We start from the raw sequence: 144,179 nt of genomic DNA, 5'->3' as shown, positions 1-144,179 counted from the left end.
CCCGATCTCAGTTAGATTCCCTTGCAAGAACGGCTGCGTTGACTCAACAAAATGTATTGATACGTATTTTAGTGGCAATTACCCCCTGGATTGCTCTGATTTGAAGATTTTGGGCCTGTCTGTGTTTTACTTTATTATTGTTGTTATTATTATTATCTTTTATTTATATAGCGCCAACAATTTACGCAGCGCTTAATACAATACATATATTCAACTTGCAGTCCCACATACGGCCATCAGGGTTAAGATTAAGAAGGACCTTTTTACACTGTAACTCCATCCTTTCTGTGCCCCTTTCTTGACTTTCTATGTAGTCTACTTTTTGTAAATAGGTTTTGGCCAGGACCAGATGGTGCACGTGGAGTATTGCTGCCCAAGCCCATCACTGGCCAAATGTTTAGGACACTATATCATAGGGCTTCTAGTTTGGGCTTGCCCCCAAGGCTGAATGGTGCCTACCCTTCCCTGGCACAGTTATCAGGGGCATCTCCTCCTAGTGTAAATTTCAGGATTAACCCCTGCCGCCACAGCTCAATGCGCTACCAATCCTGCAGAGCGTACATCTCTGAAACAAGCAGGGTGCGGCCATGGGAGACTTAATTTCAATAAGACTTAACCGCTTCAGCATTTACCTTACTGTAGAGTTCACTCAAAGGGAAAATTATCTTTTCCAGAAAGGCAATGAGATATAATGTCAATGTACGGTATGTATCTGATGAGGGAATCTTATCATGTCTATGGCTACCTTTACAATTTACTTCTAAAATACACTTCTTGTATGTCATTATTGACATATGTTTTGCGAATTCCTGAGCAGTGAGACATAATTACTTCCTACATTGCTCCAGGGGGTAAGTGTTTTCACTATTTCTAATGAGATGATGGCAGAAGATCACTGTTACGGGAGGTTCTAAGCAATATATACACACACACATAGATACACACGCACACATAGATACACACACATAGATACACACGCACACATAGATACACACACGCACACATAGATACACACACATAGATACACACACGCACACATAGATACACACACATAGATACACACACGCACACATAGATACACACACATAGATACACACGCACACATAGATACACACACGCACCCATAGATACACACACGCACACATAGATACACACACATAGATACACACGCACGCATAGATACACACATGCACACATAGATACACACGCACACATAGATACACACGCACACATAGATACACACACACGCACACATAGATACACACACACGTATAGATACACACACGCACACATAGATACACACACGCACACATAGATACACACACGCACACATAGATACACACACGCACACATAGATACACACACATAGATACACACGCACACATAGATACACACACATAGATACACACACGCACACATAGATACACACACATAGATACACACGCACACATAGATACACACACATAGATACACACACGCACACATAGATACACACACGTAGATACACACACACGCACACATAGATACACACGCACACATAGATACACACACGCACACATAGATACACACACGCACACATAGATACACACACACATAGATACACACACGCACACATAGATACACACACGCACACATAGATACACACACGCACACATAGATACACGCACACATAGATACACACACGCACACATAGATACACACACATAGATACACACACGCACACATAGATACACACACGCACACATAGATACACACGCACACATAGATACACACACGCACACATAGATACACACACGCACACATAGATACACACACACACATAGATACACACACGCACACATAGATACACACGCACACATAGATACACACACGCACACATAGATACACACACGCACACATAGATACACACACACACATAGATACACACACGCACACATAGATACACACACGCACACATAGATACACGCACACATAGATACACGCACACATAGATACACACACATAGATACACACGCACACATAGATACACACACATAGATACACACACGCACACATAGATACACACACATAGATACACACACGCACACATAGATACACACACATAGATACACACACGCACACATAGATACACACACATAGATACACACGCACACATAGATACACACACGCACCCATAGATACACACACGCACACATAGATACACACACATAGATACACACGCACGCATAGATACACACATGCACACATAGATACACACGCACACATAGATACACACGCACACATAGATACACACACACGCACACATAGATACACACACACGTATAGATACACACACGCACACATAGATACACACACGCACACATAGATACACACACGCACACATAGATACACACACGCACACATAGATACACACACATAGATACACACGCACACATAGATACACACACATAGATACACACACGCACACATAGATACACACACATAGATACACACGCACACATAGATACACACACATAGATACACACACGCACACATAGATACACACACGTAGATACACACACACGCACACATAGATACACACGCACACATAGATACACACACGCACACATAGATACACACACGCACACATAGATACACACACACATAGATACACACACGCACACATAGATACACACACGCACACATAGATACACACACGCACACATAGATACACGCACACATAGATACACACACGCACACATAGATACACACACATAGATACACACACGCACACATAGATACACACACATAGATACACACGCACATAGATACACACACGCACACATAGATACACACACATAGATACACACACGCACACATAGATACACACACGCACACATAGATACACACGCACACATAGATACACACACGCACACATAGATACACACACGCACACATAGATACACACACACACATAGATACACACACGCACACATAGATACACGCACACATAGATACACGCACACATAGATACACGCACACATAGATACACACACATAGATACACACGCACACATAGATACACACACATAGATACACACACGCACACATAGATACACACACATAGATACACACACGCACACATAGATACACACACGCACCCATAGATACACACACGCACACATAGATACACACACATAGATACACACGCACGCATAGATACACACACGCACACATAGATACACACACATAGATACACACACGCACACATAGATACACACACATAGATACACACACGCACACATAGATACACACACATAGATACACACGCACACATAGATACACACACGCACCCATAGATACACACACGCACACATAGATACACACACATAGATACACACGCACGCATAGATACACACACGCACACATAGATACACACACGCACACATAGATACACACGCACACATAGATACACACACACGCACACATAGATACACACACGCATAGATACACACACGCACACATAGATACACACACGCACACATAGATACACACACACATAGATACACACACGCACACATAGATACACACACGCACACATAGATACACACACGCACACATAGATACACACACATAGATACACACGCACACATAGATACACACACATAGATACACACACGCACACATAGATACACACACGTAGATACACACACACGCACACATAGATACACACGCACACATAGATACACACACGCACACATAGATACACACACGCACACATAGATACACACACACATAGATACACACACGCACACATAGATACACACACGCACACATAGATACACACACGCACACATAGATACACGCACACATAGATACACGCACACATAGATACACACACATAGATACACACACGCACACATAGATACACACACATAGATACACACGCACATAGATACACACACGCACACATAGATACACACACATAGATACACACACGCACACATAGATACACACACGCACACATAGATACACACGCACACATAGATACACACACGCACACATAGATACACACACGCACACATAGATACACACACACACATAGATACACACACGCACACATAGATACACACACGCACACATAGATACACGCACACATAGATACACGCACACATAGATACACACACATAGATACACACGCACACATAGATACACACACATAGATACACACACGCACACATAGATACACACATAGATACACACACGCACACATAGATACACACACATAGATACACACACGCACACATAGATACACACACATAGATACACACGCACACATAGATACACACACGCACACATAGATACACACACATAGATACACACACGCACACATAGATACACACACATAGATACACACGCACACATAGATACACACACGCACCCATAGATACACACACGCACACATAGATACACACACATAGATACACACGCACGCATAGATACACACACGCACACATAGATACACACACGCACACATAGATACACACGCACACATAGATACACACACACGCACACATAGATACACACACGCATAGATACACACACGCACACATAGATACACACACGCACACATAGATACACACACGCACACATAGATACACACACACGCACACATAGATACACACACATAGATACACACACGCACACATAGATACACACACATAGATACACACGCACACATAGATACACACACATAGATACACACACACGCACACATAGATACACACGCACACATAGATACACACACGCACACATAGATACACACACGCACACATAGATACACACACACATAGATACACACACGCACACATAGATACACACACGCACACATAGATACACACACGCACACATAGATACACGCACACATAGATACACACACGCACACATAGATACACACACATAGATACACACACGCACACATAGATACACACACATAGATACACACGCACATAGATACACACACGCACACATAGATACACACACGCACACATAGATACACACACGCACACATAGATACACACGCACACATAGATACACACACGCACATAGATACACACACGCACACATAGATACACACACGCACACATAGATACACACACGCACACAGATACACACACATAGATACACACACGCACACATAGATACACACACATAGATACACACACGCACACATAGATACACACACATAGATACACACACGCACACATAGATACACACACATAGATACATACACGCACACATAGATACACACACATAGATACACACACGCACACATAGATACACACACGCACACATAGATACACACACGCACACATAGATACACACACGTAGATACACACGCACACATGCTTGCTCAGTAAGGAGTAGGCTCCTCTCCATATTATCAATCTCCCTCAGTGTTGCCGGTTGCTCTCTTAGATCCAATATCTTGGATTCCAAGTAGACTGCTTGTCGCAAAAATACAATACACTTGCCAACATGATATCCCTGATGTTCCAAAAGAATTTAAAAGTGCAAGTGTATAACATATACTTTCCCCTGTTTTCTGTCTTTTAACTCCTCCACAAGTACCAGTTTTGTATTTGTCAGGTTCACCAAGGCTCATGATTCACCTCGCAGCTCTGTAAAAAATGGTAAAAAATGCAACAAAAAAGCCAAAAGCTGCTTATAAGATGAAGGTCAGCCTCCTGCATACCTTAGAGTCTGATTATCCATTAAAGCATCAGGGTTTCTAGTGTGCCTTGTCGATAAACTGACATTTTTTTAGGATGGGTGCCAATTTTTGGTTTCCGGGGCCCATGCACAGCAATCTACAAATGGGCTCCAGTCCTATATTCAGGCCCGGGCTGGCCATGTGGCAACGTGCATTGCAAGGCGGCTCCTAGGATCCCCTCTCTGGCAAGAGGTGCTAAGATCCAATTTAGGGTTCCATTAGTCGTTTCCAAGCTCACTAATACTGACATCTGAGTTAAAAACTGGGCTAACATTAGACATGAGTTCACAATTAAGAGAAAAAAAGCAAGATTATCGTATATTATATTATTTGTGATTTGAAAATCAGGTGTATTTCCAACTATTTGTGCTAAATTAAACTGTTCTAAATTATAGCCTCTATAGTTTTTATTCTAATTTAAGTGAAGGTAATATTTCCACTGACAAATACAATTTGATCGAGCAGGTAAATTCCACAACTTTGGGGCACAAATAATTTCCTTTGTTTTCCATGAACTCCATTGTTCTGTCTTTAAAAAATAATTTATAATTTTGGTTGACTTCCGTTGTGTTATATGTTGTCAGAGGTGGCATTTAGCACTGATAAATGAGTTTCATTGTATGGAATATTTAGAGGAAGCTCTATAAGTGATTACTTTATATTGCTAACGGTATTATGGCCTGAACATAGATAAGCTGAGATCAACCATTGTTAATTGCAGCCACATAGAAGCGGAAATCTCTAGTTGATTTATGCAATAATTAACACATCATTAAATGTATTAAGGAGTCTAGAATCTAAAGATGAGGCATTCGTAATCTTGCTATATTAATGATCTTCTGAGCTATGGATGCTTGTAGGTCAAGGAGCCACTACATGGAAAATGTTTTCTACCTATATCATTAAATGCAAACGAGTAACGGCATACATACTGAGAATAGCCATTGCTTATGTGGACCGCTTGGAACTACCTCAAGTTTTAGCTAATTTGTTCTGTTACAGATAGAGGATCTCCAACAAAGTTGTATGATTAATACGTCACCCAATGCAGTCACGCTATTCATTCTACAGCCTGATTTACACAATTCTCTGAGGTTTTCTTTCTAAGTCCCCACACCCACTACATGTTTCCACCTCAAATAAGGTCTTTTTCTTAAACTTAACTCTGTTCCTATATACTGTACCTATTCACAAAGCATACACATCTATTGACGGTATGTATTTTAAGCTTACAACTCACTAGGCATCATAAAAGACCAATGTCTATGAGCTTCTCCACCAAGAGTTGGACGCGCAGAATGTTCTACTTCAAGATAACTGAGACGACTACTTGGGTTAGATATCTTCATCTCCATTGCGGTCATGTGTAACGTGGTAACACAAGATTAGAATTGACTGACAAAGACAAACCCATATGTTAGGTGAAGACAGCCCTGCTCACAAGCTTACAATCTTGAGGGACAAACATAAGGAACAGAGAAAGGCAAGAGGTAGTGTGGTGGTTGTATGGGTGACTTTTTGAAAGAAGTGGGTTTTGAGATGTTTCTTGAAATTTGGGAGGGAGGGTGAAAGCTGGAGGTTCGGTGGAAGTAGGATCCAGAGGTATGGGGGCAGCACAAGTGACATCTTGGAGACGGCAAAATATGTCACTGAATTCTGAATCACATAAATGTATTACCAGATCATATTCACAGCCAGCTCCACAATGATGGCTTATCCAAAAATATGCTTTCACTTCCAAAAACCTAAAAAGGGTCAAAAATAACTTAAAAACTGAAAAAACGAAGCCTTAGACACCATCACACATTGGGTTTAACCGGCCAACCATTGCTAATTGCTACTCTGAAATTCTGCAAGTTTGGTTAACTCTTTAGTCAACTTAACACACTGATTCATTATTTTAGTCTCTATACCTTTTTGTTTTTCTACTACAATTACGATTTTTTTTAGTTAAATATATTTAATATTTAGTTTCCTGAGTTTTCTTTTACTTCTGTTTCAATGCAGCGTACCCCATTACATAAATTGGTATCTATACGTCATAAAATGAAAGTCCTGCATTGGGACATATATGCTTCTGAGGATATTGGTTCTCACAATAAAATACGTTCCTGTGCGTCTCTGAAGGCTCTGAAGAGTTCATGTCCCTATAAATTGGGACAGGGCTACCGATCACGGTCCATTCTCCAACAGATGGAAAAAAGATAATTGTTTTAAACAGCACAATAATAAGTCTGTCAGTGGAAAATAACACTGTGGTCAAGGAGCCAGCCTACATACAAGAGCCTTTAAAATCAAGGGTAGTACAAGCACGGTACACAGCACTCCATGACATTGAAGGGAGACTAAAATGCCCCAAGAAGAAGTCATATTATAGTAATTAGCACATATTTTTAGTAAGTATTCTGTAATTATAATAAAGAAAACTAATCACTGACAAAGAAAGACTTCCCATTGATATCAGTGGTTGGCAGTGAGCAGAGCATGCATGCGCACAAGTAATCAAGAAGATGTATTTGGCATCCCCTTCAAGCCAAAGAGCTGGGAACTGAGAAGTGGTACAAAAGCTTTATGATGAATCCTTTAATGCATTTAGAAAGCAAAGAATATGTTAATTTAAAGGAAGCACCGTTATCATATGCATTAAGGTGCATATGATGACCAGAATGTCCTTTAATAATAAGTGTTATAAGTTGAATCATCAAATATGGAACCTGGTGTCCTGAATAGCCAATTTGCAAATATCTATATTATTGCAAATATTCTTCCTGAGGCTTTAAAATATATATGTATATATATATATACAGAAGACATAGTAACTTTTTTGTCATATATGGTTACATTTCACATCATCGCAATAGCCTAGTAAATAGCAACATAGTATTCATGCGTTTGAAGACTTGTTCTGTCTTCTTTAGTTGGCGGCCCCATTAATGAGTTTTACCTGCATAGGAGAGTTGAGAAAATGATCTGTAGCTTGTAATAGACTCTTTATAAGATTATGGTTAAAACTACTTGAAACAACAGCTCGAATGTATCCGGTGAGGGCAGAGCAGCTCCTGGTGGCTGACAAATAGATGACACTGCGCCCAACATTTGACGTTGATGATGAGATAACTTTTAAGTGTAGGCATCCTTGCTATTGATCATAGCAATATGTGCAGGTTGTATGCAAACTAGTCTTTACCTGCTGCCGTAGAAGGTGGCAACTTGTTAATGTTATATATGCCATATATGAGTTGCCGTTGGATGCTGCCCCCTCTGTTGCCTGCCGAGACCCTTCCACCAAATTATTTAATCATGTTTTTAGAAAATGTTTAATTGTCGTGTGGCACAAAAGCGGGCACAGGAACTGAAAAGGCGTCTTAAAAATTTCTGTGTTGCTTTATGTGATTAAATCACCTTAAGACGATACATATTTATGGCATAATTTTTACATTCAACACGTAATAGTGCTATAACTAGGCAGTGAGCTGGGAAGTGTGTTACACCAGCATGTATAGAGATAAACCGTGATACCAGTTTAAGAAATAGTTTTTATTGTCTTTTTGCCTCGGAAAGAGGAGATAATTCCTTGGTGTCCATCCAGTTTCTTACATTTGAGAACTAGTTTGGCACCGGTTTAGCATCTAGTTGGCATGTTGTTGGCAACTTTTCAGCTGGTCGTTTTCCATCTTATTTTGGTGGGTTTTGTCTTTTTGATCAATATATATTTCAAACTATCTTTTCTCTTGGAGGCTTATTGCAGCGTCCGTGCAGCTACCTTTATCAAGGGCGTAGGTAGGAAAGCCCTTAGCAATCAGATCATTTGGTGGCTATTTTTTCCAGCAGCAGGAAAACATAGCTAGTTCGAAATAAATAACCGTGTAGTTTTTCATTTGCAAATGCACACCAAATAAAAAAAAGATGCAGCAATAAGAGCGTTTTTATGTCTCCAGTCCCTTTTACGATAAATATTTACATTATGCTTATATACAGGAGGCATGGTATTCCAGATGGTGTTCTGAAAGCAAGGAGCTTACCTACATTATTATTCCCTGTAGGATATTGAGGTGGAAGTCATAGGGGTTTATTCACTAAATTTTGAGTTTCACAGGGGTCCTAAACATATATATATAAGACATAGTTAAGTCTTCAGCCTGTCACTGGTTATCAGCTTAAAGGCAGGGGCGTAACTAGATGCCTCAGGGCCCGGGTGCGAGAATCTGTTAAGGGCCCCCCCACCCCCTCACCCCCCCAAAAAAAACCATGATTTTTACCCAACAATTTTTTTTCAACTAATTCAACAAATTCAATTTACATATTGAATCATATCTGTAAAAAAATCAAAGAAAAAGGGGCGCATGTACAAAGGGCATAGGCTTATTAAAAAAAAAAAAAAAAACTTAAAAAAGATTTCGGGCGGCCCCTTGGCTTGGGCCCCCCTGCCGCCGGGGCCCGGTCGCAGTCGCGACCCCTGCGACCCCGGTAGATCCGCCACTGCTTAAAGGTATACTGTGCATTTATTGGGACCTAATTTCCTTCTATGATGTAATGTGTTACTATTCAATAAATGGAGCGTTATAGGTACATTTAGACAAAACATTTTGATGACTATGCAAGCAGAATTTAGGGAGTATAGGGCAAGAATATTTGTGGGACCCATGTGCCTGTAAAAAGGGGCAAGCAGGGCTCCTGATCTAACTCATGCTTGTGGTCCCTGCAGCTCTGAGAGACGCGGAGTGCTGGGATATGACATCATATCTCAGTGCTTTGCTTCACTCTGACCTGGTGAGACCACAGGTGTGGTAGCAAAAAAGTGAGGGGCCATGGTTGACATTGAAAATGTGAAATTGGTCTAAGAAAATGCATGCATTGAGTGGAAGACTGGAGACAGAATTTAACAGCAGTCTAATGTAAATTTCATAGCTTGCCCTACAGGGCTTGCAGTCTGTGATACAGAAAATCCCCCAGCAGAGAACCGTCAGGGGTCCAATTATCATTAATGATGGTCCTGGTGATACCAAACCAGTCGTTTGCAAAAAAAACAAAACCACCCCAGCTAAAGCATCAGGCATCTGTGGAAAAAATATATAATCTTGACTTGAAGATTTCGTTTAACGTATAATTCTCTCTAGGTGTAATAGGACTGCAGCTCCCAATATCATCATCCAGCATTTGCCTAGAAAAAAAATGCCTGGAGTGCTAATTTTCCTACAGATCTTAGCTTACACAAGCTAATATATCTATAAGAATTATTCATACGTGTAAATGGCATAAATGTTAATCATTATAACTGTGTGATTTGTTATATTGCTATATTAATATTGAATCAACCTGCTGAAAATCATTAATAATGCATGGCTGCTGTATAAAAATATTAGCTCTCTTGTAAATAGCGAATAGGATGCCTATGCTCTCAAAAATATGATCGCAAACCACAAGCAGTTCCCAGGCAAAAGGAGATCTCATTGAGTTAAAAAATAAGATATAACATTTATATATATATATATATATATATATATATATATATACATGACTCTAACACAGAGCACTTGGCCTTTGACCCCTTCTATAAACACAGAGCGTTCAGTGCCAGATAAAAGCCTATACACAGACACTGCATAGCACTGTATTGTGGGCAGTCCTCCTACTCAGATATTTTGTTTAAGACATTCTGCTCCTTCCAGTAACTTGGTGGTTATTCTTATATACCTTCTGTGTGGATAATTAAGTTATGGTGCATAATTAATGACAAGCATGCTTTTTGGTTTCTGATAAAGGAAGTACAAAGAAAATACACTATATGCCAGTAGGTGATAAGGTAAATGTGGCTGTCCCCAGAGTTGCTAAGGGTTAATTTCCAGCACTCAATAAAAGTTTTCCAGACCTCAAGGGTAATGTGTACAGCGAACTGTAAACCAAACACAGTCTCCTTTTCATGTGTTAGGCAGTCCTGAGCCCCATTGTGTTGCTTAGTGTAGTACTGTATTATGTCATAGCTAGTGTTTGCATTTACCTTTAACAGCATGGCTTAAGGGCCCTTAGAGAACAAATGGTCTGACCCCCCCACCTCCCCAAATGACCCCCTCACCTCCCCAAATGACCCCCTCCACACCACCAGGGTTTTCTCTTCTATTCACTATTTATGGTGACATAGATAGCACAGACAGACTGTTTGGGGGCAAAGATGGCATCGGCAGCTTACACTGAGCTCCGTGAGAAGGAGAGGCTGCTGAACTCTCAACCAATCAATAGAGGCTTCTGAACTCCCAGCCAATCAGGAGAGTTGAGAAGTATTTCCTGATTGCAACCTCTTTCACTCAGAGCTCCTTGTGTGGGCCCCTCAGGACAACCAACTGTAATAGTTGTACCACTCCTGATTGCATCTATAAGTGTATATAAGTCCAAGTTTTTATACAACAACTTTAATGGAGCACGATTAGCAATGTTCTGTATTGGTCTGGTGACTGGTGGGATGTAATTTTGTGGCAGGGAAGTCATGCTTTGCCCATTATAAATGATGTTGACATAATCAATCTCCATAATTAAGAACAATCCCACGCAAGGAATGAGCCCCTGCCTTAAACCTCCTCCTAGGAGTTCCCCGCTAAATATCACGGAACATAACCAAACCCCAACATGGTGGTCTGGCATTACCCGTTAAAAATCCATAACTATAGTGCAGGTTGTAAAATAGAGACCATATTGTTCAGGACCCCAGGAGCAGAGACTGGCACAGCTGGACCCAAGTATAAAAGCTGGCTGAGTGGATCAGCAAAAACCAGGTACGACAGAACAAAATCAGCAGACAGAAATACAAGATCAGGCAAGCGTGACCGCATCCTGGGAGCCGCTCGTTTCGTCTCTCCAGCCGAGATGGAGGCAGCCTGATGAGGTGGGCTGAGGATAGTATGAGGATGGTATGCAGTTGAGAATGATAATTTAATGCCCAATATCTGACAGAATGCTTTCCCAAATGTAGAAATTGGGAGCCCTGATCCAACACTATTTCAATGGGTAGTCCGTGAAGTTGAACAATCTCTTTAATTCTGCCAATTCTTGAGCGGAAGGTAGTTTTTTGAGTGGTACCAAATGAACCATTTTGGAAAAACAGTCCACTGTGGTAAGTATTGTGGTATATAGGTTGGAGGGTGACAGTTCAACAATAAAGATCATATTCCGATGTGTGTAGGGATAAGAAGGAATAGGAAGATGTAGTAAGCCATAAAATGGACCCCTGAGGGTCTTAGAGTGCAAGAACATTTTTCCTTAATGATTCTGGTACATATCGTCTTCCCGGAAGGGGTATTGATAGAAGCTGTATTCTGAACTTCGCAAAGTTGATAAACTAGGGGAGAAGAAATTTTAGTGTTCAGAGCAGCGATAAAATGATGTGCAGGGACAATAGGTTACTCCCTGAGAGGGTTGGAGCCACTGAAGAATAACCTTGAGTTTCTCTGGATCCATCTCAAACCCGGTGTCTGTAATGATATATCCAAGAAAGACAATTCTTGTGTGTTTGATTTTGCATTTCTCCAGTTAGGCATACAGCAGGGGCGGACTGGGCCGGGGGGCAGGGGGGCAATTGCCCCCCAGGCCGCCCTAAATCCGGGCCGGTGGGCCGGACGGACGAGCATTCAATGCGGCTGCGGCCGCAAAGTTAAAAACTAAGCGGCCGCGAGCAGGATTGAATGCGGCCGTCATGCGTACCTGGCGTGGGGGGGAGGGGGGCGGTCCGCCCCGGCTGCCGCTCATCTGAGGGGTGCCACCATGCCGGCACGCCTTCAGAAACGATGCGCGCGGCACAACATTGAAGCCACGCCCACCGTCTTCCGCGCTCAGTGCACCGGAAGGACAGGAAGAAGAAGAAGAGGAGGAGGAGGAAAAGTGAGAGTGAAAGAAGAAAAGGTAGGAAAGAGTGGATTAGTAAGTGTGTGAGAGTGATGGGTGTTATGCTGAATGTAAGTGTGTGAGAGTGATGGGTGTTATGCTGAATGTAAGTGTGTGAGAGTGATGGGTGTTATGCTGAATGTAAGTGTGTGAGAGTGATGGGTGTTATGCTGAATGTAAGTGTGTGAGAGTGATGGGTGTTATGCTGAATGTTTGTGAATGAGGGTTTCAGATAGCATGGATGTGTAAGTGTTGGGGGATAGCTTGGCATAGGGAGTCCGTAATCACATTCCTTTCATGCCCAGATTCCAGCATGTAGTGGCTGCCTAGGCATGATAGGAGTGTGATTGCTGTTATAAATTATTTTTTGGTCCAACTTCGGTGTGTTAACACTTTTATTGGACAGAATAATTCAATGACAGTATTAATATATATATATATAATTGCAAACAGCAATCACACTCCTATCATGCTAAGTCAGCCAGCACATGCTAGAACCTGGGCATGATAGGATTGTGATTGTTGTTATATATATGTGTGTTTGTGTGTATATATATGTTAATATTGTTGTTGATTTTTTTGTCTAATTTTGGTGTTACTTTTAATAAAGTATTTTAAAGTTTTTTTTTGGTTTTTTTTTCAGTTTTGGCCAAGTGAATGCTGAATTTTTAGTTTCAGTCCAGAATTTTCATTTCGGTGCATCCCTACTATATACTATGCCAGTCACTAAAGTGGTAAGCCTACACCACATCAATGTTTGGCTTAGTATATAGTGATAGGGGTTGTCAGTGTCTGGCTCAATGTATAGGCACACATTGACGGTGGTACCGCATAATCCCTAAGCATATAATGATAACAAATATGCTGTACCCCTGTCAATGTTTGCCTAACCATAGAAACTATGCAGTTTTAAAGTGTGTGTGTGGGGGGGGGTGCCACATACAGGGTCTGCCACAGGTGCCAAATACTTTCGGTACCCCCCTGCATCATGCGGCTGTCAGACCCAATGGCCATGCCTCAGCTCCTCTTCCCACGTCTTAAAAGTGGTGTGATGAAGAGCTGAGGCATGCGGTGCGTGCACGCCGGCCACTTTAATTTCATTAGGCGCTGGCGGAGTGACTGCCGCACGACGGCCGCTTTCAATGTCGCTCGCAGCCGCTTTGATGGTGCAACGGGCCAGTTGACTAGACTTGCCCCCCAGGCCTTAGGCTGCCAGCCCTCCCCTGGCATACAGTAAGACCTTCTGGTGGGTAGGCCATTGTGATTGTTGTAAGTAATCACGGAAGCACTCATTGACAAATTCTTGAAAAACTGCGGGAGCGTTGCAAAGACCATTACAAGATATTTACAAGATATTTGTAGTGCCTGCTTCTGGTGTTGATTCTGATCAAATTGTAAGCCCCACAAAGGTCTAGTTTGGTTAATATGCGAGAACCGCAAAGTTTGTCAAACAGTTCTGGAATTAAAGGTAATGGATAAGTGTTTTTTATAGTTATACGGTCAAGTCCGCGATAGCCAATACATGGTCTGAGTGCCCACTTTTTTTGATACAAAGAAGAACCTGGCTACTGCAGGAGAGGTGAAGCAGCAGATAAAGCCTCTCTTCAGGTTTTCACCAATATATAGTTTCATGGCTGCAGTTCTAGGGATTGACAGACAATATACTTTACACCGACGGGGTACAGCTCCTAGCAATAAGTCTATGGGACAGTCGAATGGTCTGTGAGGTGGGAATCGATTGGCCTCTTTTTTTGTCAAAAATGTCGCAAAATTGTTGGTAAGCGTGTGGTAAGTTATTGTAGTTCAAGGAAGTAGAGGCAACAGTGAGTCTAGAAGGAACTGACAGCAAGGGCGTAGTACAGAGGCATTGCCAAGCTGTTATCTGTTTGGTATTCCAATTAATGTCCAGATTGTGACCTTGAAGCCATCTAAAACCCAATACTACTGGAGCCGTGGGTGAGGAAATAACATTAAAAGAAAAGATCTCGGTGTGAAGGATCCCAACGTGAGTTAGCAAAGGACAAGTCTCTTGAGAGATGATTGCAGGTCACAGAGGACATCCATTGATGCCTTTAACATATAGAGGATGATCTTTGGCATGCAGAGGGATACTGTGGGTATAACAAAAGGCGGTGTCAATAAAATCAACTGCTGACCCAAAGTCTATGAAAGCATTAGTATGCATAGTCTTGCCTGAACATGAAAAGGAGATTTGGAACAACCGAATGTCTCTACCAGTGGGGGAAACAGACATTACACTCAGAGTAAGTCCCCCAAACCTACCTAGGTGCTGGCATTTCCCGACTTGAGTGGGCAATTGCGAGTAAAGTGTTCCCTGCTCTCACAGTATGGGCACCGTCCATCACAACACAGAGGAGCCTTTTGCTCTTCACTGAGTAAGGTGTCTGCATCGGTTCTTACAGGGAAAGAGTGGTAGTCCCAGGCAGAACAAATCGAACCAAAGATCTTCTGACGATCCCTTAGAACTTGGCACATAGAATTCAGCCATAGGCGAAGGTCAATGTGTCCGATGATAGAGATTACTGACTCCGAAACAGTAGGTAACTCTCTTGTAGCAATCTCGTCCTTCAATCTTTGGGATATACCATTGGTATAACATATCGTTAACCTCAGAGGCCAACATGCGGAATTCTAAGGCATAGTCCAATAAGGAACATGGTCCCAGACAAAGCGAGAGAAGATGAGCGAATGCAGATCAAATCCTGCCTGGCTGGTCGATGACCTGTCTGAAGGCCGAAACAAAGTCTGAATAATTATGGACCAAAGGCAAATCCCTCTCCCAGATGGGAGAGGCCCAGGCCAGGGCTCAATCCGTAAGTAAATATATTATGCATCCCACTCTGGCCCGGTCTGTTCGGAAGAGGTGAAGAGAAATCTCAAACTGAATGGAGCACTGGTTAAGGAAACCTATGCAAGCACTGGGATCACCTCCATAACGAGGGGGTGGCGGAAGTCACATTGTCTGGGTAAGACCGTGGTCGGCAACAGCAGCTGCTGCTGGTGGTACAAAAGTCTGGGTATGGCCAGGATCTGATATGTTCCGAAGATCTTGAGCGAACTGGTCCATGAGATGATCCAAACTCTGTATATGTGCCTCACAGGCTGAGGTCAAAACCGGCAAGTGTGGGCAGCCTCCTGGCTTCAGTGACATTGATGCGACCGCAAACTCCCGCAATCACATGACTGTGCTTCACGAGCTGCCGTGATCATGTGACTGCCCCCCCGCAAGCCGTTCGTTTTGGCTCTCAAGCCGAGTTGGCGGCAACCTGATGATGTGGGAAGCAGTTGCTGGGCAGGTAAGTCGTTACAGTGAATTAGGGCTAAGTTTAGTGTGAAACACTTTTATCTTTGTGTTCCCCTTTAGTACAATACCCCTGCTGTTGTGTGCTATGTGGTGGTTTATGAATCTGCAATAAACAAATATTTTGCACATTGAGAACCCTCATTTGTTGGCTCCTGTGGAGACCGGCCTTCCTGTTCATTTGTGCTATAAGTCTAGGTTGCCCTCACCCCAGGACAATTGCCCCCCAGGCCGCCCGAAATATAATCTAAACGGCCGCTGGGTGCTGATGCCGCTGGCCGGCGCTACTTTAATACTTTTTTTAAAATTTTATATGGCAAGCCGGATCGGCTATTAAATTAAAAAAAAAAATAGTATTAAAGCAGCGCCGGCCGGCGGCATCAGCACTCAGCGGCCGTATGCGATGTCCGCCAAGTGATGGGAGCAGCGTGAGGGGTGAAAGCTCCGCCCCCTCGCACTCACCTTTCACCCCTCACGCTGCTCCCATCACTGTGCGGCCATCAGATTGTTGGAAATTGAATCTAAACGGCCGCTGGGTGCTGATGCTGCCGGCCGGAGCTACTTTAATACTTTATTTATTTTTAATATGGAAAGCCGATCCGGCATATTAAATAAATAAAAAAAAGGATTAAAGTAGCTCCGGCCGGTGGCATCAGCACCCAGCGGCCGTTTAGATAAGTTTTCCAGCAGTCTGATGGCCGCATACTGATGGGAGCAGCGTGAGGGGTGAAAGGTGAGTGCGAGGGGGCGGAGCCACTTCACTTGACTTGCCCCCCAGGCCTAAGGCTGCCAGCCCTCCCCTGCCCCAGGACTAACCCTAACCTCTCTCAAAGGCAGGTCCACCAATCTAAAGATTTCCAGATAAGGAGGATGGCAGGATACCTTGCTGTATGAGCAAGGAAGGAAGGAAGAAAGTAGCCCCAGCCCTGTAGACCCCTCATAACCCCATCTGTTCCAAATCACATGCCCTTTGTAGAATGAATGAGCCCAGCACAACCTTGCCCCCGTTCTCTATTTTTACCACCCACCGATTTGGTCATACCCCCCCTTCCGCCTAGTCTACTCTAACGAGACTCTTTACGTAGATGCAGCCAAATCTTGCAGTTGGCAAATTATACTGCACCAGGTTGTTCATAATTCTACTGTTCGTAATTCTACCTGTCTCATTGCCCTTTCTTGTGAGAACTGCCCCAAACGAAAGGAACAGAAAATACCAAGTGATGTTACTACAATACTTGATATTCACTATAAAACATAGTATCAGACGAAGAAAAAAAAATTTGAGAATAACTGCTCAGTGAGATCATGGATAACATGCATTGATTTTATTTTTTTAAGTAAAATTGTGCATAATTTACTTTACTATATATATGTTTGATGCACCTGCAATACAAAAGCTAGTGAGCTTGAACTCTACCATGAACTGGAGCAATCCCGTGTTGGAGCTCATTTCTCTTAAGCGAGAAACGAGGAGCATAAGGCAGGTCCCACTTCAAATCCGCTGCTCAATTTTGGGCAATGATTCATATGAAAGACATGATTGAACTGGAAAGAGTACAAACAAGCATTGCAAGCTGAATAGAGGGAATATCAGATTTAAGTTATGGAGAACATTTAGTTAAATTGGAGGAAAAGGGAGCCTAAGGGTAATCCATGACAATGTACAAATACTGCATTTTCAAGGTCCGTATATGGCCATGTAAAGATAAATCTTCAATCCAAGAAAAGTGCAGATGGAGAGGGCACCTATTAAAATGTAAGAAACCACAATGTTCTAAATGGCATTCTTCACAGTGGGGACAATAAAACCGTGGAATGCCCTGCCCATGGGGTTTGGCTCCAATTTAATTTACACTTTAGTTGATCCAAGTATATTTCATCAGAATATTCAGAATATTTTTTTATGTTTTCATTTTTGGTCACTGCAATCAGGCATATCTGAAAAAGGTTGTGTTTAGCTTACTTTTTTTACTTGAATAGGGACAGAGGAACCTGATTTTGTTTAATTGCAAAGTATTATTTATTCATCTAAAAGGCATAATAACCATCAAGCCAAAGGTTACTATAGGAACTAGTCGTGTACTCCTCAACAGATGATTGATCAAGTGGAGACCATGCAAAAATCTGATCATCACTAAACTCTCCCATCTGTGACATATTAAGGTTTGGCATATAAAAATGGGCTGAGGTGGTTACCTTGGAGGAAATTCTTATCCTCTCCGTCCTTCCAGTTCATATTAGGCCCAGCCATACCTGACCTCTCTGACTGGCCTTCCCCTGGTCATTAGGGTCACTAGGGACAAGGCTGTCTCTTTTTTTCTTTTTTCTCCCACTAGGAGAAGAATTGAATACATCGCAAACCCTTTTTTATATTATATTTTATATTATATATTGTAACTATACATATGTATAGGTAAACGACAACCATACACCATCCACCTATCATGTATTATTTTTCTGTTTTTGGTTTTGATTTTACTCTGTTGAATGAGTAATTCTCTGCTGATATATGGTTTTGAAATATTGTATACATTGACAACTTGAGACACAATTTATTAGCATTTCTAAACCATTTTGTTAATTATTTTGTTAACTGGTGCAGATTGAATGTTTTGTGCCTATTGTATATTACTGTTCTATGAGAAAGACCACTGTACCATTGCCATTTCAAACATTATTGCATGTTATGTTATTAGTTTGTACAATAAAAGGAGAATTGATTAAGTGTTTCTGTCAAGATGTGATGTCATATCCTGACGCTCTACTCATGAGCAGCATCTAAAGGGTACAAGTTGTAGTGCAGCGAGCCCCAATTGGCAAAGATTCCCATTCCCCCAACTGCCAACTTCCATAGAGGGGTTGGTAGTGGGCAGTAGGTACATTTTATTTGTTGGCACACTGGCGACACAGTGTTTGGCCTGGCCTAGCATGGCATGTTTACGAAATACTGTATTTTAAAAATGTAGTGGCCAAGCAGGCTGTACGGAGGTAGAAAAGTACCAATAAAATGAAATAGTCATATACATATAACAGATTGTATCCCACTTCTTATGAAAAATCTCTATTATCACAGGGTGTGGGCAGCATCTTTCTCCAGTTGGGGAGTAATAGCTACCACTGTTTGTCTTTGATTTATGTTAGTTCTTGGCTAGATGTGATGATATTATATGTAGTAATATTATATGTAGTAGCTATTTATGGATTAATTAAGGTATTTTAAAGAATAAAAATGCATTTTACATACACAATTTAACAACTTATATAAATTATCGTGACTATTCGAGATATTGAACCCAGTAATACCTTTAACCCCACCAAAAAGTCTATTCTCCAAAAGGAAAAAAATGGAGGAATTCTGGTCCCAAAGAGGAGTTGTTTATCCTATAGAGGACACATGGGAGGTATGCTACCGAGGATGAACCCAGTATGCATTGGGGATGAACATTTTCATGCCTCTATCCGGAATCCTGCCAAGACCCACATGGGCTTCTGATGATGGTAACCCATGCCATGGGAAGGTTAGCTCGGCTTCAGTATTCAGCAGGGTTGAACTTGATGGACATTTTTTTAACCTACATTTTTAGGTTACTGTGTTAGTATCTGCTTACTTGCCTCCAGTTTAATCGCCTGCAATGGGGTGCAACAAGCAGCCAAAATATTTGGGAATCACAGAACGTCGAGGAGCTCTTCCTATGGTCAGCTTTACAAGCAGCTAAGAGCATTATTTCTTTTATAGAGAGTAAAACCTTCATACTTAAAGTACTTTCTAAGTACCTTCAATGCAGTACTACTTGGTGAGGCTGCTTTGGCAGCATGGGTACTTCAAACACAAGTCTTTTATCAGTGTGCTTTATTTATACAGCAACAACAGATTGTGCGGCACCACAAATAAAAATGATTCCACTAATTGACATAATTAAGTAAATACAAAAAGGGAAGACCCTACTCAACACAGATGCCTTTATCACGCGCTTGGATGTCAGCATCAGCAAAGCGAATGAGCTCATAAAACAACACGTTCATTTGGTGGGTGATGGCAAGTGAGTACACTTACCAGTCAATTTTGGCCACCTCGATGTATGTCCTTTAGGGTTCAAATCACCTTCTCATAAGTATACTGAGGGTATCCTCTAATGTCTATCCGATATCTTTTTATATAGGATCAGACAGACATAGATGTACCCAACTTCTATACTTATAGGATAGTTGCTCTCATCAATCCCACCAATTCTTTTCTGAGGTCAGCTGTATACTGCCGGTGCTTCAGCATGATGTCATCACCTGTTAATGTCTGATTGATCCTTCCTAAAGATCTTCAAGTGTTACGGATTGTATTGATTTTAATGATCAATTCGATGTGATCCTTTATTACTTAATTCAAATGTGACATCATATGCTGTGAACCTTCCCTATCCAAGGCTAATAGATAGATTTTTTTCATTATATTCCTCACTTCCCGTTATCTCTCTTTTTTTTCCGCTCTTCTATTATCTGTGTTCCTTTTTTACGCTCGTGGACCTTGCTCAGTGACCATCCCCAACACTATATATCTGAGATCTAATAAATGAAAGAGCCCTGGGTGTTACGGCGATCAGACCTCCTCTTCCCCGGACAGAAATTAAAAAAATGCTAATATTTGAAATCATTCTTTCAGCATTGTACCCAAATCTGGAAAAAAAGAGACAACGTTTTATACTGTAGTCATATTCTATAAAAATGTTTCATGGAAAGAATGAGTGCACTTTTTTGGTAGGTATCCAGCAGTGTAAGGGTTACAGGTCATCGGGCCACTTCGGAATTAAACATTAACCTGGCCTTCAAGGTATCACTAAGCTTCCTCCTGGAAATCAGCTGGTCATAGCTGCATTCATTTTTTTATGTGTATGGACTTTGGAGACGAAGGGTTGCGTACGTATTTACACTGATATGGGGTGTAGGGTGAGTTTTCTTTGCACAATGGTTAGCGCATGGAGTGATACCCCAGCAGAAGGGGTACAATGCTTTGTATGATTAATGGCAAGAATGTTGCCGAAATCTATTAGCTGTACTGGAGGTCCTGAACGTGCATGTTTCTCTGATGTCATACCCCCCCCCCCCCTTTCACCAAGCCTTGAAATTAGATATGTTTACAATCAGAGCTGTCTGTAAAAAAGACACCTCCTTTTTGACGGAGAGCAGTACTTCATACTGATAGAGATTACGGTGCAGGGACTCTCCCCAGTCAGCTGTACCATTCCTAAAACATGGGGGGGGAGGCAGAGCAGAAATATATCTGCAGAGTAAATAAATGTGTTATTACACATAATACGAACATACCCGCAGCCATAACATAACGTGGGCAAGAGAATATATCTATATATCTATCTATATATATATGGGATAGGCGCTATCCTGAATCTAAAATAAGACCAAGTACTGATTATGGGTCTTAACAAACAGCCAGCTTCTATACAAAAGGGAAGTTGATCCATCAACCAGCTTCCCAGAAGAGATGGTAAAAGTAGACAGTGTTCTTGTTGTATAAAACAATGGTACCCACCATTAGCATGGTAGTTCTCATAGTAAATAATGTTTTTTCGTAACACGTGGATACGGATTAAGGGGTTTTTAAAATCCCCGCAACGTCATTTAAAGCATTTCGTAAATATTGGTTTCTGTGAATAAGCAAGCTGTTCTCGTGAAAGGGATTATGGGAAGACAACGTCTGTGCCAAAGAACTTGCAATCTTTGTTAGATGTTTTTTCAGGAAGCACGGTGCAGAATCAAACAATAGACTTACTCCGAGAACAGACTTTTAATTGTTATGGATTTTGCAATCTCTTTTTTTATAGGGGTTTTTGAGTTTAACCCCTGTATTGCCTATTCTTTTGGGCAGGGGTGCCCGCCGTACCCTCTCTCCCACGTCGCATTGGTGCATTCCATAACTGTGCACAAGTTCACGAAAGGTGTGTTCCCGCAGATGGGAGTGTGCTGTGTGTGTCTGTGCGCCTCTTCCTCACCCTCCCATTCTGGATTTTGCCTCCTGGGAGGTCACAAATCCCACAGGGTCTCGGAGAGAGGAGCCGCAACAAACCATGAGGAAGTCATCGTACACAGGTAACCGCGACAGCGCTGCGTGCCGCACAGGTGCTCATGCCTATAGAATGATATATGTGGCTATAGGGGTAGAACATTACAGCATAAGGACTATATAGTTAATCCTGATAAAGACTGCAAGGGTTAGCCAAAACACTTACCCCTATTCTCTGTACATTTTAGATAAAAATCTCTTTATTTGTGCAAAAGGCCAAAAAAGTGCAAGTGCAACTTTTTTGCTGTTTTTTTTATTATATATATTATAAAATTATATTTATATATATATATATAAATAATATTAATCTCTGATATATAGTATATAGATTCTTTCTGCAGGGCGTAAACTCAGAGTTAACTCTCTCCGACCTTCGCTTCCCCCTAGCAGTGGAAGGGTTAAAGGTTGCCCTTTTCAATCCCATTTCCGTGGCGTAGTTCATCTTTCGTTAAAAGCTTTATGCTGCGTGACCTTACAGTTATTTGTGTTGTAAGGACTAAGCGTAATTACAGATCACCGTGCAGAATGCTCCGAGCTTGAAGGAAAGTGCTGAGGGCTGAATCGGGTTAGAAACTTTCACCTACATTAAAGGGATTCCACAGAGAAGGGAAGTATATTACAGACAGAAAGTGTCAGAAGAAAAGGGTTTGGAACCTGGGAAGTGTCAGGCTCTCTACTAACATGAGGAAGGTCTGATTTACAACGAAGGGGTGCGCATGAATAAGGATAGGGGTGAAGGAGAAAGAATAATCAAGTGCCGTTAAACAGTGTATCATTCATTCACAAAAAGAAAGAAAAGTGTCATATATGATGTCACATAATATAATATTATGTAACAGTATATCGTAAGAATCATAATATGATCTATTTGGGAAATAGGCAGGATGAGATAATGGGGTCTAGTCTAAGCGGTAGAGGTGGTGCAATCACCATAGCAACCTGTGGAATGTTGCACGGATTTCTGCAATTCTTTTTACCCTGTACCAGAATTTATCTCATAAGTTCCAAACTTCTCACCGGCCTTTATATTATATAGAGATTATACACTAAATGTAGATGAAATTAATTATATTAATACATGAATTATCTGTTATCTGATGAATTTGCGAACCTCTATATAGTTTGTAAATACTGTTATAGGTGTAAATATTTACCATTTTAAATGTTTTCAGTGGAATATACTCATGTGTGCATTAATAAACTCTGAATGTTCCAAAGGGACTTAACTAGTGTTATTGTCTGCATTATTTATTCATGAAGGGATGCCATAATCCTTTTAAGTGATTAAGGAAGATGAAAACTGAACGGCGATATAAGTATATGAACTTCACACATAGCTTGGAAGGGCATAGTATAAATAAATATATTATTATTTATTGTTATATATAGTGCCATCATATTCTGTAGCACTGTACAATGTCTAGAGATAGGTTGTTTACATGTAAACTTATGTTAGTGTTTTTTACATTTAACCAATATTACTCATGTATTTTCTTAGAAGGGATAAAATAATTATACAATGTTATTGTCTGGACTGGAGGCAAATAAGTAAACTAATTCACCCAAGGTCAAAGAAGACATCACAAGGTCACCTGGGTAGCTGGATTAGGCATTGTATGCAGCGTGTGTGTCAACGTTTGTGCTAAGCATGTTATACGGTGTTTACAAGTGTGTTTCTTGCCGGGAGTCGGAGCACAAAGGCAGGGAGGAAATCTAGACTTACAGGACTGGGCTCTGGGGATGGGCACTAAAACATTAGGATTTCATAAGGAGCTTTATACAAATTACCTTGTGTCATCTTTGCACAAGAATCCCGACTTATTGCAGGTATTTCAGACGCATTGGTTTTTGAGGCTAAGCTTCCCTGGCTGAATTACCTAAATTCTTTAAGCCTACGTAAATGTGACACATTCATACTTGCTTCACGATAACTATTCAAAGCTGACATTGACTGCATTTATACATTATTATTATTATCATTATTTATTGTTTTTTTTTATAGCGCTATCAAATTCCGTATACATTCTTCACCTTTCATATCATTCCCTGTATGGCGTAAGCTAACAACAAGGTAACGTTCTTCATAGAATATAGCAGATTCTTCCAGTCTGAAAATTGCAAATGTGTCAAAACATACTTAAAATTAGCGCCCCAAGAATATCTAATGTTGTGCTTTCTTGGAAATCCATACTTAAGTACGTCGTACTTCTCGGGTGTTTCTCTTTAAAGGGACATTCTGGTCATCAGATGGATATCATATCATATGGCTGGGCGTCACATTTAAATGATCATTATTTTCCGGTACAAATGCATGGAGATTCATCCTTATGGCCATTTTTCCTCCCTTAATGTTTTCTTAGAAAGTATTTTTAGGTATGCGTGTATCACGTGATTCTGCAGCGCTGAAAGTTGTAGTATGCGTTCATTAATAGTGGGTTAGTTACAAAGAATAGTTAAGATGCTAAATTATAAAACCGGTCTTAATCTTACATTTTTACCACTTTCAGTTAGGAAAAGGTTTAGAAACACTAGGGTGGAAGATACAATTACAGATTGTAAGCAGGGTTCTCTCCACCTAATGTATCGGTTTGTCTTAGTCTCTCAATTCTCGTCTTGTCATAGCCCTTGAATATATGTATTGTATGAAGCGCTGCGTAAATTGTTGGCGCTATATAAATAAAAAATAATGATAATAGTAATAATGCTTAATTCTGCAGTCGTCAAGTGGTTGAGGACATGAAATTAGGCGTTGGGCCTACGGCAAAAAGAAATATCTTTGACATAAGTGGGTCAAAACAGAGTGAACCTTCATTGATACGAGATTTACTCGATGGGTACTTTAATATGCATTCATTAAAATTGGGAAAAACCACTATCCTAAGATAGAAGCTGCATCTCTGCCGCTTAACTAACCAACCAAAACTGATTGGCTGCTTGAAAGTGTTCCTGAAATTGTTTACATCAAAATAAAATTGTTTTCAAACAAAACCACCCCACTGCAAATACTTTCTACCAGGTGCTTTTACATAAAGTTCTCCATCTCCTGTATATTTTTTTCTTGAGTTTGGAGCACCGGTACCCGTTTTACCTTCACGCTCTTCTTTAGTGCCATCCCCCACCCTCTGCAATTGTTGCCGTTATCCCGCGCGGATATGTCATACAAGAACCAGCATGTTAGGATGACACAATGCAGGGAAATAAAGATTTTGCTAGCAGACCCTGAGGGAATACCGCCTCTGTTCTAGAGATCTGCCAGAAGTGACTGAGCTCATTGACCTTGTGTTCCATGGAGGACACTTAACCCAACAACCACCTAACATGAGATATAAGGGACTGCCAGAAAAATAGTCATAGTCTGTGAGGATACAAACTGGTACATATGTAGAGTGTCTCACTCATCAATTAACTGCCTTCCATAGTCTGTCTTTTGCTGTCAAATCCTGATTTTTCCAAATGCTGTGGGTGTCACAGAATATACCCTAGTATCTCTTGAAGATCAGGGACAAATAAACGTGATGACAGATATATCGTTACAACCTTTTTTAATTTTTTTTTCCTTGTAATAATTAAGCAATGTATTTTTCATGTTTGTTTTTCATGCATAATGTAGAATGACGGGCCTTGGCATCTTGTTGCCCCACACAGTGGGCACAAGTGATGCCCTTTTAACCTCACTAGGGCCAGTAGCATACCCCGGCTCCTTTCCCTTCCCACCCGGTGAACTAATCTTAATTGCACCGGAGGGGGTAGAGACCGGTCTGTGAGCTGTTGGTCATCATAGCTCAGAGGTCCTCCTGGCCCCGGACCGGAACCGGGGAAAGCACAATCTATCCTCATCAAGCTTTATTTTATATAATAGTTACACCAACATAGAATTCCAATTTTAAAGCAAAATATATGGTATATTTTTATTAAAATATTATTATCTTAAAAGAATCAAATTCACTTGTAGGTTTTGGTTAAATGGCAGGTCTTGTTCAGCGCGAGACATTCGTTTTTGATAATACATTCTGTGAATCACTTTACTTTGTGACTTTGTAAGTATTTGGTACTTTCCCCAAGCCTCATACCTTTCTCCTCAAATTTTCAAAAGGTACAGCATTGGATAATCCTGCCACTATTGAGTTGATGAGTGACGAACGAGGGGGTGACACATGGGTCACATACCAAAGTTATCTACACACAAAGATGCCAATACTCTCAGACACTGGCCCCTTGTCACCTCTGTGTGACCCTGTTCCACCTCTTTCAGCTGCCCCTCTGGTATCATTTTAGATTTGGCTTGAAAACATACTGAAAGGTGAAATTTTTTTCTTTTCTGTAGAGATTACTCAAGAATGCTCCTCACCCTTTAATAGGAAGTAGTGTTAACACGCCATGCAGACAATACAATGTCTCAGCGTGCATTCATGATACCATTTCTAAGAGGTTATATTCACTAACAGGTAATCTGAAGTACCTGGGAGCTTCTCCTGCGAGAAACATTGAGTTAGTCCTCCATAATGCAGAGTTAAAGGGACATCTTACGCACATCTCAGCTGAGCGTCTCTTCTCTACCTTACAACGGCATAGAGGGATTCAGCAGAATCCTCTCCTACTCATGCATTTGCCTGCCCTCCAGCTGCTTGGCTTGCAGGAACACATGATGACCTTCAAGAAAAGGGAAGCAGAGAATAAAATCTTCTGCAAACCTTCAGGCTTTCTGTTTGTGAAAGAGTTCTTTCAAGAATATTTTACATACAGCAAAACACTCACATACATTTAAAGTAAGACTTGCCCTCACGATAGCTATCTTGGCATCAAACTGCAATCTTCTTGGCAATCGGTCAGTGTGAATGAAGAAGGACCTCTCAACACATCCGGTGAATGAAGTACCTCTCAACACATCTGGTGAATGAAGAAGTACCTCCTTCCTTTATGAATAAAGAAGCATGACAAACTATCTATTGAGCCCGTTACTGCCACGAGTAATAATTCTAATCTATGGACTACTGTTAGGCAGGTTTGAGCCTAGGGTTAGTGGCGGCTGGGTGCCTTATTTCTAAGGCATTTCGTTATCGTCCAGCGTTTCATAAATGAGTGTATACCTCTCTGAGATGCCACTGTGGGATTTTACCTATAAAAGGGTTAGAAGGCCAGTGTATATGCAGAATTCCCCTGGAGTGTAGCACAGGACCCTTACCGCTTATGTATACTGTAAATGTAAGATTTAATGCCTTGTTGCCCGTGGCTGTGTACGCTCTCCATATTTGGTTTCTAGTTTGGATAACGTTTTCCTAAGAAGCACATGATCTATTTTAAACGACCCCCTTTCCTTTTGTCTTTGTTTAACTGAGTGGTTGTGTTTACTTACTGATCAAGTCCTCTGACTCACTTGTAGTCCTGTGCATAAGTTGCATACCAATGAAAAGATGAGTGGCTTGTTTACGTGATTGTGCATATATACCCACTTCCATAATGCTGCTGGCCAGATAATTATAATTCTACTAATCAAGCCATACAGCATTAGACCGTCTTTGAGACCCACATTTCTCTGTACCTCTTTCCTTTCCTTATGCCCATGTTTTCTAGTTGGTGAGGATGTTTGCTGGGTATCAATGTTTTACAGTGTTACATAGCACTAAAAGTCAGAATGTTCACTCTATATATAAATGAGATGTATAACATACATATTTATAGCCATGAATCCCTCTGTGTTTGGTTGCAGAGGTGGCTCTTCTGTGGTGGTCTCCACAGTCTCTTCTAGCACAGATAGGGAGATATGACATAATATCATATTTTGGTGCATGTTTCTTCTCCATCATGGGCAGCACTGTCTCGGCTTCCTACTGCTCCTCTGATGGTGTAACCCTATGCTTAAATACACTACAATGTTTTTACACCTACATTTTCTATAGTTCCATGGTTTTATACATTCTGTCCTTGGTGCCCAGCACATGTACATTAAGAATACATGTAATATTTTCCAGAAAAGCAATGTACAGTCAACGAATAAGCAGCCTAATTGCTGTTTCACAAAACATTAATTACACTCTTTAGTCTGTTACGCAAATACAGCTTTGCAGATCTATAATTTTATTCTTTTCTCTGAAGGTTTCATCACCTAAAACTAACACAAAACCTTTAAGAAGCTTCTTGAGTTTGTATAACAACCTTTGCAAGAACTTGGCTCCATAGAATCTCCTGGTGCTCTAGAAGTAAAATGTAATAATGGAATGTTAACCTATCATTGCCTTCTTTTCTGTCATATGAGAATTAAGTGTTCCCAAAGAAAAAAAATACACAATTAAAGACTTTTCCTTCCTGGAGTAGGTTTGTGCCCCGAATGGTGTTAGAATTTTTTTTTTTAGTAAGATTCTCAGTATCAGTTTGAGATGAAACGACGTCCTACTGCAGGAGCAGTGAGCGTATTGAATGTAGGGTGAATGACTATGGCATAGTTTGTAGATGAGAGGAATGAGTTTTCTGTAAACCCTTACTGTATATTAAAATTAAGCCTTCAATCCCACATTTAAAAGCATCGAGTTCATGATTACATCATAGTCAGGAGTCAATGGGGGTAGCGAAAATACCGTATTTGCTCGATTATAAGACGACCCTGATTATAAGACGACCCCCCAAAATCTGAATATTAACTTAGGAAAAAAAGAAAAAGCCTGAATATAAGACGACCCTAAAGGAAAAAAGTTTTACCAGTAAATGTTAATTCATGTAAACTATTTTTTTTAATAAAAGCTATGATTGAGAAAAATATTTTTTTTGTTTTTATTTCTTGTATTTTCCAACCTGTCCCCCAGTTACGCACATCTGCCCCCAGGCTTGCCACTCCAATATGGCACTGTGGCCCATGATATGCCTTTTAACCCTCTATATGCCACTGTGCCCCATGGTATGCCTTTTGACCCCCTATGTGCCACTCTGCCTCCAGAAATGCCTTATACCCCTATATGCCACTCTGCCTCCAGAAATGCCTTATACCCCTATATCCCATTCTGGCATTTAGGGGGTTAAAATGCATATTATGGGGCAGAGTGGCATATAGGGAGGTATAAGGCATTTCAGGAGGCAGAGTGGCATTAAGGGAGTTAAAAGGCATTGTATAGAGCACTCTGCCTCCAGAAATGCCTTATACCCCTATATGCCACTCTGGCATTTAGGGGGTTAAAATGCATATTATGGGGCAGAGTGGCATATAGGTGTATAAGGCATTTCAGGAGGCAGAGTGCTCTATTAAATGCCCCCTTAACGCCACTCCAGAAATGCCCTATGCCCCCATTTAACACACACACACACACACACACACACACACACACACACCCTATACCCCCATTTAACTAACACACACACACACACACACTCTCCCCTCCCCTCCCCTCTCAGCCCTCTCTTACCGGTGCTTCCAGCCGGGGCAGCGGGTTGACGTCGCCTTCTGCTGCAGCCGGAAGGAGGTGGAGTTGGCAGCGGGGGTTTGTATGCGTCCGTCGCGTATACTTTCCCCGGCTGTCAGAGATCAGAGTTCCCCGCACCGGTGCGGGGAACTCTGATCTCTGACATTCGGGGAAGGTTTGCGCGACGGACGCAGACAACCCCCGCTGCTAGCCACACCTCCTTCCGGCTGCAGCGGACGTTGTCTACGCGGATCGCGTAGACGTCAACCCGCTGCCCCGGCAATACAGCAGGAAGTACCGGTAAGTGTGTGTATGATGGGGGGGGGGGGGTGTGAGACAGGAGGATCCAGGTCCCCTGCAGCGGTGCGGGGGATCTGGATCTTAGTCTCCTAATCAGACTCTATTTGAGGTCTGATTAGAAGACGACCCCAATTAGAAGACGAGGGGTATTTTTCAGAGCATTTGCTCTGAAAAAAACCTCGTCTTATAATCGAGCAAATACGGTATTTTCTGCGATTGGGATAATTATGCTATTAGTATTGTACTAAGCCTAAATTGGTAAAGAACAAGATAAGTCTAGCACAGGTTAAATAAGAGGTTGGGTTGATGTCAGGGGCGGACTGGGCCGGGGGGCAATTCCCCCCAGGCCGCCCTAAATCCGGGCCGGTGGGCCGGACTGACGAGCATTCAATGCGGCTGCGGCCGCAAAGTTAAAAACTAAGCGGCCGCGAGCAGGATTGAATGCGGCCGTCATGCGTACCTGGCGTGGGGGGGAGGGGGGCGGTCCGCCCCGGCTGCCGCTCATCTGAGGGGTGCCACCATGCCGGCACGCCTTCAGAAACGATGCGCGCGGCACAACATTGAAGCCACGCCCACCGTTTTCCGCGCTCAGTGCACCGGAAGGACAGGAAGAAGAAGAAGAGGAGGAGGAGGAAAAGTGAGAGTGAACGAAGAAAAGGTAGGAAAGAGTGGATTAGTAAGTGTGTGAGAGTGATGGGTGTTATGCTGAATGTAAGTGTGTGAGAGTGATGGGTGTTATGCTGAATGTAAGTGTGTGAGAGTGATGGGTGTTATGCTGAATGTAAGTGTGTGAGAGTTATGGGTGTTATGCTGAATGTAAGTGTGTGAGAGTGATGGGTGTTATGCTGAATGTAAGTGTGTGAGAGTGATGGGTGTTATGCTGAATGTAAGTGTGTGAGAGTTATGGGTGTTATGCTGAATGTAAGTGTGTGAGAGTGATGGGTGTTATGCTGAATGTAAGTGTGTGAGAGTGATGGGTGTTATGCTGAATGTTTGTGAATGAGGGTTTCAGATAGCATGGATGTGTAAGTGTTGGGGGATAGCTTGGCATAGGGAGTCCGTAATCACATTCCTTTCATGCCCAGATTCCAGCATGTAGTGGCTGCCTAGGCATGATAGGAGTGTGATTGCTGTTATAAATTATTTTTTGGTCCAACTTCGGTGTGTTAACACTTTTATTGGACAGAATAATTCAATGACAGTATTAATATATATATATATATATATAATTGCAAACAGCAATCACACTCCTATCATGCTAAGTCAGCCAGCACATGCTAGAACCTGGGCATGATAGGATTGTGATTGTTGTTATATATGTGTGTATATATATATATATGTTAATATTGTTGTTGATATTTTTGTCTAATTTTGGTGTTACTTTTTATAAAGTATTTTAAAGGTTTTTTTTGTTGTTTTTTTTCAGTTTTGGCCAAGTGAATGCTGAATTTTTAGTTTCAGTCCAGAATTTTCATTTCGTTGCATCCCTACTATATACTATGCCAGTCACTAAAGTGGTAAGCCTACACCACATCAATGTTTGGCTTAGTATATAGTGATAGGGGTTGTCAGTGTCTGGCTCAATGTATAGGCACACATTGACGGTGGTACCGCATAATCCCTAAGCATATAATGATAACAAATATGCTGTACCCCTGTCAATGTTTGCCTAACCATAGAAACTATGCAGTTTTAAAGTGTGTGTGTGTGGGGGGGGTGCCACATACAGGGTCTGCCACAGGTGCCAAATACTCTAGGTACCCCCCTGCATCATGCGGCTGTCAGACCCAATGGCCATGCCTCAGCTCCTCTTCCCACGTCTTAAAAGTGGTGGGATGAAGAGCTGAGGCATGCGGTGCGTGCACGCCGGCCACTTTAATTTCATTAGGCGCTGGTGGAGTGACTGCCGCACGACGGCCGCTTTCAATGTCGCTCGCAGCCGCTTTGATGGTGCAACGGGCCAGTTGACTAGACTTGCCCCCCAGGCCTTAGGCTGCCAGCCCTCCCCTGGTTGATGTGGTGTCTCAGGTTCCTCCTCGTAGCTCTTCTTTTGCTTTTGGCCATCTATAATATTAATAATCACATATGATCCATGATAGGCTTCCTCCTCTAAGCTTAGTATTTAAAAAAAATTGTTATATGTGTACTAGATCTGTTTTTATATTGGCAACTAAACCTTTTAGATCTCTGTCAGCCCCAGATTTTGATGTAATAGTACCTACTATAAATCAAATAGTGGGGACTCATACTATGCTTTCAGCACCTTGTGATTCATGATCCCAAAGGCGTGGTCCTTCTACACACCACCCATTATAGTTTGTAATCTCTTAATGCAAAAAATATATATGATGGGGATATATTAAATATAAAAGAGCGTTGTATATAAAATATGCTATATGAAAGCTAGATCACAGGATTCAGTAAGATATGGAAGCAGCTAAGGCCTCCGTATTATGGTTTTACGTCTTTTCCTGGGATTTGTCTGCCTTGTGTACTGTACTAATACAAAATTGTTTTAATGAACCAGACTCTTGCTGTGTCATCATATCTTGTGCCTTCATCTATTTTAATTTAATTGCATATGAAATAGAAAAAAAGTTCAGTAACATAAAAAGCAAGCTGTCTTGAGTTTTTTAGATTCTTTTTTTTTTTTTGTGTAATAGTGTCCATATCGACCATTGTGGCTATGGACAGTGACTGCTTCCCTGTAGGAGAAAGCACTTTATAACGATGCTGGTGGAGATGAAAAGCAGTGATAGCTCCACCCACTTGTGTCTATGCTCCACCCACTTTAGGTCATGTTTTGGTCATTTTGCAGCATGTTTCAACCATGTATGTTGGGGGTACCTGCAGTCTTTGTGTGAAGTGTAATTTTAGTGTAAATATATACTGAAAGTTATTGTTAGATTCAGGTTGACTTATTGCATCATTATTTGTATTAATTAAATATTTACACCAGGGACGGATTATCACATGGAGCAATTGTTGTGCTCTGGCATTCTGACTAATCCATACTTCTCACCTGTCCCATCAAGCGGCGTTCTTTTAGGACGGCAATTGGACTGCATTTTCATACAACCATACCCAGAGCTACCCAGAGTCCTCCCTCTTCAGGTTGCGGCTAGTCCCAGAAATCTTTAGAGGGGGGCAGAATGTGCTGAGGAGCGGACATGGCCACATGTCGCTTTGTTGCCCAGAAAAAAGAAGAAACTCCCCGGGGACCCTGGGAAGTTGGGCTTCATCTGGAGACTCCGGGTCAAACCCAGAGAGAGTTTGCTGGTATACACCCAACCATGCTGACTCTGCCCGCCTCTGTATATCCTGCTTTGTTATATTCTATGCTGTTTTCCAAGTATCTCAGTTTGTAGTGGTTAGTGCAGTTCAGGTGAGTGCAGATAGTTTTGTAGAGGGACCTATAGCACTCAGCCACCCCGTGATCTACCTAGATGCAGGCTGATGTCTGGTGGTACAGCAGGTTGGTCTTGGAGATAATTTAAAATAATCTCATTTTTTATTATTGTTTAGCATTTTTTATCAAGTTCAAAACAGATTTAACAAACTATTTTGTAGTTATTCTGCATTCTTCCAAATACACATTGCTATTCCCAGCAAACATTCTCTTCTCTCTAGCAGTAGCTAATTACATCATGACACAGTGACATCATGCTGTGTGAACCTGGCACTGATGAGCTCATTTTTCTGGACTCACTCGTGCTGACTGGATTCACATGAGAGCTGCTGGTTCGACAAGCCAGGTAGGCCTGGGGATTTAAAACCTACCAGTCCACAAGTGATTACGTGTCTTCAACGGATAACTAGGGCCAGCAGCCCATCAAGCACTTGAACTGTGTGCTCTATGGCCAGCCCAGGCCTGTTCCAGGAATAGTTCGTATATGTAAAATCACTTTGACACTTTACAGCAACTTTCAAGTCCAAATACAATTTTAAATCTTTGCAAACAGAGGAATTTGCCTCCTTTGTAGACAGTTCAGTACAGATCTAGGAATGGAAATGTCAGAGGGTAGCGTGGCAGCCCTCCCGTAGCGGGTTACAAAGCACGTTTCTACCTGTAATGGAGTAAAAATCAATATTTGCGGTATATACCTCATCCACATTCCAAAGTAGGTCATTGCTCATTAAATCAGTGTGAAGTTTAGTGAATATGTTGTATCCCAAACAACTGATAACATGCGGTACCAGGAACAGAGACATGCTGACCTGTGTTTCAGGGCCAAAGTGATAAATGGGGTGCCGTACCCAGACACCCCCACCGCATAACCCCTGAGCCCCTCTCCTCTTTGCAGAGTGCCAGGATATGACTTCATACGCCAACTCACTGCATCAGACTAAGAAATTTAACAGATACGTTTTAAAAGTGAAACGGAAACCATCTGAAATTTTACTGCATGCGGATTAGTGCAGATATTCATTAGTAGAACGCTCAGTAGAACAACCATTCTAGTCAAGGGGACTGTCAGACGCTCATCACTTGTATGCTAGCTAAACACTTGCTAGTATTCATACAGGTGGGAAAGTCTTAGCAGCTGCTAGGGGTGCCAGAATCGGGGGGCTAGTGGTGGTGTATTCTTCCTAGGGAGACAGGCCCACCTTACTAGGGCGGAAGGAAATCTATATGCCACTCTTTCCATGATGTGACATCATATGCCAGCTTGTTAAATTTTAAGGACTCCATTGATTGTTTATGAGATTTGCTTTAAGTGGCGTTTAGGAGTGTCCCGTTAAGTGATGTGCAGTAGTTCTAATCTTTTAAAGGCACACTGCATATCTTACCTCCATAGCCTCTAAAGGGCCGGGTACTTGGGGTTACGCATCTAAAATGGTAGGTATTATTGCGCAAGAAGTGGGAGTGTAGCTATTGAGTGTGATTGAAATAGATTACAACATTGTAAAGTGATTTAGATTGAATAAATACATGATATTAGTTATATTAATTTGCTCCTGACCCCACATACATTGGAACCACCCCTGATTGTAAGTCATTGTCACTCAGCTAGCAGATCATCACTGATTTTTGTGCAGCCTCTTAAAACCCATGGAATATATTACATCATGTAATTTAAAAAAAACTGCCCTGCAAGTCACACGTGTAAATGTAACCAAGCATGCCAAAATCATAGATAACATTCCTTTTAATAACAGGACTAGATGTCACACTTCAACTGTTGTTACATAGAAAAACTCATTGACCTCTATATAAAACCTCTTCAGCGGCAAATATCTGAATTATAGAGACATTTGGTTAAATAGCACATGTCACTGTGCAATGTTCCAGCACTGAGTTGAGTTAACTAGTCCCTTTTGGAGAGGCCCAAATGGCATTTAACTGCAGTTTACAAAGATGCCTGTAGGTGTCCTCAGAACACCACGTGAGACATGAATCTTGGTTAAAACATTCCTGTAGCCTCTTCCTCTTGCCTTGTGTATTTCCTAAATGTGCAATAATGTTACAAATTAGGTGTGTCATTAAATACATAATCAGAGAGAGATTTTTTTTTTTTAAAAAACAAACAGTTCATGTAACACATAGGAGCTCTGACTCTAAAAGCTCTGGCTTTTAAGTATACTAATTGTACGTTTTGAAATTTTGCTGTACATTACACTTGAAAAAGTTTGGCTTTCAGGAAAACAAGTTTTAAATACGTACAAATTACTATTATATGATTAGCTTGGGATAATTTCTTGAAAGAAACAAACTGGACAATGCACTATGCAGGGACAGTTAAGTTACCAGACTGTCCTGGTCATAATCCATAATGAATTCTGATCTGAAACAGCAACGTTTCTACAAGCTCATCTTCAAACAGATATAACCTAAACCCATTATCTCTCCACATTTATATGCAAGCTACTAGGCTTATTTAGGCTAAAAATATTTGCCTGGCTCCTTTCCCATGATATCATTGACTCTTCAAGCCATAGTCTTTACTGAATAAGCTCACAAATATCTGCTTCCTGTCTACCATAGACTCTCTTCTCTACCAGATGAGTTTAATGCTGTGATCACCTCCATCTTCTTAACTTACTTTGACAAGCATACAGTGCCCTCCACTAATATTGACATGCTTTGAAAATATGAGCAAAGAATGCCGTAAAAAAAATATTTTTTGTTGGATAGCAAACAACTGCAAACACATCATGGGTTTATCCAAAAAAAAAAAAAAAAAGTGAAATACATGTATGGCACAATTATTGTCACCTGCTCCAAGAAAAATATATTTGAATTATATTCCCATTTCACATTTTTAGTAAACCTGGGTGACTAGGAACAGGAAATTGTTCAGCCATTACTTCCTGTTTCACAGGGGTATAATTTTTAGGGAAACACATAGGCCTAATTCCCTTAGTCATTCATCACAATGGAATATAGCTTTTATGAGCGGTAAGAAGGTTGCTAAACTTCACAAAATGGGTATAAGAGAACAGCAAAAGCATTGAAAATGCCCATTTTCACCATCAGGGTAATAATTAATAAGGTTCTTTCAACCTGAAAGAAAACATGTGTCTATATTGTCTCAACATACTGTTAAGAGGATGGTTCGAGTGGCCAAAAACGGGGATGGAGAATTGCAGAAGTTTGAAATGCGTCTTGGGGTCAGAAAGTCTCTAAAACTACAATCTGACGTCACCTACATCACCTCAAGTTGTTTGGAAGGGGTTTTGAGGAAAAAAACTTCTACTCTAATGCAAAAACAAACTCAACCATCCTCAGTTTGACAGATACTAGTGTAGCTTCAAATGGGATCGGGTTCTATGGTCAGATAAAACCAAAATAAACCTTTTGGCAATAAACACCAGAGATGGGTTTAGCGCACACAGAGAGGCAGCCATATGGAAAAGTACCTCATGCACACGGTTAAATATGGTGGTAATGCTTTAATGTTTTGGGATTGTTTTTCTATCAGAGGACCTAGACATTTTGTTAGGATACAGGGCATCACCTGACTGGCTCTGCCAGATAGCTTGAAATGGGCCGTGGTTGCATCCAGCATTGTCCTGTCCAGCAGAACAATGATTCAAAACATCCATCAAAGTCAACACATAAATGGTTTACTGACCACAAAATCAAGGTCCTACCATGGCCATCCCAGTCCCCTGACATGAACCCCATAGAAAACCTGCGGGCGAACTAAAAAAGAGAGTCCACCTGCATCAACCTCAAAATTTGAAGGGTTTGGAGAAATTCTGTATGGAGGAATGGCCTCAGATCCCTTGCCATGTATTCTCCAACCTCATCAGGCATTATAGGAGAAGACTCAGAGCTGCTATCCTTGCAAACGAAGGTAGCACAAAGTATTGACTAAAAGGGAGCCAATAATTGTGTCACACATATATATTTCACAATTTATGTATTTATTTTTTGATAAACCTTTGCTGTGTTCGCAATTGTTTAATATTCATGAGAGCAGGGTATTTTTGTGTATTTTTTAAGAAAAGATCAAAAGGTTAAACAATAGACATTTTTTTCACAGCATTCTTTGCTCATATTTACCAAGGGTGCCAATATTACTGGATGGCACTGAATGTGACATGGCTCCATCTCAGTTGAATTCACACCTGTCCAAATGCACATTTTCTATTGCCTTTCTGGTATGACGTTAGTACCTATTTCACTTGTTGGGATTTATCCATTAACGTGAGAGTGTGCAGGGAAGTTTCAGTTTCAACCCGAAGGTTGTATGTCTAATGCTGACCAATTTCTCCTCCAATAGAGCTGGGCTGATCCTGCATAGTTAGATTATGCTTTACTGATCTCTAAAAAAGATAGGCATGGCTGCCCCTTTAAAGGTAATATAATCTGTCAACAGACCAGTTAGTAAAAACAGACGGGTGCTTAGGGATTGCTTTATAGATGATCAATATGGCTGGTGTCTTCAGGTTTTAAATTGCAAGGGTTATTGATGAATAGGTGAGTCAAGGATAAGTGATAAAAGCTGGACATGTAAAGAAACATATGTTATAAGCCTTTAACAGCTGTAAGTTGAATGGCCAAACCCTATCAAAATATGTAATTAATAAAGTTTTCAGGAACAAAGAACAATAGAACAATCCTGGTAGACCACATCTGGACCAAATTTCTCCAGTAGGACAGATCTGTTAAAACCATGTTGAGATATTTTAATGAAAAGCTTCCTTTAAATCTTGACCTATTGGGAGATCATCTAATCACCAGCTGTTCACATTATATGATCAATTGCTGTCTTCCATTCTCATTACCTCACTTACTACTGGAACACTTTAAGGGAGCTACACCTATCTTTGAAACAGGCAGCCAAGTTCCATCTGACCTTCCCTTATCAGTCTGACTTTCACATACTCCTGTGGCCATCTGAGTCAGCTTTAAATACGGCTTGCATTGGCTGTTTTAGAGAATATTATCAAACTCTCCCTTGGTTTCAGTTCCTTCATAAAATCTGTTCTACTTCTTCAGGGAAGTCTACCATCTAACCCATTAAGCCCTTTCCTCCCATTTACCATTGTCTTACCTTTCCTAGTTTTACTCCCATTGTGAAGTGTCTCTCACCATATAGGGTGACCGCATAGGCCATGTTTATCAGGACATATGTAATTTACACATATTTCTGACCTCCAAATGTAAAGTGCTGTCGTTCATTGCGTGTTAGTAGTAATTGGTTCCCTTCAATGAAGCGTTTACATCCCACATACTTCAGAAGGCAGCATTTTACCTGTGCGGGTGTTAAATACCTTGCACCTCTAGAGTGTAAGCTTCTTTGTACAGGGGCCTCCTCAACTTTTGTTTCTTTGAGCCTAATCTTGATGCACTACTTGATGGCATAATATAAATAATAATAAGTGTGGTTCTGCACTTTACTTGTGTTACATGACTGTTTTCTTTATTGATGATTATATCCATACCCTTTTTTACCTAGCTCTTTGAGAAAAGCAGGTATTCTCCCAAATATACTTTAATGGCTACTTAGTTCTGGATACGTCTTTTGATCTCTGCAAGACCAGTCTTCTACCGGCAAGACTTGGGGTCTTTCTAGTCTTGAGTACCAAAAACTTCCTAGAAAGCAGCTAGTAATTTAAAAGTTACAGGCTGCTTTCTCAGGGTGACCACCATGGTGCACTTGCAGTGACATGGCACCTCACATGAATGATTTTTATCAAGATTAGTAGAGGGTGATTCATGAATCATCTCAGACATTTGGAATCCAAAAGGAACATTCATCACTGCAGAGACGGAGAGAGAACTTTGTTCAACTTCTTGGCTGATGTGCACTGACACCATTAGTAGGTATCTGTAACCCATCATCTGTCAGTTTCACAGCTAGAAGTAAAGGTCTATCTCAGTAGAGTTCAGCGAAGCCAAAGTTGGTTTCAAAGTTTAATGGCGCATTAATGGTAACTTTGTAACTCAAACATGACACAATGCAACCCTGTTAATTGCCTCCAAAATGTAAAGGATGTTGGACTTCACACATAGACACTGATAACGTATTATTTATCCTTACCTTTGCGATCTCTGTTTTTCTAGGTGTGACTAGGACAACAAGTGGGAGACTACGGAAACTGAGCACTGATGTAACCAGTCCAAGTAAGTGAGACTATCTGAATAAATGCTAAATGATAGATGCTAAATCAAATGAGTCAACTTCTCAGAAAATATGGGGAATTTCTCAGCCTCAGCACTTCAACATTTGTAAAATTTGCATTGTGTTGAACATTTATGGTGAGTAAAAGATTCAGTCCAACTGTGGAATAATTAAAACTCTTCACTCTTCCTGTTTGGTAAACCATAGTGATTGCGTTTCCAGTCCCTGGGAGGAAATACTACCAGAACCTAAAAAGCAAAAGAAAACTACAATGAATAGGTTTTATGAATCGCACACTTGGTAAAGGCCTTTTCTGCGTTATGGACACTATGTATAAAATTCAACTAATATAAAATATGGCGGCAGATAAGGATTGATTGTAAAACATCGAAATCTTAAGATGTTGAGGATGTTTTACTTTACTGGGCAGATGGTAGATAAGTGGAACAGCCAATGTGCCATAAAGCTAGCCTGAATCTATGACGGACCAATTACTGATTATGGTCTAAGCCTTTAAATCAGGAGAAATGGGCAAACTAGATGGGCCGATGGGTTCTTATCTGCCGTCAAATTCTATGTTTCTATATATCATGATCAGGAGACACATCTTGATCAGTAATCATTGCAGAAGAGGCTTCTACCAAGAGCTGATGCAGCTAAAGTTCATCCAGTTTTACTGCAGTGTTGCTGACATTTAACCTCCTCCTCATAGAACAATGTTTAGCCACCACAGCTTTGAATACAAAACAAAGTTTGTTTGGAAAATTCCTGGTACATATTTTTACAATAGAATGTAACTTTTTTTTTTTTTTTAAACGGATGCAAATATGTAATGTATACAATACGGGCAGTGGCAGGACAAAAATGTATTGAAATAGCATCGTTGCTTAACTTTTTGGTTTAGAGATCAGTGAAATAAACTCTTGAAGTCTGAAGGTTCCACAAAGGATCCCTTTACAGAATGGGTAGTAGATGGTCTTTTGGTGTAAGTGGTTGGGGTTTACACTTAAAGGTATAAAGTGATTGTGATATCTTTTTAAAATGAAATGGCAATGGTCAGACTGATCGATAGATTCGGAAGTGTTGTCTTATATACTTGGTAAAGGTATGCAGTGTCGTAAAAGTACACCCGTGGTCTTCAGGGTGTTTTGCACCTAAGTTGAGGAGAAGAAAGGAGCATGACTGCCCTATTAAAGTTATCAAAGTGTTAAATTTAGATGAGCAAGTGGAGCAGCACCTTTACTATATAACACATGGTTTCCACTGAGTGCTCTCAATATATACAATTTCATCATTCGTATAATAACTTAGGTATTTCAGTTAGATTATTTCCAATTAAAGTCCATGTACTTTCATGCCTCTGCAGGATAAAAGCTTAGATAATTGTATATATTATAAGGGGATCTAATAAGGAGATGATGCAGTAGAGAATTAAGAAATATCTAACTTGGCAGGATTCCCAGACCGTTTCCATAGTAACCATAATCAGGATTTGGCCAAGTAATGTTTGCCATCAAATTCTAGAGTCAAGGATGGGCAGATGTGAGCACAGAAAGTACTACTTCCATATCCTGCAGAGGTAGGAGCTCGGTTCATTTATAGAAACTAAGGTACGCACTCCACGGTTCAAGTCTGAGTATTTCCGCAGTAAAAAAGGGGGGAGGGTAGATAATTGGCGTCGGCGAAGTTTAAAATGCCCCCCCGGCATTTTTTCCATAAACTTTCAATTTCTTAAAATATTAAACAGTTCATACATTACAGAAAAACATCACAAAAGGTCTGCAGCGAGTGATGTATTTCCCAGGAGCGAGTCTCCCCGTGGCATGTTTTGAAACTCACAAATCTCCCGCCGGAACAAAATAGGCTAAATTAGCTTTGCAGTGTTTCTCAAAATAAACATAAAACCATCTGGTATCTCGAATTTTCTGACCAGAACAAATAAACTGATAGCTGGCACCTGCTTCACATCTCAAGAATAAGAGAGTAGATTACTTTTCTACCAAATTTTTTTGCATTTTGAGTTATTTCTCATCATTTACAGCCATGTGTGTCAGAAGCTCCTGATGGAAGTAATCTACAGAGCCGACCAGCCTCTGTATGGAGGAAAAGCACACACGGAAACATCATGGCTCCAGCAATCGGTAGCCCCCTTTGTTGGATGTGGGCAAGAAGTCCCACTGAAGTCAGTGGGTGATCTCGTTGACATCAGCGGGCCGTCCCACTCATACCACAGAACATGCCGAAATGGGGGGGAGTGGGGCATGTCAGAATGCCTCTCTCACGTACTAGAGTCTTCCGGTGTTGACTCAGGAGACAAGGAGAAGCAACAATTCTCCTGGAGTGTCTTGGGGAAATCTGGAGAGTTTCCCAGCATGAGGAAAAGGGAAGCATGATGGGGTGCACCTGACGTTCCCCTCCTTTGAGGCAGGGGTTATTTTTTGTGGCTGCTTGAAGAGGTGCCTTAGGCAGGCAGGGGATTGTGGGAGGGCCAGGCCCCCAGGGATAAAAGGGGGCTTCTGCCTGGCGCTCTTCCTCCTTCTCATCTGGAGCTGGTTTCCCCTCCCTTCCTTATTATTACAATGGTCTATAGTGGGCATGGTCTATTTCTTGTGTGGGAGCTGGTTGTGGGGTTTGGTGATGTGCTTGCCCCATGGGTTGGTGCCCCCGAGTCACCTGGTGGAATGCTACTGTGATTGATGGAACGCCAGTATGCAATAATCAACAGCAGAGAAGAAATGTGTGCCCTGAACAGACCTCCCCGTTTGTTTATATATCAGTGGCTGATTTATATAATTTTATATTTTGGTAGTAAAAACATTTGGTTCATCATTGTGTTGAATAAGCACTTTGGCCTATTAACTCCAAATATGTCTCCAGTGTGTTTTCTGCTTCCAGGAGTGGGAAGATGAGGTTGGGTGCTACACCAGTCTAATCAGATAGTGGTGCTGAGCTGCATGGGTGTATTTATCGGGTCACTGTCTTAGGCCCTGGCCTCTGTCCTGAGCTTTGTCTCTGAATAATGTGCCGCACTGGGTAAGGTTGCTATGAAAATGGTGGCAGAGTATATGGGCGGATTACAAGATCCCAGATCATTACAGCTGGCCTGACCACCTATTAGGAAATTTCCCTAGTAAATCAGCCCTGTGCGAGACTTGTTACTCTGGGCCTAGTTGGTCTAGGCTAGAATATGCTGCCACTTTTCTGTTTGGAATAGGCATTACCTTTTGTTCTTAACACGCCTGCTTTACCAATAAAGGTTGGAAAGTTGGTATGTTTTGGGGCTTGAAGTGGCTTGTTCAAGGGCAGATTCTCCCACAACAACAGCAAGGAAGCAACATTCTGATTTGAGAGGATCAGCTCGAATGGGGTTTTCCTAATACATCCAATCAACATAGCTTAGCCCATGCTGTGTGTACAACCCTACGGATTTCACATTTCAGACAAAATGAAACCTGAATCAGCAAATGATCCACAAAAGGAACAGAAGCAGAAAGAATGACAGATTACAAGAAAATACACAATAAATATTTTATATAAATCGGAGAAAAACTAAAACAAGATACCCCGTTACAGTATGATTGCTTGTGTTAAATGTTGCAGAGGTGATGACGCGGTATGACTTTGTATAATCTGGGCTGGTGGTAGCTGCGGTCCTCTGCAGCAATTTGATCTGCCAGAACAGATACCATTAAAATGATTATTGACGATCCGAGTTTGGTTGAAGTTTCTAACCATCTCTCAGAGCCATAATCCTACCTGTTGTGAAATATTACGGTTTCGACATTTTTGGATATTTATCTAAACCTCCTATTTCCTTATTTTTCTACTCTGCCTAATATAACTAGGTTTTTTTTCTTTGTACGAATATAAAAACGACCCCTGTTATTTATGATTGTGTCTTTGTGGCATTATAGAGGAAGTACGCATTTGTAAGCAAAGTTTGGTGCTTGAGACTTGTGTGTCGTCATCTACAACAATGCAAACAAAATACAGCGTATACCAACATATCCTTCTTGTTTTAAAAGTGAGATTCCAGGGCAGTCCTCAATGAGATATCATAACTTTGTATGTAGTTCCCTGAATATGTCTTTGGTGGAGGCCGATATGATATCACAGCTGGAGAACCAAGGGAACATTATTATAAAATAATAATGTAGGGTTTTTAGTGCCGGATTGCATGATGGTTTATATCATATGGAACAGTTCTATTTTAAGGTTCCTAAGGAATGCTTCAATTTTAATCTTTTGTACAATTCCTTCATAAATACAACCAAAGTGGTACTGTAGCCATTTCTTGTTCTGTTGCAATCTAGAACCATACCGGTGACCTCAGTTACACGGCTCACGCCTAACAAACAACTTCACAAGCCTCCTCTCCCTACGTTCTCTTCTAATGAGTGCTGAGGCAGGTCTAACCTGGCGTTTGGCTAGCAGTCAGTGTGACCTGCCAGCTTCAGGGAGCACTTGGAAAAAGTTGATCCAGTGATTTATTGTACTCAGCAGGAAAGCAGGAGTCATATGAATATGGTAGACATTCTTCACCCAAAGAAAAAAGTATAAGCACATAAAAAAGGTAGTTCTAAGTGTCCAGGTGTAATATTTAAAATGCAGATTTGATCGCCTATGTGTACTTTTCTCCCATAGAAGGATAAGGACAAGAGCCAGATAATCCTACAAAAATAATCAATTTGTTGCCAGATGGTGGCAAAAAGTTTCCTACCAATGAAGGGTTAAATAGCAAGAACCCGATGTAATCCCTTCACTCTGGCCAAGGATTTAGCAATGGAACAGTATAATTGCTAACAGGTACGGCAGGATCCCTTACTGTAACAATGTATTATATATTGGCAGGCTGTGTAGTGATTTGGGCCGCAGAACCATATTTCTGAGGTGGGAGTGCAGCCCTCAGTAACGTTCCAGACGAGAGCGGGCTGGGGGCGGCATTAATGAGCCTAGAGCGTTAGAAGGAGCCGTGCTTCTAGTCTTTGAGTTGGCATGCTTTGGATTTTAAAGTCATTTGTGGATGTTAAATCAACCATTGCTGAAACAGTAACAAGAATAAGACGAAGGCCAGTAAAAAGAGGGGAGAGGAGTGCATAGATTTGGGTAAAAAAAAAATCAGGTATAGTGAAGAATGAGGGGGCAAACAAATATATAGAACTAATATAGAAAGGTGTAAAGAACAAGGGAACGGTAAGAGTGAAAGAAGGTAGAGAAGGACAAACAAGAAGGGGAAAGTGTGCAAGTATAAGCCAGATGGGAGAGGAAGACACCTGCGTTTAAAAGAAAAAAAAGCATAGAGGATCAATAATACAATATTTAAAGTCGAGGGAGAGCTGTCTTTGGCTGGATAACAAGGAATTCCAGAGATTTTTGAGGGGTAACAGCTGTTAGCTGGAGTCCATCCAGTGACAGGTAGACGGTTAGCTGTTGAGTGAAGGATGCAGGGCAAAGAGTGGGGAGTGTATAATCTCCAAGGGAATGTTGAAAAGGTGATACATCCTGTACCATGAATATTAAATTGGGAGAAAGCAACGGGGGGAGAGGTGATGAAAGAGTGAAATTCCGAGAATGCTCAGGGGTTACTTGAGGTGTGTCAGGCAGAGAGATGGCCTCCTGAGAAGGCATAAGCATGACATAAAACCATTCTCAAACCAAAACGTCAACAGCAGGATTCTATCGTTGTGATCTTGGCTCTTACGCTGCCGATCATGCTAATTGCTGGTATCCAAAAAGTACAGCTAATCGCAAAGTGTGCAGGGATTTTTGTCTCCAAAACCATATGTTAACTCATACTCACTTTAATAGAGCCCTATGTCAGACAGGACAGTATAATAAAAGCATATAGAAGAAATGCAACACAGCGAAACCCATTCAGGGAACCATAACATATTTTTTATATGTTCCATTTTTGGGAATGTTGGAGTCCCCTACACCCTCAAAACTCTGCAGAGTGTTCATCTATGGTAAGAGCTGCTTGTTCTCACCTTCTTCCATGTCCTGGCACGCTACACTTGTTTTAGAAACATTTGGTGGCAGATAAGAATGATCCAACCTATCTACTCTGCTCGCTTTCCTGATGTAAGTCTCAGATCTTAATCAGTCCTTGATCTGGTCTTGGCTCTCTCCCATAGCAGTTTCTCTTATCAGCGGCTTGAATTGTTCAATGCAGGGTTCAACCCTCGAACCTTATCTTTAACAAAAAAAAAATGCATCGGAAATACAAGTTTTAAATAATAGGCATGACTGATCTTCTAACACAGTGGTGACAGTACGTATGCCTCAGGCACATTGTAATGACATGTTTGCTGCATTCTGCAACACTGGTTTATTCACTAAATTACGTTGGTATGGCATTAATTTTCTACTAAGAAGGGCAAACTCACAGTAGCGTAGATAAAGCCTTGTACAACACAGAGTTAACGCTGTGAAATGTATATCTCACCCACAACTGAATAAACCCCATTGAAATTTTGACAGACGTTATTGGGAGGCCAACATAAACCCACATATTTATTTAGAACCCTGTCCTTTAGGAATGAAAAACGTTTGCATACTTTCTTATTGTATTTTATTTTACATTTGTTTTTAATGGCACCTAAGCATGGGTTTTAACAATTATATTAAGATGGAGAAACAGAGCATTTTACAAGGACACGGCCTGAGCTTTAAGTAATAATGAGTAAGATATGCAGGCATTAAGACCACAAACAATTTTAGAAAACTAGTGTTTTTGGTCTACAATTTTTCCAAAGTAATTGGTTTTTACAGATTTTGATACTTATCGGGCATGGGAGAAAAAAAATTGGACTTTGTAAGGCAGAGATTTAAAGCTGCAACAATTATTCCAATAGTTTGAAAAGAAGTATTACGGTATTTATTGATGTAAATAGCACCATCATCTTCAGCAGTGTAATATGCATACATATTTAAGTATCCCACAAAGATCTAGAAAAGTAGAAAAACATCAAAGCAATTCACACAGAAAATGAACGTTCAAAACATTGAAAACCCTTTCCTGAAAGGGATTCTATGAGGTGGGCAGTTTGCAGGACGACTAAAATGGATACATTTTTGCCTGTACATTTCAGAACATCAAAACTTTCATCTAACATCCGCTAGACCTGTCTAAAAACTGTAGAGATCATACATGAAATGATAAAACACACTGCACATGCTCAGTCAAGCAAAAATAAACAGACACAAGGATATTTAACCCTGACACTCAATTTCAAATTCTAGTTATAGTAGACTTTAATAAATGTTGAGACACATGTTTCTAATCTGAGTTGGCTCTATTCCTAGACTTATTTTGGGAAAGCTGCCAGCTCATTAATTGGCCTCTTATAAGTTATTATTGAGGAGGCAGATTTCTGGGAACTTAGTCAACTACTGTAATCAATGCTGTTTTGTATTTTTGTTTTGGCAAGAATGCTTGTTGTGCATGTGGCGAGGAGAAGTGAATTGCTCATCAAATTTGTATACAGAACAAATGTTATTTCCCAAACACGGCTAAATTTCATCTGGAGACCCAATGTGTCTATTTTGTTCATTGATCGACGACTTGTGCATTCTAAGACATCATAATATGATTTAGCCTATATTAATATGATGAACTATTCTGCATTAACATGGTTAGTGAACAAAATACTGCTAAATCACTCTATATTTCTTCTACTGAATGAGTTGTGATATTTACCCCAGTATTGTCTGGCCCTTCCACAGAGATCTACTTCATTTGCTTCCTTTTCAATGTTATACCTATCCTGAGCCTCAGTAACTAGTTGCCAAGATACTTAATTATCCCGAAAGCTTCCATATAGTTTTTTCCCCCAATATCTTGCTAAGTATTCAAGCTGCCATTAGTAACCCGTGTACAGTAAGGTGAGGGTTGAAGCAGGTGTATCTCCAACTCAGGTGAGCGTGTACTACATTCATTACCTATTGACTCTGCTCAGAAGGTCATTATGCATTGATTTTGGCATTATTCCAACTTCCGTCCTAATATGGGCTCAAGGATTTTAGTAAAGAAACTGCAGTAATAAATTCTCGTGCTAGATCTTTTAATTTATTACATCTTGGGTTAGGTCTTGGAGTACCTCAACACATAAACACCCTTCTCGTATAAATATATTGTTTCTGATTCTTCCTCTGCTGTATCTTCCAACGATTAAGAGGTTAACTTAATTCGATTTATGTTAGATACTTTGGAGATGGGATACTCAGCCTCTCTACTCGCCCCCTCTCTTTCCACCAAGTCTCTGGGGCTGTAGTCTGCACAATGAGTAGTATTTATAACATTACTGCTGGAGAAAATCTGTCAGCATAAAAACAAGGCACGGAAAACAGCTGGAGTTTAATCAAATAATCTGGAGCTACTTTATTGCCTTTGTACCAGGGGATGCCACAACATCATGGCAGACCTCTGATGGCACATAGGGCAAAGTTCATATGACCTGAGTTTAGTGAATGTGAGCATAAGAAGAAAGCGAGGCAGAGATAAACTGCCTTGCAGGACAGAGAAAGAGAGGGAAGCAGGTATACAGAAGCGAGAGATAGAGAAGAAACGAAAAAGGAGAAGATCCTGTGCTGGAGTGAAATTTTAAATAGGTAATACTAAAAAGTAGTAAATGCAAGATTTGGGAGTGTTCAAATAAATAAATGTAATGGCATCTAAAAGCGGGAAGGGGAAAGGCACAGAGAAGTACAAAAATAATGAGATTAGGGAGCTGGCACAAAATAGTGTGAAGAAAGAGCAAGAAACAACAAAAAAATGATTACAATAATGTACATGGAAGAAGAAGAAAGGCCGGAGGAAATAAGAAACTAGAAGGAAGGAGGAGGGGAGAAGGAAATAGAGAAGTAGCTGTAGAAGCGAAAGAAACCGTGAGACGGAGCTGGACAGAGGATATCAGAGGGAGAATTGGGGAGTCTCAGACAAAGGAAGGCAGGAGAAGCGGAGATGACAGACTGGACGGGAGGAGTTATTGGAGAGTTACAGAGTGAAAGAGAGAAATAGAGGGAGGGAGGGAGTTAAACAGGGAAAAGTGAGAGCTACAGAGGGAAAAAAAGGTAGAGAGAGAAAGGAGGCACTGGAAAGAGGAGGACTGAGAAGTTACCGCCTCCCAAACAGGGGCAGAGAGGCCGGGCTGCAGATAAACTGATGCTGGGGGAGTGATGGACAAGGAGCGCATTTCAGGTAGGGGATTTCACTTCAAAGATCCTCTTGTACAATAGCTTTTTGTCACTCTACGTTCCCATTTATCTTGCTAAGACAGGAGTGAGTAAGAGGGGGATCAGGTCACTGTGCACACTGTGTAATGGAATCACTCCAGTATATCCCTTAACCCGGTTAAGAGAGTTAATCTGGTATCTATCTATCTATCTATCTATCTGTCTGTCTATCTATCTATCTATCTATCTATCTATCTATCTATCTACTAGATGTATATTTATGTATTTAGGCATATAGACAGTATATGTTTGTATGCAGTATAGTACATGTATATAATATGTTTATCCAACAGTTAAAACAAAAATAATTTCACGTTTCCCTTCAGTGTTTTAACTGGGACAGCTGATTTCTCAACTTTACATCTTCCCACTCTCTACCTGTCCTGCTCTCCTCTACTTGTTGAGTATTTTATTGTCCAGTTAAGGCTTATGGGCACCTGGTAACCTCCACATTTGTCTGGGTAATTGGGGTTAAATGGAGAATTATAATACCCAAAGAGAACACGCTAGGTGTCTGGTACCCCTTTAATACTCTTTTTATGAAATCACCATCCTTTCAAAGTATTTTGCATTCTGTATGATAATTTACTGTTCAGGAGCATACTGGTATCACAGGAGTATAGAGACGCGCACTTGTAGTGCTATGGAGTTCTCCTTCGTTCTAAACCCTGTTGCCAGTACCAATTTGCTCCCTAGGATAGGCCTTTGTCTCTGTATTCAGAGCTGGCATGGGTTAATCCTGTTCAGACGATCACTGAGCACAGTCACAAGTTGCTGTCCAACAGTTAAGGTTTTTAGGAAGGGGAGGTCCAGATTTGGGCTGCCACGTGAGCAGATAGCACTACAGACCTGAGTGGTTCAGAAGAACAGACCATGTCATCCTCTACGTCATCCTCTACGTCATCCCACCTAGTCTGTGGCCATCACTTTTCTTTTTTTAATTTGGACGATGATATTAAACGTACTGAAAGGAGGAGGAAAAGTAATACAATTTGCAATGCGTTTAATATACAATTTGAAACATAAAACAGGGTGGAGCTCTGGAAAGTACAGGAACAAGTAAGAAAGTGTCACATGGGCAGCTGTAAAGGACCATAAGACAGTATTGTAATTTGTGTAAAGTCTTTTACCGTAGAGTAGCCTTAATCCCATTTAGAGTGCTGTGTTATTGAATGGGTTAATTGTGTCCTGCTGATTCCATGTGAGCTTATTAAAACTCCTCGTGACAACCATAAAGAACAGACCATGGCAATCATGAATCAGTCTGTGCAAACTGAACCATCACTGAGAGGATGTGGTCACTAAGAAAGTGTTGTCAGCACATTACTGAGCGAGGCGGTGGGGGAATCGGCTCTCCGAGATTCAGCAGTGTGACACATGGGAGAAAGGCTCCCTCAATATGTCAGATCCTAAAAGAAGGAGCCTCTGTGTTTCAGTATCACGCACACAGGAAAAAGGATTTCCACTGTGTGCAAGCGCGACATACTGATGACAAAGGCTTATTAGGCCAAAATACATAAAACGAAGAGAGTGAGCATAGGCTGGCAACGCTCGGCCTCCTGGGGCAAGCACATTCAAATGTCCCAGTAACCAAGCAGGAGATCACGCACTAAAACATAGAGAACATACAAAAGAGACAATCAAGGTTGGTAGCCCAGAGACAATTTTTAACCTTTAGGAGAGGTGTTCCTACAACCACGCAGTGATAGATACAGGTATGATACGCTCCTTCAGCGTATCCAAAGAAGACACTTGAGGAAGCCATGTGTGCAGGAGTTGCTCAACACTTACATGCCGCTCTATGGTTCAACTGCTTTATGTCAATAAATAAGCTAAAAAGCAGGGGAAAGACGAAAGGTTGTCTCAGGATAAATGTGTGATGCACATAGTATACCCCCTCGAGCCTTCTCTGTAGCAAAAACAAACAGGGCAACATAGGAGTGACCCAGATTGATGGCGTATAGATCGCATTCCGGAACTGTACAGTCCAACTAAAACTGGATCAATTTAGAGGTATGCAAATAGGAAAGTCATTATTGTACAAAGTAGGAAACGTACATAAAGTTTCACTACAGATAAATGTGGCCTTTCCAAGCCACTAAGGCGCAATGCTAGCCTTAGCTGACTCTAGTGTTGTCGAACATAAAGACACATTTCACTATTTTTGCAGTACATATTTATCAAATTACGTTGCATGTTGAGCCACATGTGGTGCAATCGCTTCTGTGTTCTAAAGCTTCCAAAGTGCCAAGAACTAGTTTCAAAAAAGCAGAGGATCATGGGTAGATGGCTACTGGAAAACATAAGAACAAATGATACGTTTACTAACTATGAGATTTTTTTTCATAGGAAAATAAGTCGAGGATATAAAAGTAGGCGGGGATTCGCATTGTTAGAGCACAAGAGGGCCCCGCAAATGTCCCTAAAATGAGTCCCTATTAAAATCCGTGGCAAATGATCTAGTCTGCCCAACCTCTGAATGCATATCACGATATGGCTCAAGCATGTTGCCATAAGTATAACTTGTCACCCTCTTGTTAATGGTGTGCTGTGGGGTGTAGTTAAACCCCTAGTGTATAAAAACTCATTGGAAAGAAGCCAAACCTTTCCTCTTTCATATACACAGACGTGACATGGGTATATTTAATGTGTGTTGCACGTAGGTAGTGACACATACAGGAAAGACTATTTTAGTGACCCATGAAATGGGAAATAAGCTGGATCTCTGTGCCTTATAATTGTCATACACAGGGCATATTGTCCACAGGGTGAGGACACTCGTTCCTCGGTGGTCATACAGCGGCACATGAATTAGCAAATCACTCTGTTTAATACACCTAACAATAAGGCTATTTGTGTCTCGTGTCAATGAACCGGGCGTCATACAGTCCTTTTAATAATTTCTATTTTTTCCAGTAGATGCGTACGTAAGAGAGAGTTCCGTTAGGTTGGCAGTGTTACCTACAGTTAATATCCAATCGTTTTTTTTTGCCTCTCTGGACTTTGTCTTGTACAGAGTGACTTAACAGTTTAGGTTTGTTTTTCTCCTCTCTCTTCGTGAATGGGCCTTTGTCATAACAGAAATGATGAAAGGAGCAGTGTTTCTGTAACGTTAAGTTATTAACTTGTTTACTGTAAGAAACGGCTAGCGCAGCCTTAAGTTACTCCTCTCCGAAATCTGTAGCTCCTTCTCAAACTGCTGCTACATTTTCTTGTTTATTACCCCAACAATGTTTCCTTAAAGAGGAATCACCAAATTTCAAGGTATTTCCAGTGTGTATAATGTTCATCATAAAGGCTACCTCTGTTATTTTTCTATTGTGTTGTGTGTGAGAGCTGCCATCTTGCTGCCCTGCCTGTTGATAGCAGTGGAGGCTCGCAATAATGTAAGAAATCTCTTATTTTAAAGAATACCTCTTACTTAACAATCACAGTTTTTAAAGGCAATTAGGCAGTTAAGGAGATCCCTTGATCTCCCCTGACCAGCTCAGGGAGCTGTAAAATGAATGGGGATCTGGGCTTCCAGGACCGGACCCTCTCCGTCTCTTGTCACACCACTGACACAGGTATCTCATGTCGGACACCTGAGATGTTGGGGTTTGCTAAATGTATAAATGCAGTGTATAAAAACAACATAGCTATACTCTTTCTTCAGCTGGCAGTAGGATTTTGATGCAATCTTTATTATGGAAAATTAGGTAATTTGTTCATTTAAAAAAATGCCATGGTTAGGGTTTTTGTGTTGAGTTGGACAACTGGGGCTTACCATAGCTACTGTGTCAATAATGGACTGTTCTCCAACAGCTATACATATTCTCTTTGTTCTCGACAGCCTTACATATTTATCTGCGTAGAGAGATGTATACATACAGGGATGATGCCGCGTCCTTTTAAGGACAGTCCTGTTTTCTAAGGGGTGATTTGGCAAGATCTGCATCTGAAGTCCATCAATGTCTTTCCCAGCAGCCCATCTTGAGATTTATCTGTGCTCCACAGCATTTAGCAGATCTCAGTTTGCATGGGCTATCTGTGAACAAATAGAGGAAGGCTTTCCACAAGATTTTGGGGTGCGCCAATTCAGCCATTTCAGCATTTGTGAGGTTTATAATACCTTATAATACTTAGATAATATATAGGTATAATATACAGATTGTATCCATTTTGTGATCTATAGAAGCTGGGCTCTAGTCAGTATCCCAAAATACATACTTGTTAAAAAATGGATCATATCTCCCCAGTGTCCTTATCTAGGTGGCCCAGTATTTTGTTGGGACTCAATTCCATCTGTCACACTTTCCTTCCCTGGGGTCCCTCATGTCTCCTCAACTTTTCTAGGAAGGTTACATGGATGATGTTACATGGTTACAGAAGGTTACATGGATGAAAAAAAGACTCACTAACTACACCCCCAGAGCAAAAGAAGGTTTGATGGAGAACTGGCTTTACTTACTAAGACTTTAAAGAAACAGAGATTACCGTATTTGCTCGATTATAAGACGACCCTGATTATAAGACGACCCCCCAAATCTTAATATTAATTTAGGAAAAAAAGAAAAAGCCTGAATATAAGACGACCCTATAGGAAAAAAGTTTTACCAGTAAATGTTAATTCATTTAAACACTTTTTTTAATAAAAGCTATGCTTGAGAAAAATATTTTGGTTTTATTTCCTTCTATTTTCCAACCTGTCCCCCAGTTATGCACATCTGCTCCAGAAGTGCCTTATACCCCCTATATGCCACTGTGCCCCATGATATGCCTTTTAACCCTCTAAATGCCACAGTGCCCCATAATATGCCTTTTAACCCTATATGCCACTGTGCCCCATGATATGCCTTTTAACCCTATATGCCACTCTGGCACTTAGAGGGTTAAAAGGCATATTATGGGGAAGAGTGGCATATAGGGAGGTTTAAGGCATTTCAGGAGGCAGAGTGGCATTAAAGGGGTTAAAAGGCATTTCACAGAGCACTCTGCCTCCAGAAATGCCTCAAACCCACATTTAACACTCCCCCTCCCTCCTCCAAACTTACCGGTGCTTCTGAGTTGGGGGGGCGCATAACACAGGAGGGTCCAGGTCCCCTGCATCTGAGCCCCAGGTGCTTAGTCCGGGCAGCATGTAGAGCTCCACGCGAATCGCGTAGAGCTCTAAGCACCGGGGACTCAGAAGCACCGGTACGTTGGAGGGGGCATAACACAGGAGGATGCAGGTCCCCTGCATCCTCCTGTGTTATGCCCTCCCCCCTCCAACGTACCGGTGCTTCTGAGTCCCCGGTGCTTAGTCCGGGCAGCGTTTAGAGCTCTACGCGATTGTATCGTGTAGAGCGTAGAGCTCTACACGATACAATCGCGTAGAGCTCTACACGCAGCCCGGACTAAGCACCGGGGACTCAGATGCACCGGTAAGTTGGGTCGGGGGTTAACACAGGAGGATCCAGGTCCCCTGCATCTGGGTCCCCAGTGCTTAGTCCGGGAAGCGTGTAGAGCTCTACGCGATTGTATCGCGTAGAGCTCTACACGCAGCCCGGACTAAGCACCGGGGACTCAGAAGCACCGGTAAATTGGGGGGGGGGGGATTAACACAGGAGGATCCAGGTCCTCTGCATCGCTGCGGGGGATCTGGATCTTAGTCTCATAATCAGACCTATTTGAGGTCTGATTATAAGACGACCCTGATTATAAGACGAGGGGTATTTTTCAGAGCATTTGCTCTGGAAAAAACCTCGTCTTATAATCGAGCAAATACGGTACATTTGTTTTACTCCTGCTGAACACTAAATCCCGTCCAGCTCAGCAGAGTGCCTCTGTGCTACCATTAGAGCCACAAGGCCCCAGCCTTTTTGGCTATGAACCTGGGTAGTAGGGCAAGATACATTGACATTACTGCCGAAAGTCTCTAAATTGCTAAAAACCAGACTTATATCCCCTCTGTTGGCATTGGCACTGCTGGTAGCTTGTCAGACTGCCACTATACAGAAATGCAGGCAGTGGAGACCCATCTTTATCCATAAAGATAATGGGAGGCTGAGCTCTGTTCTGTCTGCAAATTGCAGGAAAATATCTGGTATTTTTAAATTACGAATAATTGCTGAGTTTATAATTAGTACAATTACATTTACCTTATATTTAATGCTCTAATGAACAACAAAGCATCTCCCTGTGCCCTCCAGTACAGCAGAAGTCATTAATGTTGCAACTGGGACTAATTGTCCCTGGAAATGTGGATCAGAGGAGTAATTCTTCATATCTCATCTCGTCCAGGGCACCTATGTCATAGATATCCAATGTTGTGGCATAATCTACTGTTTAATATAGGGAATTCTGAGGCTTTACTGTTTTTAAAGTTCTTTTTGTGACATTAACCAATATAATAATCCCTTAGAAGGAGTTTTCAGGTTAGTGGAACATTTCAATTCACAGACTTCATTGTACAATGTCAACCACAATTGTCTTCTCTGCAAAAGGGCGAGTTGGATCTGTTTACCAAGGGTTAACTCGGCTGACCAGGTTCAACTTTAGTCGCAATTTTAAAACTAACTTGTATCCCACAAGAATCTCAGCTGAATTTTTGCCATTGCAGATGTAGGTAAAACTAAAGTCCAGCTGGAGCATTTTGCTCACATATTTTGCCAATTTGCATGCACCCGTATATTAGCGAAGTAACCTCAATGTATAGGTAACCTGGAGATATCTCTTGAACGTCAGCTTACCAATTTAACAATACATTATGCAGGGCCATCTCAGCATTTTTCACAAAAGTTCTAAGAGTTATATTTTGATCAGTCAGTCTGAAAGCAGTTTTTGTTTATTCTAACTTTTACTAACCTATTGTAGAAGAACACAACATAAAACAAACAATCTTTGTCATAACCTTCCTGTATTATAAGGCACACATAGAGAAAATATAAAGTAATCCCACGAGAATAAGGGAAGATGGATATAATACAAGATGGAGCCTTCTGTTGGGAGTTGATACCAGTGTAGAAAAAGATGTAAAGTAGATAAGATGTTGGGACTTCAGAGATCTGTTCTTCAGATCTCATCTGAGGGACAGTAGCAACAAAGACTGGTTCTATCAAAGAAGGCCACCTGCTCTGGTGTAGGACCATACATTGATAGGTCACTAAAGACAGATTGCTGTACGCAATTTATACATTAAATTATTTATAAACCCACCTGTGGGTAGTCTAGTCCTAATTTACTCTCTTTATTCATTCTAAATTGGTTTGATAATAACTAGACAGGTTTATGATAAAACTTGATGGTGTATTGATCTCCGTACAGTTCTGTATTGATCTATTGTCCCATGGTACAGATCAGCAGAATATGATGATGCGATAAAAATCATAATCGCAAATCTAATGCAAACAAAGCAGATGACTGAACTTCCAATTCTTCCTAGAGTCTTGTTATTTATAATATAGTCTTATATTTATGGAGATCACCATAAAAATTAACTTTTTTCTCGAATTTCTGAACCATAACTATGCAACACTGTAAAATGATTGATGATGTTTAGTGCTAACATGGAGTGGTAGCTTTTAATGTTAGAAAACTTGTATTAGTGTTGAATGGTGTACTTTGCATATACATGGTGTTAATTTCAGTGTTCTATTGAGCATTACATTATTTTAGAGCTGTCTAAACATTTCTAGGCAAAGTTTTCATAATCTGGAATGTACTTGTTAAAGTGTATCTGTTGTAGACATGCTTATAATTTGCAATTGAGCTCCTTGTTTATTTTCTGGATGTTGAAAAAGCCTTTGGCCTCCTTTTCCAGACCCTACACTACTTCTAATTTCTAGATTCAGGGGCATGTGGGATGATTCATTCATCATCATCACTGAATTTGCTGATCCTGAGGTCCTACTCCCCAAGTTTACTATCCATTTACGTATCAATCATCCTAATTAAAATATATTAATAAAATCAATGATATCAGGCAAAATGTAAAAATATAATAGATTATGGTAATGCTCCAGCTACTGCAATTTAGCTGGTATTACTCAAACTTTTTCTACAGCTTCTCTGCTTCTTCCATTATTGCTGCCATTTGATCTTGGAGTGAAAGCGTCCTGCAGTTTGCATTTTATCCAGCAGGGGGTAGTGTTGCATTCACCAATATAGTTCAGAATCATATAGTTCAGAAGCCAGCATTTTCCCTAGTGTTTTAATGTCCACCCATGAATAATCAGTGACCCTGCTTGAGAACATTTAAATGTGGGAAGGTTCTGGATATTCTTAGTGCTTTGTCCTGGAACTTTATGTGACTGTCAGACAGCTCACCAATTCCCCAGTCCATTACTTTCCCATGTACTGCTTTCCTTACCTGCTTCCGAATCCACTCATTCTCTCTCCATCCTCTATAAAAGCTGACAAGGATATGTTTAAAGGGACAGTATAATGTCCCAGACATCCTTACCAATGCCTGCTAAAGTTACGTTTTACATGGCGAACATAGAAAAAGGTGGAACATTACATACGCTTTTGGGACCTCAGTAGTCTGTAGTAGATATATTACACTTAATATAATCATTATTATTTTGTTTCTGAGTCCTGAAGGGATAGAGCACAAGAGATACTCATTTTTTATTCATACATGTTACCACTCATAATGCCTGTTCTGGATTTAACTCACAACTGGATTTTACATACATATGTAGTGATATACTGTAGAACCTAATTTACTCTACTGTGATCTCTGCACATTTTGACATTTCAGGGCAATTTAAGCCAAAAGTTGACAAATCTACTTGCCATAAATAAGGGATTCCATTAGCCTTTTCCTGGATACTGGACTAAGTGTGTACTCTTAAAGGGAAGAGTGTACACTAGGCTTAGCCAGATCATTAATTGTAGGAGTTTGTAGGTCAGTTGAATCACCAGGTTCAGGCTAGGTTTCCACTTGGGTTTTTGTCCTGCGTTTTTTTTCTTGATGAAAAACGCCAAGAAAACTGCCACTGCATTTTTCTGCGTTTTGGCGTTTTTTTCTGGAGTTTTTTCTGGCGTTTTAGCCTTTCTGTGGAAATTGCTTTTTTTGACCTTAGGCAGTTTTTCCAGCCTTTACAAGTTAGAAGTTTCACCCAGCTAAAAGGGATTAGGATAAATGGCAAGTATCTGCCCCCTGATGTCATTTACTTGGTAGAGTTCTACTTAAACGCCCCGGCGGACCCTTTTGTCACTTTTCTGTGGTTTGTAAGGCATGCTTTATTCCGAATGTCTGCTCCTCTAGGAAGATTGGCCCCAAATGATGGTGCAAATTGTTTGCTGTTGCTTTTGGCACGCAGGATCCAGTTGATGCGTCGCGTATGTTTGTTTGTAATGGGATGTTTGTTCCAAATGGTGTAGAATTCAATATAAACTTTGTTTTGTGTGAAACTGTTTGTTTCCAGCCTATTTCTCGTAGGACACACAGATACTGGGTCCATCCTCTGCATTGTAACTGTGGAAAAAACGCCATAAAAAACGCCAAGGCAATAAACCCACATGGCTTTTTCATGGCGTTTTTTCTCTCCCATAGACTTCTATTGGAGAAAAACGCCAAGATTTCCTTGCAAAAAACGCCAGAGTGTCAACATGCTGCGAATTTGAAAAACTGCCACAGAGCCCAAAAAAGCAGAAAAACGCCAAAAAGGACTGAAAAAACACTGAACAGAAAAACGCCAAGTGGATGTGGCATCGTGCGATTTCCTATTGAAGAACAGCTAACATCTGGCTGCAGCGTTTTTTCACTAAAAAAACGCCAGGTGGCGCTATTGGCGTTTTTATGGGCGTTTTTAGCTAAAAAAAACCAAGTGGAAACCTAGCCTCAAAGTAGTTTTTCAAATGACCCATTATGGCATAAATAAAATAAACACGTTAGGTATTGGACATGGGTCTCATTCTATTCTTCTTCTACTAATCTTCCCACTACTATTTCTGCATTCTCGCTATATATTATCTAATGGTAACATATTCCTGCCTGTTTGTTATGATGGACATCCCTGCCTACTGGCTGCCCTCTGTTACAACCATTGAATGGCTGAGATTTCCTTGCTCATGATATAATATATATATATATATATTTATATTTATATTTATATATATATATATATATATATATATATATATATATATATATATATATATATATATATATATATATATATTGTGAGCTGGGATCATGTAACCACACAGTCTTAAGGTTTGAAATACCACATAAGGCTGAATTATTTTTAGAATTGTAGTCCTTTTTATTAAAAGGTCTGTAAACAAACATAAATAAAACAAACAAAAAGAAAAGCCTTGCTCTCTGAGCACTTACTGACAAACAAAAACTAACTATTGTTGGACGGCTTACCCGCTACCAACAAAAACATATAGCACAGACCTTTTTCGTTTAGGAACCGTTCAGCAGATTTGTTTAGGAGAAAATGCAGTCTCACTCACTGCTTGTATGTTTCACACCTGACTAACTTACAGGGCTCCTTTTTGTAGCAGCCCCCTGCTGCTCATTGGTAACAGGTGAGTAAATCTCTGAACCAGAACTCCTGGACTGGCTGCATCCTGGCCCTCCCTTCTCTCCAAATGCTCCACCCCAGGGACCCAAACATAACTACAACATTACCATTACTTTGCTGGTAACAAAACATTCTCCCTGGGGTTATCGAATACATTGCACTGCAGTATTTTGTGGGAAATGTACATGTTATCCACCACAATGCCCTGTTCCCTGTCACAATATATATATATATATAGTACATCCTGGGAGGTTTGAAAATTGTCCTGCATTACAGCATGTACTATTTGAGCAGTATCCAATTTGTATCCCCATTTTTTGGGATCTACAAAGATCCTTTCGAAGTCTTTATGGAGAAATTATGTAACTTTGTGGCTCTAAAGCTGAAGAGTGATGTGTGCCATGGGGTACTTTCTTCAGTGTTCATCATCCCTTCAATTTCCCTTACTGGTGCTGTCATATGTTAATCCTTATCCAGAGTTCTACTTGGTGCTTTGGTTGGTTCCATAAATGGTACCACCAGACTCTCTAAATCTGTCTGTTGTGCATATAGCACACTAAAGCTTTCAAAATGTATGTATAATACAGAAATACAGCATTTGACGGCAGATAAGAACCTTTCGGCAAATCTAGTCTGCCCGTTTTTTTTGATGTAAAGGCTCAGACCTTAATCAGTCCTTGGTCTTGTCATAGATTGATGGTATGCATAGTTTTTCCATTACCCCGCTGTGTTACTATCTACCACTTCTGCTGGGAGGGTGTGTGGCTTTTCTGCCACCTTCACAGTAATATAAAACTTAATTACATTATATCTAAACTACTAGTTTTAGATTTTGACCTCTTGCTTTAACATTTCTCCACATTTAAGGTTTAGACTAAGCATATACACATATATTGCCACATATGTGTTGGTAAGAATGTTTCTTTGTTTCCAAAGCTGAAAGCTCATGCTGCGAATCTTCCACATAGTTTGAATTGTATCTACTGTGGTCTCCCAAGCTCATGACTGACTTGTAACTTTAAACATTTTGATACACATTTGCTGTTTGACATTTATCTTCTCCAGTTCTTTTCTACACTTTGTAGAGTTTTCTCTTATGCTTGAGAATTTTAAGGTCCACAAGAAGCCACAAGTAGTGTCTACCAAGCGATTTCTCAATGACATAGACCCTAAAACATCATGATTACTAATCCTGGTCAAAGATCATCTTCACTAATGAATTCTTAATATTACATGGAGAATTATCTGCTTCTCAACTACACAGTATCTGCTGCTAAATAGCTTCATTGACTACATTCTCTGATTTGTCCTAAATTGTAATAAAAAGGAACCTCTGAGGTGTAGACGTCAGAGCTCCTTATTATTCAGCTGTTATGGTGGCCCCTGCTTAAAGACCTTCTTTCATTCGCTAACCTCCATTATTTGCTTGATGTCTTTAGTTTTGTTCTAAGGTCTTTGCAAAGCGTACTCCAGACATAGAAGTTAAATTCTGTTCTACAGGTCAGAAGACAGACCAGTTCAAATACATTTTAGCTGAATACTGTGAATGGAAGGCTAGTATGTTTGCTCAATGATTGAATATTATTATTATTATTATACTTTATTTATAAAGTGCCGACAGATTCCGCAGCGCTGTACAAGATGAAAATGTTACAGATAACGACAAGTACAATACAGCAATCGACATACAGATACAAGAGGAATGAAGGGCCCTGTTCCCGCAGGAACTTACAATCTAGGTGGATAAGGGTGAGAAACAGGAGGTGAGGACTGTGTGGTAGTGAATGATGTTAATGTAGGGTGAGATAAGGGTTGTAAGTGGGTGAGAGAAGTTTTGATGTTTGTGTCAGTCGTAGGCTTGAAGGAGGGTAGAGTTGGTGAGTCGGACAGCACGGGGAAAGAGAGTTCCAGAGGGTTGGTGCTGCGTGAGAGAAGTCATGTGGGAGGAGGTGATGAGTGGAGATGCAAGGAGCAGGTTATTGTTGGATCTTAGAGGGCGGGCTGGAGTATATTTGCTGATGATGGAGGATAGGTAGAGGGGAGTGACGTTAGTGAGAGCTTTGTAGGATAGAGTTAGTATTTTGAATTTAATTCTGCTATGGATTGGGAGCCAGTGGGGGGACTCGCAGAGAGGTGCGGCAGATGCAGAGCGTCGGGTTAGATAGATGAGTCTGACAGAGGCATTGAGGAAAGACTGGAGGGGGGATAGTCGGGAGAGGGGGGCGGGTAAGTAGGTTGTTGCAGTAGTCTAGACGAGAAATTACAAGGGAGTGGATTAGTTGTTTTGCGGTGCTGGCAGTCAGGAATGGACGAATTTTGGAAATGTTGCGTTGTTGGTTGTGGCAGGATTTAGAGAGTGATTTGATATGTGAGATAAAAGATAGGTTTGAGTCTAGGGTCACTCCGAGGCAGCGGACTTGTGGTGATGGAAAGATAATGGTACCGTCGGCAGTGATGGACAGGTCAGAAAGGGGAATAGGGTTAGAGGAATATTCAAGTTCTCTGCCTTGGCTAGAATTGCTTGAATTATAGATACAGCAGAATAACCATTTTTAAATATCTCCCACAAGCTGTAATTTCCAGCTGGTCCGACTGAGACATAAAGACAGACAGAAATACATCAGCCAACAGCTGGTAAAGTCTTCAGTATCTTATAGACTCCTCATAGGTATGATAAATTACATTAACCCCTTCAGTAGCATTGTTGAGAATAGCTATTTGATATTAAAGGGATAATAATGCCTCAATAGCCTTTGTAATGCATCGGAGACCCTGCCAGTAATGTATCTCAGTTAACAGCATTTAGGTGGTCTGTCCCATAGCACAGAGTTTAGCTTCTATATTGTGTGTACCCTTTACTAAAGCCTTTAGGGCAAAACAAAGGACAGCATGCAGGCTCGCAAATTAAATATCATGCGCATTTAAACATTGTGCCCTCTCAGTCCCCTTGTTTTGACATCACAGTGCCTGTCTGGCAGTGAAAAGGTTAAATTGCACAGAACAGGTAAGAGAGACAAAGTGTGCCAGAATAGTTATAGTTTAATATGCCGAAACATCCTGCTTCCTGGATGACTGTACGTTGTAAACTGATGAGACACAATGACACGCGCTTCCTTAGTCTGTCAGTGTCACACACGTAATCCCGGTGTCAGCGTTTCATGGCACACGCAGGGGAATGTTCTCTGTCAGTGACCCAGCCGCACACACGGCGGGTGTGAGCTGTCATTGTCCACAAAATCTGTGTATTCTGTCTGTCAGTATCACACAAGCAGCGGGTGTAGGGTTTGCCGTGTCAGACATTTTTTTTTTCAGGGACATGTATGTGTATTTCACATATAAAGCACAGGCAGTATCTGCCAGTGTTACGTCCACACACGTGTCACTGTCGTGCATGCGTACAATGTGCATATGTCATGCAGGTTCTGAGACTTTTTGCCACATATGTCAGCTTCCATGAGGTAAAACAGTCCGTTATTTTTTGTCAGTGTCTCTGATATAAGTCGTGTCCCTTCACTCATGTGAGTCGGATGCCGTTTCTCAATGTGTGAGGACACCAGAGTCACTGAGATACTGTGCATATTAGACAAGGGCCTTCAGTCTGTCACACGTGAAAACTCATCTTACTCTCCGTGTGTCATACGAGCTGTATCAATCTGTCAACGTCACACGCTGCCTTTGTAGTGGTTTTGTGTCTCACACACTGACAGTCTCACTGGGTTGATTAACGACTGACAAAAACTGTCTGCCTCAGTCAGGCAAGCTTAGATTGTCTCTTTTTTTCTGGAAGGAACATAGACTACCATGAATTGACTGTATTTTTTTTTGTGTCACATTTATGTGACTCACAAATCAGTCACTCCTCGCTCACTTGTAATAGTCAAAGGACCTGGGAGCTGAGCCAGTTTTAGCGCTAGGCATCGTAGTCAGCTTTCTGGGTCAAGAGGTGACGGGCAGTGTCATACTTTTTAGGGAAGCAGTCCCGAAATGGTTGTAGCTCCTGGGCCTCTTTACTGGGGCAGATCACCCTATTGGGATCCTAATTCCTGTTTCCTTCTTTCCTTCCATGACATAGCACCCTTGTAAGAACAACAGCTGTTGCGAGTCTTCCAATATTTTGTTATATAAAACATGTGGAAAAAAAAAAAAAAATCCAATCTTAAATTGGAAGAAAATTGGGAGGGGGCACCACAGAGTATTCTCGCCCGGCTGCTATTCAGCCTCAGCCTATCTTTCCTCTTGAGTACAATAGAAGATAACTAGTTCTCCTTTATCTGGATGGCTTCGAAATATATGTTTATTTTCAATTTGTTTCAAATAATCTGCAGTTATTTGATGGAACTGTTTACTGTTGTTCAGATCTCACATCCCAAAAACCTTTCCAGCCCTTTTCTGCCTTAAGAAAAAGTATTTTGATATTTTTCCTATATATTCATGAGGATATTATTATTATTAATAATAATATTATTATTTCAATAGGTAATTAAGTAACTAATAACTGCCAATGCACACCTTCTAATATTTCAAAAGATGCTTTTGTTTTAGGGGTTGGTGTAGAGGTTTGGCCGTGGGGCTAGGCTTTATCAGACTTTTTAGATGCCATTGTGACATATTGGTGGCTGTTTATGATTGGTTTCCAAAGAGGATAATGCATTTTTTACTTACACAACATTAATTTGTGTAAGTAAACAAATTTACATTTTCTGATGTTTATCTAAGCATTATATGACTCATAGGGCTGTAGAACTCATACCAACCAAACACTCGGACCTCGGACATCAGGGGAAGAAAGAGGGACAGAGAGATTCTGGTCCAAAAGAGGCATTGTCCCTCCTAAAGAGGGACACTTGGGTTACAAAAATGGACAATGTCAGTGTCTGTTCGTCATATCCGACCAGGCTTAAATGTAGTTATTCAGTAATATAGTGTACCGATGCTTTACTTGAGCGATTACATGCCTTTAAAATGTAGCATTGTTACAATGTTAGTTGAATGAGCATGCTGGAATGGTAACCAATGAATGCATGCTGGTTTGGATTGTCCATGCAAACAGTTTATTTCCATTTAGGCTTGGCCCAAAAACTATGTTTTAAAAAAAAAAAACATTTGTCAATGCTGGTACCCGCTGTGTGTGGTTGGCTTCCTGTTGACAGCTGGTCCTTCCTTTCTCTCGATATTTCGGGAGTTCCTGCTGCCTATCACTCCAGCTTCAGGATACAGTGACGCCATCACTTTAACCCTTCTGATGCTGCTGCCTTGCTGGCTTTCCACATCCAAGAGGTTATACAATATTTCTGACATGGTAGCACAATATCAATGCTTAATGCAAGGTAGACACTGATACAAATGTGATTTGAGCACATATATCAGGAGGCAGAAATAAAAGGAAAAATTGAGAAATCAGATGAAAAATTATCTACAAATTCTGCCAGTTGTTATCATCCTGTTAGAATATTCATCAGATATCTTACTTAATCAAAATCCTTACGGGGCTCTGCATTCTTGCTCTGATAGGTTTTCCTAGAGATCGTTTCACTTTTACGTATATGGACGTCCGATACATAAACATACTAAAGTCACCGATCAGTTATAATATAGGCTGGCGGCATCTGGCAGAGTAAGTTAGGTGCCTGCTTCACCACTTCTTTAATTTGTACTAAACGTCTTGGCACACACCTGTTGGTTTAAGATCGGTGAAAACTGTTGAGGAACAAGGGGGTCTTGTTGTATGATGCATTTCAAGGGGTTAATCATGACTTCCATAGGCAGGCAACTTATATGCAGCCGGGCAGCTTGGGGAATGTGTGTGTATGACATGGGTGGAGTTAGTAGGCTGCCTCTGCACCATTGATTCAGATCAGCCTTTAGGGGCTGTATCTCTATCCTCTGCTCAACTTAGGGAGTGCGAGAGACAAAACCCCACACACAATAAAGTCAAAAAGTTTAGTACTACGTTCACAACAGGAGAATCCCCCCCCCCCTTCTCTCCTTCCCTCTTCTTGGCGGCGGCTTCTGATGTGAGCCCGTTTTTCCAAATTTGGGATTTGTTGTTTAGAGGGGGAAAAAAATCAGTGTCGTGATCCGAGCACACTCCGGAATTGTGGAAGGTCTCAAAAATGTCTGATCCTTCAGTGAATGCCCACCTGGAGGGTATTATATCCGATTTTGAAGGTTCGTATGTATGCCGTTTTGTCTTGTTCCTATGCTGTATACACAGTATTGTTGTATTTGGTTAAAGATTGTTGATGGGGGTGTACACAGTGATCTGTTCGGTGCGTGTGTGTGTGTGTGTTGGAGCTGTGGAAGAGGGGGAGAGAGGAAATTCAGATTGGAGGTTAAAAAAGAAGTCATGGTTTTGCAGACTTGGACTGCTTCAGATAAAGGAGTTATAAATGTATATATTACACATATAGGTAAATTAAAGAATGACGGCTGGATTGCGAATATAGATAGGACGCTGGTGGTATTAAACTAGAAAGAGATCTATCAGAGAAAATGTGACGTTATAGCAGGCTGAAGAATTAGTCAGAAAGCAGAGAAAATAAAGCGGTGAGTCACAAAGAGGGGGAGGAAGTAAGAAAGAAAGGTTTTTATTTTCCATCACATATTCAGTGTTCTTTAGATCAATATAGGTATCCTTCTAAAGAATGCTAACAGAAGACAGTTAACCCATTCAGGGATACAAAAAATATAATAATGCTTAGATAAAACTGTGAACATTATCGGTTTAAAATGATGCCATGTATGTACATTTACGGTATATTTTATTTTTGAATGCTTCATGTTTGAACCAAGTTGCCTTAGCTCAGCCTATTGCTAAACTCTGGCTTTGAATGAAATTAAATTACATCTGTAAACAAGAGCAGGTCCACGGATGCCTCTAATGAACATGACAGTTGACAAGTAGGATGTATCACTTACTTAAGGCAAACCGAATAGCATCAATGTAACGATACGATGTATTAAAGAGATGTATGACATGCTTCCTCAAAATATATATCTACTATCTGATATTCTGTAGAAAATCTAAATAGAAAACTTTTATAAGCTCTGGAATACCTTGATATTTCTAGATATTTGATTGTAAACAGCAATTATATTCTTGGTTGGTAACAAGACTAAGAGACCAATCTAATGCCGTTCATTAACCTTATGCAGTTCAGGGCCAAAATAAAATTTCAAGAAGCCAAGAAGTCTTTGCAATGTGTTCTAAAAAAGATAGTCTGAGATCTCCGAGATGTCAGACTTGGTCTGATGACTCTCTCGAGAAGCACTAATTATATTTACACACAGACAAGTATAGTTTATGTTCAAATCCTACAGAGCAGACCCAACACCATGCTGAAAATCACTTCTTCCACCTCCTCTCTTCCCATATTCCTCTAAACCGATTTGAAACCTTATCGCTTCCTTTTATACGTTCCCATCAGCATCTAGTAAAATACTATACAATCCCTCTGTACTACCAAATTAAAAATGTTCCTGTCCTCAAATCTCAGTGGATGGCCTGAAGTCATTTGTTGTGTCCACCAGATGCTAGTACGCACCCCAGTCCCTCATGCTGAAAATTGAGAGGCTTTTTAAGCATCCACGAGGTCTTTCTTTTTCCCTGAGGGGTTTTCCTTAGCTGGATATTTTGGCTGGTCCTTTGTAGTAGTCAAGTGGTTTTTGTCACATCTCCTCCCAGCTGAGTGCCAGTCTAAGCCTCTCATATTTCTGTGTCTGTAGAATGGGGTCAGCAGCTGAGCATGTGGGTTTCAGAATAGGAGGCAACATGGGGTTGGTGCGGGTGAGTGTAATTTGCACCCCCTTCCCCTCCTACTAGGAACAATTAGTGAAGTTTAATTAAGTGCATTAGGTGTTTGGGGACTTTGCTGCGTAAGGAAACATTCAGTAAACTTACAGACCTCTCTTTGTATTATGAAGGGTCAACCCTGGAGAGCATCTTCTGTAACTATAGCTAAGTTGTCCCTGCTTAGGTATAGTTAATTTGAGATTTCTTGAAAGTCATCTTACCATTTTAAATATACTCTATGCAGGGCCTGCTCAGCCCTTGTTACTGACCAGGGTCACGTGGACTGGTCTTTAATAATGCAGAGATGTTGTTGAGTTACAGTATTTAGGTCACATTTGTAATGACAGTACTGGGTGCTGTATAGCTGTCTTCTACCACCCATAGAATGTAGCCTCCATTTGTGACTATTTGTAACAGGAATACCTGTATGTAGTACGTGGAATTCAGCTAATTGATGCAGGAGTGTTTAGCATGTGTTATATTGCCCCAGATGTCCAAGACATCTTGCGTAGCAGTACAGTGTATCCATGTGGAATGTGACCTAGAGAGTACGGGGGAAGTTTTGCCCAGGTGTTCAGAACACATAGCCCGAGGTATTGCTTTTGTTGCACCTGGTACATGTTCCAGGCAGGGTGAAAGACCCTTCTCCTAGAATGGCTTTTTCTTTCAGGCCTCAGCATATTATTTCCATCTAATACCTTTATCTGGGATGTGCATTCCCACGCCAGCCATTATATGATAGCTCATTGGTCCTTTACGTTTTCGTAGTGCCCCCCCCCCCCCCGCAAATGCATGGAGGATACTCCATGATCCCCGCATATGCATTAGTCCGTCCGCTCCACCCCCCCCACCATTTGCCGTACAGGAGACTTATTTGACTTTCTGTGAATAATTAAAGTATTGTGATATATCAATTAAACTATGTATCCCGGATTTATTAGTTTATTCATGAGCTGATGAACACTCTGTATAGTTCCTTTTGATACAAATGTAATAAATCTCTCTTGTAGTTCAGAGGAACCCAACAGAATGCATTCTGCCAGCTCTTTGACTCTACATGCCCTACTCCTCCCTGTTCTTTCTCCTTCTGAACTCCTCTGTTTCCCTCATCATCCTGACCTAATCTCCCTTCCAACTAAACTGGGATTTCCACCAGCGGTGCAGGATATGGCAGTCAGTCAGAAGCTTTCCCTCATTTTTTCCACCCCATTTTGTTTGTCTGATAAACTGCAGCTATGGCAGCAATAATTAAAGGTGGCATAAATGTCCAAAAGATCTCAAGATATATAGCTTAGGGGAAAGGAGAGAGAGTAGATGTGATAGAAATGGATCTTTTAAGTATGGGGGAGGGGGTATTTCAAGTGTTAGAACAAAAACTAGAAGGTCAGAGGCTTAGATGTAGGGAAGTTTTACTTTACTGAGAGAGTGGTAGTTAAGTGGCACAGCTCCTCAGCAGAGGTGTTGGAGACCAATACAGTTCAGGAATTTAACCATGCGTTGGATAGGGGTAAAGCTAGCCTGAACGCTACAAAGGACTGATAGGGGTTTGAATCTCTTACATCAGGGAAAATGGGCAGACTAGGTGGGCCAAATGGTTCCTATCTGCTGTCAGATTCTATGTTTCTATGTAATAATTGTTCTTATTGTACAAAAGAACCTCTTAAGCACAGCATGGGGAGTAGTTATATGAAAGAGTTAAACATATGAAACAATTAGAGTAGTGAATCATAGTGAATCTAGTACAGTAAGGGCAGTTCTGAAATACAATATAAAATGCTTTAGGCAGCAATTACCTCCTGATATAACGTATAGGCAGCAATTATATGGTACCGTAGGAGAAGTTCTGTGTAACCGTTACCTGGTACATTTTATCCCAATCTTCAGAAGCACTGATTTATTTTGTTTTCATGGTACTTTTAAAGCCGCTGTCCCACTTAGACAAATGAACCTTAGAAGGTCTGCATTGAAAGGTTCGATCGCATAAAAACAATACATAAACTTTTAATGTTTCCCCCCAGTTTCTATGGCAACTACCTATCAATTCCTGGTTTTGTGCCACATGACAAATGTTATCGGCAAAAATTATGAATGAGATAACATTTTACCTGAATTATGGTTGGGAAGGTGATTTTAATGTTATGTTTAATGATAAATGTGTTCCATTCAACAGGATTTACTCTACTTCTGAAGCTAGACTGAGAGAAGTGATCTACTATAGGATGCGTTGTTTAGGAAGGTGCATAGGATATTGTAATACATGTACCTGCAGTATATTACGTTCTGATTTCAAACTACAAATGAAAACAAATGATGTCCCTGACATCCTCACTGTAGAAGAATACATATTAAAGGACTCTGTGAGTAACGCTCTGTGGGTACGTTAATATGCAATCCAAAATGAGAAGAAAAAAAATGTTGACACTTTTTGGAGTGTCCCTATAAGCGGTACGGATTTTAAACGGCTCATCTTTCATACACCCAAGCTATGTGTGACCACAACACAGCACGCTTTCCCAGTCCCAACCCCTATTGTACAGTTATCATAGGAAAACGAGCACATCTGGCCACTGATAAAGGATTTTATTACTGGGGAATTGACATACGTGCTTAAATATTTTATCCCTGCATCTCATATGGTTTGGTTAAAGGTCAGAATACAAGGTCCCAAACAAACATCTCTTTATTGCTTTTTTCCATGCAGTCATTTTTACCCATTTCCTGGATATATATATATAGTCGACGTGTGCCAGGGAAATTTGAAATATAAACTAAATAGAACATATAATCATGTAAAAAAGGAGTAACAAAAGGTCGGTGGTCTGAAGAATGTAATATGTAAGCTTATTTGAGCAGGGCCGTCCTTACTTTTCCCTTTAATAGAGGTTATGTATAAATAGTGCCTTTGATGCACTTTAATAGTGGTCTTATGACCATAGTAACCAATAGAATATTCCTGCTAAGAAGTCCACTCCTTTGGTTGCTTTAGTGATAAGAACACATTTCATGTGGCACCAGTAATCCTTTTATACAGCCATCATGTGCACTTTAACACATATGATAACTGGGAGTCTCCTGTAAATTTTCATGCGGCTACCCTTGGATGTTTTCTACAGAATCCCCATTTGCCCCCTTTTAGCGCGCCTAGGTTTGCTGGAGGTGTGCTCAGTTGAACATATCTACTGCTGCCTGCGCCCACGTGGTATACTCACCAGCACTGGCTCAGAGAGGGTTCCAAAATGGGTTTAACAAGACCCCCATGTGCATGTGAAGAAGCCACTTTTATTGATTTAAAGCAGCCAATGTTTTTTTAACATTAAAGTACTTTAATGTGCATTATTTGTTGCTGAGGCTGATTGGGGCACATCTGTGTTCTTTTAAAATAGGACTATGAGTGTTAGAAAAAAAACTACATAGAGATAGATAGATAGAAACAGGTAGGGAGACAGTTAGAGAGAGAGAGAGAGAGAAAGCATTAGTAAGTGTGTGAGAGTGATGGGAGTTATGCTGTACCACAATCAGTGCCTGGCTCAGTATGTAGTGATAGGAGTTATGCTTAGGTCATAACTTCCATCACTATATACTGAGCCAGACATTACATTATATGAATGTATATAGTGCCAGCAGATTCTGTAGTGCTGTTACAGTCAGTCAGTAAAATTCAAAATCACATAACAAACCAACACAAAAGGAGAAGAGAGCCATGCTCTTGTGAGCTTACAATCACTATATACCACTGCCAATGTCTCAGTATATAATGATAGCAGTTATGCTGTACCACCGTCAATGTGTGGCTCAGTGTATGCTGATAGTAGTTATGCTGTTCCACTGTAATGTCTGGCTCAGTGTGTAGTTATGGCGTTATGTTGTACCACTGTATACCACAGTATACAGTGATAGCAGTCATGCTGCACCACCGTCAATGTCTGCCTCAGTATAAAATTATAGCAGTCATGCAGTTTTAAAGCGTGGGGGGTGCCACATACAGGATCCGCCCCAGGTGCCAAATACTCTAGGTACGCCAGGTCCAGGGTCATTTTTTACTATGAGGCAAAAGGGCATCTACCCAGGGCCTTGGCTTAATTTATGGGACCAATACACCTTTACCCTGTTTATACTTGCCAACTTTTGCTCTAGGTGTCCCAGGACACTATGCAACATTATACAGTGCTGCGTGACCAGGCAGCATTGAGCTTCAGGCTACCCAGTATGGATACCGGATGTCTGGAGCTCATTTGACAGCGCTGTTTCTCAAACATACACAGTTTAAACACAATGCTGCCTGTTGTACAGCAGCATTTTTATACGAGGACAGACCTGAATTTGATGGGACAAAAGATGAAACTGTCCTGAAAAATCCAAAATGTTGGCAACTATGCTTGTTGTGGTCATCCTGGTTGTGGTAGGTACAACTGAGCTGGAGGCCTACTAGTGGCGACTTGCTAAAATGGCCCTGGTCTGGCCAGGTTAGAGCTGTAGAGTAGTTTGAGTCCTGTAAACATTGAAACCCTCCTAAAAAAGTTAACAATTGTTAACATCAACAGTAATGTGCCCATATTTCCCATATATACGGTAATCTTCAAATCAAATCTTCAAATCCTCCACGGTTACAAGGGTTCTTTATGATGTGTGCCTTATCAATCTTGCCTCTCTCTCTTTCTTTAGCATCATTAACCAAGTCTAGTGCATGGCATTGACATGTGCAGGGTTGGTATGTCCCAGATGGCATGCGTTTGTGCGCCCAACTTTCAAGTAATTTCAAGTAAACCCAAGATTTCAAGTAATCTTGAAATGAACAATCTTATTGCCTATTATTCATTATTGTTTATTGTTCCACATAGAGTTTCATCTTGTAAACATTCTTTGTGTACCCTTCTGCCTTTGGCTTGTTCTCTGTCACCGTATTACTGCTCCTCCAACCGAACCCTCCTAAAATGAATCAAATCATTTGTCCGTTCTCAAAATGGGCGGATTCTCTCTGAATATTTTCATTAACTCTTTTCATGCTGCTTTCGTGGCAGTCTGTGAATACAAAATCGCTTGCCGCAACTGCAAAGAAGCCAGCAGAGGAAGTGGTTATTCTGTGTCAGCAGAATTTAAGCACCGAAAAAGCTAGTCCTTTAACCCATTTGTACCAAGTGACTAATTATTATAAAGAGTACTAGCAGTCCCTTTGAATAAAATAGCATAGCAGTTTTTGCAGTTTGTTGCAGTTCATCACTATAAATAAAATATGTTCATTTATAATATCTCCTTATAATGAATACAATTCAGATGTTTCCTTTTAGTTACAGTAGGATAGAATATAACTGTTTTCGTGGAGTATCATGTAGATTTACAGCTAGTTATAAAAACGAACCTTTACTTTTTTTAGTTTGGAGATGCCTGGTTTGAATTAGCGATGTTATTTCAGAAGGACGGGGTTCATTGCTATGTGGGCCAAGACCTGCAAAACAAACTGCTTCCCTGTTCTACTTTCTTCGACCATACATGATTCGGCCCAAGCCAGTGCCGCCTAGGGCCCCTGCCATGGGCCTACACATAAGATTTTACCTAAAGAATTTCTATGTGCGTGACAAATGTCAGGAAGTATTCGTAGGTCAACACAAGGAAGGAGATATAGGAAATTCGATGTTCTTTAAAAAAGGAAGTAATAAATGAGTGTAATGTGAAATAAGGGTAACAACTAATTGACATTACAGAAGGTAAAAGTGGGAGACTTTGATTGACATTATATCTTGGCTAAAAATGAAAAAATATGTGGATGGCCCTGGCCCCTTGGAAAGTCTAGACCCTAACGTTGGCCATAACCAGAACTTGTATGGTTGAGTGGATGGTAGGTAAGTCTTGTAAAGGTCAAACTGTACACAGCGCACCACGTGATCCTTCCTAAGCACACCACGGCTGAAATGTTTTTGGTATCTTATTTCTTATGAGAGTGGAGTGGCACTCCAGGCACATAACCTGTAGAACTCTGACCTCTGGGAAGATTACATTATATGACATTATAAATATGATTTCACAGTGAAAAAGGTTAAGGACCACTGCTATCGACTGTAAACTTTAACAGACCTTATGCTGTGATGTGTTTCAAAGATTTACTTTTGTGTTGACACTTTATAATATGTTTGTAGTTTCAAAGTGTGTTGCCATTGCCAATTATTCTGTGAGGAGAACATCAATTTCTGGTGGTCCCCAAAATTATATGTCAGCTTCTTTGCCTTCGATCAGTATTAAAGTGTGGCACAAACTGCAAAAGGCCTTCCCAAGCTTTGGTATATGGATTTTTTTCTGCAGAATGCTAGATATATATATTTAATGTGTATAAAATAACATGTTTTATATTATGTTACTTCAGTACAGCACTTGGCACTAATAGTATTCTGTATCCATGGGATAAATGTGTAAATATATCCACACTCCTTCAGGCTTGAGAAATCAAAATTTTGCCCGCTGCAGTGATATAATAGAAAATTACTTGGAGACACTTGTCTATGGTTGGGGGGATTTGGCAGAGCCCAAATACAGCATTAGTAAATAAGTGAATGGTGCCATCAGGTTGGGCTGATGGCCAGTCCATGGTGGACATTGGTCTAAATTGCAGCGTGCTGTTCATCCTTTTACATAGAAACATAGAATATGGCAGCAGATAAGAACCATTTGGTGCATCTAGGCTGGCATTGCTTGTCTGCTATAAAAACCGTACATCTTATTTGGGTCCTTGGTTCTATATTTATGCCATAGTTTAGGTCTATCCCATGCATGTTTAAATCCCACTGTCCCAGTGTCTACCACTCTCTCATTGAAAAAAATATTCATTACATTAAATCTAAACCTTTGACCTTCTAGTTTTAGACTGTGACCTCTTGTCCTAACATTTCTCCTCCTTTGAAATATAATTCCCTCTTGCATGTTGTTGAATTCCTTTATGTATTTAAATTTCCCTATTGTATACCCTCTCTCTTGTCTCCTCAGTGCAATATGAGATCCTTTAGTCTTTCATGATAACAATATCAAGAACGATTAGAAGCTCACAACAATATGTTTACTTCAGAAATTTCCAGTAATCAAAAAGTTCTGAATGTACTCTGTCTATCTTCTCCTTTTTAGCGTTGAAACGGTCCTTTGAAGTTGAGGAGGTTGACCAGTCTCCGAACCCCTCTGTTCCTCGTAGAACCCCAAACCCACTCCTTAGAGGTTCAACATCCACTGCACAGAAATTTCAGGATCCAGTCACAAGAAACACTGAAGGTCTCCTGAGACATGCTGACGCTGGAAATCAGCGTTCCCCTAAATCCTCATTAAGACGGATTGAACTAGCTGGAGTCCGACACCCTGAAACCATGTCAAGAAGGACAGAAATCTCAATAGACATATCATCAAAACAGGTGGAAAATTCTGCTCCTGGATTGTCCAGGTTTGGTTTGAAGAGAGCTGAACTTCCTGGACACAAACCTCCCGAACCAAGAAGGGCAGAGATCTCCCTGGGAAAATCCCACGAAGTAAGAGGAGAGACACCAAACTCCAAAATCCCAGAGCTGTCACCAAGGAGAGTAGAAGATTCCAATCCAAAGCGAGTAGATATCCAGGTGCCCAAATCCCCTGAGGTTCCTCCAGTGAAACAGGTGGAAAACTCCACCCCACCACCCACCATGCTTCATCATCAACAAGAGCCTAAAGCACAACCCATCCAGTTGGAGATTCAGCAGAGAACTCCAGAGGGTGAGTAAATATGATACTCTGGCCTTTTCTCTCAGTTCCTATTACTCTCAGTAGTAGGTCACTAGGGTCACTAAATCATGACAGTAGAAATGATGGTTAAACATGTATGTAAAATACTGATCTAAACTACATTCCTGTGATTTCTTAGTTCATTTTTAGTGAATTATTTTTGAAACTGCCTTTTTCTAGATCTATACATATAATCATTTTATTAACAATGTACATAGCATGGTGTTGTAAAAGCTCTACTAAATTATGTACATTGGGCAAACAGTGCGTTTGGAATTATGCAGTGTATGATAAATGTATCATAGACATGACCCCCTCCAGGCTGGGTCTAACCCCATGTAGAGGCCTATATTCTATCATATGACTTCACAAAAGAAGCCTTCTGAATATTCTTTACAGTCGGCAGCTCCAAATAGAGTCTTTGTTACATTCACATGATTCTTACTTGTTTTACTGATAAGAAACCTAGAATAGAAAAGGGAGGTTATAGTGGTTCATCGCAAGCATCCCTGTGTATGAGGGACAGCCCCTCTTTGGGAAACATACCGGTATTATTGTGTCCCTCTTGGGTGTGAATTTACAATAATCAGTCTATAAATAGCAGAAGCTGGTTTTGAAAGTTAAATTCTATAAATACAATGAGTTATTCTTTTTAAAACATTGTTCAAGTACATAAATAGCTATCAAAGTCACATTAAAATAATCTAAGTAAAGCCCTGTCCAAGCCATGCCACACAACAAAAGAGGTCTTTTTAAATGTAGGGGTGAGGCGTGTTTCCAGCAACCATGAATAAATAAAACTTGTGCTGTATTTAGGGGGTACCATATAGGCAAGAAACCAGCTGCCTGGGGCAAAGAGCTGCTGCCATGAGGTTCTTTCATATGCTAGCATGCAGGTTCCAGAAACATAGCTTTCCTAGGATGCTGAAACCCTAGGGCCAGCACTGGCTAGGACCCAACCTGTCTCTAGTGAAAGGCTGTGTCAACGTGAATCAAAAGAAAATAGCCACAAAAACTGAAATATTAGAATTAACTCCTTTTATTGTTTAACTACAAGACCAAATGATGGTGCAACGTTTAACCGAGTCATACATAAATATGTATAGGTTCATTCAGTGTTAACGGATGTACTTAATACAGTGTAATAAAAGGAGAAGTACAATAAGACATGCCTAGAAAGTGACTATTGTGGGAACAGTATGGGTCACTTTTACTTTGGCTCCTTATCCAACTTTTTGGCACTGGGTGAGTTTGACATTGTCTGGAAACTGAAAGGTTAATTCTTACCCATCACTGATCCACATCCTGATACCAACGGCAGCTCTCAGTTTCGGCTTCTTAAAAACGTTACCTTTTGTACCTGCATGCAATCTAGAGAAGGTCTGTAATGTAAGATGATGTCAAGGTTTTATTTGCATTACTCCCTACCTATTCTGCTTGCTAACAATCCACGTGACCTGTGTCTGCGATCTCTCTGCAGAAAATTCCAAACATATATCATTCTATGGGTGAACTTAGAATGTTCTATACATTGGCCAATGATAACATTGTAATCATATTCTACAGCCTATCACTTTATGGATTCTTTCTATTTCGTTATACAGTGTTAGATATCAATACTTATCATGAAATATTTATTCAAACTATTAACTATGAGCTCTGGGTAAAGGTAAAAATGATATTGGGGTATGTGGTAATGTGGGGGAATGTGGGGTATGGTCAATTTATATCTTTTCCCTGTTCTACTTCTTTTAACGTTGGCACTGCTGGCCTTTAACACTAAAATTCACGAGGTAGATGACGAAATAAGAGATTAACATGTGTTGTGTTTCCTATTAAGAGAGTTGCGTTCAGTAGATTGTGCAGGGGTTGTCCATTTGACCTAGTGAGTCACGTTAAGTAATTCAGAGATCTGGCAATTGAGCTACCCATGGGACAATGACATTTCTTTTTAGTGGACTCTTAACACTCCTCCTGCCAGTTCGCAGAAGATAGTTATTTTCTCAAACCCCCTTACCAACCAAGATTGACTTTGTGTCTTAGTTCTATTTATGATTTGTAAATTGGCTGTTTTTCTTCCACTACGACGCCTGCCCCTTACAAGTTCTTGCCATGCACCAAACCTAAGGGAGCTGGGTTAACGGTACACCATTTCAAACTGCTTGCAAATTTCTGTTCTGAATATGAAACACAAAGAATCGAAAGACTTTTTATTGCTTGGATGCAAACTGTGTGACAGGTGGTTATTGTATAACTTCTATATCCTTGTACCATCTTCCCATATGCACTTTTCGACCATTCCCGGAAATTTCCATGGTCTTAAAAATGTAAAAGGTGTTTCTTCCACGCAATTTAATAATATGAATTCTAAAAAATATAATTTTGGTCGATTCATTAAAAAAAGTACTGAAGCTTCTCTTCCCCTTCCCAATACCGATTCACGCTGTTTCTATGAGGAACATGGCTCATAGAAACACCATGATGCTGGTTTCCTAAACTGTTTAGGAAGTCTGCACGTTGTGGGCATAGATGGAGCACATTTGTGAATGCCATAGTGTGTGCATGTTCAGAAAGTAACCTTCACTCTTATCTGACTTTTGCCAAGAGCTACATGGCTGAGCAACATTTCTCTGAAGCTACCCCTTTAAGACCTTATACTTATATTTTTTCTCCAGTCTGTATGTGTCAACCCATCTGGCTTATATCATTGTGTCCAGATGTAGTCTCCTTGCAGATAATTGCCAGCTGAGGTCTTCTTCACATCTGCCCCAATAGCCTTATATGGCAGTGCATTGCCCTTGGCTCATCTTTGACTCCATACATAGAGGTGGTGGTAAAATAATGGATGCCAGCACTATAGCCAGATCAAAGAGTCTACACATGTTTCCAACTTGGCAGACAACATTATTGTGGCATAAATAACACCACATAAACAATTTATAATTGCTGGACAGCATACCTCCCAAGTGTTTCTCCTAAGTATGGGAAGTCCCCTTTTTGGGACCAGATCCCCTGCCCTCCCCTTATGTCCCTCTTCTAGAGCTTAAAATGCTTGCTGGGTGTCAGTGTAAGACACAACAATGTACAAAACAGCAGATAGGTGTTACAAATTAAATTATATAAAGTACTACATTTGTCTGTCCTAATGTACATAAATAGCTATTAACAAAGTCACATGAAGAGTCCTGCCTCCTAGCCACATCTTTTGAAACGGACGTCGATCAGTTTTGAAATGTTGGGAGGGACGGAACAATGCTGGCTCTACAGAAACCAGGAAGTGCAAGCAGGAAATATACTTGAGTACACCTCATGCTCTGTACCACTTCAGTTGAAGTTAATGTGAGCTCTGACCCAATTGTGATCAAAAGAGGAGCAGCCAATTCCATTTATCTTTACAAATACTTTCAGAGCAAATCATCTGCCACCAACGAGGGGCATTAACTTAACATGCTCATTGAAGCTTTCATTTTATTTAATGTTTTCACAATATTTGTGCCTAGGGTTGTTTAAGTATCCATAATGAGATACAGTTTCTCTTGTCTATCTTTCTAGGAGCTCCAAATGTTTGCTGGGTATGAGTGTATCACAGTGCCCTAAAAGTCACAATAATGTGAATAAAAAAAGGGGAAAATGGGTTTGGAAATAATATTGTGTAAGGAAAATACTGAATTTGATCTGTGCCATCAGGTTGTGGTGAAAAACCCTTTGTCCTGATAGCTCTTGAGGTAGCATTAAGTATAATGTAAGTTTGCAAGCAGGGCTCTCTCCACCTAATGTTTTGGTTTGCCTTAGTTTGTCAGTTCTAGTCTCTTCATACCCCTTGAATATATGTATAGTGTAAGACGTATGTGTAAATTGTTGGTCCTATATAAATAAAAGATAATAATAATCATAATTAATAATAATAATAATAATGAAATGGAGACTGGATTGAGCAGCATGTTTGCATCAAGCACGTATGTAATTATTCTGTTTCAGGGGTTAAATTGTTCTCACTGCTGCTTGGGCAGCTGTTTCATTCCATGGTGTCCAATGTGGAGCAGAAGAAACATGCCCAGTCAACCAGCAAGTAGGAGCCAGAATGGCATAGGAAGGCTCTAATCTCTGGCGTCTTGCAGGGGCCAGCAGATCCCACAGACGTTTGTTTAGGATTTGGGGGATGAACCTTAAGCTCAGGATGCAGCTCGGCAGCTGTTAAGAGGCTAATAGGGGTGAATTGCAGCCACTATTTCAGCAGGAGGCAGAAGGACAGCTGCTGTGGACAAGGCTAATTAAATACCAACAGCTGCCTGTACAGAACTAAACAGGACAATAACAGTGGAATATCAGCAATGCAGTTCATATTTTTGTTCCTGGGTAATAAATGGGCCCTCATATGTCTTTTCTTTGAAAAAGGTGCATTCTCTCTGTCTTTTGATTCCCTCCCCCACACAAAAAGTGGCAGCCCCCAACCCTCCCCCACAGCACTATCCAGTAGGAACCCTTCCTTCCATATACAACACTATCCAACAGCCCCTTGCCCCCAGACAACCCATACAACACTATTCTGTTGACCCTCCCTTCCAATGCTCCTTCAACACAACACTACCCAGCAGCCCTGCACTGCGCAGAACACTAGGAAACCGCTCACTTATCTGCAGAAAACACTATTCAGCAACCCTCACCTCTAAATGCCTCATCCCCACAACACTGTATGGCAGCCCCTTACTTCCAGCAGCCCCTCACGCCCCCTCCCCACACACCCTGCAGTAGTCCATTCCCTCTAAAACCCCAGCTCTACAACACATCCTTTCCCTGGATATTTGTGGCCCTTTCTAAGAGTTCAGAACGTTTGGCGGGTATGATTGTATCACAGCGTTCTACAGGCCTAAAAGTCGATGAAACAGCTGGACAAATCAGTGGACCCTAACACTTGTCCGTTTTTTTTTTTAATGTCTTGTGTGTTTATTATAACTGTCCTCCTTTATTTACAGGTGTGATGGTGATTTTGTGGTTTTCCTTCAGATCTTTGTACATTTTTCTAGGCGATAAATTGTACGTGATGTGGCTCGTAGCTGGAAGCTTTCAATGTGACTGCTTGGAGTTGGGCCCTGATTTCGGAATGAGACGTGTGTTCTTTTTTCTTAGTTGTACAGTCTGGGGCTTTGGTGGAATAAGGGGTTGTTTCATAGGCAAAAACCACGCAGGAACCCAACCTAAGAATAAACACATTCTTATTTACCAGACAACAAAAAACTGCATCTTTCGGTCATCCCTTCATAAAGACGAACTACTGTTACCAGAACACTCAAAGGGAACTTGAAACATACCAAAGACGATTAACCATTTCAGTACCAATGGTATTATACTAAATTAGGTCATATGATTCCTGCCCCATTACCAGAACTTGAAATTACATTTAATCAATTTAAGTTCCGTTCACAGTTTTACAAAAATATTTTTGGTTTGTGTGGTCACTTCCTTCTTGCACTGGCCTAATTCATTATGAAGGCAATATTTTGCTGCAATACCTATTTTTCTTCTCCTGTATACATTCTTTTGGACTTGCTGAGGAGAGGCTGACACTCTGTAAGATGTCCTAAAAACTGAATGTTAAATGGGTGGTTTAGTCTTCATTTTCATTCTGTGTTATGAAGAACTAACTTTGACAAGGTTTGTTTCAAACTAACTGCCAGTACTTACTAAGTTCTTTAATTATTATCATTATTATTACCATTTATTGTTTTAGATAGCGCCATCAGATTCCACAGCGCTGTACAAAGGGTATATAGGACATAACAATAGCATATAACATAACAAGAAGACATACAGAAACAACATGTGAGGAGGGCCCTGCTAAAATGATCTAATACACATTATTTCAATGATCCAGGCGGTCGGCACTAGGGATTATCCGCGGATCCGAAGCTTTAGTTCCTCATGCAGGTTACCTCTTATTCTATCTATACATGTTACAGTGCGAGCTTCATGAAAACACATGCTGTATGAAGGATGTGGGTGTCCAATTAAAGGAAAATGAGTCTGTTAATGGGAATATATCATGCTGTGTAATGACATTGACGTTCGAGCGCAGCAGGAAAAAAGCAACATCTGATTTATTCATATGTTTATTAAGATGTTCTTTCTTAACTGAATGCGGGAGAAAGCTTGGTGTGCTTTACATCTATTTTTTTTATTTTTTTTTTCTAAATCTAAATTTTATTGTTTTTTTAAACGTTTTATAACACAAAGTGAAAAGGAGAAACAGAAACATAATGGGGAAGGGGAGGAAGACAAAAAGACAAAAAATGGACAGCGCATGGCAGCAGAAATACATCACGAGACCCTGACGCAGCAGGGCTAAGTACATTGACACATCCACAAACAGTAGAATCATAACAGGAAAACGAGGAATCCCAGGTACCCAGCTCAATTATGACAACATTAGTTGGGTGGAGGGGTCCAGAAAGTACTGGGACCAGTAGAACCAGGTCCGCCTATGTCGCTCACCCTGTCTATCAGAGCGGGCCACCAACTCCTCCAGAGCACACACTCTCTCCACCCTTAGTATCCATTCCCTAAACGAGGGTGGGGTGACAGAAGCCCAATGCAAGGGAATCAAGGCTTTAGCCTCGTCTAGCAAGTGTCGGAGCACAGACCTCTTATGCACTGTTACAGGCGTGGTGGTATGATGGAGCAGGTAACTGGCAGGGTCAAAAGGAGGCGGAGAGTCAGTGAAATGCGGGAGGACGGCTTGGATAGCTTTCCAAAAAGGAACAATAAGGGGGCATTCCCACCATATATGAAGAATCGACCCCACCGACAATCCAATCCACAACTCAGAATGGTCAGGGAACATGCAATGCAGGCGAGAGGGCGTGCGGTACCAGCATGTGAGCAGCTTATAAGAGAGCTCCTGGGACCTGGTACTAAGGGAGCCACCATGCGTTAAAGAGAAGATTTTCCCCCATTGCGCCGCAGTGAATGACACCTCGAGATCCGATTCCCACTTCCCCACATAGGCCGGCAAACCACCATCCCCCACACTCAAGAGCAGCTGATACAGCAGGGAAATCCCATGAGGGGGAAGAGCATCCTTTAAATGTAACGATTCAAAAGGCGTGGGGTCCCTGATAAGGTTGGGTTTCTGAGGAATAGACGCAACGTAAGCTCTAAGTTGCAAATACTGAAGAGTCTGCAGCGCAGTCGGGGTAACGCCCCCAACAAGGGTCGACAGGGAACGGAGCCGAGCACCCTGCATATAGGATCTCAACGCCGGCGTATCTCCCGGGCTTTACATCTATTTCAATTCATTCCATACCATATTTACTAAACCCTATATGGATCCTGTTTTAAATGCTTTAGGAGATAGATTCTTCAAATGTGTCAGTTTTAATTAAACATTTTTAGTGGCAATTGATGAAATTGGACTGAAATTACCTTTCTATAGCAATGTAAAGCAATACTTTTAATAGAAGCAAAAAAAACCACTTTCATCTGTTACCAGAAGAGGGTTTACTATCAGGAGGCAATGAGTTTGCTTTTAGACATCCTTTGCGTGTCTCGTTGTCAGCAGCATTGGGATTCTCCAGCTCTACTAGCGATGCTTCTTCTTGTGCACACACCACGCCGGCTCCATGCGGTTATATTAATGTGGAGCTTCCCAAAGCCAAAGGTTCCCATCGCCCCATTGCGGTCAATGTCTAACGCCAAGCAACTTTCTGTTCCTTACTCGGCCAGTAATGTCTCACACACAGCACCGCCTGGTATATGGACGTAGATGAAACTCTAAACGTTTTGCGAAGAAACGGTGATGCCCTTGCACCCCGCTTAACATCTCCTGGATTGTTAACCCTGTGGGATCGTGTAGTAGAATGTTGTTGGTAAAGGGAAAGATCAGCTATGTAAAAAGGCTTAAACAGGAGTAGGAATTATATAGGGTCTCGGTAAGTAGGTTTTTTTTATCATGCCACTACACTTCTTGGATATGCTACTGATTTTCATTTGAGTGTCTAAACTGTACACTTATCCAGAGACATGCCTTACTGGATAAAGGAATTGGTGGTATTAGCGTGTGCAGTTATTCCACCATTAATGTGTTAGAGCATCAGTGGTGTCACTGACGTGTTAAGCCACCTAATTGGAGTGCTTTCATCTCTCTGGGCTTCAGATTGGAGCTTAAGTGCCATCTACTTGACCAGTTCTTCACTGCAACGTGAGGACGTGCTGATGACAGGTCTATTGAATCTGAGACCAGCCTTATATCTATTGGCTATTTATGTAACTCACTGAGACCTTTAGAAGGAGAAGAATACATTGTATTTACACAATTCAATTCATATGCTGTACATAGAGTTATTAGAATGACTTTTAACCGCTTAAGGACAATGGGCGGTCCCTAAACCCATTGAAAACAATGCATTTTGAGCCTGTACATGTATGGGCTTTGTCATTAAGAGGTTAAGCCCATAGAGTACTGTGCTACGCTCATACCCACCAAAGTTTCTGAGCTTCTAGAAAAGAGGGAGAACAAGGAAGGAAAGAGGGACAGAAGGATGTAGGTCTCAGCGATGGGACTGTCCATCCTAAACAGACACTTGGCACATATGCCATTGCAGTTTTTTAGAACAAGAGCAAACCTAGCAATCTGCCATTTTTCTGCATCTGTTCTAATATTGACCTTATCCTGGTGATACGCACCCATGAGTGTAATGCTAAAAGATGCACACGATGGAAGCCATTGTCAGTGTGAGTTTCTGAGGATTGTTTTAAGTGGTGGTGTACAATAAGCGTGCATATTGGGTGGTATGTGTATCTGATGGGGTGGTGGTATGTCTGCGCAGAGCTAGATCTGGTAATTTCAGATTCCAGGTCCCTATGATGAGGACCAGACTGTATACAAAGTTTCCGGCAGTGTTTATATTCCATCTATAGGCCCTGGGTAATGAGGGAGCAAAGACGGTGAACAGGGTCGTAGTTTCCTTAATATCAACAGAATTTTACAAACCCCTAAAACCCTGTTTCAGCTATTATCCTCTCTTTTTCCTCCATGTATTTCTTTTCTCTTATCCCCAGCTCTTTCTACTGCTCTTTTTATCCTTTCCTCTCACTTTTCTCCCCCCCCCCCTCTCTCTCTCTCTCTTTCTCCTGGCTCTCTCTCTCTCTTTCTCCTGGCTCTCTCTCTCTCTTTCTCCTGGCTCTCTCTCTCTCTTCCTCCTGGCTCTCTCTCTTCCTCCTGGCTCGCTCTCTCCTGGCTCTCTCTCTTTCTCCGGGCTCTCTCTCTCTCTCCTGGCTCTCTCTCTTTCTCCGGGCTCTCTCTTTCTCTCTCTCCTGGCTCTCCTCTTTTTTCTCCTGATCACATCTGTTCCAAGTGTGTGTGAGGGTTGCACAGAGCAGCGTTACCCTGGGGAGTTCTGGAACCATTTCTGCAGTTTGAAGCACAGAGCCGCGCTTGTGGGGGGAAGAGGGGGTGCGGTGGAAAACATTGCTCACTGAATATCTAAAAAAACATGCCGTTTATGTCACTCCTTTAAAAAGTCTGCTGCCAGAGACGGATAATGTAATACGTGTATAGCTGCAGCGCTTCCTACTTTTTATGCGTGTGCCATATAACCAATTGTAACAAATTCTCGTTGGATAAACAACGTTCCTTGGATAAAGTATTCTTCAGGTGGGAGTTCTGGGGAAAATTGGGGGGTGGTATAAGGTCTTCTGCTTCCTATACCCATGATCCCTGCGATGCATTGTTGATATTTGGTGTCCAACAATAGTTGGCTTCTCTGCTTTGACCCCCTTTAGCTGAAAAAAAGCATTCCTTATCGCATAGTGATATACTTCACAGCATAATTTTGCATTGCCGTCATACCAAATCACCATTTTGATTCCTTTCTTCACTTTTTCTACCGTGTAGATATAGATGTTTTCCATCCCAGCTATTAAATATAAGACATAAATGTTTTTAGTTTTTGGTTTTTTTAAAAAAAGCTTCTCTTTTGGAAAATATATATATATCAGATCTATGTGAAATTCTAACCTTGCAAGTTTGAACTACTACCCAAAACTATTATATGGGTGTGAGTTTGGCTGATTCTGCCCTGTTGAAGCTTTTTGTACAGTATAGCAACTCTTTGGGGATTTCGTTGTTTTGATCAGCACAAGGTTCAAGTAACGTAGAAACATAAAATTTGACAGCAGGTAAGAACCATTCGGGCCGTCTAGTCTGCCCATTTTTCCTGATGTAAAGACTCAGACTTTAATTGGTCATTGGTTCAGGATAGCTTTATGTATGTTTAACCCCTTAAAGACAATGGGTTGTCCTTAAACCCATTAAGGACAATGCATTGTGAGCCGTACATGTATGGGCTTTGTTGTGAAGGGGTTACGTTCCCTCACTATATTAGCCTCTATTATTTCTGCTGGGAGGCTGTTCCATGTATCTACTATCCTCTCAGTAAAGTAAAACTTCTGTGCATTACACCTAAACCTCTAGTTTTAGATTAAAACGTCTTGTTCTAACTTTTCTCCTCCTTTGAAACAAGCTTTCCTCCTGTACTCTGTTAATAAGGTTATTGTGCAGCTCCGTCGTTCATTGTTTCATCTTGAATCTGACTTCTACACCTCTACCAACCCTTTAAAGAAGAATACACAAAATAAGAATCATTACCTTCCAGGCTGATTCACATCTGACCTATTGCCCTAACACACTGCCAGGTGTCTGGAATATGATGATGATCAGGCTTGGACTGGCCATAGGGCATATCGGGCAAATACCTGGTGGGCCACTGGATCTGGGTGTATTTTTGACTTGTGGAAGCACGTATTCATTAAATCTGTAGGCTGCTGATTTCAATGCCAAGGCCTGTTTTCTTCTTAGTCCGACCCTGCTGCCGATGGTGTCCGCTTTTACTAACATTACTTTGTTTGCTGTGGAAATCCAGTAGGATACAGCCTAATTATTAAAGCATATTATTAATTATGTATCTTCATTAAATGTAAGGTATTTTCCTAACTATTTTAGCCATCTAGGAAAACCTGCACCTGGTTTTGCTTGTTACCCCACTCCTTAATTCACGCTATACATCCTATACCCTCTATACACACTCTATACCCCCTATACACACTACAAACTATACAAACTTTACACTATACATACTATACCCTCTATACACACTACACAATATATCCCTTATACACACTACACACTATACCCCTATACACACTATACATACGGTATGCCCTATACACACTACACACTATACCCCTACCCCCAAATGTCTTATTATTCTTCAATGTACCGGTGCCAGTTCCATTGTCAAATCCTTCTACTCACTTGAGGTTGAATTGTGGCTTTTTTGTTGAATGCCTGGATATATCTAATATATAATATTTGTGGTATTTTGTAACACGCCTGTAATTTCACCTGACTTTTAAGGCGCAATAGCAATCACCTCTGGTTTCCAACCACAGAAAGGAAGACCTGATAAATATAGTTTCCACATCCTGAACTACAGCCCTGCTAAGTGGCCAATGAACAGGTTAAATATATAATCCCTCTAAAATGGTAAGTAGATACATAACAAGTGCAGGAGGGATTAAAGCAGTAAAGTGACTGTGCCCCCCCAACATTCCAGGTGTCCAAATCGGGAGACTGTTCCACTTATCTACTACTCTCTCACTAAGGAACTTTATGTTACATCTAGTTTTATAACATGCCCTCTTGTTCTTACATTGATCCTTTTTCAAGTAAACTTTCCTCCTGTACTTTGTTAAAAGTATTTAAATGCTTCTATTCCATGCCCCCCCCTCTTCTTTTCTCCAAGCCATACATATTAAGATCCTTTGAACTTTCCTGATAATTTCTGTCCTTCAAAATACTTGCCATTTTTGTAGCTCTCTTCTGAACTCTCTCCAATGTGTCAATATCCTTCTGGAGATGGGGTCTCCAGAACTGTACGCAATATTCTAGGTGGGGCCGGACCAGAGATCTGTAAAGTGGCAGAACCTCCGTCTTTCTGATACTAATTCCTTTCCCTATGAAACCCAAAATCCTGATTGCTCTTTGAGATGCTTTATTGCATTGTTTGCTTACAGTAAATCATTTGCCATTTGAGTTGTTCCACCAGAAGGTCTACCCTGTTGCAGATCTTTGCATCATCTGTACAATTACATACCTTACCATTAGGACTGTCTGTAATATCACTAATACAAATATCAAAAAGTTCAGGTCCCAATACTTCCTCTGAATATACCCCCATTACTTACAACCTTCTGCCTCCTATCACCAAACCACTGCTTCATTTAGCAGAGTAAGTGGAACCGCACTTTTACCACCAGATGACTATGGTTTCCTGTAGTTCTGGGCCTGCTTTGAAATCCCTATGGGCTTGAATCTGACCCACCAGCGTACTGGGAGTTCTGCAGCCCCCCCGAAGAAAAGACTCCAGCTACATCGTGTTAACACGCGGACAGGATCAGTGCAAGCAGCCCTGTTAACTCCGTGTCCCAGTGTATGAGTGACACTCTGGCTTCTCCAGCCTTCATTGTTGGCTCCTTGCTTTTGGCGATTTTTCCTGCAGCAATATATAAGGATTCAGTCACGTTCTGAGCCATGTACTAATCTTTTAGTGTCCAGATGTTCCCCAAACCGCTTGTGATGTTTGTAGAGAGCCAGCTGTGGAGATTAGGAACATGCCTTCTCTGCTGTACCCCACACAGAATGGCTTTTGAAGCTGCAGCCCTCCCTTCCCTTACACAAAAACACCACCTTCCTTCCTTCCCTTCGTGAAAGCCAAACAGGCAAAATGAGCACAGATTCTCATCCAAACAGCGTAGGGCCTGGATTGTCTTCTGGTTAAAAGTGGTGAATAATAAAACAGAATCACCATTCCTTAACGTGGATAAATACTAATGCCTTCCGATAACACAATGCTCAGTAGAGTGAGAGAGGCTATATGTATTTTGTACACAGTGTTTGGCATCTGTATGGTGGAACGATAGACATTTTAAAGGGACACTCCAGCCATCATGCACACTTTAACAAAAGCTGAGTGGTCCCATTGAAAATGGATGAGGGGGTTTTGCATCATTCACCCATATGCATTTGCCCCTTTACCCACCTTCTGCTCAGGGGTGTAACTAGAAACCACAGGGCACTGGTACGAAAATTGCCCAGGGGGACCCCCAACGTTAACAGCTAGTCTGTGCCTTCTTTGCCCCTTCCCCCCTTCCAACATACAACATATATAAACACACTTACACACACTTACTCACTAACACACACGTACACATGCATTCTAACACACACTCCATCTCACCCCACTTACACATACATGTTCACAAACACCTAAACATAAAAGCTCACACACACAATCATACACCCATGCTCACACACACACAATACACACACAAGTACATTTCCATCGAATTGGTGCAGTCCAGGTCAGAACGGACCTTTCTAAACAATTTTGAACCGGTAGGAGGAGACACAAACAAGGGGTGGCAGGGGTCGCACTTGGCCCCCTAGAGGCACGACACGACCCCTGTAGTTACACAAGTGCCTCTGCTGACTGCTGTGTTTGGCCAGGCACATTTCCTGACACTTTGTATACTCAGAACTAGTTATCTTCAGCACGGAAATGGCTATCAATGATCTGAATTAAAAAGTGATTTTCTGTCAACAATTTGCTGCAAATTTTATTTAATTACACTTTAAAGAATGCATAGTAAAATGCTCACAAAGTCCTTCATAGTTACTCCACTTGGGGAGCCCTTGAGTTTCTTCTACTCACATTTAAACTGATCCAGACTCTTGAAATGCTCCAGGCTAGGCTGTAATCCTATTGGCTGTCCAAACGTATGCTTTGGCTTAAAGGTCCAGTTCCACTTGCTTCATTGAATGTAACATATTTGTAGGGCTGCAACTAACGATTATTTTAATAATCGATTAGTTAGCCGATTATTTTTTCGATTAATCGATTAATCGGATAAAAAAAACAATATGCAAATTTTTTGTTTATTTAAAATAATTTAATGAACTGGATGTTAAAAAACAACTTAAAATTTACATTAACATTCTTATTTTGTTATGATGTAATAAAAAACAATATTTTCAAAGTACAAAAACCCAAACACAATATTTATGAAACAAAATAACCCCAAACATTCTGAAAAGAGGTGGACTATTACTGTTCAAGAAACTTTGCACCCAGCACTTTGCACCCGGCACTTTGCACCCAGCCCTGGCACTTTGCACCCAGCACTTTGCCCCACCCCTGGCACTTTGCACCCGGCACTTTGCCCCAGCCCTGGCACTTTGCACCCAGAACTTTGCACCCAGCCCTGGCACTTTGCACCCAGCCCTGGCACTTTGCACCCAGCACTTTGCACCCGGCACTTTGCACCCAGCCCTGGCACTTTGCACCCAGCACTTTGCACCCAGCCCTGGCACTTTGCACCCAGAACTTTGCACCCAGCCCTGGCACTTTGCACCCAGCCCTGGCACTTTGCACCCAGCCCTGGCACTTTGCACCCAGTACTTTGCACCCGGCACTTTGCACCCAGCCCTGGCACTTTGCACCCAGCACTTTGCACCCAGCCCTGGCACTTTGCACCCAGAACTTTGCACCCAGCCCTGGCACTTTGCACCCAGCCCTGGCACTTTGCACTGTGCCCCTGCACCCAGTCTCCAACTCTGCCCTGCACCCAGCCCTGCCCCCACATTCTGCCCTGCCCCCACACTCACACCCTGCACCCACTCTGCTCTGCACCCACACTCACACTCTGCCCTGCACCCAGTCTCCAACTCTGCCCTGCACCCCCACTCTGCCCTGCACCCAGTCTCCTGCCCTGCCCCCACACTCACACCCTGCCCTGCATCCCCACCCCCACCCTGCCCTGCACTCAGTCTCCTACCCTGGCCTGCCCCCCCCCACCCCCACTCTGCCCTGCATCCCCTGAAACCCCACCCCCACCCCCGCGAATCGCTCTGTGCGAATGGAGCCACTCGCACAGAGCAAACCGCAACTAAAAGAAGGCGCGTGTAGCGGAAGCGGGGAACGCTCGCGGAGGTAAGTAAAAGGAGCCGAGTGCTCCAACAACGAATCGATCACTCGATTAATCGATAACGGAAATCGTCGACAACGATTTCCGTTATCGATTATTATCGATTTTATCGATTCGTTGTTTCAGCCCTACATATTTGTTACAAAAGTTAGCATTAGAAAAAAGAAATATCCATTTAATCATGAAAAATGTTGCATTATTCATAATTTTTGTTGGAAACACTCCACTGTCACACCAATTAACGGTTGTTGCCAATAACATGACAGATATGCGAAGGTTTATGTGGTTGACACGCTAAAGAGCACACTTTTAGCCACTGGTACAATTTCATAAATCATGCACTTTTTCACACTAGCTTTGGGCAACATATACGTTTTCTTGGGCTGTATCTGCCCTGTGCCTCATCCCCCTGAAGAACATCTATTTCTAATCTGAGCATTTCTCATTGGATTATCAGCGATCACATCCTCCCTACTAGGATCATTAACGATTTGCAGCATATAAACCGGGAAGTGTAGTTTAGGTACTCGTACAGATATATCACAGCTTAGCAAACCTAGCCCACTTTCCCAGTCCATTCTGCAGCCCCCCTTCCTTACCAGTCCAAGAAAGGACCAAGGGAGACCTCCATGCGGCCCCCACCTCTTTCCAGCTTGTTAACCGAAGAGCGTGGTCGCAGGGGGTGGGGGGGGTGGTAGCCTCAAACACTCCTCTTCCAGACAAAAGGACTCTTCAGATCTTTCAGCCCCACCCCAGTCATTTTCCCCACTAAAAAAGTATTAATGTCTTAACTTGTTCTCTGCCACAAAAATGAAAGCATATAAAAATGTTTTAATACCCCACTTCTTGTTGGTTACTACTTCATTGTTCCTTATTTGTGTCTGCCTCAAGGATAACAGCAGATAACGTGAAGAGTCCTTATAGATTTCCTTAGAATATTTTTTATTTTTAACCCCTCTCAACTCGGTTTTGTTTCTCCATCCATTTCTCTTTACATAGAATCGAGGACGGGACAGTACGTTGTTTACTTTGAATTCTCGTTTGGCTGCATCCCTATGTATCCATTGACTCCAGAGGCGCCAAATGTTTTTCTATATCACACTAGTCCAACAACTTACTTAATCATGAGGCAAAAATGCAATACCGTGGTCTCTTTCAATGTCCTCTCATAATGATCTTGGTAGCGTCACTATATCACCCTACGCTGCAGTAACCGGTTGCTGTGCGACAGGATGTGCAGGATTTACATGTAATATTGTTGAGGTAGAGGATAATATAACAAAATGCCTGACCTGTCTATGAAATCCCTGTGGTTTGTTGTAACCCGGCTCGTCATACCACTGTGGCCTTCGTTGGTCCAGATGATGAGAGGAAAAGGGGACGCAAAGGAAGGCATACTGGGTGGTATTGCAGGTCATCTTAATGCTTTCATATTAAGACCCTCATGTGAAGGCAACTCTAATGGCAAAGTCATAAAACCCTCAAGCCTTCCACCGCCATCTTTCTTATTTCATATTATGTCTACGTTCTGCTCAAAAATGTGTTCACCACAACGTGGAGTATTACTGCCACGTTTATCAGAAAAGGTGCATCAGTCGTTTATTGGACTGTGGGCCTTATAAATAAAATTATACGGACATTTCTTATACATCAGGAACAATAGCCATAATGGCTGACCTGCTGCATTATAATACCAATGAAAACCTCAACAACACATTCTTAACCAACAACAACATCACCGTATTAACGGGCATAGACAGCAGGGCCGGCCCAAGGCAAAATGTCGCCTGGGGCGAATTTTAAAATGGCGCCCCCCCCTTATCTACCCTTCCTCTCCCTCCGCCGCCCCCCCCTCCCCCCATTATCTACCCTTCCTCTACCTTTCAGCAGTCCTGCGGCGAGTCTCCCTGTTCGGTCTCGGTGCCGGCTTGTAATGCTGAGCGCCGGAAATGAAGTAATCTGCCGGCACCAAGACCGAACAGGGAGACTCGCCGCAGAGGAGAGAGAGAGAGAGGGGCGCTGAGCGGGTACTGACAGCTTGGTAAGCGAAAACCACTCGGCGCCCCTTTCTCTCTCTTTCGCTTTAAAAAAAAAAAAAGGGCTTGGGGCGGCCCTTTCAAAAGTGCAACCTGGAGCGGTTGCCCCACTCGGCTCCATTGTCGGGCCGGCCTTGATAGACAGACACCCCTAGGATTTAATGCCTTACAGTGCCAGGTCTGCATCTCCCACCTTAGTATTCCTTCTTCTGCAGGCTTTGGTAATTCTGTGACATTGCATCAAACTGGTAACCTAAAGAAATTGCAGGGGGAAGGGAAACCAATTTTAGATCTTCTTCCATGAAAAATACCTTCCAGGTCCCAAACTTTAACCCTGTCTCAAAAATAAAGCCCTAATCAGCAAACTCAGCCTAGCCCTAATCTTTGCCCTATTCTGAGCCCCCTCTTCCTACCCTCATTGATCATGAGATTCCCGAATCTCCTACTTTGTCTGTCTTTGACATAAACTTCTTTCAATTTTATTCCTAAAACACCGAGGACAGAGATACCCATTAAACGTGTCTCAAAGGGTTTTCTCCTTTTCTAAGCTCATCTCTGTTTTTCCGTCTCCCTTTTTACTCTCGCTCCCCACCCCCGTCCATTATTCTCTCTCTTCTACATGGTTTCTGATCCCAGTCCAGCAAAGTCCTTGTTTCTATGGAGACAGCATGGAGGTGTATTTGGGAGGTTTGCAGGGAGATGGAGAGAAAGGAGTGTTTGCACAAACTCTGGCTGAACTCGCTTCCTGTACAGGGAGAATGCTCCGTACAGTGACTGGGGAAATGACTTCACGCGTGTCAGAGGTCTATCCTGAGAATCGTCACCGAGGCTTCACATTCACCATGCCCCCGCCAGCCCAACGCACCCTTGTCCTACATCTGACAGCCCGCTGATCTCACATTGTCAGCACTTTTTTTCTCCAATGCCTCCCACTACTTCCCACAGCCTCCTCCTATATTCCACAATGTCCCCGCTCCCTCTCTGGCACTCAAAAAAAGAGGAAATCTCATGAAAAATGACCTTTTATAGTAAAATACTCCTTTGCAGTATCAATGACTTAGCTGTTATTTTGATTGTTAGATTTTAAAGGCTGCTAAGAAGCCCCCCTCATTTGCCAAAATCCGTTGACCTGTCTACCTTAATATCTTTAATATTCATCAAAATTTTCGGGAGCCGTGAACAGGGCGAGCGGGTCAGCAAGGCTCAGCTTGTTACTAAAAATGCATTAGCTCCCGTAAACAGGGCTTTTTTTTCTCTTTTCCAAGTTTTTAAATGTTTTATTGTGCTGGAAAATGTGTCCGTCTTTTAGAAGATACTGATATTAATTTGTTAATGATATCTCATCCACAAAGACACACCGTGGTAGAGAATGCAGTTTTATTTCTCTAGCATTATAAACAGCTACACTTATAGCGCAATAACTAAATAGAAATAGATACCAACTTACCCCAACTGGGCAAATAGCAGCGCCTGTCCTACCTTGCCAAGGGTGGCACTTGCTCCCTAGAAAAAAAGCCCATGGGCTATTGGCCCAACCCAAACCCCCTATCCTAAGCCTAGCCAATTCTTCAATACACCACTACTTTATAGAGTAAGTACTGTATATCTACTCTGTTCCCATCTAGTTGTGGCATATGAATGGGGAGTTTTATAAATGTTTTACCTCTTGATATATGCACTGATTCACCCTTATTGTCATATTTTATGCTACACAACACATTTTCATCTTTATTATATAAATGTATACCTTCCCACAATTCAACTGGCAAAAGAATGACTTGGTTGTTGTTAGAGGTGTAGCTAGGAGTCAGATCTTGATGTGAAATTACATGTGACTAAATTCTCCCTTCAGCCCTCGTCCCTCACGAAGCAGCGAGGAAGATGCTTTGTGTTTTCGTGTTGTGCAGCTCTAGCACATATGGCATTAATTGAGATATCCCAATAAACCAGCAGGAGCCAGGCAAAAAAACAAACAAAAATGCATATACAACAGGAAAAAAATATTCTTGTTTATCCGAAAACGATAGCTTTCAGTAAGAGAGAAGTTGGCCTATCCAAGGATATGAACAGGCAGAAATGTTGCATGGGTCCAGTAGAAGGGTACATTTAAATCCAGATCCTCTGTCCAGGCCTTGAAGAGGTTAAAAAAAATGCTGATCACTCTGTCCTCCGCAGGTTTAAAGATGGCAACTACCCCATCATCTGACCTACATTACTCTTTGAGGTCCTTATTCTACGAATGATCTAGGGCTCTCTGAAGTTGCGTTTGATCTGTTTTCTTCTTACAAGCAGCCCTCTGTTTCAGCGGGGATGCCCTTGTTATGTGGGAAATGGTTTGGTGGCCATCAGGTGACATTATCTGTGTTTTAGTATGAGAGTGTGTACTTTTTTTCTATAGGTTTATTAGTATTTCATCCTTTTATAGTAGATATCAGAGAAGACATAAAGACACATGGATGCGCATTGTATGTTTCAAATACAGCTTCTTCAGCACTGCCGTAGCCATCATTTAATGTTACATTTTCAACACTTTAAACTACACAGCCCTTTAGTTGTGTATGGGAACACACTTTCTATAATATCTATATGGCATATTTGGACAATCCTTGCACAATCCTTCTTGTGTACGATTTAACCCTTTCTTGAGTTCAAATTATAATCTGTGTTCCATTGGTGTGAAATCTAGAGTTTTGATGGCAATTTAAAAATTATTTCACCAGTAAATAGTACATATTAAAGTACTCACCCTTAAAGGTAGGTGAATTTTCCCCACTCCCTCTGTACTTCACTTTTCATGCCAAGAAAGCATTCCCAATGAACTTAATAAGAATGATTTCTGCACTTGTGAGCAAGAAGTCTTGTTAGCCAAGCCTAGAAGCCAAGAAGTTGGGGAGCAAGGACACGGTGCAAGTAAATAGAGGGTACTCTGATGAGGATGGGACATGCTAATAATTAAAAATACATTAAAGTACACATGATGGCTGGTGAGTCCCTTTAACTATTGTGCTATAGTTTTGCATGAGGATGGGTCTCAGCGCTTCAAGAGGCTGCATGTTTAATGATTTAGACTAAACTAGATTGCGAGGCTACTTAAACCACAAGCAAGTAGTCAAATGCTCATCAGGAGAGCTTACTTAACGATAGCAATCATTAGCAGAATGATGTCAATACTAATTCATCAACGTGTTTTTTTTGTACGTCGCTTCAGAACATTTTGTACGATAAACGATACATATATGACCTCATCTGACCATTTTTGGCAGATTGCTGAGCCTTCATCTAGCTGTTTCAAGTTAGTCCATTTGGCTATCATTGGATGCAGTTCTATTCAATAGATACACCTAATCTAACACACTGGCAACAATTATAAATAGTCACAAGGCAGTTTTGTGCTTCATTCTAGAGAAATCAAATACAAAAAGGAATTGATGTCTGATGCCTTTGATGATTGATGTGTTGTTCTATAATACTCATTATAACAAGGCCATATGTATTAGTTCTTTTATACATCATAGTTATTTCAACTCGTTTTTGGACAGAATTCAATTCTGGGTGCATGAAGTAGGAGAGTTATACCCTCGATTCTGCTAAACCTAACCCATGGCAACTGTAGAACAGACTGAAAGACTACAAGTTTCCCATCAGAAGAGAGAGGAGATGTAATGGATACAGGAGGCAAGCTTATGGGAAAGAAGGACCAATTTTAGAACAAGAGGCCTCTAAAACTATAGGGTCTGAGGCTTAGATGTAATGTAAAGAAGTTCTACTCTACTGGGAGGGTAGTAGATAAATGGAACAGTCTCCCAGCAGAAGTTGTGGAAGCTAATACAGTGAGGGATTTAAACAGGCATGAGATAGACATAAAGTGATCCTCACTCTGGGGCAAGACCAGGTGAGGATTGGATCCCTTACATCAGGAAAAATGGGCAGACTAGATGGGCTGGGTTCTTCTATGCTGTCAAAGTCTATGTAATGTACAAAGTTTGCTCACTCTAAAACATGGTCCAAAACCTAATATCAAGCATGGAAAAAATCAAACTACCCCCTTTTGTGATCTGTGGGAGGATAACTTGCAGTATCATGTTGTCAATGCAGAATAGATGGTGGAACCCCTGGGACCTCATAATGCCGGGCACGGTGCTTCTATAGACAACCTTCAGCTTTTGCTGCGTTTCTTCTTCGACATTTTATTCCTGCGTTTCCTTGGGCTCTTTTTGTCAACTAATAGGAAACAACCGGTTCAGCTACATTTAGTTCCTTAATTATATAAACTAGGAAGGAACCTTGTAAATTGCTGGATATTTGAAAATATTTTCTAGATTTTTTGATGATCTCTTTGCAACAAAATTGCTGTTAATATTTTTTTTTTTTTTTTTTTTACCAAAGATTGACAAGAAACAATGTTAAATGATTGACCTACCATAGAAATTCAATAGTTTATTCTTGGATAATCAGTAGAACATAACAGCAGTGTATATACTACACAAGGGATCAACAAACCAAGAGTAATTAACAATATTCATTTTAAATGTATTACTATTCATGTGATTGTAAGCATTTACTGTTTTATCAAAAAATGGAAAAGTAAAGCGCAGAAAATAATAAGTGTAACCATATTCCAAAGATACCTGTGTAATACATCTGGGATATATGCCAGGCAGTTTAATATGTTTTTGTGTAAATACTCTGCATTTGCGTTTTTACAAGTTACTGACTTTTAAGTTGAATTATATCTTCTACTTACTACTGTGTTGCCTGTGTTGACACGTCATTGAAAGTTTAGAGAATTTAACCATTTGGCAGCACCATTAAACATTTCCGCATGTTTCTCCTGGAAGAGTCGGGTAAACCCTGCATAATACATACTTAAGAAATCGCACTGATTTTAATATATACGTTATATTGGGCCAACTCAGGGTTTGAGCCTCCATAATCAGTTCTTGGCTTCTTCTTAATTAAGTTACTTTGAATCACAACTGTGCCTCATATTCACAATTTCATGAACAAACCTCAGTTTCCTTGATGCTTGAAGGCCAAATCCTTATGGTTTATTTTTTGGGGTACGGTACCCTATGTTAAGCAGCCAGCTCACGGTTTTGAGAGATTAGGATAATGGACAAACCTGGGAACTTTCAGGGTTTTGCCCTTCTTAGGGTGAAGGGGCAGATTCTCGGGTTCACACAACCTGGGACTGATCTCCTTCCTATTCTTCACTGCTGTGATCATATCTAAGACCCCCAATTGTTGCTTTTTTGTGTTTATGGTTGAGATCCCTCCCTAAATGCAGGTGACTTAATTAAGTGCATGTCTAAATAAGGACAAGTCAACATTTACTTGAGGACCACTATGAGCCATTTGGTGAACACATTTGGCAAGTTACTACATAGATTCTTCATTATGGGCTATTGAACAGTTAATATTTCCAGAGTCTCAGTTCATTTAGAAGGTTCCCAGGTATGATCATAGAACAGAGGTGAATAAATGAGGAGAAAGGAAACCGTGAATTAGAAAGTTGAAGGTGTGTATGAATACTTGAGGTCGGAGAAGTTGTAACAAATAGTCTAAATTCTTAAAATAGAATTAATATTTTTCTTCCGGCTTCTCCGTGTGAGCTGTGTAGCCATTCTGCTGAACCTCCGCGCGGAACAGCACATCCCATCATGTTCGCCTTTCCTGGTCATGTTGGCATCAAATACCCAGGGCAAAGAATTCACCAGGATTCTGAGGAATGCATTGATATCTCCGGCCCGCGGCCCGCTCCCACCTCCAACTACTCACCCGAGAACATTACTGTCATTCCTTCGCTGCCCCATACACAGCTGGGCATATGCGTGGAGACTTCATTCTGCATCCTCTAGTGGGGGCTTTTATTTAAGTTCTGCTGGCAGAGAAGTACCAGCCGCTGAGATACAAAAGACAGCCTGTTCTGACCCTGTCCATCCGGCAACGTCTCAGCCTTTGATCTGAGTATCAAATACAAACTAATATTTGTCTCTCTGAATATTTTCTCATACTCTCCGTAAATCCAGAGCAGCGATAGCATCATTCAACACGCCCAATGGGGTCCTGCTCACGAGCTTACGATTTGTAGATGTTTTATTAATTTTTTCCTGCGGTTAAAGGTGCTGTTCCACTTAAACATTCATTTCACAAACATGGTACGCAATGAAACCTTCCTAGATCTGTCATTTCATTCATTCCTCTAAATGTTTAATTACATTAACATTTTTTCTGTTGTTTTGGTGACAACCTATCACTGCCCTTCTTTTGTGTCACATGACAATTAAGCGTTCCCATCATAAAATAACAAATCAGGCAAATGTTTGCTTGATTAAGTACGATTTTTGAGAAGGTTTTGGGGGATTCAACAATATTAGAAGTTATGTTTTTAATGCTCCATTTAGTTACAATCCTCTAATGTTTACTGCAAGATATTCGTATCCCAGCCACCCAGAAGAGTAAGAATAAATGAAAGGGTTAAAAGTATTCTGATCGGGAATACTGCTACTGGTTTTATTTGTGGTGGAATCTGGAGGGGGGGGGGATTGGTCTAGTTTGTAATCCACGGTTTTAATAATCTCAAATATAATTTTATTAAAAACTCTTTGAAATACATGTGACGTCATGACACGTGCCTTATTTATTGGATTTCTAAAGAAAATATTTGGCAATGTTTTCCTGTTGAACAAAGCAAACAAACGCCCATCGCTTGGAAATAATTCATAAAAAAAAGTTTTGACGTTGAACCATATTCTGGGAGATAATCCCCATAATTCAATATCATATTAACCCCTTCTGTGCTTGGGGTGTGTCCACTACATTGACTAACCCTCTGATGCTCCAATGGGGGGGGTGCATATAACAGGCCAGATTAGGAAAGCTACGCCGCCTTTATTTATTTATTTATTTTGTCTCAATTGCAATAGCGCCGGCTTTCGCAGGTTGGCGCATGTGCCGCTCTCCTGCTAATTCATTCGGATTTTTTCATTTTGTCATTTTCGTCACTTGGACAGAAATTTGGGTTTGTCACCCTGAAAAGCGTCAAACTGAGCCCTACAGTTTGTCAGGGAAAAGGTTAAAATGTTTAAGAACGTTTTGTGCCTCCAACCGCACTCTGCTCCTCCTTCTTCCTGCCTGATAGACATTTATGAACCAATATAGGTTACTTCTTCAAAGGCCAGATTACTCCAGAAAGCTTTAACTTCATAAAAGAACATCTTAGTTACGTGACCCGGGAATACAAATAAAAAGCCCTCCGCAGGGTAGCAAATGTTAGTAATTAAGCCACGGAGCATGTATTATATATCTACAAACACGCCCAGAGGCCCTGTCTATACATTATATCTATACATTAGCATGTGTTATATATATCTACAAACACGCTCAGAGGCCCTGTCTATACATTATATCTATACATTATATCTATACATTAGCATGTGTTATATATATCTACAAACACGCTCAGAGGCCCTGTCTATACATTATATCTATACATTATATCTATACATTAGCATGTGTTATATATCTACAAACACGCCCAGAGGTCCTGTCTATACATTATATCTATACATTATATCTATACATTAGCATGTGTTATATATCTACAAACACGCCCAGAGGTCCTGTCTATACATTATATCTATACATTATATCTATACATTATATCAATGCATTTTATCTATACATTATACCTATGCATTATATCTATACACTATATCTATACATTATATCTATGCATTATATCTATACATTATATCAATGCATTATATTGTGGACATGTACATTGAAATTACCGGTATATTGAAACAATTTATTACAGTCCCTGACCTAAAGAGCAAGTCAGCAGCTTAAATATATATATACTTGTCAACAGTCCCAATTTGGGTGAGACAGTCCCAAGGGGAGGAATTGCCAATGTATGCGCACGAGACATCCGGGACGCAGGAAGGGGCAGTGATCCGGGGATAAGAGAGCAGCGCACAGTATGGTTTGTTTTTCGGGTGAGCGTCGGGGACCTCGGTGCAGAACATCCCCGGGGGGCAGGATGTCCTGGGAACTTGGTGGATGGAGTCAGATGATGCTAGAGGGGCAGAAGTGGTGTGAACTGGTGCGGCACAGAAAGCAAAACAGAAGAGGCTGCGCAGCTCAACATCTGGTCCGCATCTGTGTGGATTAACTACCTAGCTTTCTGTGCCAAAGAGCGGCGACCGGCTTCAGATAACACTCACCAGTGGCCGTGTCAGAATCCCTCTGAACATGTATAACGGTACCGGAAACTACACACAGGAAAGAACAGCCATGTGCAGCGATACATTATTGTGATCAACTGCTCAGCTTCAACACAGATATAAGTCTGAGGACATTGCTGTGTAATAGATCTTAAAGATGTACGTCGTTGGGGTCCGTCTGTAAGCCGGATGTCACCTCCTGACAGCTGTATGGCCCCTAGCCTGCTTGAAAACCTCATGGGTTCTAATGCATCACATATTAGCCGTGCCCCAGGGGCCACAACCTTATTCTTTCACTATGCAGACCCCTCTATGGGAAAAGCCAGCAATGCGGTTGATGCAGATGAGGATATTGTGAATAATCCAGATAAACTTCGTATTACATTTAATATATAGATCACCAGCCTATAGAACCGTCTGGCCCATCTAGTCTTTAGCAATGTCCTAGAGAGCGACCAGACGCGGCTACTCGTTCAATGGTCAGACATAGAGTATTGCGTACAGTTCTGGAGAACTCCAGAAGGATATATATATATATATATATATATATATATAAATATATGTTGGAGAGTCCAGAGGAGGGCTATTAAGATGTAGAATTATTAGGAAAGGGATGTCGGTTTCATGGCAGTTATACGTATGGCTTGTAATAGAAACAGGTATATACAGAAATAATACAAATTTATTGACGTTCAACAGTTTATTTCAAACACGTTAAAACAAGAGGCCATAATCTAAGACTAGAGGGTCAGAGGTTTAGATGTAATGTAAGAACGTTTCACATTACAGAGAGGGTGGTGGATACATGGAACAGCCTCCCAAGTGGTAGAGGGAATTTAAACATGTATGGGATCGGCTTATGGCTCTGGAAAAAAGCAACGACTGATTAAAGTCCGAGTCTCTATGACAGACTAGACGGGCCGAACGCTGCTTATCTGCCGTCACATTCTATGTATCTGTGTACATTTAAAGGGACACTCCAACCATGGTATGCACTTTATTATATATGATAGCTGGGAGGGTCGCTTTACATTTTCATGTGCTTCGTTTAGCAAATGCCGAATCCCCCCCAATTGCATGAGCCCCTTTCCCACCCCCGGCTAACCCCTATATGCCATGACGCTTTTTTATATGTTTATATGCTACAAGGTGAAAGGCTGTGGAATAAAATATAATAAAGAGCAGTGCAGGCGTGCTCCCCTACCCAGCAACCTTTCCTATATGAATAAAAGATAATAATAATAACGATATATATTATAGTGCCATTATATCATGCAGCGGCTGTTACTATTGCTATTACATCACAATTTGGTAAAAACAAAAGGTAAAGTGTGTCAGTGTATATATAAATGTGTGTAGGTATATGTGTGTATATATGTATGTGTGTATATATGTATGTGTGTGTATCTATGTATGTTTGTATGTATGTGTAAAACCTCCTTTGGTGGCAGGTGAAGGGTTAAGTATTCCCGTTGCACACATTGTATTCATCATATTGCAGGCTTTTCATTGTTAAAGATGTAGGGGACGAGTTGCAGTGCACATCGCTGAAGGGGTTAAGCATGTCACATGTCACATGTGTCATGTGTATGATGTTTGTATGTTGCATGTTCTCCCTTGTGCTTTGAGACTCTGGCTGGGATCTGTCTAGAGGCCCATAGAGAACGTTAACCCTTCGCCCGCAGAGACCCCACCTCTTTGTACCATGTGACCGGGGGCGGGGCCGCGTGTCTCTCACAGGCGCTCAGCTTCAGATAGTGGTCAGTGCGCGCTGCCTGTATTGGGGTGAGTGTGGGTTCCTTGCGGGGTGCTGTTTATAAGGCTGGGTGGGGATACGGAGGGACGCGGCCGGACCCGCCCGGTGTGTCATGGAAGGTATGATAGCGATGCTTGTGGGTGAGACTGCAGCGTGTGTCGGGTAATGGGCTTTGTTATGACGATACATAGAGTGAAACCGGCATGTAGAGGGTTACTGGGCCTTTATGTCACGAGATGATTGGTTTGATTAAAGAAGTGATAGGTGTGATGGGAGGGGGCAGGGGTAACGTTCATACTGTGCATCCTGTTATATGTACATGTAGATACATGTATGTGATCTGTGTGCATGTAATGCTGCATCTGCATGGCATATAAAGTGAATTCACAGATTGGGGCTGCACAGCTGACAGATGGTGGCTGTTTGGGGCCTTTTGAGGTAGTGGGTGACCAGCCCATGAAGAGTAATACTAAATGAATGAAAAGGGTTAAATGCTATAATATTTCCATGTAAACAGCCCCAAAAGGCCGGTAACTGGCTGCACAATGCATGTATAGGCCCCAGGGGCAGGGATTTTACTAATGAAATGATGCTATGCACACGGTTACATGTTCTGCAACATACACGGTTACATGTTCTGCAACATACAAGCAGGACACAGCATGTGTGAAAGAGCAGTATGTAAAGCGCCTGCAGCGTTGTATGTGATTCAGGCCCCCCCTAGCATGATGCGAGGCCCTAACATTGTAAAGATGGTTTAATTCCGTGTTTGTGTCTTTAAATGTTTTAAGCTGCATGGCCGTGCATTTAATGCGTTGATTGCATTCGCCTCCTGTCTGCTTGGCTTGTATTTATATCTTATTTATTTTTCTCGGGGGGAAATAAATATTCCCTTATGTCCGCCTTTGATTTAGAAACCCTATCCGTGTGGCCCCTACGCCGGGGGTAGGTGGGCTGCTGCCGGGGGCCGTCGGATGCTGCAGTCACCTTGTTGTCGGTACACGTGACGCCGCTGTAACCAGGGGACGCAGCACTTAAAATTCTGCCGGAGTTCCATCCCGTTGTCTGTCGTTGATATAGACGGATCGTTCCGATGAGGTTCTGACGCTCTCGCCCACCGTGTTTGATGTTTTCAGGGAACGCTCCGCAGAGAACGCCATAACACGCTAATTACATGCAGTGTGCCCGGCAGAGTACACTCCGTGTTGTCACATGTAGGGTATTGGAACAGAAAGCTGTGTTACGGACGCCGAGCCCCACGGCGTAACGTGTCAGCCGCTACTCACTGCGGAATAACTGGTGACCGCTTAACCCGTTCAGTCCCGATGGGTTGAGTAAGAGGTTGTGTAGTAGTTCACATAGACTGCGGTCCGTTTGTGTTCCTTGTACTAATAGGGTTAACCCCTTTGTTGCTGCTCATGAAATGTAGACTATGATGCTCGCCTCCTCCTAGCTGCAGGATCTGGGTATAAAGTCTCTGTTTCCGCCGCGCTGAACACATAAGATCAATTTTGGTTTCCTGTCCTCTGAGAGAAGAAACAGCAGCAATCCCCCCCCCCATCCATTCTCAGTTACCCTCCCGTGTAATCTCTCTAATCTGCCAAAGACAGGCGCATCCTCTGGGTGCCAGCTGACCTTTCCTGTAACCTCTTTCAGGTCAAAGTGTCCTGTGGATTGACTGGGAAGGGGTTAAATGCTTCGTTATTACGTGCACATTATTACACGCGCATTATTACGCTGCCCGAGTGAGGCTTGCTCAGTTTCTTAAATCTTGTCAATTATTTCAAGATGTCCATAAAACGAGGGCTATTAATGTAGACCTTTTATTAACAGGGATTGTCTCGTGTGGCATTATTCCTTCAGCACAATTAGGATAGCATGGATTGCGGGAGCAGCTTGTGTCTGACCGCCGGAAATCTGCTACCTTCCGGCTGCTGTGTCCGTGTGGTTGGTACCTTCGTTGGGATTCTTCTGGTTTGATCCAGTTGCCGTTGGACTGGTTTCTATACAATGTATCTATACTATGTATATTCTAAAGCCATTGGGTATAATGATGATCCCGGACTGCTGGGGGTATTCATTAACCCCTTATATTCCGTGCCACTACATCCCAGGTTTACAGCTTTGTGGTTGACTGTACCATTCAGTGACTCTGTACCATTCATGGCATAAAACAAACAAAGGAGAGCAAGCTCAGAGGGGGGAATCGTACCATAAATTACCGGGGAAGGCCCAGGCATCTGAATATGTATATCTGGGAGGAAAGGAGAGAGAAGGGATGTGATAGAAAGATTTAAATAATTAAAAGGGATTTGACATGTTACAGGAGGGAGGCTTATTTCAGAGAAGAAACGTTAGAACCAGAAGTCATAGTCTTAATCCAGACGGTCAGAGGCGTATGTGTAATGTAAGGAAGTTGTACTTTTACTGGGTAGTAGAGAAGTGGAACAGTCTCCCAGCAGAAGTGGAAGAGGCTAATGCAGTGATGGAATATAACATGCATATCACAGGCATATGGTTGTCCTGACTCTAAGAGGAGACCAAGGTCTGAGTGTTAATATCAGGCCAGATGGGCTGAAAGCCTCCTATCTGCCATCGATTTCTGTGTTTCTCTGCCATAGTAGGGAAAAAAGAACCATTTATCAACAAAACGGGGAAAAATCCAATTGCATGTCACGGTTAATATCTGACTGTACTCTGTAGCAATATTTAATGTTTATATATGTGTGTGTGTGTGTGTGTATGTATATATATATATATATATATATATATAAATATATAACACTTTCAAAAAGATGGTCAGCACTCCAGGTCTAGACAATTTCATTTTATTCAAAGTCAACGTTTCAGTCATTACTGACTTTCATCAGGACCATGTCCTGATGAAAGTCAGTAATGACTGAAACGTTGACTTTGAATAAAATGAAATTGTCTATTTAAAGACCTGGAGTGCTGACCATCTTTTTGAAAGTGTTTTACATGGAAACTGCTGGTTACTAGCACCGGGCTTGGAATATTTGGAATGGTGTGCAATGGACTCTGTGAGTAAATATATATATATATACATGTGTGTGTTTCTCTAGAGCAGGGGTGGGCAATTAATTTTCCCATGGGGCCACATGAGAAATTGGAATGGTTTTAGAGGGCCAGACCTCTACAAACTACAAACTCCGAAGCCTTGTCCATTTTGTTAACTTATGTGCTGTTTAATAAAGTTATTCAAGCCTACGTCATTGGTAGAGGTGCTTGAATAAGTAAGGCCTGAATAACTATTAGCACAGCACAGAAGTGAACAAAATGAACAAGGCTTCGGAGTGCATACCGTATTTTTCGCTCTATAAGACGCACCTGCTGATAAGACGCACCTAGATTTTAGAGGAGAAAAAAAAGGAAAAAATATTTTGAGCTAAAAAATGGGCTAAAATATTTATTACAATAACTGAATAAGCTATGAACACAGTAAGACACACGCAGTAAGACACACACAGACACAGTGAGACACACACAGACACAGTAAGACACACACAGACACAGTGAGACACACACAGACACAGTAAGACACACACAGACACAGTAAGACACACACAGACACAGTGAGACACACACAGACACAGTAAGACACACACAGACACAGTGAGACACACACAGACACAGTGAGACACACACAGACACAGTAAGATACACACACAAACACAGTAAGACACACACACACACAGTAAGACCTCCCTCCCTAACCCCCCTTCTCAGTATCTCCCCTCTAACTCCCTAACCCCCCCTTCTCAGGATCTCCCCCCCCGCCCCGGTCACTTACCTTAAACTCCTGTGTTGGAAGCGTGAGGCGTTTGTCTCGGGTGCCGGCGCTTCACTGCTGATCGCCGGCGTCTGACGTCATATGCCGGCGCCCAGCGTAAAGCGCCGGCACCCGAGACAAACGCTTCCAACACAGGAGTTTAAGGTAAGTGACCGGGGCGGGGGGGGACACCGGACTCATTGGTGAGTCACCAGGACACTCTTTGCGGGCCGGTCCGAGCTATTCAGCGGGCCGGATGTGGCCCGCGGGCCGTGCTTTGCCCAGGTCTGCTCTAGAGGATATGCATTGTTACAATTGTTACATATTATTCTTCAATGTATCTTCTCTTTTTTTAGACTGGGGGTAGTTCGGGCTCCTATAATCTTACCCCTGGTGCCTTTATTCTACCTCCCATAATATTCTGTACCCTTGAAATAGGTCCTAGTACAATGTGGCACCTAAACAGCATATGCTGGGGGGTCCGCAGTGCCTGTGTTCATCGATCTTTACTAAATATAAAAAGGTTGGCACCAGACAGAACATTTTAGAAGCCCATGTATTTTCTTTGGTATCAGCTTTGCTTTTTGCGACTGCTTTTTGACCAAAGAGCTGACAGTCAAAGATAATGAGTGCCGCTGCGTTATTATGTATAGCCTGGCTGGCTCGCCGCGGCCAGGAAGGTAGCCCTATTTATATTATGAGACTGTCCTTTAAATCCAGAGAAAGGAACGCGTGGTTTGGGCTGGGACCTGGGCGGCTGCCTACCTTCTCTCTGTGAGAGCGGCATCGGGGATCCTGGAACAGTAATAGGGAGATGGAAGTCCATTGTCTCTGACAAACACTCCAATTTACAGCAAACTATAAATTGCAATAAAATCCATGTATTCGGGGCTGGTCTTGAATGTCTGCAGAATTGCTCTGTATTTGGTATTCATCTGAATTAATTTCTGTGGCATTTTTTTTAAATGTATAGAACACTTTGCTTTTTCTTTTTAATCAGTGTAAGTGTTATAGTGGTACCTCATGTGCACCATATTGGCTAATAACTTCCCCATTTTGACTTTATTTTTTTTCTTTGTATTTTTTTCTGAATATAGAATGGTTTTTGGGTTCTTCCTTTCGGTTTTGTATATAGCCTCTACAAGCATATATAATATACACAGATTGTAAATTTTTGGTACCTCTGGACATATGTTTGCACTTAAATCTATAAAGTTTCACAGGGCTTCATAAGGAAGTGATAAAACGTCCCTGGTGTTTCTCAGCTGCGCCAAACCGCCCCCCACCCCAAGACCTTTTTCTTTATTCTCCCTTCCTCCCCTTACACAGCTTCCCATCCTTTCCTGGTCCTGTTGGTGTGGAATAGGAAAGGTCACCATTGTTGGCCTTCAAAGGGTTCTGTGCCGAGCCAGGCTGTGGGGTCACTGCGATGAAACACTTATGTCCATCCCCCCAAACATATTTACTTAAGCTCTTGGTCTACAAATAATATTATTATTAATATAATGAAATATGCACAGAAACCGAGCTTGGTCAGGGCAGCTTTATCCGGACCTTAGACCTCATTGTTGGAAATGAGAAGATGCTGATCGGCTGGGACCTGATGAGAGGTTGGGTTCTTCTGCACTGGAGGGTCGCTAATTCATGGTTTTTAGTTCTAGGTCTCGGATTGAGCAGGATCTTTGAGAAGTCAATGAGAAGGTCCTAGAAATGCGGAGGTTGTGTGGTGGGATGAGAGTTTAATAGGCGCAGGAGTCGCTGCAGCATCTGTTATCATGATTTGCGATAGACGGGAATGATGTCACTGCAGAAAATGGATGAATATAAAATGATTTGGAGAATACTGTAATGAAATACAGTATTCTCCAGGGTTAAAGGTCAGCTTTCAGAGCACTACAATATACTATATAAAAGGGAGGAGTATTCTTCAGATCTAGATATATATAGATATATATGTAAATGGGTTTAGCCGTATTAGTCCAGTAAACACGAGTATTGCAGAGTATGCGGGGATACCTTTTTTTTTTTTTTTTTTCTCTCCATCAGTTCTGAACCAATACTCGGATATATATGTATATAGATATATATGTATATATAGCCGCTAATAGGCAATAACTATTACTGTGCGGCTTGAAGTGTAAAGTAACTCGCTTCTTACCCACGGCAGATCCCACAGAAGCCATTGATTCCCAAGAATAAATGTTGTTTTGGAGCCATCTGCTATCTTTCTTTCCGAGTCACTTTAGTATTGGCTGTAGGGTTGGGTGACCGGGTGCCACCGATGTGGACTCATCGAAAAGCCGTTGTTGGTCTCTATTCAGTAAAGATCTGGCAGGCGACACTTACTTATAAATGTCATTATCTCTGTGCTTATCGTATCTCTTTAGCCTCGCACTCGCACTACTCATCTGGAACCTGAACTTATATCTTAACCTTCTTGGATTCAGTAGGATGTCATCTTCCCCAAAATCTAAATACGTAGACGTTTCACAGATGTTTGAACCGAAGCACTCAGAAGCTGGAGTCTTCGCAGCGTTATTAGCCGTTTCTAGCCAAAATAAGCCAACAAAATCCACGCCATCAAGCACTTCACATACCTGCACGTTATTGTAAAGTATGCGGGCTTTTGCATATATGAGGGCGCCAGTCCTGTTCCTATGGCGAGTAGAAAATAAGTCTCAATACAGAACAGTCAAAAATGTAATTTAATTCCATTAATGTTGATTTATAGAGCATCGTCTTTTTCCGCAGTGGGTAAATAAGACCTAACAAGCAGCGCGTCAAAATTTGGGCTTGTTTTCAGTCATTTCTGGTCTTTCTGGAGTAAGATAAGTGATCTCTTCCAACGGACAATGATCTTGGAAATGAATATAGCGACACGTAATGAAAGATAAGCTCGTCCTGTTCTCTATAGATGATTTAGACTTTTCTAGTGATTTCTGTGTAGGAAATATTTGGATATGTGCAACGTGCAACTTTTCTTTATGGCTGATGTGTAATAACACAATTTATGGAATGTGTTCTGTTCCAAAGGTCCGACATCCTAAGGTTTTGTTTGCCTTCACTTTGGTGTTTAGTGCAGAAGAGCTGGACTCGTTTCCTCCAGCAAAAGTGTTTTCTTTCTTCTATCTGACTTGTAGGCACAACAATTTTAATAACAAACCTCCAAATTGTCTTCAGTGGGTATTTTTTTTTCTTGGCCTGTACAATGGATGTAATGTCATCCTGGTTATAGGGGCAGCTCCCCCTTTGTAAACCGGGAGATAATATGCGCCGGCTCCTCCGAGTCTCAACATAAACAGGAAGCTTTTAACATTTCGTCTGTCTGTCGCCGTGACAAGCACAGCAAAGAGAGCTAGAAAATAAATACATAACCATCTGATTATGTGCTCAGGAGATGCGCATAGGTTTTTAAGAAAAACAAATATATATATATATATATATATATATATATATATATATATAATTAGGGCTGAAACAACTAATCGATAAAATCGATAATAATTGATAACGAAAATCGTCAACGATTTTCATTATCGATTAGTCAAATTGATTTTTATCGATTTTATCCCTATATAATCCGACCTCAAACAGAGATCGGATTCTAACACTAGAATCCAGATCCCCCGCAACGCTTCAGGGGACCTGGATTCCCCTCACTGTCGGCCGGTCTCTCACTTCCGTCTCTCTCCCCCCTCCCATCTGCCTCCTCCCCCCTCCCATACACTGCTCTGCCTCTCTCCCGACTCCCTGGTATTTTGTGAGCCTCCGTTGCTGACAGGCATTTTCACTGCAGCTTCATAGAAGCCTCAGCGTAAGTGAAGGTGAGTAACGGAGGCTGTCTGTGCGGATCGTGCAGACCCCCACCGGCTGACAGAGAATCGAGGTCTCCTGCAGAGGATCATCCTCTCTGTCAGCTGGTGGGGGTCTGCATCGCACAGACAGCCTCCGTTACTGCCCTTCACTTACGCTGAGGCTTCTATGAAGCTGCAGTGAAAGTGCCTGTCGGCAACGGAGGTTCACAAAACACCAGGGAGTCGGGAGAGAGGCAGAGCGGTGTATGGGAGGGGGGAGGAGTCAGAGGGGTGTATGGGAGCCACCCTCCCCATACACCACTCTGGCTCCTCCCCCTCCCATACGCCACTCTGCCTCTCTACCCGGCTCCCTGGTGTCTTGTGAACCTCCGTTGCTGACAGGAAGCAGAGTGGAGTATGGGAGGGGGGAGGAGGCAGAGTGGTGTATGGGAGGCAGAGTGGCGTATGGGAGGGGGAGGAGGCAGAGTGGCGTATGGGAGGGGGGAGGAGGCAGAGTGGTGTATGGGAGGGGGGAGGAGGCAGAGTGGCGTATGGGAGGGGGAGGAGGCAGAGTGGCGTATGGGAGGAGGCAGAGTGGTGTATGGGAGGAGGCAGAGTGGTGTATGGGAGGGGGGAGGAGGCAGAGTGGTGTATGGGGGGTATAATGAATTTCAGGGAGGCAGAATGGCATATCTGGGGGAGTTAGAGTGGTGTATAGGGGAGGTAGAGTGGTGTATGGGGGCTATAATGAATTTCAGAGTGGCATATCTGGGGGAGGCAGAGTGGTGAATCAGGGAGAATTTCAGGGTGGTGCAGGGCGTTTATGGGGAGCGGAGTGGCATATCAGGGTGCACAGTGGTATATAGAGAGGTATAAGGCATAAATGGGGGCGAGTGGCATATTGGAAGTTATAAGGCATATCAGGGGGGCATAAGAAATATCTGGGGGTAAAAGGTATATCAGGGGGCTCAGTTGGATATCACTGGCATATAAGGAGTATAAGGCATATATGGGGCAGAGTGGCAAGCTGGGGGTCAGATGTGCATAACTGGGGGCAGTTTGGTAAATAAAAGAAAATATAAACGGCTTTTTTCTCAGTTTTTTATTAAATATTTAAAAAAGTTAACATGAATTAATATTTACTAATAACTTTGTATTAAAACCTAGTTTGAGAAACACCGTGTTTGGGTTCTTGTAGCTCTTATTATGTCAGTAAAATAAGAAGGTGAATAGAGAGAGGCCATTGCAATAAAGAGATGAAAGTGTAAATTGTACGTTTTTTATTACATTATTTTAAATAAAAAAAAATTGCATTTTTTTTATCCGATTAATCGAAAAAATAATCGGCCAACTAATCGATTATTAAAATAATCGTTGGTTGCAGCCCTATATATAATATATAATACCGTATTGGCTCAGATATAGGCCGCACCCTAAAAGTTTGGTGCTTTTTTAAAGAAAAAGTTTTTCATAGACATGCTGCCTCTCTGTCCCCCCCCCCCCCCCCGGGATATGCTGCCACTGTCCCCCCCCCCCCCCCCCGAGATATGCTGCCACTCTGCCCCCTGACTTACAAGGGCAGACTCCCGGGTGTCTTGCAGTGCGGATGTGCCGGCACCGGAAGTTGTATACGTGTATTGCGTAGATGTTCCCCGCCGGCCCCGCAAGACAGTCGGGAGTCTGCTCTGGTAAGTTTTGGGGGAGGGGTAAAACGCATCTGCGGACGTTCCCTGGCTGCGGCACCCCCCCAGCCCCCCCCCCCCCGTGGAAAGTGCTGGCAGGGGAGGCTGTCTGAGCGTATCAGAGAGTAGGATACGGGTCCCCTGCACCGCTGCGGGGGATTTGTATCCTAACCCCGAATATAGGCCGCACCCCCACTTTATAGACTTAAAGTGCGGCCTATATTCGAGCCAATACGGTATTTTAATTTTTTTATTGAGGTCTGTTTTAATGCTGGTATTTAACCAACAGATTACGCTTTGATTTTGTAAGCTCACCAGCAGAGCCTTCGAATCTATGTATTGTAAGAAGCGCTGTGTACATTATTGGCGCTATATCAATAAGATACTGATAAATACGTGCAAATTGTTGCATGTTAAAATAAGTCTCTACCTTCTACTTGGATGTCTGGGTTTTGACACAAGAGGAACACTAAAAAGTATCCAAACGCTTCTATCTAAAACACAGAGAGCGTCCGGCCGAAATGTAAATGCTAACCAAGCTTGTTGACACCGAGTGGCTGTTCAGGCAGTAATGCAAAGTCTTTACATCGGGGCATTTTAGGGGCAGCTCTCCCAAGGAGGTTGGTATAAAACTGTGACCGCGGTAAAAGATTTAGATAGTATGTCTATTGCCTGAATAGTCGACGGAATGGCCCCCATTAGCACAGATACTCGGTTGGTTACTATGATAGTATGCTTTGCGCTGGTAAGCGCTGTGTATGTATTTGTATGAAACGAGGAATCTGTGCTTTGAGGAAATCCAGCGTAATTAAGATAATTGTCAAATAATTAGGATATTAAGTCTTTGCAGGCTTAGTTTGTTAAAGCTGTCGCCTCTGTGTTCTCAGAATAGCAGCGGATGCTGGGGAGATACTATTTAGTGGTTTATAAGAGCAGGCAGTGGCCACAGAGCAAAAGAGTTTCAAGCCCTTCTCATACTTAATGAAACGTCGGTGATCTTCTCCGCTGTGTGTTTCCGACAGCCGATTATCCGGACGGTACCGGATCTGTATGTAACGCAGTGGCACCTCTGGACAGGCTCGGGGCTCTGGTCATTGTATTAAATATGAGTATTCGTGTAAAGCGACATAGATGTTTTGAGAATAACCCGCAGTTCCTTTTTTTTTTTTTTTTTCCTTCTATCTTCCGCTTTCTTCTGTCTCGCATATTTAACACTTCGTTTTTGCTGTCTGTGCTCACGAGCAATACACGGTTTACATCCTTTTGACTTGGTGTGAGAAGGCGATAGATCTCGGTTGTCCCTCTGTAACGTTCTGGCCCTAGATGGCTTCTCACAGATATTATTCTTATGGACATGGCGAGATGGGTAGATGTCACGGAGCTTCTAACCCACCATAATCTAGTGGATACCCATTGGGCTATCAAAGCGGTGAATAACTGGTCCAGTGATACCAGTGTGACCAGCTTCTTGATAGCACATCTCTTGGCTTCCTAGTGGTTTTAAAGGATTCCTGCTAGTGCTCAGGCGGTAAATTTTTTTTTTTTTTTTTTTTTTTTTTTTTTAAAGACAGCTAATAGATAATTTGGTTCCCAGGCAGTAAATAGCAAATAAAGAATGTATCCTGGAGATTCCGATTTGTCAACATTGAGATCAAAAGAAAGTGCTTGTGAGCCGTGCCATCTTAACATGTCCTATGTTTTTAAACACTGTGTAGCGCTAAGTAAACATGGGCCAGATCTAGAGCTACGCTTGAGTGCAGTGCCAGATGTTATCAGAGATGTCAAGTCCTGTAGCAGAAAACACACCTATGTTTGGTAGCAACTTCATCATGTTGACGGCCGCTTGAATCTGACGAGAATTGCGTAATCTGAACTACTATATGTTCTCTATCTATAGTGTTTAAGGATCATTAGATCAGAGGAGTTCTATAGACCTGATTGAGCAGAAGATGTGGACTTCTTACACTCATCACTTGATATTGTTCACGTCACATGTTCCTTTGTGTAAGAGCTTTATGTTCATGGGAAGGCTTATTCTCCCCCACACATACCCTATGAAGTTCCCGTTCCTCCCTCTCTGAATTGGGTAGCATATGGAGATGTGAAATTGAGAGGGCACCGTCTGCCGGGGTATAACAATCCCTCACCTTTAAACCAAATCTCTCCAGGCCGTTCAACTGTTTATGGCAGTTTTATTAATGCTAAAAAATGTTGATGACAATTACCCTTTAACTACAGAATCGGCACTATAAATAGAATAAATGCATTGACATAATATGGACTTTAATAACTCCGGAGACTCCTTGGCAGCTCTCCTTAATGCGGTGTGATATCTCCTGAGATCCGGTTTTTCTTCATTCTTTTCACCAGAATGGCCTTCAGTTCACATCGCATTCGTCGTTCCTTCGCCGTTCCAACTGGCTATGCTTTTAATGTCAAGGGATTATATCCTTGTGGATTATTACATATTTTAAACAAAGTCTTAGGTCACACAGCATAGTATTTGTTTTGGATGTTTATCATTTCAACGGAAGGTCTATCGTTTGTGCGACGAGCGTTACTGGGTTTAGAGCCGATCTGTCCCTGTTACCGTATTGGATTGCTATACATTAGATAACCATGACCCTGCTTGCGAAATAAGAAGTTATATGTATTCATACTTCTGCAGGACATCTTTTCTGTAAACCATGGAGACAGTTGTCTTAACTCTTTAGAGGATTGCTCCCTTTTTCTTAAGCAGCTGGTTGTTGTACCTCCAAATGAAATGCCGTCAATCACTCTTATGCTAGTAAAGTAATCCATGTAAGGCATGGATTGCGAGGCACCCTACTGATTCCTGAAATATGCCACATTCAGGAAACAATGGCGGGAGTCCCCCTTTAAAATGTCTGTGTGCCTAATGCGTTGGAGACATAGCTGTCAGGATTCATCTTTCTTATCTTCTGTCTGCAGTTAGTGAGGACCCTCACAAATACGGAGTCGCCATGACAGACGCCATCAGGGACGCAGGGATGAAGCAAGCTCTCCCTACTCGAGGTGTGGGAGAGAAACCCCCGACAGATTTTGGATATGTCGGGATAGATGCCATCTTGGAGCAGATGAGGAAGAAGGCCATGAAGCAGGGGTTTGAGCTAAACATCATGGTGGTAGGTGAGTATGTGAGTCTCGTGCCTCTTTCTTTCTGTAACATTGCAACGAGCCTAATGCAGGTATTTCAATGCAGATAGAAATGCTAGAAAACTGTTACAATTCAGAAAACACAATATATGGACATTTACCCTAAATAGACATGTGTAATGAGGACTCATTACATGAGACAGAAGTGAACTGTCATATGATGTGACGTCTGCTTTGTCCCCCATGATCCGAACTCGTGCAGCGAGTGTGCTTCATCTATATAGTGATAAATGGCCGGCCGGCTTCCACGCTCCGTAAAGTTTGTTTAGAGCCATCTTCACTCAGAATGCGTCTCGTTATTTGTTGATTTGATCTCTCTAATAATTGTCATCTAGAGCCCCTTCCTCTCTTTATTTAACTTCATTTGTCTGCCCCATCTCTGCTCTCAGGTCAAAGTGGGCTTGGAAAATCCACATTGATAAACACGCTCTTCAAATCCAAAGTGAGCAGGAAATCTGTGCAGCCTACGGGCGAGGAACGTATCCCTAAAACCATAGAGATCAAAAGCATCGCTCACGGTGAGTATATTAAAGTATTTGAGAGTGTGCCTGTCTAAAGTGCCCTGCTCGCTGAAAACCGTTCACCTACACGTTGGGGATATACGTCAGTTGGTTGACTGGTTAATGGTGTCTACTTAACAGCACATGTAGCCGCTACTCAAACCTTCTTCCTTAACAAGTCTTGCTCTCTTTTTTCCCCTTCAATCCAAATACCATATTTTGTGTTGTTTTCCAGAAATTGAGGAGAAAGGAGTGCGTATGAAGCTGACGGTCATCGACACGCCTGGCTTTGGAGATCACATAAACAATGAGAACTGGTGAGGCTTTACGAAAGATAGGCATTATCTGTCACGGTCATGGCTCTTCTCTTCTGTTCATCATTAGTCTCCTGTGGTTAACTCACGTTTATGACACCATAATTTTAGTATCTTCGTATGCCTTCCTTCTATTTTTACTAATGTAGTTACAAGTAATGCAGAGTAAGGTTCTCTTAGGAGTTTAAATGTCTCTGTAGGAGCCAACTTTGTCTCTAATGTGTACGTTGTTCTGCCTTTCACTTTTTAGCTGGGTGCCCATCATGAAATTTATCAATGACCAGTATGAAAAGTACCTTCAAGAGGAGGTGAATATCAACCGCAAGAAGCGAATTCCCGACACCAGAGTTCACTGTTGTATATACTTTATCCCAGCCACAGGACACTCGTGAGTACAAATGTTTGACGTTAGTTTTTAAATATATCTTCGTAATCCTCTTACATATTAACATCAGGGCTACATTTCTGAGAACCGCTTTATTTGGGATAACTAGACCCCTCGCATTTTCCGGTAGTCTTCCCAAGAATCAAGTAAGTTATTTGGCTGTGTGATCATTTTATCATATTTTAAATATTAGTGAAAACCAGTGCCTGTGTTACGGTGAAAATAAGGAATGGAATACTTCCCTTTCTACTCGGGAATACAGCTGCAACCCAAATGTTGAAGACAGATTCCACCTAGGGGCGCTCGTACAGACCGATCATGAAAATATTAAATAGATACAAAACGGCGATGGTGTAGAAAGAACAAAAACGCCTATTTAAATTCCAATTATTGCACTCACAATATATGTGTGGCCTTCGAAAGTCTCTTTGGGGTCTACGTGCGAATCAACATAAGGAGAAACCACAAAAACAAGACCAAAAAACACATGGGATGGTATACTCTCTGGACAAAAATAATTCTTTTATTTACTCTTAAATGCCAATGGAAGTTCCCCTGGAGGTAATGATATTTTAGCATAATCATTTCTGTAGTGGTTTTGTAGCGTCACTCGGAGGAGCATGCCGTCTTCTCACGCATGCTTGCTTGCCAGGACTCGCCACTGTCCACAGCAATATTATGGAAGCAGTCGTCATGGAAACTAAAAACTGCTCCACACTAAACACCAGATTTGCTCTTTATAACTATGGCTGTATGTGAGTAATGTATATAAGTGATCTTATCGCCAACATGTAGGATGTCCCTGCTGTTTGGGCCGTTCCATTGTCATAAGATCCCTTGCACCAGAGTCGTGTATGTCAGGGAGTTGGACCAAAGCATGTGCTTGCCGCTCAAATAAACTTTCTCCTCTGCCTCTCGGAAATCCCATTGGTTAAAAATCTCACTTCCAGGCATCCCCTTAAATACAGGTTACGTGCTTGAATAAAGTTGTAGTGATGCCATCGTTTTTTGCCAGTACACGCTAACAGCCAGGTCACGTGTGATGCTTTCCAATAGTAACCCAGCTGCCCGTTCGCCTGGTGTTTTGATCTGTGTTGTTCGTGATCGTAGAACAACCCTTGATAGTATGAGTACCAGGTCTTTCTGGACTGCTGTATTTTGTGTAAAATTTTTCAGTTGTGAACCGGAGTCTTTAGTTGAATTTTATACTTTTTAGTTGAGCGTAGATAAGGAGGTGTAACGTTACATAAGCTTCGGGGTATTCAGTGGTCTCTTTATTCTAATATCCAGAAAGCCTGAGTAACGTAACATATGTTTTTGGGCTGCAAGTATTTACAGAGTTGACCCTTAAATTGCATATTTTATGCAGTGAATGCATTGTTGCAAATTTCCATTGGCCAGACTGCTGCAACGTAAGGTCTTCTCTGGCCACCATTAATGTGGCAGGAGGGGGCTGCTCAACCCTAACGTTTGGTCAGATTTATTATAACCTTTTGAACTATAAGAGGACAAAACACAAAACCATAATTTTCAGTTTCCTTAATAAAGCTCATTTACATCGATCTGCATTGTACACATAATATATTGATATATTGTAGGGGTGTCTACAAATGTACTATGCCTCTCCTGTCCTGCTGTAGTAATGTATGAGGAGGCTGTGATAGAAGATCTGCTTCATATTTATTAGCACTGATACAGTACAATCACCCCTTTAAGTCTCTATATTATGTTTAGAATATAGCACTGTTTATATAAAAAAGTAACATATATTTTGTAAACACTGTAAAGTTCAGAAGGTGTCGGGAACAATGTTCGAGAGTTTTGTACACGTCTCTTGTTCTTAATCGTAAAATCCTAGGACAAGGAAGAATTATCTGACTGAGGAACAGTTTTGCATGAATTTATACCCTCACAAATGTGTGAGTGGGGAGAGGGGGTAGAATACAGACTCTGAAATCATCATCATTTATTGCCCCATTGCTTTGTGTAGAGCAAGTTCTTCCACACCAAACTCATCCAACCGTGTCTCTGTGGATGTTGCTTTGTGCCCTGGAGCACAGTCATGCTGGAATAGAAGAGGGTCATCCTTGGCTTTCTCCAAAGTAACACCCTGCTTCACGTTTGTTGCACCGGATCATATACACAATATAAGCAGATGTACATGTGTATGATCTCTTGAGGATGTGATGGGCAGTGTTGTCATTACAGATGTGCTGACCTATTTTACAGCGAGATATATTGCATTCTGCAATATTTTATCGACCACTTTCTGTTTCAGGTTAGGTGGTTGTCTGAAAGCCATGATAGGTGGTTCAGGGAATAATTATATTTTCTGGTATCTTCCGGTAAAAAAAAAAACCTCCCTCCTTTGTTTTCAGACTCCGGCCTTTGGATATTGAATTCATGAGACGTTTGAGCAAAGTAGTAAACATTGTACCGGTAATCGCCAAGGCGGACACTTTAACCTTAGAGGAGAGAGATTACTTCAAGCAGAGGGTAAGTAGTAGTAGATGTTCGTCTAAAGATCTCATGATTACAAAATTGTGTATTTCTCTAGCAACGAAACCTAGTTTCATTAGTTGGGGAAAAAGATGCTAAGAAAACATTCACTGTTAAGCAAGGTCAATGTTTTTTCCGAATAACTAAATGCTTTTAAGAGTACGATTGGATTCCAGTGTTTGTTTACTAGCTGTGTTAACTATGAATACAAATAATTGTGATACTGCCCACCGTCTGTGACCTTGCGTTTAGCACTGAATGCATCAGGCTTGTTGGCTGTGGTTCCAAATGGATTTTCACAAATCTGTTGTCGTTGCACAGATCCGTGCCGATCTGCAGAACAACGGAATCGATATCTACCCACAAAAGGAATTTGACGAGGATGCGGAGGATAGGCTGGTCAACGAGAAGATCAGGGTGAGGACCGTACAACTACTTCATGTGCATTTACTAGTAGTAGTAAAAAAAGAACACTTGGTAAACCATAATACCAAAAATATTTAAGGTCATATTCCTCCCTATGGGTACAAACTATGCTAACATACAGATCCACCATAGTCTGCTGCCTATAGTAAGAACGAACCAGGCTTATCTTACCTCCTTATATCCTTCAGGAAATGATTCCATTTGCTGTGGTGGGAAGCGACCAAGAATACCAGATTAATGGCAGGCGGATACTAGGCAGGAAAACCAAATGGGGAACCATTGAAGGTACATTGATGTGTTCTGCAATCATAAATGTATTTTGTTTTTTTTTTTACTATAATTTTTAGACTCTTTATTCTCGAGGATGATACAGTGGTGCCCATGTCATTACCATGTCATCTCCTTAGCATCGAATGGTTGCCTGTGGGTTTTGGGATCCCATTTAAAAATGGCACAGACTCTTGTAAGGAGTATAAGAAATAATTTCCTATTTTGGGTTACTGCATATGAGCTTTGCCATTTTTAATCGTGTTTTGACTCCGGACCCCCTCCTCTCCCTGCACAGCACAATGGATGTTCTGACTTGGCCGCATTGTACAGACAGGGTCTGCTCTCCCTTCACAATAGGTACAATAGGGGTTTCAGCACTGCTCTCCACAAGCTCTTTACGAGATCTGTTCTCCGTGTATGTGTGCTTCTCACAATTTATTGCCAAAAACCAACCCCTCTGCCTCCCAGCTTTAAGAATATCACGTTAAATCTCTCTACCTGCTCCTACTGCTGTATATGGACGCTGTCTACCTACTTTTTTGTTGGAAACTATGTGTATAAAAAATAAATAAAAATCTTGTTCTTCACGAGAAATTAAATTGGGTTCTGTTTCATGTCTTTAACAAGTCACAACATAAAACCTGGTTTCAGTCGATCTCCGTTCCTTGATTTGTGGTACTTGATCAGTCTGTAGATGGCTGTTACACGCGTGTTGCATAGTTTGAATCCACACACGATGTATAATCCCTTTGCTCCACTATAGGGGCGATACTGGATTTTATTTAGAAGTTGGATAGAAACTAGTTTAGTAATTGAATTTCTATACACATGCCTCTAGTGGTTTCTTTGTTGAACATGGCGAACACATGATCTGTGGCTCGCTTCTTCTGCCACGTCTTTACTTTTAATTCCGACTGAGGTTTCTTGCGCGCCCCACTCCCTGCTCTACGGATTCAAGTCCTCTGGCTCCAGACAAACAATGTGTCCAGAACTGGGACTTAACCTTCTCTAAACCAAACCGAGCCTAGATCTTTGGGGAAAACTTGTTGAATAATGGGACTCTAAGGTTGTTATGGGTGTTTTTGTAGCTACAGATACTCTCTCTTGCAGCTATTTTAATATAGGTTGGATTTATGGATTTATATCTACAGGGAGTAACTATTTCTTTCAAATGGATTACAGCGTATCCATATCCATTTATATTAGACACGTTCTGTTGAGTTATAGAAGCATATTTTAATTTTTAGATCTAATGATCAATGGTTACACCATGGCTGCCGCCTAGTGGTTTTAGGTGCAAACTGGCCTTTTTTGACTTCATTGTATCCAAACTTGCTCCTGCTTATATGAACATTGAGAGGTGTTCATATAGCAACAAGACAGCTTTTTTATTGTTTATAACCTTTTGAATATTTAAGCTTTTGTTTATTCATAACCTTTGAATATGGTAGCATTATGTTTCATGCCTACATGGACTCGACATGCTCTTTTGACAATCTCTCCCCCTCTTGCCCTCGTATGCTAAGTTCCCTCTTTCTCTTTTCCTGCAGTGGAAAACCCAGGCCACTGTGAATTCTCCTGCCTGCGGGATCTGCTTATCAGGTAAGTGTCCATATTCTTCCAGCAGTGAAAACATTCTCAAGAATATCCACATATGATGTGTGAAATACAATAATACTCTCTATATATTGTATATATGCTTTCATTCTGGAACATTGGGCAACACAACGTCTTAAGGAGTCTTCCATGGTTGGATCACATCTAGAAGCTGTCGTCCATTGGTGATAATATAATAGCCTGGTTCAAATTTGTGTCTGGCTATTCTGTGTGTGTGAGGAACAGCCATTTTTCTCCACTTTTCCAGCTTTCCAAATGAAAATGAAGCAAAATATGCTTCTTTAGAAGCATACTTATATGTTTTAAATAGCTCCAGAGATTGTACAGATATTTTTAGTAATGTTCTGTAATTGGCTATTTTTTTTTCTTTCAAATTATGTCCCAGCTACAAAACATGTTACAAAGATTTAAAAATATCCCAGATTAGTCATTAATGAGGATATTCTGTTCTGAGCCACATCTATTATTTAAAGATGTCATGGTCCGGAGACATGTTTGGGAAACGTGGTCCTTTCAAATGGGATTTTTATTGTTTTGTTATGTTCATGGTGATTCTCGTTGCATTTATTAATGCATATATTTTGTTGCATGTAGGACACATATGCAGAATATCAAAGATATAACGAGCAGTATTCACTTTGAGGCATACCGTGTTAAGAGACTTCAAGAGGGCAACATGCTTTCCAACGGCACAGCAGAGAAAGACTACTCCTCCAACGAGATGTAGCCCCTGCCGCTGGCATCCACATCACCGTCGCCCGTCTTTCATTGTTTCTATCTGTCTTCTGCTCCCAGTGTCATGTTATAGGAGGGGAGTAGAGATGGGGGAAGGAAGGACAGCATGTTAATTTTTGGGGAACCTCTCGTTGTCCTTGGTGTTGACCTAAAATGTTCTATGAAGGGCAGAGGATGAGCTGGGGGTGGGGAGAATATGAACTGCCAAAATGTTGCCTTTCTTTCTGTCCAGAATTTTGTGTATGGGGGAGGCTGAATGGATCTCTAACCTTGTTGCTGACTTACTGGATTATGACCCCTACTACTGCAAAATATTAATTGTCATCATCCATCACGTTGAGAGATAGATAGATAGATAGATATATATATATATATATATATATATATATGTGTGTGTGTGTATCGAACACCTAGTAAACTCAATGCTGAGGACTGCAGGGCTCTCTAACACCCCCTTTAAGCTACTTTTACGGTGCCTTCCTCCCCCACAATCCCGGTTTAGAGAACGCTCCAGCATACTGAGCGCTCCTCTCTGCATCGTTATAAGGAGGCTTGTGAGGGAGGCAGACAAACCTTATTAAGTAGAGGGAAAGGAGGTTCTTATTGCAATATGCCAAACGTTTCAATCCTGGGGGTTCTATGTAACGAAAGCCGAAGTAGATTGTGCTCCTGGTGTAATTTTGCAAGTTAGAAATTGTATTTATTATGGATTTAAGTGATGATGGGACGGAGAGGCACTGGATGGAGACGTAAGAGGGCACTGGCAAGGAGTGATTATATGTGTTTTCTGCTTGTTCTCCTGATTCCGTTGGGTTCTCAAAGTTCAGGTTTTCAGTCCCCAAAGGGTTCTCCTAACCTATTTCCAGTACCCTCTTCCCGCAGCGTTAGATGCCCCCCTCCATCCGGTAAGTGTTAACAGCTAGTCTGTTTTCTGATGGATAACTGTACGTGAGCAAGTATTTTACCACCCAATGCACAAAATGGGACTATTTACTCCCTTCCTTTAAGGAAACAATGTGCTTGTGTATTTAATTTTTTTTTAAAGCATATCTGTCACTGTCATTTTGTGAAATGTCCTTTTTTTTTTTTTTTTTAATTCTCGTTTGTTCACCTCTCAGAAAATCCTTCCATTTGCTAAGCTGCATTCAGATGAAAAAAAAACAAAATGTAATAAAAATAATCATTTACTTGTTGAGTTGCTATATTTTAGCAAATAAAAATTATATTAACTGAAAGATATATATTTCAGATGCTAAGAATTTAGGTAAGCAGAGGCAGGACGCTCGATGCACTTGAAAAGATGTCACCTGTCTGTGATGTTATTGTACTGTCCTTTTGTGAAAAGGAAAATTAAATGTTTTTTCCCCCTTTTGTAATGCTTTTTGTGTTTGTTTGTTTTTTTTTTGTTTTTTTTTTTGAGGGATTCAAATAAACTCAGCTATCATAAAGTGGCCTTTTATTTGATTTATATGCATTATGACAAACTAGTCCTTTTTTGTATACATAATAATGTCTTTTTAAAATGTATTTCCTAAAATAAATGTTGCAAATGCAAATGGTTTGCATTTTTATTTTGTAATCGCACATCATGTTTCTGGAATGCTCAGACCAGCCCGTCTGGCACCAACAACAATGCGACATCCAAAGTCGCTTAAATCCCCTTTTTCTCCCCATTCTCATGCTTGGTTTGAACTTCAACAAGTTGTCTTGACCACATCTACATGCCTAAATGCATTGAGTTACTGCCATGTGATTGGCTGATTAGCAATTTGTGTTAACAAGCAATTGAACAGGTGTACCTAATAAAGTGGCCGGTGAGTGTACACTACTTACTGCCAGTGAGCTCTAGTACTGGATTGATAATAAGTGCAAGGCTTTCTAGCAGCCAACCGGTTTCAAAATTTGTCTGAACACGTGGCAGGGAGTGGGGCCGCAGTTTCTATCTAAGGTAATTTTAGTTTCTTTTATGCACTTCTTTCTTTTATGTACTCGTAAAGCACTTTTATTGTGCGTTCTTAAAATAAAAATGCCTCTTTAATTTAGGTAGGCAGCTCTCAAGCATCAAAGTGCGCCTTTAAATCTGACCCATCACTTTATCCAATTATTGCATTATATACTTGAAACTGTTTGCACCTTCCACGTGTTCCACGGCATGTATGATGGAGCAGCACACGCTCCAGTGCAAGTCTGTACATGTGAAAAAAGACTGCAGGAACTGGAGCTGGTCAGCCATTTAATTAACAACCATATTCAATTACGTTATGGATGCATAACCATCATGGTTCAATGTACCCTTTTGTATGAAAGGGTTAATACACTAAAATATACGGTATGATTACAAACAGGCAGCAAATTCAATAATATGCTGTTTGTGCAATCTTTGGCAAGAGAGCTTACACTCTTACACTTGGACCTATGTTGTTAAAAAAAAAAATGTTCTTCATCTGGCTATATGAATGAATACTACATTTTTATTTTAGGGATTATTAGCCCAATAAAAGGGTATTTTATTTTGTAAAACAAATACAGAACTAGAAAGTTTTGTATCTACACTACTGGACTGGCACGGGTATTCCAAACTACACAACTATATAATATGTGGGAAATTATGTATATATATATATTGTTATATAGTGTACTATAGGGTATCCTGTGAAAGTTTAATGTATTACATGTCACTCTGATGTGGGATCATGCTACCTTTTGATATTTAACACAGTGCTTGGAGGGACCAGCAATGTGTTTAACCCCCTCAGTCCTGGGGTTTATCAGAACCATTTTTACCATATTGTTGTTAAAGCATATTTGATTTTTTCCAGAAGTAGAGCCACCTTTTAAAATAATACAAATACGTAAAACTTTTTAGTGATAATGGATTAAAAATCCTATACTAAAAAAGAAAACAAAATCCCATTTTATGTACTCTTCCTATGTTTTCTTCTATACTGTAAGCGCCACAGCTGAACAATGACCCACTTTGTATTCTTTAACACCTGATTACAGCCATACCCTGCATACCTTTTTCTTCTTCATGTTCCAGTGGGCCACATCCATGCTTTACACATCACCCTGTGTTACATACTTTTAATATTATTGGTTTAGGGGTAGTTTAATTATTTTCCACCCCTCCTCCTGATCTGTTTGTGCTGATTACAATGTGCTCAGCAAGCGCTGCTCCATAGCTGTGCATTGCATATTAATTGCAATCAGCCAGCAGTGGAGCAATGGGAGAGCCCAGCAGGGTCCAGAAAGACCCTCCTGAGGCTCTCCTGTCCTCAAGTGAACTGGAAGGGAATGCCTGATCGTGTGATGGGGCCTTCCTTGAGTGAAAGTGGACCTGGCTTCCTGAAAACAGGGGAGAGTCCAGGCTGTCAATAGACATGTATTTACCACTGCACCAAAATCAGGAAGAATCTGTACGTCCGAATAAGTTTCTTGCCAGGTACAGGTGCGTCCTAATGGGACTGAACAGGTTAAAGGTTTATAATGCATGTATCAGCACGCATCGGCCGTTTAGATTACTTTTCCAGCAATCTGATGGCCGCATAGTGATGGGAGCAGCATGGGGGTGAAAGCTCCGCCCCCTCGCATTCAAACAGTGGGTCACTGACATCCTGTTTACGTAGCAAAGAGTCTCCAGAGGATGGAGGTCTAGACCCCCCCCCCAAGTGGAAGAACTTAAGAAGTAGAAGGTTAGTAAACCAATTTATCTTTGCACAAACTATAATATTTTTTTGTACAAAAACAAAAAAAAATCGGTATGTGTGTATCTGTTAGTGTGTCCATGGGGGACAAACAACATAATGTTTTTTTAAATTATTTAAAAAAAAAAAAGAAATCTCTGTGTCTCTATGTGTTCACAAGTTCAGCTCCCCAGTGTCACCTCTGTCCCCAATCAGCCCCTCCCATTGTCACCTCTGTCCCCTTTCAGCCCCCCATGTCATCGCTGTTCCCATTCAGCCCCTCCCAGTGTCACCTATGTCCCCTTTCAGCCCCCATGTCATTGCTGTTCCCATTCAGCCCCCCGTGTCACCTCTGTCTCCTTTCAGCCCCCCCGTGTCACCTCTGTCTCCTTTCAGCCCCCCCGTGTCACCTGTCTCCTTTCAGCCCCCCCGTGTCACCTCTGTCTCCTTTCAGCCCCCCATGTCAACTCTGTCCCCATTCAGCTCCCCAGTGTCACCTCTGTCCTCATTCAGCCCCCCATGTAATTGCTGCCCCAATCAGCCCACTTTAAGGTATGATCCTGGTAGGGTACTCATATTAGCCTTTACAATTTTCCTGCTGCTTTGTACTATACTTCCCATAATCCTCAGCCAGTATCATGGGGGCATTTAACTGGCTGAGCATCAGGGGGACATTAGGCTTTGCTTTTTTTACCATCCTTTGTTGCTATTAAATGTACTTATGTTAAACAACATTTGAATCATATTTGTATTTTTATAATCAATATGTGTTAGAAAATCAGGAAAAGATGGGCTGATTTGGTGGCACAATGGGCCACTTGACTTAACTTGCCCCCCAGGCCTTAGGCTGCCAGCCCTTCCCTGGACATAGTTGCCAATGGGTGGCCAGCTTGGAGAGTGACCAGCATTGAGTGTGTTGTGGGCCTCCATATAGACTGTCTCTGTCTGAATGTTTGATTGCTTAGTGATGTGCCCATCAGGTGGCATCCATGGATGTGAGGACCTGCTCCTTACTCACATATCTGCAGACATATACAGTCTGTTGCTGGATTCCACCCAGCTGAAAGAGCTGCCTAAGAACCTTTTTCCTCTTGTACATTTAAGAAAATTGGGTCTTAGTGATAATCAACTTGAATGTCTGCCCCTGGAAACAGAAAACTACAGGGCTGGTAGAGATAGATGTTTCTGAAAACAATATTTCTGAGATTCCTGAAACCATTTAATTTTGCGAAGCGCTCCAAACAGCTGACTTCAGTGGAAACCCAATCTCAAATTTGCCAGAAAGCAATGAAAACCTCACCATGAACTCCAAGCCATCTCGCTCCAAGCACTCCCTGTGCCAGAATCAGTTGGACAGCTTCAAAGGCTTTGATTTAGGAAACAACAAGCTCTGTAACTTTTATTGGGTTATTAAATAAACAAAAAAATACACAGTTAGATGTAAATCAGCTTAAACACCTGCTCTGCTTGGGAGGCGCGTCCTATCGGTAATGTACAGAAGCGAGTAAATGGTAGACTTGCGCATTCGTTTTTGGACGAATGCGTTTTAGTGCCCAATGTTGCCTTTTCATCCATTCATCCGAATAATTTTTCCTGCACTAAGATGAGGGACATTGAGTGAACTGATGTTCACAGGGTCTAAGACTCTCTAAAGTTTTGATTTAATTAAGATCATTAGTTAATTTAATTAAGATCATTTAACCAGTCCACTTACTATCCTTAATCGTAACCCTATAACTCTAAGCTAATTTTGACCCTCTTTCTTCCGTTCATTGGTCTCAAATTCCCTATTGAACTTCTTCTAAGCTTTTATTTTTGTTGCCATGACAACCGGACTAAAGGGATTTCCAAAAACTAAAATCTTGGATGAATTTTGTCAAATAGGAAGATGGATGAATTTTCTCGTAGAAACTTCTTCCCCCAAAAACGAACATGAACTTTCTGCTTGAGGTGTCCCACAATACTACTGATGTTGCCAAGGATTTTTCTGTAGGGAATGTTGGTTGAATTAATGGTCGAATTCTCCTCAGAAAGAGTTTTCCTTTATTTAGATCATGCGCATAATCGAGACAAGGCACACAACACACAAAAGTCGAAGCGTTGTCTGATTACATATTTGAATTACGTGGTTTATATAACCCCTTATCTACTTCTAATAGCATGCATTATTATGATTGGTTACTTTTCAAGCAAGTTACACCTCTTTAAGCTGCATAATTAAGAATGGCCTAGACTTGACCCTTTGCACATATATATAGAACAACTTAGAGTAGAGATGTTGGCGTGAACTCGTGCATATATCATAGACTAGACATTCCCTGCTTTCTTATGGCTTTGTCAGGAATAATATTTACGATAACATAAGCATTTTTCTAACAGGGAAGCCTTGCAAACTATGAAGGCATGGGATCTTTTACTGCTACTATTCAGCAAGAAATTAATTGTTTAAGGGACAGAACAGCTGAGTTAGAAAATAGAGTAGATAAAATTACAGGAGTACACAATTAATTACATTTTTCACATAATACCTTTAAAAGAAGGAATTTCCAGACTCCAAAATAGAATTTTAGAAATTTAAGACGGTTCAAGATGGAATAATCTCCATTTATGGGGTATCTCTAAATCTACCCTGGGTTCTGCTTTATCTAAATTTCAAGTTCAAGATTTTTGGCATTTCTCCTCAAAAAAGATCCACATAGATTACTCAAAGCCAAAGGCTTCCCTATTTAAAAAACCAAAAGATGTTTTAACCAGGATTCATTTTCTGATACTTAAGTCTTTTAGACAACTTAAAGAATTTCATGAAATATACCCTAAATTGGAGTTATATATTGATCAGAGAAAACACCATCGAAGATTTTCATTGTGGTCAACTTTCCAAACTCTGGATTGGAGGCCAGAAGAAGAGAAAAACAGTAGACTGGTCATCATCAATTGTTTCTGAATAAATCTCCACCATAAATGTCTGTCTGTGAGTTTAATAAATAGATGCTGTCTATCTCTCAGGTTATATTATTTCATATTCTGAGGCTGTCCTGTCCTCAAGTGAACTGGAAGGGAATGCCTGATCGTGTGATGGGGCCTTCCTTGAATGATAGTTTTGTTTGATTGTTTAAATTTACCTTTCTAGTTCTACGGTATATCTGAAATTTAATGTACTAATCTATTTGAGAACAAACTATATATTTTGACGGGGATGAGACTCTTTATATTTACATGGAATAATATTCGATTTTTATTCCTCTGTGATAGAAAATTCTTCAGCTCAATATTTTATTGTATCTTAATATATTTTGTTTTCTCAAAGTAAAAATATATTATTGAGAAAAAAACTCCTCTGTTTAGATGTGAGAATAAGTAAGAGATTTCCATAAGAGATCAGTGTGAAGTGACGTCATTCACAGATCTACTGTTATAACAAAACTTATTGGCGGTTTTACCAGATGGAATTGGCAAGACTAATTCAATTGATGGGACATAAATGAGAACGTGAGAGTCTAACTCAGCTCATTATTAGAGGAAACCATCTTCAGGTTGTACCAGTTAGCACTGACAACTTACAAAAGCTATGCTATTTTAGCATCAATGACAACCAATTACCGTGTTTGTCTAAAAGAGAATGGAAGGTGCTACAGTCTTAGTAGGTGTTGTGTTCAGAATAACAATTTAACTCCTAGACCCCCAGGCGAGCCAACCTTAGATGTAGCTGGAAACCGGTTGTTATATTTACTCTCATTGCTGGTGTTACTGCACTTAAAGGCTTTATGGCTTATTAATGATGGCCTATGAAACCTGGAGAGATCCAAAGATGGATGAGACACGTTCCATACAGCGGAAAGAGGACGCTGAATCAACAACCAGATCCTGGGACCGGCTACAACCTTGGAGAACTAAACAATGCAGAGAACTTGCACATCCATGAGTGGCATTGCTAATGAAGAAGTGGAGTAACAATAATGCCACAGATGGCATGACCATGCCTGTGTTCCACCACCATGGAATTTCTCCCATATCTGCCCTTTCTATTGAACCACCTCACCTGCCTTATTTGTCAACATATGAGCTTCATAATTCATGCTTTAAATACATGTTATCATTTTACCTGCCTCTTAATTTGTATTAAGCATACACTAATATGTATTTGGTTTTCTTTGGGGAAATATGTCTTGTCTGATATTTTATGATCAATATTTCTGGACATTCGGGTGAAAAAGAATATATTTTTACAAGAGTAAATGAGATGATATAGAAATTCTATGTGCAAACATTTCAAGGACTGAAGAGGTAGCAGTAAAGTGATTATTGAAAAAAAAAAGAGGTTACCAAGGAATGGGGTCCATTTATTGTATAGGGAAATCCCGGTGCCAGAGCATAGTGGTCGTGGGGTAAGTGGCAGACCATTGGAAACAATTCATTCCAAACTGTAGGGCAGTAAGATGTGTTTGAAGAAACTGAATAATTATTAAAAATATTTTTTTTGAAGTACTGAATGGTCTTTGCTAGGTACTTCAGGCTATACCCACATTATAGTTGGCTTAATGCAGATGGTGTTGGAAATTCAATGACTTCCCAAACCGAACAGGTTTGAGATTAGATATTGATGGCGTCTTTCTCTTTATCCTTAACACGACTATATATCTTTTTACTGAGGGAGTATTGCTAACAAAGGGATAGAGAACTTGGAGAACTCCTTGCAGGACGTTATGACCATATAGTGTCATGTAGTGACATCATAGGCTAATAATAGAAAAACCGCTGAAGATCATACCAAAACCATGAGAGAACTTCCGCAGTCTGCCCTAACAGATGTTTTCGTTCATACAACTAGCCCCATGTCCTTTGGAGATAAAACATGTAAGCTTTGCACTTTATACCAATAGTAATAAATGTATTTAATGGAGGGTGTTATTTATTTTGGGAACTTTTACAGAGGCTATGAACATTTTCATTATGTTTAAATATTTGAGTGCCATTTTTGTGTGGAAAAGAAGCAAACTTTTGCACAGCGATCCGCACTGTTTTAAAATTGTATAATTTAGTTTTATACAACATCCTGTACATTGCTGGAAAGAAACAACACTGATGATGTAATTTAGAATATTCAGCTGTGGATCCCAAATGTAAAAGCGTATACTCACTGTAAAGATTCATGCCAATGTCAAGTATAAGAAATGGCTATTGTAGCAAATCTAGATTTTGGTTGACTGTAAGAGGTTTGCTCAAAAATGAATATAAAAAAATGATAATAATATAGTTCGAGAGAAGAGAGTCCAGTGTGTAGCGAGCGCACTCTGACCATACCACAAAGTGGCTTTTGCAGCTACTGAGATGCACACTAGGGGGCAGTAACACTGTGCTTTTTATTTATTTACTTATGTATTTATTTATTAATTAGCAGCAAGAATCCTTTTAGGTTGTTTCAAAATAGGTATTGAGGCACTTGATCATATTTATTTAAAAATGTGGTTATTATTATTTTTAATTGACTCAGCACAAACTGTTTCTGTAGCATTGTACAATGAAGCGCTCGCTCAATAAATGACAATAATATTTTAAAACTAATTTAATCTGCGCAAGAGACCTCTAAGGCCCTCTGAGGCCACAGTGTGCGTAACAATTATATCTTTTTCTTATGGGATTTAAGCAACATGTATTTAAGTATTTTGACTTACCAAGAAAAGAGCCAACTTTTTGTGTAGGATAACTGAACCATCACCAAGAGCCTTATTCACTAAATACAAGAGTATCATGTTGGCTTTATATTGAACAAAAACCTGTTTTAACATTGGGAACTTTAAAGGCACTTGAATTTAACTGATGTTAAACTAACTTTAAAGAGAAGTTTGTGCCTCATGTTCCTCTAAGTGTCTTCTTAGGGCAGAATTTAATACATTTTCTATTAATGGCATAAGACTCCTTCCTTGGAAATTCCATGGAGCACATTTATCAGATTTTAAATGATACTTTGGAAAATAGAATAGGAGATGCATTTACCCTTCCCACCACATCTAGCTCAGTTTTATCACCTTTTTTTTTTTTTTTTTTTTAATTTTCAGACAAGATAGGCCCCATGGTTCTAATCTGCTGTCAAATTCTGTTTCCATTTCTTTCTATGTAAGGAGAAGACTCCAGGGTATTACAATATGATGGGGTCAATCATATCAATATAAAAAACATTGAACAGAAATGTGGAATCAAAACATGGCATATTGATAGTGTTAACACCAATGTGGCCCTACCAAACCCCTCCCCACCCCAGGCTGTGCATACCGCTGGGCCAGAGATACGCTCCCTCAGTCCCCGCATGTTGAGTCTGAGCTCCCGGGATATGATGTTATGACAGACATATCCACCACGTGAGCACCACAAAGTAGAAGAAGAGATGTCAGCAACTAGTAGACAAGAGAGGTGGGAAGGAATGTTTCAGTGTGTGTGTGTAAATACCGGTAGGTTACTGTGTGTAAGTATGTTAGTGTGTGTAAATATGTTGCTGTGTGTCTGTGTATATTACTGTGTGTGTAAGTACTTTAGTATGTTAGTGTGTATTGAAGAATGTTAGTATGTTAATGTGTGTGTGTTTGTAAACATGTTACTGTGTGTATAAATATGTTAGTATGTGTTAGTATGTATATAAGTATGTTACTGTGTGTATTTGTGTAAGTATATTACTATGTTCAAGTATGTTAGTATGTTCTTGGGTGTTGAAGAATGTTAGTATGTAACTGTGTGTGTGTGAATAAATATGTTAGTGTATGTAAGTATGTTACAGTGTGTTAGTGTTTCTGTGCAAGTATGTGACTGTGTGCGTAGGAGCTTGGAGGCTCCCACTATTAGTCTTGCTTTTTTGTTATACCACAGCTTAGTTGCCATATAAATTGCAGCCTCTAAGCATGAAGTCAAACAGACACCTGAATCTAGTTACCACAATTGCTGTCCAATTAGCCAGGTATATATAAGGTCCTACTCTGTTTTTCTGCTACTTGGCAAATCATCAATGCCAATTAATGGACTGTCACTAATGTTGCTGTTTGCAGCCTGCCTATTGAACCCAGCTGTGCCTAACATTACTTTCCTTTGCTCTCAGATCCTGCTTTACATCAGGTGTATTTATTCCAAAGGCCCAGTACCCACAACGGTCTGCTAGAGAAGTACTTGCTGAGTATGGTATACCATAGCATATACCACGGCACTTGCATCCCAGGCACCGATATGTACGAATACGACTGGTATCCCCTTCTAGCAATTAGCTTAGTAACTAAAGAGAATAATTTCAAGAGTAAACAAAATTCTCAAAAACCACATTTAAACCGAAATCATAAAGAAGCAAATTGCGCAATACAGCGAAGGAGCTGTTATCTGCTCCCCACTCATCGTAATGCGTTTATATTCATTGTGTTACAGGGATATCATTAGACACTATTAAATGCATAATGTATAATTTAGCAATTACAGAAATCCACACTGGTAATTCTGAGGATCCTCACTTTTCCTTTGTTAGATTGTGTGGTACTTGCTGGAGAAGGAACATTTTTTTGTTAGAGATAGTTTTTTTGTTGTTTTTAATGCATTCTGAAATTGTTCTGAATGGTCACAGATTAGTACGTCTTTTGATCTAGGTTCCCCTGTGTAATTTGCAAAACCTACAATTATTCCCTATTACCTCATCATACTGGCAGTGGTCACTGGCACCCAGTGTGCGCTCAACACATGGTCCAAGGGTTGTTACCAAACAGGTATCATTGCTACTTCACTGGCAGCCTTGAGAAACAGTAGCCAATATTCAGTCTTTTGAAGCAATAACATTCCCTTGCTTTACTTGCAGCCAGCATGGGGTCATGGCCACATTATTCCCCACCCTGTTTATTTATGAAGTGCATATGGCGGCACTGTCATCATCTGCACTGTGGACATTCAGTAGCTGCATTCATCATCCTCACCAGTGATTGATCTGACATATGCACTTACTTCTCATACACCTGAAACATTCATTCACTAATTCATCTACTAGTTCATCTACTATTATACATTTTCCTTTGTTAGAATACTTTTTTTTTTATATTTTAGACACTTTATGCTCACCGGATGTCTGGCAACCATGACTGTGAACATATTTGAGGCAAGTGGTTCCCAGTCCAATACTGAAGGCCACCATTGAGTTTCGGTTTTAAGTATTTCTTCTGACCAACACAGGTGGTTCAATCAGTTTCTTGGTTTTTCTTGGTTATCCTCACGTATTTATTTGCAACTAACCTGGGCATTTGTGAAGTTAATCTCAAACCCTGAGCTACTGATGATTGGATATGATGACCATTGGTGTTAAAGACATCATTATTTTGTAATATTATGCCATCTCTGTGTTAGTAAAGAATGTGTCTTGAAAAGGGTCTTCTAAGCATCTCTCTATAGCTGAATAATTTCATTGTTATTGTGAAATCATCTTGTAAATGCAAATCGAATTTGCTGAGCCTAATCCATAAAAACAAATACCTCCTATCCAAACCACTGGCGGTCAGGGAAGATCAGCCCATAAAATATACCCGTGTATACATCCATTTTCTCATGAAAAATATCTGGGGGTTTTTTTCCATTTGTTGTAAATGTTACAAAATGGCGGCTCCCAAAGCAACCTCTTCCTCTTTTGTTTTCCTTGTCGCTCCATTGTTAAGATGCCCAAGTCCCGGAGGAATCCTAGTAGCTGGGTTCCAGATGGCATAGTGCCACTAGGGCATCATTAGCATCCTGCCGTTTGGTTGCCAAGCAGCACACAATGGCATCGGAAGAACACCGCTTATGAGACCTTTTCTAGGGATGGGTATAAAGTATAGACTGGGAGAGATATGACCTATTCTGTTCCTCCATAACTGCCACTATGGGGTATTCTTCGAGGACTAGGACATTTATAGAAATATATAGTTAATCTATACTAACCCTTATCATATGTCAATAGATTTCGCAGCAGTATTTCAGAGGACGTACTTGTATACTTACTCTTGAATTAAGATTTTTATCTACAGTAATATTATTTATTTATATTTTCTAATACCTTCTCAACGTAAGCAAATGGGTTTCTATCCTGTTTTGGTTCTATTCCACCCATTTCATTAGAATTTTTATCCCTAACTAATTCTAGGACATTAAATATACAATAAACAGAAAAAATAAGCGCATGTATCTTAGCTTTTACTTACAGTTGACATGTACAGGCCGCCCGTAATTGAGGACACCCCAAGATGGGCTTTGAGGTCGCTATAAGGCAACGTTTACTTGCATTCCAAATTGGTCTACGGCGGCGTTCTTTTCCCTCATCTAAATATCCTCGCACACTTTTCCCCCTCCCTTTAACATGACCCGATTCCCCACTCATCCGCATCTCTCTTGAAACTCCCGACGCGCTAACAAGCTCTCGTCGTACCGGAAGCAGAACGCCAGAGCTGCCAATCCTCCCGTATCTCTTCGGGGGGCCCCGGAATATTTACCTAACGACCAGAAGGGGAGGGTGAACAAGAAAATGAAAATGGTAATAAATGGAAGATTACGCCTACGAAAACCACAAATGAAACACTTTTCGTAACAGCTGAACGGAACGGCGAGATTGCTTTCGTCCGCCATCCTAACGGAGGGAGGCAATTTCATGCTAATTAATTAGCACGGGTAAGCAGGGATTTTTTTTCTTCTTAATTAAGCATGTGGTCTTTTTATGTTTCCTCTCTGACTTTCTGCTTTAATTTATTCTGACAACTAAAATGGTTTGGAAGGTGGGGGTAATGCTCCTGATTAGTCAAGAGCTGTTCGGCAGCCTAACATGTGACTGCAGATAGGAGCCGCTTGGCCCACCCAGTCTCCCTGATTCCGATAGAACCGACTGTAAAATCTCAGGAACTCCGCCGTTTATGGCTTTTTTTACATGCACTATAGCCCATAATTCCTTTTTTTTAATTTGCTTTTAACACCTACATTGAGACTGTTCTCCATGAATGTGCCGAAGTGCCTTGCTTCATTATCATTATTTGGTTTATACAGCTCTACCGATGTATGGAGCGCTTTACATATGGCATGATGTGGTATAATATACCCAACTCAACCAATACTACCTAAGATATACGGTAAACAGGACTGTGCAAGTAAGCTTGCAATCTAGAGAATTCTAATTAATCTCTCTTATACAGGAAAATAATATCGTTATTGAACATTTATTGAAAGTGTTAACGTGTATCATTATTTCTGTGTTATAGCCAGCCTGCTGTAGGATCATCTCTTGGTTCCTAATTAACCTCCCAAAATTCCAAGATGTCCATGTAGCGCAATTAATATGGGTTTAAGAATAAACTCCCCATCTATTCAACAACTTATTCCCTGAACATCATAAGCCTATGCCCACCTATTTTAAAACAGCATCCAATTTTTAGCTAATTAGACGTTCGTCCAATTGACCCTTTAAGCTCTGCCAAGACTGTTCATTGGATGTGCTTCCTCTTCGGAGAACAATAGAAAATATCTACATGTAGCATGAATGATTCCGTGGGCATCTGATGTTCAGACTGGGCACAATGCCAGGGATACCAGACAATAGGGCAGCTGTCTCATGCAAAATGTGGCAGTTACAGAGACAGCTGTGACACAGAGAGTTACAAGGGTCTAAGGGAAGGAAGGCGTTCTGACAGTTAGACAGGCAGGGTTTTTTATAAAAAAATTTTGTTGTAAGAGCCAGAAAATAATGTATCTACATTGTTCAAAAACATAGGCACCAGCAGCAAAAACTGAGACACTGTTGCTGTCTGGCTCAACAAATATTCCGTTCTTTGCATATTGCATGGGGTATGACATATTAAGAATGACAGAGACAAGTTGTTACATAGGGAAAACAAGACACTCACAGTCACGAGGAAGTGGGGTACAGCAGAAGAACATAATATGACCCAGGCTGGGGTTTGACTTAGGCCTAAACTAGGGCAGCTTCTATCCCAGGGGTGGGCAATTAATTTTCCCATGGGGCCACATGAGAAATTGGAATGGTTTTAGAGGGCCAGACCTCTACAAACTACAAACTCCGAAGCCTTGTCCATTTTGTTAACTTATGTGCTGTTTAATAAAGTTATTCAAGCCTACGTCATTGGTAGAGGTGCTTGAATAAGTAAGGCCTGAATAACTATTAGCACAGCACAGAAGTGAACAAAATGAACAAGGCTTCGGAGTGCATACCGTATTTTTCGCTCTATAAGACGCACCTGCTGATAAGACGCACCTAGATTTTAGAGGAGAAAAAAAAGGAAAAAATATTTTGAGCTAAAAAATGGGCTAAAATATTTATTACAATAACTGAATAAGCTATGAACACAGTAAGACACACGCAGTAAGACACACACAGACACAGTAAGACACACACAGACACAGTGAGACACACACAGACACAGTGAGACACACACAGACACAGTGAGACACACACAGACACAGTAAGATACACACAGACACAGTGAGACACACACAGACACAGTAAGACACACACAGACACAGTGAGACACACACAGACACAGTAAGACACACACAGACACAGTAAGACACACACAGACACAGTGAGACACACACAGACACAGTAAGACACACACAGACACAGTGAGACACACACAGACACAGTAAGACACACACAGACACAGTGAGACACACACAGACACAGTAAGACACACACAGACACAGTGAGACACACACAGACACAGTAAGATACACACACACACAAACACAGTAAGACACACACACACAGTAAGACCTCCCTCCCTAACCCCCCTTCTCAGTATCTCCCCTCTAACTCCCTAACCCCCCCTTCTCAGTATCTCCCCTCTAACTCCCTAACCCCCCCTTCTCAGGATCTCCCCCCCCGCCCCGGTCACTTACCTTAAACTCCTGTGTTGGAAGCGTGAGGCGTTTGTCTCGGGTGCCGGCGCTTCACTGCTGATCGCCGGCGTCTGACGTCATATGCCGGCGCCCAGCGTAAAGCGCCGGCACCCGAGACAAACGCTTCCAACACAGGAGTTTAAGGTAAGTGACCGGGGCGGGGGGGGACACCGGACTCATTGGTGAGTCACCAGGACACTCTTTGCGGGCCGGTCCGAGCTATTCAGCGGGCCGGATGTGGCCCGCGGGCCGTGCTTTGCCCAGGTCTGTTCTATCCTTTCTCCTGATCACTTGGGGTATGACATCATATGCTAGTGCTCCATCTTTTAAAGAAGCATGGCACAGATACCACAAGCAATGGAGACCATGTTTGTTATCCAGCACAGGATCAGGTTGTCCTAACCCAGGACACACCACTGGCTATGACAGAAAAAATATGGCTGGCATTATTGTATGGAAAGATACATAGATAGATACATAGATAGGAGAAGATAGGTGTCAGCTTGAAAGGTGGTATCTATGGTGAATAATAATTAATAACAAATTCACTGCCACAGGGCCGAATCGATCAGCAAATTTTATATATATTTTTAGTAAATATAAATTGGAGGTTTCAGCTTTGTGTCTGTTCCACATTCTATTAGTTTTCCCCAATAACTCAGCACAGAAAAAAGGTGTAAAATATGAATGAAAATGTGAAAAATGTTCTGTTTATTTTTTCTTTGTAGAATTTTACCTATAAAATGGTTAGTGTATTATAATAGATTGGATACAATAAATGGAGAAAGATCATTGACAGCTGAACTCATGTTCCGGCATTGGCTGCAACTGAAAAAAATGAGATTAAAAGAAGTGCTTTATGTCAGTTAATGAATCTGTTCCAGCGGATCTCTGTTTTATATCATCAATTTACGGCATGATTGCTATTAAATTGCTTGTGATAGATTTACCTCCAGCAATTAAATGCAGCTCAGTATACCGTATCTAGTACCACTGAATGCCAAGCTGTTCAAAGCAACAATATTTAATCATATAACACTTTGACTTGGTTTTCATTTTTCAGGGATTGCTCAATTGTATCATGTGACACAAAAGCAGGGGCCGATAGGTTGTCATACCCAAAAATCTGGGTTGTTTTATTGTGATGAAACCTTTAGACAAAAGTGCAGCAGTACAAGAATATCAGAGTTTGCTTAATAAGCTCAATAAATGTTGAGCTCAGTTGATGTCTAAATGGAACAGAAGCTTTTAGTACTGAATCTCAGCGGAACATTGAAACATGGGTGGCATAGGCACACAGCTATCACGAGTCAGCAGAAAAAAGACTACATGGGCTAAATGGGTTGGCTCTACCATATCAAATGTTTCTATTAGCATCTTACTGTTTAATCAGCAACCCCCTCAGTTTGCCCCCCATGCAACCAGATATGAAATCGTAAACCCTGTTTGAACGTTTTTTATATTTTATATCAAGAATAATCTAATTTAATAACGCGGCCGTTTGTCTTGGAGATGTCACATCCATGACCATAGTAGTCGTCCAGTGATGTTTCCCCTGCTTTCTCTGAGCTGCCTTGTAACATCCGTACTGATTATCTTTTCCACCCCAAATAGGTTCCTTCCTATTCGTTTGTCTCTGAGATCTCTGGGGTCCTGAGCTTAGCCTGCCACATACCATTTCTTCTCAACTCAGTAATGATGCAACCGATCGCATGAGACTCTGATGCTTTTTGGCACGGACCCCACTCCTGATTTGCATGTGTAATGCAACCCTACTTAATGACTGTGAGTAATTATGCTAATTTTCTTTGCAGCGGGGTTCCGTATAGAACAAGACAAAGTGATGAGGGAGGAGGGTACATAACATACACAATTTATTGATATGGTATATAATCTGTATCTCTACTGTCTGTAGTTACTTTCTCGTGTTCTGTGTCTTTAATACAAATAGAACATCAGTTACTCTCTTCCAAGCCATAGGGATTTTCAGAGCTAGTCCTTATGCAAAATTAATGTTTAAGAACGTCTTTCTGTATATGAAGCTGTTTTGAGTCAGTAATGATACATTTCAATTGGTTATTTACTTACCACCTTGGAAATCAAGATATCGTGAACCCATCTTTCTGTGATGTCAAAGTGTCCCATTTTCTGTGGAGCAGAGGAGAGCACAAACCGGGGAGAGATAATCAGGATGTTAGAAATGTTATTCCACACGTGTACACGACATGGCAGGCGTAGAGAGATAGAGGCTGGAGTGAACACGCTTTTCCCATAGCCGGATTATAAACCCCAAACTGGCCAATGTAGAACTGAATTCTGGCGAAAATGAAGCAGCAATCAGACTCAATCCCAGTGTATTAACTGGATTTAGAAATTTAGTACATGTGCCCCCCCACCAATTTATATGTATAATTGGCTGCTGCTTCTACAATGGGACTGATCATGGGAAAGGAGTTTACATACTAATGCTTCCTGGGTTGACTAGAGGAAGACAAAGGAAAAAGACAATGAGACGAAAGTCTAATCTTCTAACTTCAGTAACTAAATAATGTATGTTGCAATTTGCATTGAAAAATGGCCTCCAACATGCCAATAGAGTACTAAAAAACTTTGGGCAATTTACATGTTTTCACAAAGTTAAAAGTATGCCTGAAAGCGGATTACCAATGCATTACTATAGAAGTAGGAACATTGTGGAGTTATTAAGTATCCTGAAAAATAAGGTGCTAAAGAACTGACTGATAATAGTAACGCGTCCTCTCTTTAGTAAACATATTAAATAATACTGATTTTCTATTATTGTTGAAACAGTATCTGTGCGTGTTGAGCATGGTTTCCTGCAGCCTATCATGCCGTAAAATTCAACAAGATCTGATGAAATAGCCTATCGCTAGAAAGGTTTTTTTTTTGTTTTTTTTAAATATTAGCAATTGATTCATTTTTGATTGCTATGACCGGAAAATAAGTCACTAATAACCAGTTAATGTTATGTACTAAAAATAATAGCTCATCAGGATTTGAAGAATTACGGTTTATATTACCATCAAATGATCAAAGTATTTAATTGTATTGATAAATCCACATATATATATATATATAATGCACACTAAAGCCCATACTGCGTGTGTGCATGCTGAACTTCCATTGAAGGAAATTGATGTAATTCTTTACAAGCTCCTAAAAAATGTATCTTGGCTATTACATTCTACATCTACGTCCATCAACTCAGACACACGAGATTGTGGATAGTCCTTATCCATTTCAGGTATTGAATATTTAATTTAAGGAATGGACATATGACTATCCTACATATCATAGATTATTTGCCGCCGTGAGTTTATTTGGTGATTCTTTTGTGATAAATATATCTGTGGAGTCTGTTACAGCTGATAGCCCTGCTTTACAATATATGAGATTTCTCAGCAGGGTGTACATTAAACAGTAAAGAACGCAAAAGGGACTTTAGGAGAATTTAATTACACCTCTTTATAAATCAGCAGCGGTGACAGAAATGTGACAAGACAGTGTTGCGGAGAGAATTAGATGGGCGCTCGTGATATTAATTAACTCACTTCCCGGATGGAGTTCATGTAACCTGTCAGGAACCAAATGAATGTCAGGGATTATCTTAATTAATGAAACACCTTCAATGCTTGAAATTGTCTACAGAAGATAAGGAAAGGGAATTCATAATATCTTATTGGGTATAGGGTCCAGGATCTGGGTATGACATGGCGTTCTCGAAAATATAAAAGAATAGCAAGAAAACTGGATTTTCACTGAAATCTGTATTTAACATGGAATCTCTGTTACTCTGATCTACTTAGTCGACTGCAAATGAGCCGATAAATTCCAATAAATTCATATATGGTTTTTCACCTACTTTAGACATCATTAAAACACATCGTTCTTTAATATAAAAAAATAATTTAGGACACTGGCAACCCTGCTTCGCCACGATGTCCTCCAAAAGACATATGCCTCTCGGATGTGCTTGTCATCATAAGTTACAGAATAATTCAGCCTACCTTCCATCAAGTGAATCTGTTAACCCTTTCTACTTCAACACTATATTGAAATGTGTGTTGAGTTCATAGAAACACATGTAGCACCCCCTAGTGGCAGCTAAATGTAAATCCAATTCATTTTGAATTCAACATAAACTAGTGTTTTTTTCTTACCTAATATTAAAATAGATTTTTTTTTTCAATTCACCTTGATTGCTGCAATTTGTTTTTGGTATTTCTTTAATATGAAATCACACATTTTACAGGGTGCAAAATTAAGCGATATAATATTTATCATCAGAACTATGGTGGGGGTTAAAATCATCTTGACAGTTAAGTCCTGTGGCCGGTATAATGAGGTACCTGTGGCTGCCTTCAGGACATCCAACCAGGAGATGCAAACTAAAGGATGATATCTGCCACGTAAGCAGCAATACGTACGTGGAAGGCATCACTGGGCACTCACGCACCAGGCCTGCTTTGCCAAATGGTCATTCTGGGCCTATTTATCAATTTCAAAAATACTTAGAAATACACTGAAAAGTAACAAAAATATACAAGATCTCAGGGAGTTATTTATATAAACAATGTGCATCCAGGTAAAACATATCCTGTTGGGCAAGTGAGACTGACCTGTATCAAAATGTTTCTTCTTTAAGAAGTCAATTATTTTCTTACATGTTTACTTGTACCTTGTTAATAAAATACCAATTAAGTAAAACCATAAGAAATATCAAGTACTAATTGTCACATCACAAAATTACATATCAGAATTTGTGAGAGTGTCAATAATAACCATACCTGAGAAGTTGAACTTTCTAAATGATCTGACCCAGAGGCTCTGGAAATCTTAACCCTTTAATAGTTTATTTTTTCTATTTTCGCTACTATATCATGTTATGTCATCCATGATTTGACTTAAACTAGATAGCTTTGAATAGCTTAACATGTTCTAAAGAAATATATAGGTTTCCATAGGTAAAGTGTAAGCTACTTATAAGGTTTTCACCTAAATCTAACTATACCAGTACTCACAGGGTTAAACTGTACTTTGTATTTTTGCCCACGGTTGTAATTATCTATATTTAACTCCCTGTGTTTAATACTAGGCAGGGCAACAGTCAATTTCAAGATCAATTGATAACAAAGGGGTTAACAGTTCTTTTCCATTATCCTCACTGTGTGGAGAGGCAGCCAGCATCAGCGTTAGAGTGGAATTGAGGACAATGCCGCTGCTGGTAATTACTCTGCGGGGTGATGTCTCTCCCGCTGCTGCTCACACCGTTCAGGCAGCTTCTTTTCTGGCATTTTTGCAACAAATCAGTTTGTATCATCACAATGAGGATTTGACATCTTACTGTCACTAGGGCAGGCATAGGGCCAACACAGCCATTCACAACCTCATCAACACCATTGCTGATCTCATGGGGCTTCTCTATGGCAATCAGTGCATTGAAGATGTGTAGTGAACAATAATACATTCTAGAGGAATGGTTATTGACATTCTAGAGCACCATGAACAGACCTGGAACTAGAACAAGTCGTTATTTTAATCGAGAGACGGTATTTATAGTAAAGTGCGTGCAGCAATAGCCAACAGGCGGTAGGCCAGTGGGGGGGGGGGTCAATTACCTCCTGGGCTGCTTTGAGTTGAACATTTTTGGTTACTGTCAGAAGCATTTTCCATATGTTTTATTTGCAGTTCCACATATAGCCACCAGGATGTCATCTTTATACAGAATTGACATCCTGGTTGTATCATTTCTTCCCTACTTTTAAGCAGACCATTTTGGCAAATGTGTATATGGTTGGGCTATGTGCATTGCTCATTGTTGCCCTTGCCATCGTTAGCCAGATGTTTTGGAACACTATATTTTTGGGCCTCTAGCTTTCGCTTGCCCCTGGGCTTAATGTTGCGAGCCCTCCCTTAAGACTGGCTTTCCTAGAGGTTGTCGCTCTGGCTGTGTAATTTTGAGAGAGTAAATTGTGCCATTATTGCCACCATTGTTAAAATGCACTCATTGATCTCTATCGACCCACCTCTCTTTGACCTGCTAATTACATGCCTGTAGCTATGTGTCTTTGGGATAGAAGAAGAGTCGTTAGTATCTTGTCCCATCAATTTGTTCGTACCTTACTACTGAGACCATGATGTTGTAGTAATGTGTATATTGCCTGCATGTCACCTTTATGTCTGTCCGTTGTGTCGATGTCCGGTCTGCTGGGCAAACTCTGTATTGCCAAGATTTCTTTCTGGTTCGGTGTGCATGTAGGTTACCATACCACCATACCACCATACCTGCCAGCTGTGTAAATTCATTTCGGTCTTAACAAATAATAACCTATAGCAATGTTATGATTATTAATTAGAATATACCAGTATAATAACAGAAGTATATTACTGGAAAATAGGTTGATTCAGGGACTACTAGGCCTCTGGGTATTTTTGTATTTTTACTTGGAAAATATATCCTTGGAAGGTGCTGCTCAAAATCAATTGAGCTTTCTAGTGCATCAAAAAAACCTAAGCAGATCTGTCATTGTATTCTTAACGCCGAGGGTTTATTCACATTTTAAATTTTAAGAAGCATTGTGGATCTCTGTGAAAGGCGTGCATCCTATGGAGGATGTGCCGGCTTGCCACAGCCTCCATACTGTAAATGGGCCAGTTGGGGAGATCAGATTGTAATCGGCCCGTTGAGCAGAGGGACAGCGACAGTGGGTGAGCTGTCTCCACTTTTGCAGCAGCAGGACTGCTGTCCCCTGGACCTGCTGCCCTAGTAAGTCCAGGATGGAATACATAGCTGGACACAGCTTTAGGAGG

At 41.1% G+C, this 144,179-nt stretch overlaps 1 protein-coding gene across 2 annotated transcripts; it reads left to right on the top strand.

The window, feature by feature from the left end:
* Positions 1–66,124: 66,124 nt before the first annotated feature.
* LOC149276411 (septin-9-like) lies at positions 66,125–121,771 on the top strand. Of its 2 annotated transcripts, XM_089503674.1 has the most exons (13): positions 66,125–66,179; positions 74,911–75,522; positions 91,700–91,715; positions 103,505–103,515; positions 114,836–115,006; positions 115,423–115,551; positions 115,769–115,850; positions 116,098–116,235; positions 118,611–118,728; positions 119,053–119,148; positions 119,346–119,442; positions 120,978–121,029; positions 121,639–121,771. In XM_089503674.1, the coding sequence occupies exons 1-13, from the start codon at positions 66,125–66,127 to the stop codon at positions 121,769–121,771; spliced, it is 1,710 nt and encodes a 569-aa protein (XP_089359800.1). The 2 variants fall into 2 exon arrangements, with proteins under 2 accessions (XP_089359800.1, XP_089359799.1); XM_089503673.1 differs by lacking the exons at positions 91,700–91,715; positions 103,505–103,515 and adding an exon at positions 110,210–110,220 and having other exon boundaries at positions 114,817–115,006.
* The last annotated feature ends 22,408 nt before the right edge of the window (positions 121,772–144,179 follow it).

Source organism: Sceloporus occidentalis, unplaced genomic scaffold (assembly GCF_023333645.1).
Source record: "Sceloporus occidentalis isolate IW3139 unplaced genomic scaffold, rSceOcc1.0.p SCAF_240, whole genome shotgun sequence".
Classification (NCBI taxonomy): Eukaryota; Metazoa; Chordata; class Lepidosauria; order Squamata; family Phrynosomatidae; genus Sceloporus; species Sceloporus occidentalis.
The sequence above is the reverse complement of the archived record's forward strand: the minus strand, read 5'-3'. Positions and strand labels throughout refer to the sequence as shown.

Excerpts from the sequence above, each read along its gene's own strand:
- LOC149276411 (XM_089503673.1), top strand. The coding sequence starts at position 66,125 with ATGTCTGATCCTTCAGTGAATGCCCACCTGGAGGGTATTATATCCGAT. Across the intron at positions 115,552-115,768 it reads GATCAAAAGCATCGCTCACG|AAATTGAGGAGAAAGGAGTG; the intron begins GTGAGTATATTA and ends GTTGTTTTCCAG. Across the intron at positions 119,149-119,345 it reads TGGTCAACGAGAAGATCAGG|GAAATGATTCCATTTGCTGT; the intron begins GTGAGGACCGTA and ends TATATCCTTCAG.